Source organism: Thamnophis sirtalis, unplaced genomic scaffold, assembly GCF_051295495.1.
Source record: "Thamnophis sirtalis isolate CommonGarterSnake01/CBP01778 unplaced genomic scaffold, rThaSir2_p1.2 scaffold_3, whole genome shotgun sequence".
Classification (NCBI taxonomy): domain Eukaryota; kingdom Metazoa; phylum Chordata; class Lepidosauria; order Squamata; family Natricidae; genus Thamnophis; species Thamnophis sirtalis.
In genome coordinates this window covers 147886027-147999974 of record NW_028261383.1, presented here as the reverse complement: position 1 = coordinate 147999974, position 113948 = coordinate 147886027, and the positions used below count along the sequence as shown (strand labels likewise).

The window sequence follows — 113948 nt, the reverse complement described above, 5'->3', positions numbered from 1 at the left end:
TCGGAGCTTGCTGCAGAAATTGGACTGATTTGATTAATATTATTCTTCCTATTCCAAAATCTGATTTTCAATTTTATTTTCAGAATAATTTATCTCTTCAGTGTGCTTTAAGTAAGCCTAAAGATCCTCGGCTTGCGTGTTTAAGAACTTCTTCTTTTCCTGTTCGTCCATTGCTTTTATTTTCTCCTCTTTCGCAAGCTGTCACTGTGTTTTCAGATGGAGGGCAAACAAGAGGAGCGATTGCTTACAAGGACTCTCATTATGAAAGTTTCCTAGCCTGCAATACAGTTGTCTCTGCAACACTTAGAATTGTTTATTGCTATTTTAGCTTTCAAAATCTTTTCTTGGTAGCCGTTTAATTAATTTCTGAGTTTCATCACGGGTGTCAATTTATTTTTAATCTTCCAGGTGCTTACATCACATCCAGGATTGATTCTAATCTTATGGCTTTGTTCTTAACTTTACAGCAATTATTGCAAGACCAAAAGCATTTATATTTTGTTTCTCATATACGTAGTCCTTTGTCTTTTCCTGGACATCTCTCTGAAGGTACCATTCAAGCAGATGCAGATGTTCATGTATTACTTACTCTTTTATTCAGATCCATTCTTTAATCACTCTTTTTTCCACCAGAATGCCAGGGGGTGGGGGTGGGCTGGCACAAGCTTGCCATATTCCACTCGACCAGTCCAAGCAGAGTTAATCCCCTTTGTTTGGCCTCTAATCAACTATGGCAAATGGATGTCACCTATGTTCCCTCTCTGGCTCCCTGGAAATATATTCATGTTTCTTTTCTTTTTTTTATTAAAAATTTTTTTAATTTCAATTTGAAACAAGTACAACATCTTTCTTTACATGCTATAGAAAGTGTATCAGTCGGTCACAAATAAACTTTGGTACATCTCCTCCACAGTCAACAAACATAACTCATGTTAACTCAAGCATTTTAACTCAGTTATTCATACATATCACCATCGTCATATATCCATTTTCATTTGACTGTAATTATTATTTAAAAATATTGATAATAATAATAATCTTAAACAATACATGCCCACACCAGTGGGAAAAGAAAAAAATCAAAACAACAACAATAAAAAAAACACACACACAAAAAAACAAAGAAAAACAAAAAGACAAAAAGAACAAAAGACAAGGCAGGGAAGAAAAAACAAACAAACAAAAGAACACAGGTATATATTATAAAAAAAAGTATATCAGCTGGTTACAACATGTTTTGGTGCATCTCTTCCATTAATTCATATTAATTCAAATATCTTAACTCAAATGTTTACCATATTGACATCATTATACCTCCACTTTTAGTTAACTACAGTTATTTAAACATCCTTCAACCTTAACTATGCCAAAGAGTTAATCCATAACCACATGCTGACATTTCATTTACTTGTTTGTAAAATCCTCTATTAACATCAAATCCTCATATCCTATTTTAGCTGAACATCCATAATATTTAATACCAAAAATTCCATCTTCCATGCAATATACTTTATTATCATTCTCCCTTCTTTATGTAGTTGTATCATATATCATAACATTTTCCCCATATTAATTAACATTTAACTGTATATATTTTATTTTATTTTTAGTAGTGATAGTTATTGTGATTAATAACCTTTATATATAGCCCAAAAGTATTTCCAACCTTCCTTTCTCATATCCAATTATTATTTATCATATCAACTCCACATTATATACATTACTATCAATATCAATTATTATTCAGCTATATCTATTACAAATAAGAGTAATTAGATTTAGCTAATTTTAAGTTGTATTCTTCCATCTGTCAGCCTATGTCTCTCCAATAACAAAACCTTCTCAGTCCTATTGCCATTCGTTGAATAGATTTACCAAATGTTTTTATAAGCAAGTCCAAACAGGTATATCTTCACACCTTTTTGCTCAGGATGTCTCTGATGAGATAATAATGTTGTCCCAGGCTTGTTAAACTTTTCAAATTGACTTTAATTCTCAAGGGTGGAATTCTCATTTCTCCTACGCTCTGTCTCTTAAAATGAATCTTCTTTATAGCTCCCCTCTTTCCAGCATAGCATTTCTTTCTTCCTCCGAGATAAACCAGACGCCATTTCTCACATTTTTCATTTGTATTTCAGGAACATTCAAACATTCAACGTTCTCACCTTTTCCTTCATATTTTAATGTCAAATAATCCATTTTTTTTTTCAAATCTTTGATATGAATCAAACAGCTTTCGAAATGCGGAAAAAAGTATTTGAAGCGAGCCCTTGGGAATATAATTCGATGCCATGTTGTGTCGCAGTTAGGGACTCTAAGGTATTTGCAAGTAAAAACACGCTGGGAGCTGTGCGATCTTATCTGATCTTAGACCAACACAGCCAAGCAATAAAAGTGTCAGATCGTGAAGGGCCAATTAGTAGTAGGTTAGTTTTACAACCCACTTAGAAAGAGTCAGGGGGGGGAATGTTGAAGAATTCCTTAAAGCGTTTAAGAAATAGGGTAACCACCGGCCATAAATCCATTAAAAAAAAAACCAATTCGCCGCTAGATTCTTCTGTTCTTTGGTTTCAATTAGCTTAAATTTTAGTGCGGACCGTCTCTCTTTGTAATAAAATCAGCTTAACAGTTGAATCCACTTACACCATTCTTAGGGGCAACCTGCAGTTTCAGTTAGCATACAGCTAATCCAGAAAGGAGTTGGCAGGAGGGGTTAATTCCAAGCCCCCCCAGAGACTTTGCGAACGTCTCTGAGGTCACTGGATCTCCCCTCACCTTTCACTGTCTTCTCCGGGACAGCTAGGGTCCGACGACCTGTCCAAAATTCCTTCGGAATAGCCTGAAACTCCGTCTTCTCACTGCTAAGCCCCGCCTTCTTCCATATTCATGTTTCTATTGTAACCTATTCAGGAGTGTTTTGGGCCACACCTCAACGAGGAGTAACAGCTAATTATGTTATTTCTCATCTTTTTTCAGCCATTACTGCCTTGGGCAAAACCTTCTGTTTAAAAACTGATAATGGCCCGGCCTATTTTTCATTGGCCTTTTTGCAATTTTGTACAACTTGGAATATTGTTTTAATTCATGGGCTATCCTACAATTCCACAGGTCAAGCCATTGTGGAACATGCTAATCGGTCCTTTAAGGACTGTTTTCCCAAATAAATAAAAAGGAGGGCTCTTGGGTACCCAATTTGACGTACCCCAATTTGGCGTGGGTAACACAACAGGTTAAAAAAGTTTTTTTGCCTCTTCCTCTAGGGGGACAAGGATATGCTGTGCTTGCTTCTACAGGTCTTTGTGAATTCTAGCACGTAGTGTTCATCCAGCTAAGGATATCGTGGTACCAGTCCCCAAATCCAGTTCTAGAGATAACCAAGGTGACTTTACAGACAGCACAGTGGCCAAAATGATCTTGTCGGACCAGCCCTCCAGTGATGTGAAAAAGCTGAGCACCAAAGCACAAGCAGTGCTGCAACAACGACACGTGGAACAACCCCCCGAGAACTTATGCACTGCCATCTTTGCGGTTTTAACTGCCAATTCCTTAGTCATGATTTGTTTATGTTTAATTGTTAATTGCTTCCCTTTAGCGATAGCTGCTGTCATCTCACCGAAAAACTCATTTGAACAGAGACTGAAGCCAAACCTATGGGTGAAGCTAGCTAATATCACACACACTGATGTCTTTTGCCTATCTGAATCATATGACATGGAAAATTTGCTTTCTACATGTTTGGTTCCTGTTTGTATCCCGCCTGCAGTAATTCAAAACTTCATTGGTTTAGTAGATTGCTATTGAATGAAAATTGTATCTATAAGATTATATCCAGTTAGGGGTTGGTTGCCTATGATCCACCTCCTAATGCAATTTCTTTATACACCCTGATAGTAGCAGTTCCTGAGAATATAATGTGTGCAAAAATAGTTAATTGTACATCTTCAAGTAAAAAACCTCATTGTCTTCATATTAGTTCATATTAAAGCCCTACATGATATCGGACCTGGGTACTTGAGAGACCGCCTCCTGCCAGTCACTTCCCAAAGACCTATCAGATCCCACAGATTAGGCCTCCTCCGAATTCCATCTGCCGGCCAATGTTGGCTGGCGACTCCTCAGGGGAGGGCCTTCTCTGTGGCTGCTCCGGCCCTCTGGAACGATCTCCCCGTGGAGATCCAGACCCTCACTACCCTCCCAGCCTTCCACAAAGCAGTTAAGATCTGGCTGTTCCGGCAGGCCTGGGGCTGTTGAACTATCCAGCCCCATTCGAGATTATGGCTGTTGTAGAATTTTAAATTGTTGTTTTTTATTTTATTTTTTTGTATCCCCTCCCTTTTTATTGTTAGCCGCCCTGAGTCTCTCGGGAATAGGGCGGCATACAAACTTAATGAATTGAATTTAATTGAATTGAGTTCACCTGCTTTAAATGTACAGCTTTTGAGGAGATTTCCTTTCACTTTGCTTATGTTTGGCTCCTGCAAGGATGGTTTTTTACATATGGTTAAGAAACTTTTAATTACATTCCTGCTAATATTAATGAAGCATAGTGTTGCTTCAGCCAGTTAATTCCTGTTTTGCTTTCTAAACAGCAACTTCACTTAAGCCGTTCTTGACGTGGAGTCACGCTGCACAATGTAACCCGACAAAATAGCGATCGACCAAATAGCGCAGACAAAATAGCGCTGATTTCAACCTGATGTCATAATCGCACCGACAACTTTGCGTCAATATAATCGCGACGACAAAAGCACAATGAAGACAACCGCACACCATTTAAAAGCAGTAGAAATTTATTATGTCAATAAATAATTTAAAAACTCAGCAGTAGAAATTTATTATGTCAATAAATAATTTAAAAAATCAGCAGTAAAAGTTTATTATGTCACTAAATAAGTTAAAAATTCAGCAGTAGAAATTACTAGTCTCCCTTTATTTATTTATCAGCATAAATATAACAAATGTAAGAAAAAGACAACAGTAAAAAATATTGGGTTTCTGTCTGGATGGTCTCTTGTGACGAGCCGAAGACAGAGAGTGGAAGTGTGACCTTCCTCCCATATTTGGGCATACCAGGGGTTGTGACTTTAAATATATACCTCTCACCCTGGCTGGCTGATAAGGAGTCGAGCTCTGTAGCTCAATGGTTAACACATCTGCCTAAGAGGCAATAGAGCACAGGTTCGATTCCCAGCATGGGTATGGCTAGCTGATGAGAGCTAAATAGCTTGAAATAGATCTATACTAGTCTCCCTTTATTTATTTATCAGCATAAATATAACAAATGTAAGAAAAAGACAACAGTAAAAAATATTGGGTTTCTGTCTGGATGGTCTCTTGTGACGAGCCGAAGACAAAGAGTGGAAGTGCGACCTTCCTCCCATATTTGGGCATACCAGGGGTTGTGACTTTAAATATATACCTCTCACCTTGGCTGGCTGATAAGGAGTCGAGCTCTGTAGCTCAATGGTGAACACATCTGCCTAAGAGGCAATAGAGCACAGGTTCGATTCCCAGCATGGGTATGGCTAGCTGATGAGAGCTAAATAGCTTGAAATAGATCTATACTAGTCTCCCTTTATTTATTTATCAGCATAAATATAACAAATGTAAGAAAAAGGCAACAGTAAAAAATATTGGGTTTCTGTCTGGATGGTCTCTTGTGACGAGCCGAAGACAGAGAGTGGAAGTGTGACCTTCCTCCCATATTTGGGCATACCAGGGATTGTGACTTTAAATATATACCTCTCACCCTGGCTGGCTGATAAGGAGTTGAGCTCTGTAGCTCATTGGATAACACATCTGCCTAAGAGGCAATAGAGCACAGGTTCGATTCCCAGCATGGATATGGCTAGCTGATGAGAGCTAAATAGCTTGAAATAGATCTATACTAGTCTCCCTTTATTTATTTATCAGCATAAATATAACATATATATATATATATTCACAGCTTTTTACCCTAAAACCCTTTTTCACACTGCCCCAGGGTCAAGTATATGTCCTGTATAAGTAATTGTAAAGATGCTCCACTTTTGATTATGATTCCTTTACTAACCCCTCTTACGATACATGGCCTAACAAAATAAAAAATGAGTGAGATGTAGAGGTTATACAAAGTTGTGTACAGACATTCGCAGCAAACTGCCATGACCTCAGTGACTGGTTATCTCAACATCTATGACCTCACCTAAGTAGTAGAGTCAATCAGTACCAGGAACTATTGTGTTATGGGAAGCCTCTACTCTGGCTGGGATGGTCTTAGAGATTGACAAGGAGAATGTACCAATAAGATGCTGTTGCTATCCCTGCTTTTGCTTTGCTTGTTAAAACTGTATAAAAGCCAAATAAACTCTGCGTGAGGTAGACAGACATTTTGGATACAACCTGCTGTGATGGGTTTCTGAGACCAACAAAATATGTACTGAATATGGTTAGTTTCAAATCTGAATCTGCTAAATATAACTATTAGATGGGCAGGGAAGACTCATTCACTTCACCCACTATGGAAATAAAAAGTACTGTATTTTATGGAGTATAAGACGCTCCAAGATATAAGATGCACCTAGATTTTGGGGAGGAAAACAAAGGAAAAATATCTACCTCTGCCTCCCAGCAATTTGCCACGTGGAGCAAACAGCCAGTTTCATTTTCAGTTTCTCCCGATCATTAGCTGTTACAGGCTGCAGGGATTGCTATAGCTTATTGAACCCTCCACAAGCCCCCATTTTCTGCAAAGAGGAAAATTGCTGGGAGGCAGAGGCCAAAGGGTTGGGGCTGGTGGGGGGGGGCTACATTCAGTGTATAAGATGCACCCAAATTTTCACCCCTTTACTCCAAAAAATACAGTAATAGAAAGTTGTGCCTTAACTTTATGCATAACATTAGATACCATATCACCTTTAGAATTCCCATTCTAGATTTTCTCTCATCCATTTGACTTTTGTTGTACTAAAGAAAGATGTTATGGGATACCACCAAATCTTGTCATACCGTAGAAAGCCAATAAATCCCTGCCTATGGTGTCTTCAATTAATTTGCTGACCTTTTCTGATTCTTAACAGCCAGATCTCACCAAAGCATGTTGGTGCTGAGAAGTGGTTAATTTGTTTATAGATGGGAAGAGAACATGGTAGAAGGGAAGCGAAGGAATCTTGGAAGAAGCTAGAAAATTATGTCTTAACTCAAGTTGAATATTCCTTTGAAGCTCGAGGCAATAATTTTTTTGACTTGGAAGCAGGGATGGCAGTGACAGAATGAACTGAATGTTTCATGTTATGAGAAGAAGGAGTTAGAGAAAGTGGGAGCAGTAGAAAGTGGAGGAGGTAAATGGGTAGTACCTGATGGAGGGGAAATGTTGATTTTTGGGAAGACTATTTTGGTGTGGTCATTGGGGGACTAAGACATGATGTGATTTGTTTTTGAAAGCTTATGGAAACAAATATGTGACAAATGTACATTTTGTTTATGTACACATAAACAAATATGTGACAAATGTATGTAAAAGAGTTAATAAACAAGTTCTACAACAGAAAGAAAAGGGAGAGTGACATTTATTGTGAGGCCATTTCAATGCATTCAAGTTGATTTTAGTGAACTACTTCAGGTGAGGAGACTTAAATATTTATTGGTGAGAGCAGCTCACTTGACTGGATGAGTTGAAGCTTATCCAGCCATGAGGGCCACTGCATTAGTAGTCACCAGAAGTATATTGGAACAGATAATACCTAAGTATGGAATAATAGCAGTTATATATAGCAATCAAGTGACTTGTTTTACTTCAAAAGGGTTTCAATCGATCATGGAGGCAGTGGCAATTTAGTATTACATATCATGGAATGCAATGTATTGTAGAATGAATTTTTTTCTATGCTATGAACCAAATGTTTACCATTGGCCTTGCTCACAATTGGAACCTGCCCAAAACGGGATACTACCACACTTGGGCAGAGTGGAGGTGATTCCACAATGCGGAAGCTAAGGATATGTTTGTAAAGAACTGTATACTTGGTCTGTCTTCTTCTTCACCTTACCTCAGGAACAAAGGACTTCTAGCTCAAATGCTTTCACTCTAATTTGCTGTCCATAAGTTCTGTTCTGCCCCAGGCAATGAGGTTCTGCTCAGGCAGCCAGTTAACTCCATGCTTGGGAATATCTTTCAGATCACGTTTATTGTCAGGCATCCTTAATAGCAAAACTTAAAGTTCAGTGTTAAGATTCTTCTGACTATCCCTGATCTGTCCCATGACGTAGTGTAAAAAGACATTAATTCCTCTAACCCATGCTGCTGGTGCAAAGCTGCTTCTGATAGTGCTGATGGCGATTCAGTGAGTGCGCAGTAATAAAACAATTTCCCGGGCAAAATACCCCACTGCCCAATCAGGGAGCACAGATGTGGTCACATGCTATGGGACTACATGGTCCCATAAGGTAGTTACATTTCCCATGAGATAGTTCCTTAAAGGAGACAGCTTATAATTCTTAAATTGGCTATATACTGTTGGGACAGCACAAGTTCCATCCTGGTGTTTGGATCATGATAAAAAGCTGAGGTGGGGCAAAACTTAGCCAAGCCTGGGACAGGTTCTATCAAGTCCTGCTGACCACTGAAACAGCAGTTCAAACTAAAGACAAAGGGGGGCACTACACATGTGTAAAAGGACCAGTGGAAGAACTTCAAGAATAGAATGTGATTCCTGGAGAAGACTGAGAATAAAAATTACCCAAAACTGATGTGGTCATTGTGGTATGAATGGGTTTTGTTTGTGATTTTTCTCATTGCGGGAGTAGCAATTTTTGGTCTTTTGGGCCTGAGTGGTGGCCTACGTTATTCCATCTGAAGATCCCAAAACAAGCTGTAGAACTTCTCACCCTACAAGATGTGTTGGTTCTGTGATAATAACTGAATACAGTAGTCCTAGGACAGTAATGGCGAACCTTTTGTGGCTCCCGTGCCAAAAGACGGGGGAGCACAGAGGAGTGGTACGCGGGTACTCCTTCCCATTTTTGGAGTTCTTTTTTCACCCTCCCCAGAGGCTTTATGGGAGCTTTCCCGAAGACTTCGGAGGGCGAAAAACTGGTCCTTTGGGCAAACCGGAACTTCAGGAATGGACTTCCAGTTTGCTTGGAGGGCCTGTTTTAGACCTCCGGAGCCTTCAGGGTCCTTCAGTAGGCTTCCCTGAAGGCTCTGGAGGGCTAAAACCATTTAGCCTCACATGCCCAGACAAATGGCTCCATGTGCCACCTGTGGCATATGTGCCATAGGTTCGCCATCACAGTCCTAGGAGATAGTGATCGCATGATCCCTGAAGAAATAAAATGGATCAATTTAATTCAATGGTTAAATATTTGGGAATATTTTTTTCATGGGTAGGAATAATAGGATGAGAATATAATACAGTGATAAGTGTGAAAAATCATATATTACAAGCAAGGATGTTTTCTTCACTTAATGTAACCTTTCAGGTAGATATTTGTTCCATAATACTATACTCAGATACTGAGAAGCAATATTCTATTGACCACAAGTATATTAGTGTGCTGCAACAATGGAAATGGGCTTGTGAAGGAGGGGAGCAGTGTCCTGGGTGGATTCAGGGTAGACCCAGTAATTGGGCACTGAAGAAACATCTATAGTAGGGCATATACTGTATTTTTAGGACTATAAGACACGCCAGTGTATAAGATGTACCAGGTTTTTGAAGAAGTGAGTAAGAAAAGCTTTTGTCCTCCCTGGACCTCAGGAGCACTCTGCAGTCTTCAGCAAGGCTGGGGGAAGGCAAAAACACCCCCATTTCTGTGGAAAATGGGTGGAAAACAGACTGTTTTTCACAAAAAAACGGAGGTGTTTTTGCCTTCTCCCAGCCTTGCTGAAGCCTGCAGAGTGCTGCTGGGGGATGGGGAAGGCAAAAGTGGCCCAGGCACAGGGACCATAGGCCAGTCCTTCTCTTTTTCTAGGGTGGCCCAGCGGGTCATATCTAAGCACTCTGGGGACTGGGTCTGGCCCCCAGTCCTTGTGATGATTTAGGTTTAGTGCCCTGATTTAGGTTTAGTGTGGCCTGAACTTTTTGGAGCCTTCCTCCACTCTGAATTGTAAAGAAAAGAGGAAACACTTTTTTTATTGCAGTGTATGCATTTTTATGATTAATTCTTTAAAGTCAGAAATTTTATTTTCAGAGAAATATGCTTTCCCTTAAATTACTTCACAGCATATCCATTAATATGAGGCCGAATTAGATAGGGGAAAAACGGGCATATGGTGTGTTGCAAGTTCAGTTTAGAAAACCCCGCATTCTCCAAATCTTTCCAGGTCTCTCTTAACAAGGTGCACCCATCTCCTATATATCTCCAAGTAGGGTCACAGACTTGTTGCCAGAAGTAGGTCCAGGTTGATCTGCCAGCTGCTACATGTTCAATGAAATAGAATGCACCACCCTGGAAAAAGTAAAATAATACAAAAAAGAATAATATAAAACAGAATGCTTTGAAATTACATAAAAATTCACACTGTAATCAAGACTGTTGTTATATAACTTCCTGGGTACATAAACTCTTAGGGGTAGCCTAAGCACATCAACAAACCACATCCCTGGGTGGTGAATTGACCACCCCCTACCCAGTATGGATTTTGTGATCTAATGGTGGGTTTGAGGGAATCAAATACCTAAATAGTTCTTTACTTTTTTTTTTGGTGTTAAGTGTATTTTCTTTACACCACAATCAATGTTCCCTCTAATTTTTTTTCAGTGTGAGCGGAAAAGTATAGTGTTTGAGCGGTACATTTTCATGCCTGAGCACCTGAATTTTTTTAACAGATGTCACCTAAGACAACAACAAAATCAGTATTATTTGAAACTCAAAGTTATGTTTATTCAACGTACCCGCTTACTTAAAAGTGTTATATAATATCAGTATCACTTAACAATTGTCCTGCTTAGCAACCAAAATGTTGGCTCAGAAAGTCTAGCTTTTGAAGCACGCAAATCTTAAAGCTATTGTTACAACACCCTCGCACCCCTAACCCTTTAGAAAAAAAACCTCTGGGGTCTTCAAACCTGACAGCTTTAAGACTTGTGGACTTCAACTCCTAGAATTCCTCCTCCACCCACTTAAGTTAAGCCTCAAAATCAGCAGCATAAAGAGCAGCAGAGAGATGCTATTTTTGTGGGAGCTAAAGCCCTTGCTCCCAGGCACACCTGTCTAGTGTCCATGCACACCTACATAGTGCCCATTATTTTTAAAGGATGCACACCTGCCTTGTGCCCATTATTCAGTGGTCTGGTTAATTTTCCCTCTTTGCCCTTACCGGTCTGAGAACTCGCTGGATCTCCTTCAAGGCAGCCTGGGTGCTCTTCACAGAGCAAAACACGAGCGTGCAAACCACCACGTCCACAGAGTTGTCCAACACCGAAGTCATGTTCTCGGCGGAGGCGACCACAAAATTCTCAAACTGGAGGTGCGTGTTCTGAGCCATGCTCTCCAGGATGAAATTTTGAAAGTTGGGGTTGTAGTCCAAGCAGGTGACGTGAGAGTTGTGGGGATAAAACTTAAAGTTGGAGCCAGAGCCCACGCCAATCTCTAGCAGGTGGAGATTTCCCGAGGCATCGGCAAAGTCCCGCATGTTCTGGAACAGCTTTTCCTTTTCCTTGTGGAGTTTTTTATTATAGAATTTGCTGTACTGGTTCATAAGAAATGGGAAAGTTCTTTTGCAAATAGGATCCCATAAGCCAAAATAGGCAAGCACATAGATGGGCAGGGTGAAGATTTTGAGGCATTGTTGGGAGATGAGAACCAACATTGTCACCCAACTAGGGAAAAAAAACCTTTCCTACTTGACTTCCTCAATGCTTTGCTTTAAATATTCTCTTAAACACTTCCTAGTACTCCCTGTTCCTTTAATGTTCTTTCTTAAGCAAAGCAACTACATCAGATCCTCAGTATGGATCTGTTCCAGTTCTTTCTTAAAGAGACAGTGATACTTTCTGTTACTTAAAACAGGATATTTGTACCAATATTCCCTGTGGGGAGGTAAATGAGTAATGAATGTCATGTCTCTGTTTTGGGAGATTGTGTACGAGGTCTACATGACAGAGGAAGGCCAGGTACTTTGGGATGATCAATAAGTTGTCTAAGAGTATAAAAGGCTGTAAACAACTGCCATTTGGGGTTCAGGTTTTGTTCCTGAACCTTTGCGCAAATAAACCTTTTCCTCTTGTCTGGTCTTGTCTCATTTTCTGCAACACCCTGATCCTTTAATGTTCTTTCTTAAGCAAAGCAATTACATCAGGTCCTCAGTTCGGATCTGTTCCAGTTCTTTCTTAAACCGACAGTGATACTTTCTGTTACTTAAAAAAAATCTTTTAGCTATGCAATTTGGGATGAACACCTTTTGAATGGTGTGGGAGTAGGAATGGATTTCCAGAGGAAGATTGAAGACTACAGGAACCAGCAGCAATACTCAAGTGACCCTGAGGAGACAGATAAACCTCCAAGTGCTTCAATGACCCTCGGATGCAAATGACCAGCTGTCTGCAAGTACTATAAATCCTTCCATTCCCCACTATCTGTCAGAGCTGAAGAAGCTTCTTGGATGAGAAGCAAAATATCTTCAAAGAAAAAACAAGAAAAGTCCAATTGCCTCCTGAAAAAGCACCTTTGGGACAACCATGACCTGGATAACTGAGAATCTCCATGGACTTTCAGATCAAAGTAGTAGGTAAGGCATCAGACTAGAAATTGGGAAACCCTGAGTTCTAGTCTTGCCTTAGTTATAAAGCCAGTTGGGTGATCTTGAGCCAAATCCTCTGTCCCAGCACTAGGAAGGAGGCAAGGGGAAATCACTTCCAAAAAAACCTTGCCATGAAAACTGCAGGGACAAATCCAGGCGATCAGGAGTCAAGACTGACATGAAGATACCAAAACGCCAAAAATAAAACACATCATATTTAATGTTCAGGACTAATAATGATCGCCATAATCAACCAAGGCCTGACACTTTGGGGAAAACACTTGCAACATTGAAACAATATGCTAATTGTTGCTCCTACGGTGGCTTGTGGTGATTTTGTCATACAGACAAATCTGACTATATAGGGTTATAATGGCTTCCTGCTGAGCTTATGAATAATGCAGCAAATAAAAAGAAGCAGTTACCAAGCAATTAGCTGAGATAATGATACTGAAGTTTTAATGGATTGTTCAAGTTAAAATAACTTTAACCTTAACCCTGTCTAGAAATCAGAATATTTTCACAATTTTAATATGCGTGTGTATTCCACTTTTCTTTTGGTAGATAACTCATAAGGTTATTCACCTCATTCTATTGTGTACCATTTCTGCATTGATTCTTCTTTCATTTATTTTATACCATTACTAATTAGGAAATCCCCCACGTAATTTGTTAAACCTTCTCAACATCATTTAAAGCTGCATCTCAAATGGTATTGTTACCACAAATGTCTTAGCTCCTTGATAGCCCAAGGAAGCCATCTCTTTTATTGAATGTTTAGTGTCTAATTGTTTCTTAAGAGACTAAAGTATCATTGTCCAGGTAATCCTTGTTTAAAGACCACTTGTTCAGCTACCATTTGAAATTACAACAGCGCTGAATGGGTGGTACTTACAACAGGTGTTTTCACTCCCTCGGGTCAGCAGCGAATGGATGAAGCTGTCAGATAGAATAAAGGAAGTGATAGATCTTGAGAACTGCTTAAGGATGTTAAAAAGCAAATCGGAAGCCATTGCTGTTTTAACTTTCACTCTATGCCTATGATTTTCTTGGTAACTTGGTGACTTTTCAGAATTGCTTAGATTTGTTTTTGAAGCAGAAACTTAAATAAAATATGTTGAATTAATTATCTGCATTGCTGTCTAGTTGCAAACTACCTGGTAAAAGTTGCCTAAGAAGAGTTGACCTTGAAAACATTGTAGATAATAACGAACTGATAAAAGTCCTCTATAAGAAAGAAATAAGACCAGCTGTGTAAACATTGTGTTGCCTTCCCTTGCTACATTATAATGGGCTGTTGAGACGGCCATCCTATTAGTATGTGCCTCCCCCTTCTACCTAAGGGGAGGGGGGAGAAATTTGGACAACCCAGACAACTCATTCCAAAGGTTTACTTTTTTTCTCTCTCTTTGTTTATTTGACTAATTTGGGCCATGGAGACAGAATCACTGTTAGACGCAGATCTGATCTGAGTGTTTGGAAGCTGGCTGTTAGAAGTGCCATATAGTGATCAGTATGAGCTATTGTAAGTTTTGCAACTGCTAGCAAACTGGTGTGTACCAGATTGTTTGTATGATTATGGACTATGTTATTTGGATTATCCCTTAACTGAAAGACGTTGATGACTGACTGTCTTAACCTTGTATGACTTGCACTGTTTGGTGGACTCTGATACCTCTATTTTCCACGAAAGTAAAAGCCTATTTAAACTGCAGTGTCTCTGTATGCTGGTTTGTGTGTTCTCCAACACTACTCTCACAACGCTTCTCTGAATGCACTCGCTCTCCCAACGGGGAGCTTACATAACAATATGTATACTAGGAGACTTTAATGCAATCATAAATAATGAAACAGACGATAAATCTACAAAGATGAACAAGAAGCCAAGAAAAATTCTACCCAAAACCTTTTTTCACGATGGTGGAAGAATTAAACTTGCAAGATATTTGGAGAATAAGACACCTGAAAGAAAGACAATATACCTACCTATTAAGAACTATGCTAGAAGAAGAAGTGGTAAAAGATACCACTTGGGCAAAGAATTTTGGCTATATGATTGAACTAGAAAGGAGGCAAAAACTATGGGAAAGGAATTATAAACTAACCATATCAACAGCTTACACAGAAAACTTATACAAAATGTTTTACAGATGGCACATGTCCCCGAGAAAACTAGCTAAGATGTTTAAAGATAAGTCAGCAAAATGTTGGAAATGTCAACAAGCACTAGGTTCAAACTATCCCAGAGAAATTCAAGAAAGAGGATACTTATTTGATTATACATGTAACTACAGCAGCGAGAATTGTATTTGCCCAAAATTGGAAATTAAATAAACTACCAACAGATGAAGAGATAATAAAAAAGATATTAGATTGTGCATTATAGGTATTCATGGAACCGTTTGACGCAAGCTACCACAGCCAGAACCTCACAGTCCAGTTGGCTATAGTTTTTCTCGGTCACTGACAGAATCCTTGAGTAGTATGCAATGGGTGCCTTAGTTCCATTGGGCATGCAGTGGGTGAGGACGGCCCCAACACCGAAAGGTGAGGCATCACAAGTCAGCACAAGTGGCAGGGTGTGGTTGAACTGTACCAGGAACATGTCCACTGATGGTCGTTTTTTCCCCACAGCAAAAGGGGCAGCCTCGGCTCTGCCACAAGTCCATGTTGCCTTCTTGCCAAGAAGCCGATGCAAAGGTTCAACAACTGTAGCCTTCTGTTTAAGAAAGACGCTGTAGAAGTTAAGGAATCCGAGGAACGCCTGGAGCTTGGTCTGGTTGCGAAGTGTGTGTGGGCGTCCTGGATGGCTTTAATTTTTTTGTTTGTGGGGTGAATCCCTGAGCTGTTGATGAGGTACTCTAGGAGTTCGACCTTTGGCACATTGATTTGGTATTTCTCTTTTTTAAGGTGGAGAATTAAAACAAAATAGGGGTGACTCCAGGGACACCATCTTTCCAACAGTCGTTCCATGATGGTTTGGAACAGTCCAGGGGCAATACTAACACCGAATTTAAAGGCACCCCAATGTGTCACAATGGTTTGGGCCTCCACCGTAACGCCATCTACAGGAAACTGCTGGTATGCCTGCATAATGTCCAATTAAGCGAAAACTTTTCTGGGGCCTAATGAATGTAGTAAGTGCTGTACAATGGGTACAGGGTAAGGGCTTTGTTGGAAGGCTTTCTTTATTGTAAACTTATAGTCCACGCAGATGCGGACTGACCCATCTGGCTTGACCAAGGTCACTATTGGGGTCTCCCAGCAGGGTTGATCTACCGGCTCTAGGATTTCCTAACCAATTAGCTTTTCCAATTCCAGATCAATTTTTGGTCGGAGAGCAAAAGTTATTCTCCTTGGTTTCAGCCTAATTGGGGCTACGTTGGGGTCCAAGTTAAAAGATATGGGAGTCCCCACATACTTACTTAAGGAGTTATTTGGTGCTGTTGTCACAGATGGCATTGATTCTGGTCACCTCAAGGCCCAGGGGTTTGAACCAGTCCAGCCCTAGGAGGTTTTGCAGGGCGCCGCTTACTACCATCATAGGAAGCAGTCTGTTGAAATACCCTTATAGCAGTCGGAAAGTGCCTTGTTCGAGAACCAGGACTCGGTTCCCTTGGTAGTCCTTAGGCATATGTCTGGGATCCGCAGCTTGTGTCTCTTCAAGTTGGGGACAATCTTCTTAACTGTCGTCCAGGATATGATAGTCAGTGATGACCCCGCGTCTATCTCCATGGAACATGGAGATCCCTCAAGGTGGACTGTGACTCTCAGCTTTTCATGTTGCGTTATGCAGGTTTGGCTGATGGTTGTCTGGAACTTCGCTCTGGTGGCTCCCTCCAGCTTCCTTGGTTGTGGTTGCCATGTTCCTCATCTCGGTGGTTTCGGGTATGCCGGTTGGTTTCTTGGCTGTCTGGTTGCTATGGAAAACTTGCTTCTGCAGACTCTAGCGATGCATACCTCTCACTCGTAACGCTGGCAGATGGCGTCCCAGAAATGGCAAGCCAATCTCTGGTGGTTTCCTTCACAGCCGGCGCAGGGCAGAGAATGCGATTTCCCCACCAATTCCTTGTTGTCAGTGTGCATGTAGTAGATGTTGTCATCTCTATATGACACTTCTGGCTCCGTGGTCTCGTGATGCACGCCTTTAGTTTTCTGTGAGCACTTTGGGCTGCTTTGTCTCTGCAATGTTTCTGTTGACTTGGTCAAGGACTCGGTAGCCCTGGTTTCTTTTGGGAGCTGTTATTTTTCTTCTTCATTGGTATTGTGCTAGACTGGGCTTTTGTAATCTCATTTTTCAAAATTTCCCAAGCTTCTTGAGTTGTTTTCCCCTTGAGGATTCTCATCCATGGAATTTTTCCCAAGCTCTCTCTGAGTTTATTGAAATTAGCTCCCTTAAAGTCCAAGACTCTAGTTTCACTTTGTTCTAATACTTGTCTTTGCATAATGTTGAATTCCAATATTGCATGGTCATTTGTCCCCAGGGTTCCTGTGGCTTCAACACCTTCTATCATTTCCTCTCTGTTAGCGAGAATTAAATCCAATATGAATGGCCTTTTTCAGTTCTTCTTGTGTGATTTCTTTATCGAGCATCTCTCTCATCTCCTCCGACAAGACTGGAAGCTTCTGCTTTATAAGGTATTTTCTAATGTCTTGTTCATTAATTTCGTCTTGTTTATATAGTTTCCTATAATAGTTCTGTACTATCTTTTTCTTTTCTCCTATTTCTTGTTTCAAATTCCCCTCCTCGTCACACAATTGTTTAATAATTCTTTTGACCTTCTCCTTTCTTATTTTGTGGGCCAACCATCTCCCAGTTTTATTTGCATGTTCAAAATAATTCTGCTTCATTCTCTTAATGTTTTGTGCTATTTCCTCTTCAGAGATCAAATTTATTTGGTGTTTAATTAACTCTCCTTTTTCCCTGTGTCTACTGTTTTCTGGCTCTTTCTGGGTCAGCAATTCCGTCTCTCTTAATTCTTTGTTCAGTGTATTAAGTTTTTCCCTGTGCACTTTGTTTCTTCTTATTATATAGGCTATAGATGTTCCCCTCACAACTGCCTTCATCGTGTCCCAAACATTTTGTATTGAAGTCTGCTCTTTACAGTTTTCTTTAAAGAAGTAGCCCAATTCCTTTTCTATTTGTTGTACAAATTGTTTCTCTTGTAGTATGTTCTGGTTTAATGTCCACCTAGCTTTTATCCTTGCCTTCCCTTTCCATTGCCATAAGACTGGGTGATGGTCGGCCCACTTGTTGGTTGTTATTTCAATATTTACAGTATCCATGAGTAGCTCCGAGTTTGACCAAACTATGTCGATACGGGACCATGAATTATGTGGATGGGAGTAAAACGTGTACTGTTGCATCTTGTCATTCATTGTTCACCAGACATCATAAAGATCTAATTCCTTCACCATATTTACATAGGCAGACGGTAGCTTCCTTCTTGTGCTTTTCTTGTGTGTACCCTTATAGTCCATCTTACCGTCTGCTATAGCGTTGAAATCCCCTAGAATACATATATTTTGCCACTCTATTTCATTTATCCTCTTATATAGATTAATATAAAATCTCTCTTGTTTTTGATTTGGGGCATAGATTCCAACTAGTAAAAAATTTTCCCCACCATTAATTATCTCCACCATTAATACCCTACCGTCTTTGTCTGCATGTATTAATTTGGGGTTCAACCATTCTTTTATATACATCACAATTCCTCTTTTTCTGGTTTGTGCTGACGAGCAGAATGTTTTACCTAGTTTTGGACAGACCAACAGGTTATTGTACTTTTCTTTAATGTGGGTTTCCTGAAGACAGATTACATCTAACTTTTGTTTCACTAGATCCAACAGTACACGTTTTCTTTTGGAAGTTATGTTAAGACCATTTACATTTGCTGATAGTACATTCGTTTCCCATTCTTCAATTCCATTAGTTTCCCATTCAAAAACAAAAAAACAATAAAACACCTGGGCCGGATGGGCTTCCGTCGGAAATATATAAAAAACTTCAAAATACCATAGAAGACAAATTATTAGAACTATGTAATGAGGCACTACAAAATGGTAGGGTCCCAAAATCATGGGGAGAAGCTTACATCACCCTAATACCAAAGGAAGAGGCGGACAGTAGCAAGGTCCAAAATTATAGACCCATATCCCTGTTAAATGCAGATTACAAAATTTTTGTATCAATATTGGTGGAAAGACTAAAAATAATATTAAATCAAAGTATCCATTCGGATCAAAACGGCTTCTCCCAAAAAGACATATTAGAAACAATACAAGAATAATAATTGATACCCTGGAATTCTATCAAACAAGATCCGAGAAACAACTCGCATTAATCTTTGTCGACGCCCAGAAAGCCTTTGATAACCTAGATTGGAACTTTCTAATCACTCAACTAAAAATGATGAAATTTGGCGACAAATTCACTAAGATTATAGAATCTATATATTCACGGCAATCTGCAAATATCATAGTCAACGGGGAACTAACGGAGAAGATACAAATTGGAAAGGGTGTTAGACAAGGGTGCCCGCTCTCCCCACTACTATTTATTATGTCACTAGAAGTCCTTTTAAATCGGATAAGATCAAATCAGGAAATTAGGGGCTTGACCATAAAAAAAGAACAATATAAAGTACAGGCCTTCGCGGATGACATGGTCTTTATCGTGGAAGACCCCTTACTTTCAGGACCGAATTTGATGAAGGACATTGAGAACTTTGGGTGTGTGGCCGGTTTAAAAATAAACAAGGAAAAAACAAAAATGATTATAAAAAATTTCCCCAAAAACCAGATTGGAGAACTAGAGAAAACAATGGAATTAAAGGTAACTAAAAAAATTAAGTATTTAGGGATCTGGCTGTCTGCGAAATGCTCTTCCATAAAAGAAGACAACTATGATAAGTTGTTACAGAATACTCAAAAGGACTTAAAAACCTGGTCAAAACTACAACTATCACTGATGGGAAGAGTCACAGTAATTAAAATGAATGTTTTGCCAAAAATCCTCTACTTATTTCAAACGGCACCGGTCAAGCTAGGGGAAAATTTTTATAATGATTTGGACAAAATGATTCGAAACTTTATATGGAATGGTAAAAAGCCCAGAATAAAATATATGCACCTGCAGGACAAAAGAACTCAAGGGGGAATGGGCTTACCGGAATGGAAAATATATCATCAAGCAGCAACAACTATGTGGATAAAAGAATGGGTAATGTTAGCTAATAAAAGAATCTTAACAATAGAGGGCCACGACCTGCAATACGGGTGGCACAACTACTTATGGTGCGAGGGAAATAAAATCCACAATTATTTTAGTAGTCACCATTTAAGGGGGGTATTGATTAAGGACTGGCTCGAAATTAGAAGGAGATACTACACGCAACTACCTAAATGGATATCTCCGACGGAAGCCCTGATATACCCGAACTTGATAAACTTGGATAAAATTGTTACCTACCAACAGTTGCTAGACGACCAAAACAAACTAAACCCCAGGGAAAATTTGGCTGATAAGGGAATAAACATCGATTGGTGGCCATATCTTCAAATTCAAAACAAACACAAATTCGATCTAGCACAACCCGGCTTCCAGAACAAGAACCAGGAATTAGATAAAATTTTAATTGGACCAGATGAGAAATTAATTTCAAAAATATACAACTGCTTACTGATTCGAAAAACGGAAGCAGAAAGAGTAAAAGAAGTCATGGTAACCTGGGCCCAAAACATCGGCCACACAATAGACCTAGACGACTGGGAAAGAGTCTGGGAATGGAACCTAAAATTGACAAAATCGACGGCCTATAAAGAAAATATATATAAAATGTTCTACCGCTGGCATCTTCCACCGACAAGACTGGCGAAAATGTCTTCAAAAGTTTCGGCCATATGCTGGAAATGTAAAACAGTGCTGGGCACGTACTACCATATGTGGTGGACGTGTCCGGTAGCCAAAGCATATTGGAAGCAAATACTAGGATGGCTGAATGGAATCTTGCCAATTAAACTATGTCTTAAGCCGGAAACTTTCTTATTAGGGATAATAGATCAAAAAATATGCAAATCTAACCAATACCTCCTAGTCCATATTCTGACAGCGTCAAGGATTGTTTATGCACAGTGCTGGAAGAGTGAAAATGCCCCCACCAACACTATGGTGATGAATAAAATTTTAGAACTAGCAGAAATGAACAGATTGACGATGTGAATTAACGATAAAGAAGATACAGACTTTTATACAGTCTGGGAGAAGCTGTACAAATGGCTTGATGAGTCAGTGAAGACTTAGACACAAAAAGAGATAGCTGACTAACCTAATACGATTAAACCAATAACTCAAATGAACAATATACAACAACTGAGAGATAAGCGAAAGGAGAAATGTATTAGGGGTGAGAACCCACCGTCGAGCAATTTTGTTAGACTACAATGTTGGGAAAACTTAAAAAAGCTGATAGGAAATCCGCTATAACTACCTGCATGGAATTAGCAATTAAACTTCATTTTAGATGAGGCGAGAGGATTTATAATCCTTGCTTCTTTAAGCAAGGAAAGGAAATGAGAACCAGGTTGTCCTCAGCAGAGGAAAATATGTAAATGTAACAAAGGTTAGAGGGGAGGGAAGGAGGACAGTAGGGAAGTCAGGATGGAGAGGAGAAAGGAGAGGAACAGGAAAGGTAGAAGAAGGGGGGAAGGATAAAGGGGAGGAAGAGAAAGAAGAGAAGGGAAAGAAGGTGGGAAGAAAGAAGGAGAGAAGAAAGAGAAGAAACGGGGGGAGGAAGGAGGGAGGGAAGAGGAGAGGGTAGTAAAGAGGGAAAGAGGGAGGGAAAGAAAGAGAGAAGGAGAGTTGAAAGGAAGGAAGGAAGGAGGGAGGAAAGGAGGGAGATTAAGAGAAAAGGAAGGAGGAGGGAAAGAGGAAGGGAAGGAGGGAAGGTATGTGAGAAGGAGGGGGGATCGAGGGAGGGAAAGGAGGGGGAAGGAAAGGAGGAAAGGAGAAAAGAAAAGAGGGAAGGCAGGGGAGAAGGAAGTAAGGGGGGAGGGAAGAAAAGGGTATGGAAAAGAAGAAATGAGGAAAGAGAAGAGGGAGGGAAGGAATAAGATACCTAACCTTTGATGTTTATAATGATTTGATAGTATGGGAATATCTCGAAATGTAGTTGTATTGTTTTTTACAAGTTATGGATGTTGTATTTTCTTTTTACCAATAAAATCTTTTTTAAAAATTAAAAAAATAAATAAATAAATCCAATATGGCTGATCCCCTTGTTCCCTTCTCTACTTTTTGGGAAACAAAGTTTTCTGCTAGGTTTGTTAGGAACCTGTTGGATCCTCCACTTGGTGCAGTTTGTTTCCCAGTTGATGTCAGGGCAGTTAAAATCCCCCACTACTATTGTGGTGTGCTTCCTACATAGCTTAGTTAGCTGACTAGCAAAAAGTTCAGCTACTTCCTCTGCTTGGTTGGGTGGCCTGTAGTATAAAGCTATGACAATGTCATTTCCCCCCACCCAACCTTGAATAGTGACCTAAATGCATTCAAGATAGTTCTCATCATTGTTGTGCTCTATTTCTGTAGAGAGGTAATTATTTCTTATATATAGTGCAATTCCATCTCCTCTTTTATTTGGTTTATTTCTTTTAAATAATTTAAATCCTTGTAGCAGTATGTTCCATTTGTCGGTTTCATCCCACCAAGTTTCTGTAATGGCAATAATATCCTATCTGCCCTCTTTTACTTGAATTTCTAATTTGCCCTGTTTATTCCTCATACTCTATGCATTGGTGTATAGACATTTGAGTCCATTTTTACTGACCCTGTAAACTGTCTATATAACCTGTGTTATGCCTGTCTGCCCCTATTTTCTGATCACTTGTATGATTCATGCACATGGTACGGCACTCACTATTAAATGCTTGGTTTTGCTTGAGAGGGGGAGTGATAATCTTACCCATGCAAACATCTGTGTTACATGCACTAATAACCCTATGAAGTTTAGATTGCTGGGGACAGAAATGTTCTGTATCGATTAATTCTCTGTCCCCGCTGTTCAGTTTAAATGTTTATCCAGAAAATCTGTGAATTTAATGCCAAGTAACTCAGTCCCTTTCTTGGATGGGTGCAAACCATCTCTTTTGTACAGTTTTTCATTGGACTAGCTGCAGACATCATGACTAATAAAACCAAAGCCTTCCCTTTTACACCACTCCTTTAGCCACACATTAAACTCTGCTACACATTGACCTTTCCCTTTTTGTTCCTTAAAACCTCTGAAAAGATAAGCCTACAACCTATACTACTAAGTTCATACCCCAAGCTCTGGAAATCATTCTTCACAGAAAGTACATCTTTTTGGGACAGATCATTTGTGCCAAGATGTATAATAGCATCAACATCACAGTCCTTACTTGCATTCTTGACTATCTTAAGAATAAGCCTCTTGTCTCTGCTGGCACCTTTCCTTATGGAAGTTTCAATCTGGGGCCAGGGGTGGCAGTTAGAGCTGCCCTGAATGCCCTTGGGGCTGCAGGGAGCCCCTTTCCTAATAACAGTGGTGCTTTCTGTCATCTGTCTTTTGGGAGCATTCTAGAGCCATTGCCTTACGGAGCACCAAACAGATTAAGTTAAATGAAATGGTTAAATTCAGAATAGAGCTGGAAGGGACCTTGGAGGTTTTCTAGTCGAACCGCCTCCTCAAACAATGCAGCCTCGCTCTCACCGTCTGTGAGGGAGGAGGGGGGCAGGAGCCCCAGCAGCAGAAACAGCAGCCACAAAGAGAGGATGGATGAACCAAAGCTCCGGATCATCTTCGATCTAAGGAGCAAATGGCGGCCAGGCCTTTGGATGGCTTCTATTGCGGTTGTCCGTCTCGGTTGTCGCGGGTCTCGTGGGGCAAGTTTCACGTGGTGCAAGTGCTTCGCGGCTTCAACACGTGGAAATGCGATTTTATTTTATTTTATTTCTCCCTCCCTCCCTCCCTCCCTCCCTCCCTTCCTTCCTTCCTTCCTTTCTAAAGTCGGGGTTTGCTCACCTTACCTCCCTTGGACACACACTCTTTAGATTTTAGATTTAAATTGTAAGGCCTAAAATGAATTAGTTTTAGATCAAAAAAGAACAATATCTCATTTCAAGTTATCTATGCTTTGTTGTTAGCTATAGTATATTTAAAATGGTCTGGAGAGTCAATAAAATTACTGACTTTAATGATGCCAAAAATCCTCAGATTTGATTCTAAAGCAGCCATTAGTAATGATGCAAATGAAGAAAAGTGGCAGATGCGAGAGTTTATTCCGCTTGGAGTCTTGGAACTTGCAGACCGGGATTGATGGTATGTTGCAGTTCAAAACATTGGGAGGAAACCAAGTTCTCTATCCAGGCTGGGCAGTTCCTTATTCTTGCAACTAAGCATTATTTTCTTCCAAGTTCTGTTAGAGAGAAATCCACTTGTACTCATTGGCAGTTAACTAGCCATAGGTACAAGCAATTGGAAATGCCTTAAGGTTGTTCTATCATAATTCAATTTTCTATACATTCGGAAAACTCAATAGTGATCCCTTCCCCTATTTTGATATATAAAAATAAATCACATTACATATCCTGATCTTATAATTCAAGAGAAAGTGGTTTGATAAATAGTTGTTCAGATTCTTGAAATTCATAATTCCCCTCATATTATAGCTAGAGTATGGAATGCTCTCAAGGTTAGTAAAGAAATGATTAAATCCAAAAAATAATTCACTTCCCTTGGTATGCAGTGTTATATAATTTTGTGTGTTAGAAAACCTACACTGACTCCCAATAGATTTCTGGATGCAATATGGAATAGGGCCATTTTTTTTTTGCAGGACAGCCTTTCTTCTGCCTGTTGACCAGATAGTATAGCCTTTATTGTCATTGTAGATCATGTATACAATGAAATTGGTTTTGTCCTCAGTGGTGCAGTTCATGACAAAAAATACAAACAACATAAATAGTATAAACAATACTCCCTATGCAAGTAATTAGATCAAGTTGAGTGTGTCAGGTCCTGTTTATTTAATGGGGTCATTGGATCTATGATTCTCAGAGAGACAGGAAAAACAGAAGAGGAACTTAAAGAAAACTTTAAAAGCTCCCCAAACATTTTTAAAGAGAAAATTGTAGTTGTAAGTAATCTTTAGCTTGTGTATAGTACATATCCTTTACAAGTATCGCTCAACTTATGCTAGCTAAAATCCAAGATGCTCAACATGATAGTTTATCAAGCTTCACCCAAAGTAATATAGAACATGAATTCTAAAATTAGTAGGCAGAAAGCTAAGCGTGAGGTGGCACTAAACAAATGTACCAAATTATTTTCCCAAACTTTTCCACAAGATTATGAAGTAATTGGCTTAAAAGATTGTTCTTCCTCTATCACTCTCTGCTCCCCTAATCAGGAAAAGTTTGTACTGTGCCTGCCATTTTCTCTATCCCCGTCATCCCCTCTGATCAGGAACAGTTTGTTTTTTCTGTGCCTGTTTCTGGCAAGCCTCAGCAATCCTTCTCTAATATCAGGCAGAAGGCTACTGAGCCGTATCCTGATTTTCTTAACAGACTGCAGGATGCTTTAAGACAACAGTTAGACCATTCTGAGGCTCAGATGGAGTTGTTGATGAAGTTAGCAAAGAAAAACGCTACTTCCAAATGCCGAAGAGCAATTATTGGTCTTGGGAACGATCCTGATTTGGCAGATATGATTAAAGCATGTCAAGATATAGGAACAGCCTCTTGTCAAACTAATTCATCGGCGGCTGCTTTATCGCAAGGCAGCAAGCCTAAAGAAAAGTTTTACAACTGTGGTAAACCTGGTCATTTTAAAAGGGAATGTTGAAATCTGGGGGGGGGGGGGTGTATGTTTGCAGCCTCCCGCAGCCGTTTCCATCAAGGGTCGAAACCAAAAGCAAAATGTCCAAAGTTATTTCATTGGTTGATTTACACATTTACTTAGTCCTTTGTGTCAGATTTATGTTGCAGAATTGAATCCTTTTCATAAGTGTTATCCATCGGCTTTGGTAAATCATTATATGAATGATATTTTGAGTCCCAAAGATATTACATAATTGGCTTTTAAAAATGCAAAATTATTTAAGTATCTCTGGATTGCACATTGAGCCAGAAAAAAAGTACACCTGTATGAAATGTTGCAATCTTATTTTGCTCCGGTTTTTCTTTGTTTAATTAATTTAATTTAATTTATTAGATTTATAGGCCACCCAATCCTGGAAGACTCCGGGCGGCTTACACAGATCAAGAAAAGAAAAACAAACAAAATAAAAATAAAAATTTAAAATTTCTCCAACACGCGTACATTCAGATTGGGGCTGGACCCTACATAATAAGGTCAACAGCCCAGGCCTGCCGGAACAGCCAGGTTTTAATGGCTTTTCTGAAGGCCATGAGGGTGGGTGAGGTCCAGACCTCTGGGGGTAGCTGATTCCACAGGGTCGGAGCAGCCACAGAGAAGGCCGTCCTCCGAGGCCCCACCAGCCGACACTGTCCGTCTGATGGCGTCCTAAGGAGGCCTACCCTGTGGGATCTTATCGGCCATTGGGAGGTATGTGGCAGTAGGTGGTCTCGCAAATACACTGGTCCTGAGCCATGTAGGGCTTTAAAGGTAATGACCAACACCTTGAATTGCGTTCGGAGACCAATTGGCAGCCAGTGCAGCTCGCGGAGGATAGGTGTAATATGGGTGTATCTTGGTACACCCAATATTGCTCGTGCGGTGCATTCTGGACTAGCTGTAGTCTCCGAACGCTTTTCAGGGGTAGCCCCATGTAGAGCGCATTGCAATAATCCAGCCTTGAGGTGACAAGGTCGTGAGTGACTGTTTGAAGTGCACTCCGATCCAAGTAGGGCTGCAATTTTTTTTTTAAATATAATTTTTATTAAACATTATTACCTTTTAAAAACAGAAAGAAAAATACAACAACATAAGAAAGACAAATCATACATAACAATATAAAGTAAATATACAGCCTTTTGTATCGGCATTCATTAGTTATACTTTTTTTTTAAAGCGTAAAACATACAGATACAAATACCGTTTTAAACATACAACCCCCCCTCCCCCCCTGCGGTGACAGTCATTCACAGCCCAACTTTTTCTTTCCTTCCTCATTGTTAGGTCTCTAAGTCACATCTTCTCATTGCAAAGTTCAGGGATCTATTACAGCACCCATGTTAACTTTCCCCATTTTAAGTCCCTGCTGTTCTCCTTGTCGCCCACATATACCATAGGTTCCAGCTAAGATAATGTTCCGTTTCTCCTTTGTCCCTCAGCCAACCCGTCATTCTGTCCATTTCTGCACATTCATAGATCTTTTTAATTATAGCATCTTCCGACGGTATGGTAGTGGATTTCCAAAATTGTGCACAGGTTATTCTTGCGGCCACAATTATATGCAGGCTCAAATGCCATATTGAACTACTTATGTTTTCTGGTTTAATGCTTAGTAGAAGGTTCTCGGGTCTCCATTCCATGTTTGCCCCGGTAACCTCTTTTAACCATTTTTTAATCCTTTTCCAATATTTCGTGGCCTCAGTACAGGACCACCAAATATGGTAGAATGTGCCATCCTTTCTTCCACATTTCCAACACAATGGAGATAACCCAGGGAACATCTTGGCTAACCTCGTTGGGGGGAAGTGCCACCTATAAACCATCTTGTATATGTTTTCTTTGAATGCAGTAGATGTTGTAAGTTTAATGGTCTTACTCCATAGATCCCACCATTTGCCCATTTCAATTTCATAGCCTAGGTTTCTCTCCCATGCTATTAGAAGGCTTTTGTCCATCTCTTCATTAGCATCTTGGCAGGTCAAAAATTGGTAAATCTTCAATAACATTTTCTTGTCTCCACCAAACAGGATCTTATCTAGCCCCTGAGGGTTTGGGTAGATCCCAAAACGTGCCTTATCACTTTTAAACCTGTTTCTAACCTGTAAATATTCCCACCATTCCAAATTCCTGCCCTGTTGCTCTAATTCCATCTTTGTTTTCATGTTGCCATCTTCTGTCATGATGTCTTTATATGTTATGTTTCTTGTCCAATTAAATACACTCGGGTGCGTTAAGGCCTCTAATGGTGCCAACCAGCACGGAACCCTAAGATAGTATTTTTTCCTCATCTTTTCCCAGACCCCCATCAAAATCTTCCGAATATAATGTCCCATGAAGTACCTATGGGGGGGGGGGTGTCTCTTTCTTGCCAGAGGGAGGCATGCCATCCCTGGGGGAGGTCATGTCCCTCTATAGCCAATAGGCGCCTTCTACTCAACATCACCCAATCTTTCACCCATGTCATGATTGCTGCGTTATAGTATGCTTCCCAGTTGGGTACTCTGAAGCCTCCCAGTTCTCTGTGTTTTTGCAATGTTTGGGCTTTGATTCGTGCTTTCTTGCCTTGCCATATAAACTGTGTCACTATTGTCTCCAAAGATTTAAAAATTTTTTTTTCCAATTTAGTTGGTGCCGTTTGAAACAAAAACAAAAATTTTGGTAATACATATGTCTTGACTGTCGCAATCCTGCCCATCAGAGACAATTGTTTGCTACTCCAATTAGTCATATCTTTAGATACCTGTTGTAGCAATTTCATATAGTTATCTACCTTGATAGAGGAACATCTCTCCGTGAGCCAAATTCCCAAATATTGTACTTTGTGGGCCATGTTGATCCCTAACAGGCTTTGTACTTCCCTTTTCTGGTTCAGAGTCATATTCTTAATTAACAGTTTTGTCTTCTCTTTGTTTATACGTAGCCCCGCTATCCTACCGTACTCCTCTATTTTACGTAAAAGTTGTATCCCAGAAGCCATAGGATCCTCCAGGATAAAAACAAGGTCATCGGCGAAAGCCTGGACCTTAAATTCCTGAGCTTTAGCTCGTAACCCTTTAATTTGTGTGTCACTTCTCACTATTCTAAGAAGGGGTTCTAATGTGAGGATGAACAGTAGGGGGGATAGCGGGCATCCTTGTCTTGTGCCTTTACCAATCTCAATATCACCCGCCTCTTCTCCGTTTACCAATATTGTCGCGGTTTGTCGTACATAAATTGCCCGAATTGCATTTAAGAAGCTTTCTCCAAACTTCATATTTTCTAATTGTGACAACATAAAATTCCAATTTACCCGATCAAAAGCCTTTTGTGTGTCAAGAAACATAAAGGCCACTTGTTTATCTGGCCGAGCTTCATAATATTCTAAGGCATCCAAAATAATTCTAACATTATCTTTCAAATGCCTTGACGGCAGGAAGCCGTTCTGATCAGGGTGTATAAATTTGTTAAGGAAAAATTTGAGTCTATCTGCCAATATAGCTGCAAAGATTTTATAATCCACATTCAAAAGTGAAATGGGCCTATAGTTTTTAATTTGGGTGCGGCCAGCTCCAGCATTCTGGACTAGCTGTAGTCTCTGAACGCTTTTCAGGGGTAGCCCCATGTAGAGCGCATTGCAATAATCCAGCCTTGAGGTGACAAGGTCGTGAGTGACTGTTTGAAGTGCACCCCGATCCAAGTAGGGCTGCAATTGATGCACCAGGCGAACCTGGGCAAAGGACCCCCTGGTCACGACAAGTGGTGTTCCAGTGTCAGCTGTGAATCCAGGAGGACCCCCAAATTGCGGGCCCTCTCTGAGGGGTGTAAGTTTTCACCTGCCAGGATGAAGGATGGACTGTCTGAACTGTCCTTCGGGGGCAGCATCCACAGCCACTCAGTCTTGTCGGAATTGAGTACAAGTTTGTTTACCCTCATCCAGATCCTGACAGCTTCCAGCATCGGCACATCACGTCCGCTGCTACACTTAGCTGGCACGGGGCAGATAGATACAGTTGTGTATCATCTGCGTATTGATGGTACTTTATCCCGTGCTGTCGTATGATCTCACCCAGCGGTTTCATGTAGATGTTGAATAGGATGGGGGACAGGACCAAACCCTGAGGCACCCCACAATTGAGGGGCCTAGGGGTCGACCTCTGTCCCCCAACCAACACTGACTGCGACCTACCGGAGAGGTAGGAGGAGAACCACCGCAGAACGGTGCCTCTCACTCCCACCTCCTCCAGACATTGCAGAAGGATACCATGGTCGATGGTATCGAAAGCCGCTGAGAGGTCAAGAAACACCAGGATAGAGGAATGCCCTCTATCCCTAGCCCACCAGAGATCATCGGTCAGAGTGACCAAAGCGGTTTCTGTGCTGTACCCAGGCCTGAAACCAGACTGAAAGGAATCCAGATAATCCGCTTCATTCAAGGTCCGTCGGAGCTGAAGCACCACCACCTTCTCAACAACCTTCCCCCAAAAAAGGAGGTTGGAGACCGGACAGTAGTTTTTCAGGACGGCTGGATCCAGGGAAGGCTTCTTAAGGAGGGGCCCCACCACCGCTTCCTTTAATGGTTGCGGGAAAGACCCCTCCTGCAAAGAAGCGTTGGTGATCGCCTGGAGCCAGCCGCGTGTCACCTCCCTGCTGGTCAAAACCAGCCAGGAGGGGCACGGGTCCAGTAAACAGGTGGAGGCGCTCATTGCTCCCATGGCCTTGTCCACTTCCTCAGGGGTAACAAAATCAAACTCATCTCAGGAAAGCCGACTTGGACTTGACCTCGGCACCTCGGCTGGTATTGCCCAAGCAGAGTCTAGGTCTGTCCAAAACTGAGTGATTTTGTCCGACTGATGTACATGAAAGTATTTTGCTAATTAATTTACGGCAATTTTGGGGACCCTTATTGGGGTCGTCCATATTCTTTTTTGCTGGCATATATACTTAGTTCTTTTTTTGATTTATTGACCAAAGGAAAATACCCTTAAGATCTGATTCCTTCTGTAGCGCTGGCTACAATTGAAAAAATTGATGATGTTTTGAGCATTCAGTTTGTAGTTTGTATTTCTTTTAGAGACTGTTAGCTAACTCCTTTGATGTTTTCTAAGCTGCTTATGGCTGGATTAATGATTTTAGGACGCATCCGAGCTTACTGCAGAAATTGGACTGATTTGATTAATATTATTCTTCCTATTCCAAAATCTGATTTTCAATTTTATTTTCAGAATAATTTATCTCTTCAGTGTGCTTTAAGTGAGCCTAAAGATCCTCGGCTTGCGTGTTTAAGAACTTCTTCTTTTCCTGTTCGTCCATTGCTTTTATTTTCTCCTCTTTCGCAAGCTGTCACTGTGTTTTCAGATGGAGGGCAAACAAGAGGAGCGATTGCTTACAAGGACTCTCATTATGAAAGTTTCCTAGCCTGCAATACAGTTGTCTCTGCAACACTTAGAATTGTTTATTGCTATTTTAGCTTTCAAAATCTTTTCTTGGTAGCCGTTTAATTAATTTCTGAGTTTCATCACGGGTGTCAATTTATTTTTAATCTTCCAGGTGCTTACATCACATCCAGGATTGATTCTAATCTTATGGCTTTGTTCTTAACTTTACAGCAATTATTGCAAGACCAAAAGCATTTATATTTTGTTTCTCATATACGTAGTCCTTTGTCTTTTCCTGGACATCTCTCTGAAGGTACCATTCAAGCAGATGCAGATGTTCATGTATTACTTACTCTTTTATTCAGATCCATTCTTTAATCACTCTTTTTTCCACCAGAATGCCAGGGGGTGGGGGTGGGCTGGCACAAGCTTGCCATATTCCACTCGACCAGTCCAAGCAGAGTTAATCCCCTTTGTTTGGCCTCTAATCAACTATGGCAAATGGATGTCACCTATGTTCCCTCTCTGGCTCCCTGGAAATATATTCATGTTTCTTTTCTTTTTTTTATTAAAAATTTTTTTAATTTCAATTTGAAACAAGTACAACATCTTTCTTTACATGCTATAGAAAGTGTATCAGTCGGTCACAAATAAACTTTGGTACATCTCCTCCACAGTCAACAAACATAACTCATGTTAACTCAAGCATTTTAACTCAGTTATTCATACATATCACCATCGTCATATATCCATTTTCATTTGACTGTAATTATTATTTAAAAATATTGATAATAATAATAATCTTAAACAATACATGCCCACACCAGTGGGAAAAGAAAAAAATCAAAACAACAACAATAAAAAAAACACACACACAAAAAAACAAAGAAAAACAAAAAGACAAAAAGAACAAAAGACAAGGCAGGGAAGAAAAAACAAACAAACAAAAGAACACAGGTATATATTATAAAAAAAAGTATATCAGCTGGTTACAACATGTTTTGGTGCATCTCTTCCATTAATTCATATTAATTCAAATATCTTAACTCAAATGTTTACCATATTGACATCATTATACCTCCACTTTTAGTTAACTACAGTTATTTAAACATCCTTCAACCTTAACTATGCCAAAGAGTTAATCCATAACCACATGCTGACATTTCATTTACTTGTTTGTAAAATCCTCTATTAACATCAAATCCTCATATCCTATTTTAGCTGAACATCCATAATATTTAATACCAAAAATTCCATCTTCCATGCAATATACTTTATTATCATTCTCCCTTCTTTATGTAGTTGTATCATATATCATAACATTTTCCCCATATTAATTAACATTTAACTGTATATATTTTATTTTATTTTTAGTAGTGATAGTTATTGTGATTAATAACCTTTATATATAGCCCAAAAGTATTTCCAACCTTCCTTTCTCATATCCAATTATTATTTATCATATCAACTCCACATTATATACATTACTATCAATATCAATTATTATTCAGCTATATCTATTACAAATAAGAGTAATTAGATTTAGCTAATTTTAAGTTGTATTCTTCCATCTGTCAGCCTATGTCTCTCCAATAACAAAACCTTCTCAGTCCTATTGCCATTCGTTGAATAGATTTACCAAATGTTTTTATAAGCAAGTCCAAACAGGTATATCTTCACACCTTTTTGCTCAGGATGTCTCTGATGAGATAATAATGTTGTCCCAGGCTTGTTAAACTTTTCAAATTGACTTTAATTCTCAAGGGTGGAATTCTCATTTCTCCTACGCTCTGTCTCTTAAAATGAATCTTCTTTATAGCTCCCCTCTTTCCAGCATAGCATTTCTTTCTTCCTCCGAGATAAACCAGACGCCATTTCTCACATTTTTCATTTGTATTTCAGGAACATTCAAACATTCAACGTTCTCACCTTTTCCTTCATATTTTAATGTCAAATAATCCATTTTTTTTTTCAAATCTTTGATATGAATCAAACAGCTTTCGAAATGCGGAAAAAAGTATTTGAAGCGAGCCCTTGGGAATATAATTCGATGCCATGTTGTGTCGCAGTTAGGGACTCTAAGGTATTTGCAAGTAAAAACACGCTGGGAGCTGTGCGATCTTATCTGATCTTAGACCAACACAGCCAAGCAATAAAAGTGTCAGATCGTGAAGGGCCAATTAGTAGTAGGTTAGTTTTACAACCCACTTAGAAAGAGTCAGGGGGGGGAATGTTGAAGAATTCCTTAAAGCGTTTAAGAAATAGGGTAACCACCGGCCATAAATCCATTAAAAAAAAAACCAATTCGCCGCTAGATTCTTCTGTTCTTTGGTTTCAATTAGCTTAAATTTTAGTGCGGACCGTCTCTCTTTGTAATAAAATCAGCTTAACAGTTGAATCCACTTACACCATTCTTAGGGGCAACCTGCAGTTTCAGTTAGCATACAGCTAATCCAGAAAGGAGTTGGCAGGAGGGGTTAATTCCAAGCCCCCCCAGAGACTTTGCGAACGTCTCTGAGGTCACTGGATCTCCCCTCACCTTTCACTGTCTTCTCCGGGACAGCTAGGGTCCGACGACCTGTCCAAAATTCCTTCGGAATAGCCTGAAACTCCGTCTTCTCACTGCTAAGCCCCGCCTTCTTCCATATTCATGTTTCTATTGTAACCTATTCAGGAGTGTTTTGGGCCACACCTCAACGAGGAGTAACAGCTAATTATGTTATTTCTCATCTTTTTTCAGCCATTACTGCCTTGGGCAAAACCTTCTGTTTAAAAACTGATAATGGCCCGGCCTATTTTTCATTGGCCTTTTTGCAATTTTGTACAACTTGGAATATTGTTTTAATTCATGGGCTATCCTACAATTCCACAGGTCAAGCCATTGTGGAACATGCTAATCGGTCCTTTAAGGACTGTTTTCCCAAATAAATAAAAAGGAGGGCTCTTGGGTACCCAATTTGACGTACCCCAATTTGGCGTGGGTAACACAACAGGTTAAAAAAGTTTTTTTGCCTCTTCCTCTAGGGGGACAAGGATATGCTGTGCTTGCTTCTACAGGTCTTTGTGAATTCTAGCACGTAGTGTTCATCCAGCTAAGGATATCGTGGTACCAGTCCCCAAATCCAGTTCTAGAGATAACCAAGGTGACTTTACAGACAGCACAGTGGCCAAAATGATCTTGTCGGACCAGCCCTCCAGTGATGTGAAAAAGCTGAGCACCAAAGCACAAGCAGTGCTGCAACAACGACACGTGGAACAACCCCCCGAGAACTTATGCACTGCCATCTTTGCGGTTTTAACTGCCAATTCCTTAGTCATGATTTGTTTATGTTTAATTGTTAATTGCTTCCCTTTAGCGATAGCTGCTGTCATCTCACCGAAAAACTCATTTGAACAGAGACTGAAGCCAAACCTATGGGTGAAGCTAGCTAATATCACACACACTGATGTCTTTTGCCTATCTGAATCATATGACATGGAAAATTTGCTTTCTACATGTTTGGTTCCTGTTTGTATCCCGCCTGCAGTAATTCAAAACTTCATTGGTTTAGTAGATTGCTATTGAATGAAAATTGTATCTATAAGATTATATCCAGTTAGGGGTTGGTTGCCTATGATCCACCTCCTAATGCAATTTCTTTATACACCCTGATAGTAGCAGTTCCTGAGAATATAATGTGTGCAAAAATAGTTAATTGTACATCTTCAAGTAAAAAACCTCATTGTCTTCATATTAGTTCATATTAAAGCCCTACATGATATCGGACCTGGGTACTTGAGAGACCGCCTCCTGCCAGTCACTTCCCAAAGACCTATCAGATCCCACAGATTAGGCCTCCTCCGAATTCCATCTGCCGGCCAATGTTGGCTGGCGACTCCTCAGGGGAGGGCCTTCTCTGTGGCTGCTCCGGCCCTCTGGAACGATCTCCCCGTGGAGATCCAGACCCTCACTACCCTCCCAGCCTTCCACAAAGCAGTTAAGATCTGGCTGTTCCGGCAGGCCTGGGGCTGTTGAACTATCCAGCCCCATTCGAGATTATGGCTGTTGTAGAATTTTAAATTGTTGTTTTTTATTTTATTTTTTTGTATCCCCTCCCTTTTTATTGTTAGCCGCCCTGAGTCTCTCGGGAATAGGGCGGCATACAAACTTAATGAATTGAATTTAATTGAATTGAGTTCACCTGCTTTAAATGTACAGCTTTTGAGGAGATTTCCTTTCACTTTGCTTATGTTTGGCTCCTGCAAGGATGGTTTTTTACATATGGTTAAGAAACTTTTAATTACATTCCTGCTAATATTAATGAAGCATAGTGTTGCTTCAGCCAGTTAATTCCTGTTTTGCTTTCTAAACAGCAACTTCACTTAAGCCGTTCTTGACGTGGAGTCACGCTGCACAATGTAACCCGACAAAATAGCGATCGACCAAATAGCGCAGACAAAATAGCGCTGATTTCAACCTGATGTCATAATCGCACCGACAACTTTGCGTCAATATAATCGCGACGACAAAAGCACAATGAAGACAACCGCACACCATTTAAAAGCAGTAGAAATTTATTATGTCAATAAATAATTTAAAAACTCAGCAGTAGAAATTTATTATGTCAATAAATAATTTAAAAAATCAGCAGTAAAAGTTTATTATGTCACTAAATAAGTTAAAAATTCAGCAGTAGAAATTACTAGTCTCCCTTTATTTATTTATCAGCATAAATATAACAAATGTAAGAAAAAGACAACAGTAAAAAATATTGGGTTTCTGTCTGGATGGTCTCTTGTGACGAGCCGAAGACAGAGAGTGGAAGTGTGACCTTCCTCCCATATTTGGGCATACCAGGGGTTGTGACTTTAAATATATACCTCTCACCCTGGCTGGCTGATAAGGAGTCGAGCTCTGTAGCTCAATGGTTAACACATCTGCCTAAGAGGCAATAGAGCACAGGTTCGATTCCCAGCATGGGTATGGCTAGCTGATGAGAGCTAAATAGCTTGAAATAGATCTATACTAGTCTCCCTTTATTTATTTATCAGCATAAATATAACAAATGTAAGAAAAAGACAACAGTAAAAAATATTGGGTTTCTGTCTGGATGGTCTCTTGTGACGAGCCGAAGACAAAGAGTGGAAGTGCGACCTTCCTCCCATATTTGGGCATACCAGGGGTTGTGACTTTAAATATATACCTCTCACCTTGGCTGGCTGATAAGGAGTCGAGCTCTGTAGCTCAATGGTGAACACATCTGCCTAAGAGGCAATAGAGCACAGGTTCGATTCCCAGCATGGGTATTGTTGAATACTAGCGCGGGAAAAACAAGCGCGGGGATAAGGACTCCCTTTTGATTGGTTCCCGGGCGGAGCCGGTTCAATCCTCGCCCCGATTGGTCAAGCTACTCGACGCCCATTGGCTCCTCATTCAAACCCGGAAGTATAAATGTTTGGCGCGAACCACGAATCGTTGAATCGTAGTCACCCTGTTTTTAAATAAAGGTTGCTGTTTTGCATACCCGTTTGTCGCGTCCTTTCCCTTCGCTCCAAGATGCAAAACTGGCGACGAAGGTGGGATTCCGTTTCCCGCGACCACGGAGAAGAACAAGCCAGCTGCCACCGCGTCTGAACCAGCACGAACGCTATCCTCAGGCTGAGAACTCCGGCAGCGAACGCAAAATTTTCTCCGCCCTCTTTCTCCCCCTCTCTGGCCCCACACCACGATGGCATCAGCGCTTCCTCCTTTCGCGCCATTTGGATCCGCCGGAGAATCATGGGACGGCTTCATGGAGCGCTTCGAGTGCTACTTAATCGCATCGAAGAACCAGGCACAGACCGACGAGGAGAAATGCAGCTTCTTCTTGTCCTGCTGTGAGCCTTCCATGTTCGCCTCTGCGAGAGCCCTGGCCGCCCCGAGGCCAGCCTACAAACTTGGGTGGGACGAGCTGATGTCCAGGCTGAGGGACCATTACGCTCCCTCACCCTCTCTGATCGCACGCCGCTTCACCTTCCGCCGCCGAGTGCAGAAGCCCAACGAATCCATCAGCCAATTTCTGGAGGTTTTGCGCACAGTGGCCGCCCAGTGCGATTTTGCAGACCTGGAGGAGAACCTCGTGGAGCAGTTTGTATGCGGGGTCCGCGACGTGCAATTGCGCAGCCGCATGCTCCGGAACCACAAAATCACCTTGGTGCAAGCCGTGGAGACCGCGCGAGCAGCGGAGCTCTCCGAACAATCCACGGCCGACATCGAACGCCTCCAGCTGAAAACCCCAGCGCAAACCGCCGCGGGGCCTTCCACCCAGACGAACCTCGTCGACGATCTCTCTCCTGCTGAAGATGAGGAGGAGGAAACCGTCGGACAAATGAGGACGCAGCCGAAGCGGAGGCTACACCAGCAACCACCGACGCCCGCTCAGCCAGTCTCAAATGCACCTTGCCGCGGATGCGGCGGCCGCCACAGCTGCGCATCCTGCCCGTTCCGTTCCGCCGTCTGCCGCCGCTGCCGAGGAGAAGGACACCTCGCCAGGGTCTGCCGGGCTCTCGTGCCAGCCCCCTCGTTCATGCAGCCCAGCGACCAGCGCCAGGCACCGCAACGCCGCCAACAGCCACGTCCTGCGAGGCGAGCTGAGGACTGCCACTCAACCTACCAGCCCTCCGGCGCCGACTGCGTGGTCTACCAGGCTTCCCACATTCCCGCCGGCGATCGCAAAATCAGCACCGCCGTCCGACTCGAAGGTCAGCCTTGTCGAATGGAGGTGGACTCCGGGTCTTCCCGTTCTCTCCTATCTTGGGCCTTGTTTTCCCGCCTTTGTCCCGGAGTTCCCCAGAGCCAATTGCGCCCCGTCGGGGTCTCCCTCCTAGACTACCAGGGAAATGGGATTCCCACGGCAGGAATATTCCACATCCAGGTGGAATACGGAGACTTTAAGGGGAAACTCCCAGTTCTAATCGTCAGGAACGATCTGCCCGCTCTCCTTGGGTTGGATTGGTTTCCCGCCTTGGGCCTCACCATAGAGGGGGTGCACAGGGTAGTCCCCCTCACCGTAGATAGCGTTCTAGATGAGTTCGCAGATGTGTTCAATGGGAAATTGGGCTGTTATAAGGGCACCCCCATTTCCCTTTGCCTCGATCCCCAGGTCGCTCCCATTAGGCTGAAGGCACGCAGGGTCCCCTTCGCATTGAGAGCAAAGGTAGACGCTGAACTTGATAAGCTTATAGAGCAGGGGGTAATCGAACCCGTAGATCACGCCCGTTGGGAAACCCCCATAGTCCTCCCGGTCAAACCTGACGGATCGGTGAGAATATGTGCCGACTATAAGTCGACCATCAATTTGGCCCTGCAGGCAAATCCATATCCGGTTCCCGTAGTGCAACACCTACTCCACTCCTTGGGGCAAGGCCGTATTTTCGCCAAGCTAGATATGGCACAGGCCTACCAGCAGCTTCCCGTAGATGACGATGCGGCTACAGCCCAGACCATCGTCACCCACTGCGGGGCTTTCCGTTGTCGCCGCCTCCAATTCGGCGTTTCGGTTGCCCCGGGAATTTTTCAGAGCCTCATGGAGCGGTTGCTCCACAGGCTCCCAGGCGTCGTTCCCTACTTCGACGACGTCCTGGTCGCAGCCCCCAGCCACTCGGAACTCCTGAAAATACTGCGGGAGGTTCTCACACGTTTTAGGGAGGCAGGACTGAAACTAAAGCGCAGCAAATGCGAAATTGCTGTTCCCAAAGTAGAATTCTTGGGGTTCCTCATTGATGCCCAAGGCATCCACCCCACTCCCTCCAAAGTTGCCGCCATCAAAAATGCGCCCGCACCCACCTCTAGGGCGGAATTGCAGGCGTTCCTGGGGCTTTTAAACTTCTATGCCCCTTTTATTCCCCACAAGGCGTCGCTAGCTGAGCCGCTACACCGACTGCTTGACCGGTCAGCGGCCTGGCAATGGGGTAGCCGTGAAGCGCACGCGTTCGCGGCTATAAAAGACATTTTGACCTCGTCGGCAGTCCTAATTCAATATAGCGATAGGATGCCCCTAATTCTGACTTGCGACGCCTCTCCCTATGGCATAGGGGCGGTCCTGAGCCATGCCCTCCCGAACGGCTCAGAGGTCCCCATAGCTTTCTATTCCCGGACACTCTCCTCCACGGAGCGGAACTACAGCCAAATCGATAAAGAAGCCCTGGCTGCAGTGTCCGGCATTAAGCGTTTCCATGACTACCTCTATGGTAGGAATTTCACCCTTGTCACGGATCACAAGCCGCTCCTGGGGCTACTGGCAGGCGACAAGCCAACCCCCTCCATCTTGTCTCCCCGCATGACACGCTGGACGGAGTTCCTAACGGCGTATTCGTATACGCTGTTATACCGTCCGGGGAAGCAGCTAGGGCACGCAGACGCCCTGAGCCGCTGCCCTTTGCCAGAGACGGACACAGCCCACGTGCCCGCTCTCTCTATTTTGTCCATCGCTGAATCCGACCTTCCCGTCTCTGCCGCGGATGTCGCAGCTTGCACAAAGGCTGACCCCGTCCTATCCCAAGTAGCTTCATGGGTTTTGAGGGGTTGGCCCGCGGAAAAGGTAGCGGAAGGATTCCGACCTTTTAAAGCCCGACAGGCCGAACTCGCCCTTCACGGGGGTTGTCTTGTCTGGGGGGATAGGGTAGTGATCCCCACAGCCCTGCGGGCACGAATCCTGCCCGCACTCCATAAAAACCACCCAGGCATAGCGCGAATGAAAGCCCTAGCCCGTAGCTATGTGTGGTGGCCCTTGCTAGATTCGGAAATTGCAGACTACGTAGGCCGATGCAGTATCTGCCAAAACTCTAGGCCGAATCCCCCTACAGCCGCCCCTCGGGAGTGGGAAATGCCTAGAGGTCCATGGTCCCGTTTACACATTGACTTTGCCGGCCCCTTCCACGGCCGAAACTTCATGATAGTAGTCGATGCTTATTCCAAGTGGATGGAGCTGGTAATCATGACCTCCACCACAGCTGAGAGTACAGTGAGGGCCCTTCGTAAGATGTTCGCCACCCATGGGTTACCGGATGTGATAGTCTCAGATAATGGGCCCCAGTTTACCTCCACCACGTTCCAAGAATTCCTGGCCAAACAAGGAATCAGACACGCAGCCACCGCCCCTTATCACCCAGCTAGTAACGGCCGGGCGGAGCGCGCAGTTCGCTCAGCCAAAGAAGCTTTGGGCCGCATGGACCAGGGCGACTGGCAAGAAAGAGTGGCGGCTTACCTCTTGAGCCAGCACTCCATACCCTGTCCAACGACTAATAAAAGTCCCGCGGAGCTCTTGATGGGTAGGAGATTGCGAACCCCCCTAGACAGGCTCCATCCACTTTACGCAGGGGATCTGTCGAGCAACCTGGGGGCCCTCCCTTCCCACGCGTTTAAGTTAGGGGATCCTGTATGGGCCCGCTCCTTCTCCGGGGATCCACGGTGGGTTCCCGCAACCATCACAGCTCTGACCGGCCCCTGTTCCTTCAGGGTCGGCCTGGCCGACGGAACACAATGGAGGCGCCACGTGGACCAGTTAAGGCGACGCCTCCCCGCGGAAACAAACGGCCCGAACCTCTCAGACATCTGCTCTCAGCGTGAGCCACCCTCGATGACCTTCCCCCCAACGGACCGCCTCCACCCGGGGAACGGGGGACAAGCCGATACGAACTTTTCGGATAGATGCGCCTCACCCGGCTACTCCCTTCCTCGAAGCCCTTATCGAGACTCGGAACCTACACCCCAACCAGACTGCACGGGGCCATTGTCGGACACTCCTGTTGCCATGGAGACGCCACCCCGGGCAAATGGACATCGGGCACGGGGCCCTGGGCCAGCGCCATCTCACGGGGCCGCGTCGCAGATTCACCGCCCCGCCACGGACACACCTCCGCCGGCGGTTTCCCCCCCGACGACAACCGCCGGGGAGCCACGAAGGTCGGGACGAGAACGCCACCGTCCCACCTACTTACAAGACTATGTTTGCCCTTCCTAAGGGAACTCTTTGACTGAGGGGGGAGGGGTGTTGAATACTAGCGCAGGAAAAACAAGCGCGGGGATAAGGACTCCCTTTTGATTGGTTCCCGGGCGGAGCCGGTTCAATCCTCGCCCCGATTGGTCAAGCTACTCGACGCCCATTGGCTCCTCATTCAAACCCGGAAGTATAAATGTTTGGCGCGAACCACGAATCGTTGAATCGTAGTCACCCTGTTTTTAAATAAAGGTTGCTGTTTTGCATACCCGTTTGTCGCGTCCTTTCCCTTCGCTCCAAGATGCAAAAGGTATGGCTAGCTGATGAGAGCTAAATAGCTTGAAATAGATCTATACTAGTCTCCCTTTATTTATTTATCAGCATAAATATAACAAATGTAAGAAAAAGGCAACAGTAAAAAATATTGGGTTTCTGTCTGGATGGTCTCTTGTGACGAGCCGAAGACAGAGAGTGGAAGTGTGACCTTCCTCCCATATTTGGGCATACCAGGGATTGTGACTTTAAATATATACCTCTCACCCTGGCTGGCTGATAAGGAGTTGAGCTCTGTAGCTCATTGGATAACACATCTGCCTAAGAGGCAATAGAGCACAGGTTCGATTCCCAGCATGGATATGGCTAGCTGATGAGAGCTAAATAGCTTGAAATAGATCTATACTAGTCTCCCTTTATTTATTTATCAGCATAAATATAACATATATATATATATTTTCACAGCTTTTTACCCTAAAACCCTTTTTCACACTGCCCCAGGGTCAAGTATATGTCCTGTATAAGTAATTGTAAAGATGCTCCACTTTTGATTATGATTCCTTTACTAACCCCTCTTACGATACATGGCCTAACAAAATAAAAAATGAGTGAGATGTAGAGGTTATACAAAGTTGTGTACAGACATTCGCAGCAAACTGCCATGACCTCAGTGACTGGTTATCTCAACATCTATGACCTCACCTAAGTAGTAGAGTCAATCAGTACCAGGAACTATTGTGTTATGGGAAGCCTCTACTCTGGCTGGGATGGTCTTAGAGATTGACAAGGAGAATGTACCAATAAGATGCTGTTGCTATCCCTGCTTTTGCTTTGCTTGTTAAAACTGTATAAAAGCCAAATAAACTCTGCGTGAGGTAGACAGACATTTTGGATACAACCTGCTGTGATGGGTTTCTGAGACCAACAAAATATGTACTGAATATGGTTAGTTTCAAATCTGAATCTGCTAAATATAACTATTAGATGGGCAGGGAAGACTCATTCACTTCACCCACTATGGAAATAAAAAGTACTGTATTTTATGGAGTATAAGACGCTCCAAGATATAAGATGCACCTAGATTTTGGGGAGGAAAACAAAGGAAAAATATCTACCTCTGCCTCCCAGCAATTTGCCACGTGGAGCAAACAGCCAGTTTCATTTTCAGTTTCTCCCGATCATTAGCTGTTACAGGCTGCAGGGATTGCTATAGCTTATTGAACCCTCCACAAGCCCCCATTTTCTGCAAAGAGGAAAATTGCTGGGAGGCAGAGGCCAAAGGGTTGGGGCTGGTGGGGGGGGGGCTACATTCAGTGTATAAGATGCACCCAAATTTTCACCCCTTTACTCCAAAAAATACAGTAATAGAAAGTTGTGCCTTAACTTTATGCATAACATTAGATACCATATCACCTTTAGAATTCCCATTCTAGATCTTCTCTCATCCATTTGACTTTTGTTGTACTAAAGAAAGATGTTATGGGATACCACCAAATCTTGTCATACCGTAGAAAGCCAATAAATCCCTGCCTATGGTGTCTTCAATTAATTTGCTGACCTTTTCTGATTCTTAACAGCCAGATCTCACCAAAGCATGTTGGTGCTGAGAAGTGGTTAATTTGTTTATAGATGGGAAGAGAACGTGGTAGAAGGGAAGCGAAGGAATCTTGGAAGAAGCTAGAAAATTATGTCTTAACTCAAGTTGAATATTCCTTTGAAGCTCGAGGCAATAATTTTTTTGACTTGGAAGCAGGGATGGCAGTGGCAGAATGAACTGAATGTTTCATGTTATGAGAAGAAGGAGTTAGAGAAAGTGGGAGCAGTAGAAAATGGAGGAGGTAAATGGGTAGTACCTGATGGAGGGGAAATGTTGATTTTTGGGAAGACTATTTTGGTGTGGTCATTGGGGGACTAAGGTATGATGTGATTGGTTTTTAGAAGCTTATGGATGCTGTGGATTGTATATAGCACCTAAACAAATATGTGACAAATGTATGTAAAAGAGTTAATAAACAAGTTCTACAACAGAAAGAAAAGGGAGAGTGACATTTAGTGTGAGACCATTTCAATGCATTCAAGTTGATTTTACTGAACTACTTCAGGTGAGGAGACTTAAATATTTATTGGTGAGAGCAGCTCACTTGACTGGATGAGTTGAAGCTTATCCAGCCATGAGGGCCACTGCATTAGTAGTCACCAGAAGTATATTGGAACAGATAATACCTAAGTATGGAATAATAGCAGTTATATATAGCAACCAAGTGACTTGTTTTACTTCAAAAGGGCTTCAATCGATCATGGAGGCAGTGGCAATTTAGTATTACATATCATGGAATGCAATGTACTGTAGAATGAATTTTTTTCTATGCTATGAACCAAATGTTTACCATTGGCCTTGCTCACAATTGGAACCTGCCCAAAACGGGATACTACCACACTTGGGCAGAGTGGAGGTGATTCCACAATGTGGAAGCTAAGTTATGTTTGTAAAGAACTGTATACTTGGTCTGTCTTCTTCTTCACCTTACCTCAGGAACAAAGGACTTCTAGCTCAAATGCTTTCACTCTAATTTGCTGTCCATAAGTTCTTTTCTGCCCCAGGCAATGAGGTTCTGCTCAGGCAGCCAGTTAACTCCACGCTTGGGAATATCTTTCAGATCACGTTTATTGTCAGGCATCCTTAATAGCAAAACTTACAGTTCAGTGTTAAGATTCTTCTGACTATCCCTGATCTGTCCCATCACGTAGTGTAAAAATGTCTAGAATGCGTTATCAATTTTGAGTCCAACTCCCTTCTTTGGCCACTAGGGTGCATTGCAAGACTTGAAGATGTAGCCGCAGTTCACTTGTCGGCCACTAGGGTGCGTTGAGGAACTGGAGATGCAGGCGCAGTTCACCTGCCAGCCACTAGAGTGCGTTGAGAAGCTTTGGAGATGCAGGCGCAGTTCACCTGCCAGCCACTAGAGTGCGTTGAGAAGTTTGGAGATGCAGGCGCAGTTCACCTGCCAGCCACTAGAGTGCATTGAGAAGCTTTGGAGATGCAGGCGCAGTTCACCTGCCAGCCACTAGAGTGCGTTGAGAAGCTTTGGAGATGCAGGCGCAGTTCACCTGCCAGCCTCTCGAGTGCGTTGCTAGTGTTGGCTTAAGGTATTGGACTGCAGTTCTAGAGTGGCCACTAAATGGCGTTTGTTGTGTCTATTGTTTGGATTGATGGCAATGGCGTTTCCTATTGAGGTTTTTTGCTCAGCTGCCTCTCTCCAATGTTGGGATTCCTAAGGGTGAGCACCCAAACTCGGAACCCCTCTTGGACCTGGCTGGCTTGATACCTCCTAAGGGCTTGCACCTTTTCCCACTTCATAAACAATAACAAATCAACAAGAACATAACATGCACTCTCTTTTAATTCATTCAGCTGGTCTGCCTCTGCCTTATGTCTGTTTTGGCTTTCTGCAGGCTTGCATCAGTTGGCCTCTTTATTGCCTCTCGTTGCTAGGACAACTCATCAATAAAATTCAAAGCAGTTAGGAGGTCTGCTCTGGGCTGCTGGCTTCTTCCTTACTCAAATTTTGTTTGCATGGAGATTTTTCCATGAGGCATTTACTACACAAAGAACTTCTCTTTTGTTAGTTTTGGGAATGAAGGGGGGGGTTGCTTTATCATGCAAATCCTGATTTCCTTTTAACACACTTTCTCAAGCACAACAAAGTCCTTCAACTCAGGAGAGATAATCGGCCCTTTTTTGCTGAAACGGGATGTTTCTCTTTGCTCCAAAAAAGGGTGGGAAAATCCTGGCAGCTTTTCTCAGTTAAATGCAAACGGAGTTTAGGATTCCACCTCAACGTCTTATTTACTCAGGAGCTTCTGAATGACGGGATGTTTCTCTTTGCTCCAAAAAGGGCGGCAAAATCCTGGCAGCTTTTCTCAGTTAAATGCAAACGGAGTTTAGGATTCCACCTCAACGTCTTATTTACTCAGGAGCTTCTGAATGACGGGATGTTTCTCTTTGCTCCAAAAAGGGCGGCAAAATCCTGGCAGCTTTTCTCAGTTAAATGCAAACGGAGTTTAGGATTCCACCTCAACGTCTTATTTACTCAGGAGCTTCTGAATGGGGGCAAATCATTCACCAATTTTTTTTTTTACTTGAGGGGAATAACTTCAAAGCCTTTTCACTCTGAGGAGGTTGAAGGATTTCTACTGTCTTTTACTTCGGAGCTCAGAGAGGAAGACAAAGGAGGTTAAAGAAGTTTTAATGTCTTTTTACTGTTCTGCCCCGGGGAATGAGGTTCTGCTCGGGCAGCCAGTTAACTCCACCCTTGGGAATATCTTTCAGATCACATTTATTGTCAGGCATCCTTAATAGCAAAACTTAAAGTTCAGTGTTAAGATTCTTCTGACTATCCCTGATCTGTCCCATGACGTAGTGTAAAAAGACATTAATTCCTCTAACCCATGCTGCTGGTGCAAAGCTGCTTCTGATAGTGCTGATGGCGATTCAGTGAGTGCGCAGTAATAAAACAATTTCCCGGGCAAAATACCCCACTGCCCAATCAGGGAGCACAGATGTGGTCACATGCTATGGGACTACGTTTCCCATAAGGTAGTTACATTTCCCATGAGATAGTTGCTTAAAGAGGCAGCTTCTAATTCTTAAATTGGCTATATACTGTTGGGACAGCATAAGTTCCATCCTGGTGTTTGGATCATGATAAAAAGCTGAGGTGGGGCAAAACTTAGCCAAGCCTGGGACAGATTCTATCAAGTCCTGCTGACCACTGAAACAGCAGTTCAAACTAAAGACAAAGGGGGGCACTACACATGTGTAAAAGGACCAATGGAAGAACTTCAAGAATAGAATGTGATTCCTGGAGAAGACTGACTGAGAATAAAAATTACCCAAAACTGATGTGGTCATTGTGGTATGAATGGGTTTTGTTTGCGATTTTTCTCATTGCAGGAGTAGCAATTTTTGGTCTTTTGGGCCTGAGTGGTGGCCCACGTTACTCCATCTGAAGATCCCAAAACAAGCTGTAGAACTTCTCACCCTACAAGATGTGTTGGTTCTGTGATAATAACTGAATACAGTAGTCCTAGGACAGTAATGGCGAACCTTTTGTGGCTCCCGTGCCAAAAGACGGGGGAGCACAGGGGATTGGTACGCGGGTGTGCCAAACTCATAATGCTATGTGCATGACCCCAGCACACATGTGTGCCCAACCAGTACTCCTTCCCATTTTTGGAGTTCTTTTTTCACCCTCCCCAGAGGCTTTATGGAAGCTTTCCTGAAGACTTCGGAGGGCGAAAAACTGGTCCTTTGGGCAAACTGGAACTTTGGGAATGGACTTCTGGTTTGCTCGGAGGGCCTGTTTTAGACCTCTGGAGCCTTCAGGGTCCTTCAGTAGGCTTCCCTGAAGGCTCTGGAGGGCTAAAACCATTTAGCCTCGCATGCCCAGACAAATAGCTCCGCGTGCCACTTGTGGTAAGCGTGCCATAGGTTCGCCATCACGGTCCTAGGAGATAGTGATATCATGATCCCTGAAGATATAAAATGGATCGATTTAATTCAATGGTTAAATATTTGGAATATTTTTTTTCATGGGTAGGAATAATAGGATGAGAATATAATACAGTGATAAGTGTGAAAAATCATATATTACAAGCAAGGATGTTTTCTTCACTTAATGTAACCTTTCAGGTAGATATTTGTTCCATAATACCATGCTCAGATAATGAGAAACAATATTCTATTGATCACAAGTATATTAGTGTGCTGCAACAATGGAAATCGGCTTGTGAAGGAGGGGAGCAGTGTCCTGGGTGGATTCAGGGTAGACCCAGTAATTGGGCACTGAAGAAACATCTATAGTAGGGCATATACTGTATTTTTAGGACTATAAGACACACCAGTGTATAAGATGTACCAGGTTTTTGAAGAAGTGAGTAAGAAAAGCTTTTGTCCTCCCTGGACCTCAGGAGCACTCTGCAGTCTTCAGCAAGGCTGGGGGAAGGCAAAAACACCCCCATTTCTGTGGAAAATGGGTGGAAAACAGACTGTTTTTCACAAAAAAACGGAGGTGTTTTTGCCTTCTCCCAGCCTTGCTGAAGCCTGCAGAGTGCTGCTGGGGGATGGGGAAGGCAAAAGTGGCCCAGGCACAGGGACCATAGGCCAGTCCTTCTCTTTTTCTAGGGTGGCCCAGCGGGTCATATCTAAGCACTCTGGGGACTGGGTCTGGCCCCCAGTCCTTGTGATGATTTAGGTTTAGTGCCCTGATTTAGGTTTAGTGTGGCCTGAACTTTTTGGAGCCTTCCTCCACTCTGAATTGTAAAGAAAAGAGGAAACACTTTTTTTATTGCAGTGTATGCATTTTTATGATTAATTCTTTAAAGTCAGAAATTTTATTTTCAGAGAAATATGCTTTCCCTTAAATTACTTCACAGCATATCCATTAATATGAGGCCGAATTAGATAGGGGAAAAACGGGCATATGGTGTGTTGCAAGTTCAGTTTAGAAAACCCCGCATTCTCCAAATCTTTCCAGGTCTCTCTTAACAAGGTGCACCCATCTCCTATATATCTCCAAGTAGGGTCACAGACTTGTTGCCAGAAGTAGGTCCAGGTTGATCTGCCAGCTGCTACATGTTCAATGAAATAGAATGCACCACCCTGGAAAAAGTAAGATAATACAAAAAAGAATAATATAAAACAGAATGCTTTGAAATTACATAAAAATTCACACTGTAATCAAGACTGTTGTTATATAACTTCCTGGGTACATAAACTCTTAGGGGTAGCCTAAGCACATCAACAAACCACATCCCTGGGTGGTGAATTGACCACCCCCTACCCAGTATGGATTTTGTGATCTAATGGTGGGTTTGAGGGAATCAAATACCTAAATAGTTCTTTACTTTTTTTTTGGTGTTAAGTGTATTTTCTTTACACCACAATGTCAGCCCTTGTACTTCTTTCCTATAAGCAGACTTGTGGTTCTTATTAATGAGCCCCACCACTTTCTTGTCATCTGCAAATTTAATTATTGCGTTGGTGTTATACAATTTGGTAGAGTCACGTGTGTACAAAGAATAAAGGAAGGGGCTTAGCACACAACCTTGGGGGGCTCCTGTGCTTAATATCAGAGTACAAGAATGGTGAGATCCCATCCTTACTGACTGTGGCCTATCCCTATCCAATACGGGGATTGTCATAAAAACAATACATAGAATTACTGACTAAAAAAATAATAATTAAAATTCAATATGAATATGCAAATGTATGCTAAATGTAACAAATATGTTTAATAATGTCTGAGTTATATTATATCAGTGATGTGCGGTGAAGTTCACGGCTGGTGAGGCAAGTGGGCAGGACCTCTATATTCTCCTCCCCCCACTCCTCCAATCTAGGCAGGGTCCAAGCCGCTCCGGAAAAAAAACAACCTGCCTGCCTCTTGCCTTTGAAGGAGAGGAGAAGGAGGAGGAGGGCACCCGCTTGGGGAGGGGAGGTAGGACAAGCTGAAGGGTTCATCTCCTCACCGCATAAGGATTGGAGGGCTCAGCTCGGAGCCCGCCTCTCTGAGCGCACGCTCGCTCGCTGTAGCTGGGTGAGGAGGGCGGCGGGGGCTTTAAGGCAAGCATCTGAACGCAAGAAATGAATAATCTCCCCGAGCAGCCTCGCACACTAGAAGCACTGAGGAGGGGCAGGGGCGGCTTGCGTTGGCAGAGTCCCCTGCCTCCGCCCACCCTCGTGGGCCAGGATTTTCCTTGTAACATTTCGCCTCCCCCTCACCCACCGGAATAGTGCGCGCACATGCGCCATCCATCCCCCTCACCCCAGCTGCACCTGAGGAGAGGGGTGAAAGCCAAGGAGAGCCCCCCTTCCCACGCAAAGCCCCTGAAAGCAGAGAACAAGCCTGCTCTATGGTGGACAGGCGCTCTGGCACTTTAAAGTGCATGCCGGCACTTTAGCTTGCCCCTCGGCTGCCATTCAGCAAAACATGTTTCGCTGAATGGTGGCCGAGTTCTAAACTGCTGGCATGGCTTTAAATGCCTGCTTGCCTTCTGCGCGGGCCCGCGCAGAAGGCAAACTGGCACTTCAAAGTCATGCCGGCACTTTAGCTTGCCCCTCGGCTGCCATTCAGTGAAACATGTCCTGGTTTGTGGCTGGGCTGCACGCTTGCACTTTAAAATGCATGCCGCCCAGCCACAAACCAGGACATGTTTCGCTCTATGGCGCAACGAGGCGGCATGGTTTTAAAAAATAAAAAAATAAAATGAAAAATGAAAAATAAAAAATGAAAAATAATAAATGAAAAATGAAAAATGAAAATAGATGTGCCAGCCCGCACGCCAGCAGAGGCGGGTAAAAAAAAACCACACACACACGCACATATACATAATAAAAACAAATTACAATTACTTACATTACAAATAAATTGAATTCCTCCCTCCTGCCCCCTCGCTCCCACATACCTTCCAGCTGCGTCGAAAATGCTAGATTTGGTCTAGCCAAGGCCAGGCAGGCTAGGCTAGTTGCTGCTAGAGTCACCACGTGGATGACTCTGCTTAAACATTTTAAAATAGGCTCTAAACAAAGTGCCCTCTGCAGGAGGAGGCGGGAGAATCACGTGCCTCATTTGCATACGTAATTTTTTGCGTTTTAACCCTTGGTTGACACTTAAAAGGCAAAAAATTCCTTATGCAAAGGAGGCCCATAGTTCTCTAGCCTCCTCCTACTAACTGCACTAAGGAGACTCAGAGTCACTGTGACTTAGAGTCTGGGAGCAACTACCTTGGCCTTTTTAATTATTTTAAAAATAGTTTCCTTTCCTTCAGGAGATTGGTGAGGCCCCGCCTCCCCTGCCTCTAGTCACTGCACGTCACTGTATTATATAGAATATGGTGATTGATATAAAAACAATATATTGAAATACTGAATAACCAAATAAAATGTTGAATAAGCAATAATGGAAGATCTTAATGTAATATAAATGTTGGTATTAATATTAGTTATATAAATTTGTTACATGTAACAAATGTGATTGATAACATTTTATTCATATCAAAAGGTATAATAATTAAGATAGGGCGATCGGTATAAAAATAATATATTGAAATATTGAATAACTAAACAATGAAAGATTAAAATTTCATATAAATATGTCCATTACTACTAGTATTATATAAGCTTGTTAAATATTAATATTAATTTTCTTGTATAAAACATATGATATATAGGCACCACACTGTTCAAACACTGATATGTAAAACATAAAAAATAAAAAACTTGAGGGGAAAAAGATAAACCCAAAACTATGAATTGGAACATGGAATCTGAGAAGCCTATATGAATCTGGGAAAACACACAACAGTATCAAAGAAATGTCAAAATACAATATCTCTATATTCCGAATGAATGAAATGTGCCGGCCTGAAAATGTAATGTGTTGAATAGGAGATTATACCATCTACTGCTATGATGAAAATTGTGAGCATCATCTAAATGGAGTAGCTATCATTGTAAATAATCTTGTAAATAAATGTATCAAGTCATTTATTGCTGTATCTGATAGTGTGATGGTGATCCAAATAAATATTACTCCAGTAAATATGAATGTTTCAGTGACATGCGGTGAGGTTTATGGCTGGTGAGGCACTGACACAGTGGTGGGTTTTAATTTTTTTTAGACTTGTGGACTTCAATTCCCAGAATTCCACAGCCAGGCATGCTCAGTACTGATTTAAAGCAACAGCATTTGTTTTTCTCCTTTGCGAAAAAGTTTCCTTCATTCTTTTTCTTCTCCCTCCCCCTCCTTCCTCCCTCTCCCCCTCCCTTCCCCCTCTCTCAAACAGACACACGCAGACAGAGAAGTTGGATTGGACTATCTCTCCTACCCCCTTCCCTCTCTCTCTCTCTCTCTCTCAAAAAAACACAAACACAGAAGTTGGATTGGATATATTTTCCAATGGCTTGAAAGCAGCTCCTCTGCCATACCCCCCCCCATTCCCCTGCTGCCTTCCCCAAACACCTCCACCATTGCAAATGCAGCCTGCTGTCTGGTGGGAAATGCCTGAAACGCAATAAAGCCCATCCACCCACTCACCTCCTGCTTGCAGTCTGGGGTGAGAGAAGAGGCAGAGAAGCTGGAGGGGAGCCGATCCGAGCTGGGCTTATATAGTTTTATCCAGGTGTGTGTGTGTGTGTGTGTGTGTGTGTGTGTGTGTGTGTTTGAAAACGCAACATGGCTTTCCCTGCAATCAAACTACACTTGGGGAGGGATCTACGCTTGAGGATGAAGTTTGAATTCTTCCCCCTCCCTCTCACCTACACGTACCTTTTTCAGCTGTTACAGAGAGGATTTCAACTCTGCTCTTGCCTGTCATCATGAAAAGAAAAAAAATGTAAAAGGGAAAAGGCAAGAGCTGAGGTCAGGCTGAGCTAGTTGCTGCCAGACTCACCATGGATGACTCTGCTTAACTGTTTAAAAAAGCCTCTAAAAAAACGCCCTCTACAGAAGGAGGCAGGAGAACGATGGAATTTTTAGGCTTTTAACCCTTGCTTAACTCTGCTCAAGTGATTATAAACGCCTAAAATTGGACTAGATGAGGCACGTTGTTCTCCTGCCTCCTCCTGTAGAGGGCGCTTTTTAGAGGCTTTTTTAAACAGTTAAGCAGAGTCATCCACGGTGACTCTGGCAGCAACTAGCTCAGCCTGACCTCAGCTCTTGCCTTTTTCCTTTTACATTTTTTTTCTTTTCATGATGACAGTGGTGAGGCTCTGCCTCCCCTGCCTCCCCTGACTGCATATCCCTGAATGTTATTCACGTTTATGCTCTCACGGCTGATGAAGAGGATTTAGAGAAGTTCTGTGAAGGTATAGGTAGTGTACTGAAAACCCTAAAAAGTAACACCACAATACTCATGGGAGACCAGTGTAAAAGTGGGAGAAGGAAGTGATACTCCTGTAGTTGGAAACTTTGGCTTAGGAATCAGAAATGGTAGAGATGACAGATTTGTAGAGTTCTGCAAGGAACATAGGTAATGTGTGATGAATATTTTTTTCAAGTTACAAAAACATGCCTCTACACTTGGACATCACTGGCAGATATACAAAATAATATAGTAAGGAACCAAATTGACTATTTTATAATAAACAAAAGATTCAGAAACTCAGTAAAATCAGTAAAGACATACCCAGGTGCAGATGTAATCTACTACTTGCTGAAATCCGGCTCAAACTAAAAAAGGATGAAAAAGTGAATCCTCCTAAATCAATATTTGACAGTGACTTCATCATTAAACATGGAGAGAAGATAAAAGAAGAACTAGAAAATCATTTAAGAGAAACCAACAATCTAAATAATGAAGAAGTAGAAGTGAAGTGGAATACATTTAAAAATGCAATAATAGAGGTAACAAACTCAAAACAGAGAGAGGGGTACCACAAGAAACAACAGTGATGGATGACGGATGAAATTCTTCATGTCATGGATGGAAGAAGCTCTTCTAAATATATAAAAAAAGAAAAATACAATAAATTGCAGAAAACAATTAGAAGAAAAATTAGCCTGGCGAAAGAAAAGTGGTTTGGAAAGCGATGCAAAGAAGTAGAAGAGATGGAACAGAAGTATGGTAATTTTAACTTACACAAAAAAGTGAAAGAAGCAGGAAGCTCTACGAAAAGAAAACCAACAACTTAGTTGATGATGGGAAAATTATCTTGGATGAGGATAAAAACTAAAAAGATGGAAGGAATACATTGAAGAACTTTTTGAGGACACTAGGGATGATATTGATATGGAAAGAGTAACAACGGGATAACAATAAAAATAGCAAAAGCAAGAAAAGCCACAAGACCTGATGATATCCCAGCAGAAATTTTAAAATTGCTGGAAGACAATGGGAAGAAGTTTTTACTGCAGCTCTTCAGTCGAATATATGAAATAGGAAAGATGACCTAAACATAAACGGTGCTTGGATCAACATTTTAAGATATGCTGATGATACAATTCTGGTTTCCAGTAAGCACAAAGACTTTCAGCTCCTTATCAAAAACATAAAAATATCTGAAAAATACGGTTTGAAGCTTAACACCTGAAAAACCAAGATCATGGTCATCAGCAAACAACCCATTAATTTACCACAGATAACGTCGGAAGAAATACCACTAGAAAAAGTTGAAAGGATCACATACCTCTGTCCTAATTTAGCTGGGACATGACTACTGAAGTAAAAGTCTGAGTGTGATTTCTTTCTTTCTGCCAAAGACTGAAGAAATGTAGTTAAGATTAACCGCTTGAGAACAGATTCCAGGTAATGCACATTTCATTTTGCATTTGAAACTGTATCTGAGTAGGAAATGGGGTAGCGTTTTTCTTCTTCTGTTCCTTTTCACTATTTTTTCTGCTTGCCCCTTTTTCCTGTGAAGGGAGGGGCACAGCAGCATCCTGATCTCTCTCTCTCTCTACACACACACACACACAGACACACACACAGACACACACACACACACACACACACACAGAGCAATAGCTGGAAACTATTCAGGGAGAGAACTAAACTAGAACCAAGGAAGATTTCCTGATTGTGAGACATCTTGATCTGGATTGTCTCCATGAGCTGTGGGTGCTTCATCTGGAGCTTTTAAAGAAGAAATTGAATAACATTTTTTTACAAAAGGGGATTGGACCAAAAGACCTTTAAGATCTCATTGAACTCTGATATTCTGTTTTTGGTATTGTGTGTGAGTTTGTAAACTTAAAGTGATTTTCCTTTGCATTTTAGTTTGGATATAGTCTACATAATGCGTTGGAGGGCAGTCTTGTCCAAGGAACAATCCTATGTAATTTTATGTACAGCATGTGTTTTTGGAACTCCTTGCTACTGCAAAAAGATGATTAATTGCTGTATACTCTGTGTGCTTAATTTGTTTTCCTTGGAGTCAAGGAGGAGGAAGGAAAACTTTATAGAGAACAAATTTGGTCTCATGTTTATGGCCACAGGCTATAGAGCTGGAGAACTATGAATTCAAAATCACCGCTGGGTGATTTTGGGCTGGTTGTTTCCCTCCCCCTTTTCATCCCTAGGAAGGAGGCATTGGGTAATCATGTCTGTATCTGTTGCCAAAGAACAACATTTGGCCCCACCAAGGCACTTGTTTGCAACATGCTTTCCCTAGTATAGGTTACAATCCAAATTTAATTTTTCAGTAAAATGTTATTGCAATTTTCCTCCTGTTTTCTGTTTTGAAGGCTGTTCTACTCCTCTCACACTCTGGTCAGGACAGAATTCTATATGTGCCAAGCTGACTGACTCAAAAATAGGAAAGCAGAAGTGCCAAATTTCAAGGATGGCATATTGAGAATTAGAGTTTGCTTATGATCTATTGCTCTCATATAGCAATATGTCTAAATCATGCCTTGGTTTATGCCAAAGTTGGAAGTTGGCATTGAATCTTTTCCTGAAGAAAACCCCCAAACCACCCCTCCCCAGGGCACTAGAACATAGTGAGCCTTGTGGTTCATTCTTAAACTTGTTCCCAGGATGGTTGCTATGCTTGATCATCTCTTATCACTACTTTTCTATGCTTATAAAAGTTAGAATTTCAGTTCCTTGGATTGGTTTTGGATGACTCTTGATTGTTTGTTACTCTCTTTGGTCTTTGAGAAGATCATGAGATATCTTACAATACTTTGATATCTTCTTCAGATGCTCCTGAGAGGCAGGATATATTAAAATGAGGATGAGGATATGCATAAGCCACTTCCTTCTAGCACTGATGATGTTACCTAGTTTGGTAATGAAATGCCTGTAAGAAAACCACCAAGCTCAGAAAGCAGCAACGATCCCACTATCCCCCACCTCCTCTTTCTCCCTCTCTTTCTCCTTTTTGTCCTTTCTCTTTCTTCCCCCCTAACCCCATTCCCTTCTAGCACAAGAAGACTGTTTTCTTTTAAAAAACGCCTCTGCAGATGATCTTGAAAACCTGCAAGGTTGCTTTGGGAAGATAGGCAGCATTCCCCCCATCCCACCCCATCCCTGGTTGCCTGCAGCCTCGGAGGCTGCAGAAACTTGCACAGTAAAGGCAATTAAGAACTTCTCTCGCTCATGAAAAGATTTTCTTTACTGTGCAAAGGCTTGCTTTAAGGCTGCAGGCTCTGAGGCTGCAGGCACTCAGGGAGGGGGGCAGGGGGAAATGCTGCCCATCTGTCCCCTTCCAAAGCAACCTTGCAGGTTTTCAAGATCACCCGGGGAGGCATTTTTTTAAAAGAAAATCTTGAAAAGCCACAAGATCTGGAGAGACGGGTAGCCAGTCTTTTTTTTGGAGGGCGGGGGGGAATCCCCAGAACCAGGATTGTAACCTGCACGGCTTGTTCAAACAGCAAAAGAAGGGAGGGGTTTGGCTGTTTGAAAAGCCCTGCTTGGAACTCCTCTCCTGTTCCTTCTTTTGCTATTTCTACATGCCGAGTGGGTCGCGCTGCCTTGTCGGCAAGGGCGTTTTGCAGCGACAGGGACCAGGAGCGGTACCGGCATTTCCCGGAAGTTAATTACTTCCGGGTTCACCAACCATCTGGTCCGCGCAAACCGGGGTCATTTCCCAGATATGGGACATTGTTTTAACTTCTCAATTTAGCTTCAACCTAATGTTTTCTGGAGATTGACATACCAACCAGGCTCCTATCTCAGGCCTGATGCTTGCTGCGATTCACTAACATTAACGCTATTGTACAGTCTGAAAATGATTGCAGGGTAGGCAGGAAAGGTGTGGTTGCCTTAAGAAGGGATCCAGTTTAAGTTAAGCCTCAAAATCAGCAGCATAAAGAGCAGAAGAAAGATGCTATTTTTGTGGGAGCTAAAGCCCTTGATCCCAGGCACACCTGCCTAGTGTGCATGCACACCTACATAGTGCCCATTATTTTCAAAGGATGCACACCAGCCTTGTGCCCATTATTCAGTGGTCTGGACAGACCAGAGTTAATTTTCCCTCTTTGCCCTTACCGGTCTGAGCACTCGCTGGATCTCCTTCAAGGCAGCCTGGGTGCTCTTCACAGAGCAAAACACGAGCGTGCAAACCACCACGTCCACAGAGTTGTCCAACACTGAAGTCATGTTCTCGGCGGCGGCGACCACAAAATTCTCGAACTGGAGGTGCGTGTTCTGAGCCATGCTCTCCAGGATGAAATTTTGAAAGTTGGGGTTGTAGTCCAAGCAGGTGACGTGAGAGTTGGGGGGATAAAACTGAAAGTTGGGGCCGGAGCCCACGCCAATCTCTAGCAGGTGGAGATTTCCCGAGGCATCGGCAAAGTCCCGCATGTTCTGGAACAGCTTCTCCTTTTCCTTGTGGAGTTTTTTATTGTAGAATTTGCTGTACTGGTTCATAAGAAATGGGAAAGTTCTTTTGCAAATAGGATCCCATAAGCCAAAATAGGCAAGCACATAGATGGGCAGGGTGAAGATTTTCAGGCATTGTTGGGAGATGAGAACCAGCATTGTCACCCAAATAGGGAATAAAAACCTTTCCTCCTTGAATCCCTCAATGATTTGCTTTAAATACTTTCTTAAACACTTCCTAGTGCTCCCTGTTCCTTTAATGTTCTTTCTTAAGCAAAGCAATTACATCAGGTCCTCAGTTCGGATCTGTTCCAGTTCTTTCTTAAACCAACAGTGATACTTTCTGTTACTTAAAAAAAAATCTTTTAGCTATGCAATTTGGGATGAACACCCTTTGAATGGTGTGGGAGTAGGAATGGATTTCCAGAGGAAGATTGAAGACTACAGGAACCAGCAGCAATACTCAAGTGTCCCTGAGGAGACAGATAAACCTCCAAGTGCTTCAATGACCCTCGGATGCAAATGACCAGCTGTCTGCAAGTACTATAAATCCTTCCATTCCCCACTATCTGTCAGAGCTGAAGAAGCTTCTTGGATGAGAAGCGAAATGTCTTCAAAGAAAAAACAAGAAAAGTCCAATTGCCTTAACCTTAACCTTAACCCTGTCTAGAAATCAGAATATTTTAACAATCCTAATATGCGTGTGTATTCCACTTTTCTTTTGGTAGATAACTCATAAGGTTATTCACCTCATTCTATTGTGCACCATTTCTGCATTGATTCTTCTTTCGTTTATTTTACACCATTACTAATTAGGAAATCCCCCACGTAATTTGTTAAACCTTCTCAACATCATTTAAAGCTGCATCTCAAATGGTATTGTTACCACAAATGTCTTAGCTCCTTGATAGCAAAGGAAGCCATCTCTTTTATTGAATGTTTAGTGTCTAATTGTTACTTAAGAGACTAAAGTATCATTGTCCAGGTAATCCTTGTTTAAAGACCACTTGTTCAGCTACCATTTGAAATTACAACAGTGCTGAATGGGTGGTACTTACAACAGGTGTTTTCACTCCCTCGGGTCAGCTGCGAATGGATGAAGCCGTCAGATAGAGTAAAGGAAGTGACAGATCTTGAGAAATGCTTAAGGATGTTAGAAAGCGAATCGGAAGCCATTGGTGTTTTAACTTTCACTCTATGCCTATGAATTTCTTGGTAACTTGGTGACTTTTGAGAATTGCTTAGATTTGTTTTTGAAGCAGAAATTTAAATAAAATATGTTGAATTAATTATCTGCATTGCTGTCTAGTTGCAAACTACCTGGTAAAAGTTGCCTAAGAAAGTTGACCTTGAAAACATTGTAGATAATAACGAACTGATAAAAGTCCTCCATAAGAAAGAAATAAGACCAGCTGTGTAAACATTGTGTTGCCTTCCCTTGCTACATTATAATGGGCTGTTGAGACTGCCATCCTGTTAGTATGTGCCTCCCCCTTCTACCTAAGGTTTTTCTCGGTCACTGACAGAATCCTTGAGTAGTATGCAATGGGTGCCTTAGTTCCATTGGGCATGCAGTGGGTGAGGATGGCCCCAACGCCGAAAGGTGAGGCATCACAAGTCATCACAAGTGGCAGGATGTGGTTTTACTGGACCAGGAACATGTCCACTGATGGTTGTTTTTTCCCCACAGCAAAAGGGGCAGCCTCGGCTCTGCCACAAGTCCATGTTGCCTTCTTGCCGAGAAGCCGATGCAAAGGTTCAACAACTGTAGCCTTCTGTTTAAGAAAGATGCTGTAGAAGTTAAGGAATCTGAGGAACGCCTGGAGCTCGGTCTGGTTGCAAGGTGTGTGGGCATCCTGGATGGCTTTAATTTGTTTGTTTGTGGGGTGAATCCCTGAGCTGTCGATGAGGTACTCTAGGAATTCGACCTTTGGCACATTGATTTGGTATTTCTCTGTTTTAAGGTGGAGAATTAAAACAAAATAGGGGGTGACTCCAGGGACGCCATCGTTCCAACAGTCGTTCCATGATGGTTTGGAACAGTCCAGGGGCAATACCAACACCGAATTTAAAGGCACCCCAATGCATCACAAGGGTTTGGGCCTCCATCGTAGCGCCATCTACAGGAAACTGCTGGTATGCCTGCATAATGTCCAATTAAGTGAAAACTTTTCTGGGGCCTAATGAATGTAGTAAGTGCTGTATAATGGGTACAGGGTAAGCGCTTTGTTGGAAGGCTTTCTTTATTGTACACTTATAGTCCACACAGATGCAGACTGACCCATCCGGCTTGACTGAGGTCACTATAGGGGTCTCCCAGCAGGCATGATCTATCGGTTCTAGGATTTCCTAACCAATTAACTTGTCCAATTCCAGATCAATTTTTGGTCGGAGAGCAAAAGTTATTCTCCTTGGTTTCAGCCTAATTGGGGCTATGTTGGGGTCCAAGTTAAAAGATATGGGAGTCCCCACATACTTACTTAAGGAGTTATTTGGTGCTGTTGTCACAGATGGCATTGATTCTGGTCACCTCAAGGCCCAGGGGTTTGAACCAGTCCAGCCCTAAGAGGTTTTGCAGGGCGCTGCTTACTACCATCACAGGAAGCAGTCTGTTGAAATACCTGTATAGCAATCGGAAAGTGCCTTGTTCGAGAACCAGGACTCGGTTCCCTTGGTAGTCCTTAGGCATAGGTCTGGGATCCGCAGCTTGTGTCTCTTCAAGTTGGGGACAATCTTCTTAATTGTAGTCCAGGATGTGATAGTCAGTGATGACCCCACGTCTATCTCCATGGAACATGGAGATCCCTCAAGGTGGACTGTGACTTTCAGCTTTTCACCTTGCGTTATGCAGGTTTGGCCGATGGTTGTCTGGAACTTGTGGTTCCCTCCAGCTTTTTGGTTGTGGTTGCCATGTTCCTCATCTCGGTGGTTTCGGGTATGCCGTTTGGTTTCTTGGCTGTCTGGTCACTATGGAAAACTTGCTTCTGCAGACTCTAGCAATGTATCCCTTTCACTCATAACGCTGGCAGATGGCGTCTTGGTTGAAGTCAATTCAAATTTGCCACTTGAGATGGCTGCTTGCTGCCCTGCATCGCTCTGGGCTGGATTACCTAGTTCACAAAGCATAGTGGACTCGTTCGCACCACTACATTCTACTTCAGGGCAGATATACCCCGGGTATGGGAATACAAAGTGCGATTAGTGCTCCCTGGGGCAGGGGATGTGATGGCAGCTCCCTATATCCCCCAAAAGAACTGCTGTCATTGAGTTGAATGAAAGCACAGCAGTGAAAGTGCAGAACTGGTTTCATGTCAATCCAAGTTGGAAACATTTTCAAAGTGGAGCAGGAAAACCCAGTTCCAGGCTACTATCTCCACCTCCTCCGGATAGGAGCCAACTTCAAGTTAGGCAATTAACTCATCAGCAACCCTTCCCTTCTCTTCTGGGCAAGAAGAAGGAATTGCTTAGGAATGACCTAAGGTAAGCTTGTGTCTGTGTATGGTGAACCTGTTCTTCTAAATCTAATTCTGAATTTGTTCCAACTTGCCCAGAGAGAAATAGCTGGAGATTTCGGGCTCTGGGCTCACATTCACAGCCAAAAGAGAGGAAGACAATAGAGGAATCTGATGCTTGTTGACAGGAGATTGCAGAAATCTCAGCGGGACGATCAGAGCTCTTTCAATACAATACAATACAATACAATATAATACAATACAATACAATACAATACAATAGCAGAGTTGGAAGGGACTTTGGAGGTCTTCTAGTCCAACACCCTGCCTAGGCAGGAAACGCTATACCATTTCAGACAAGTGGCTATCCAACATCTTCTTAAAGACTTTCAGTGTTGGGGCATTCACAACTTCTGGAGGCAAGTTGTTCCACTAATTATTCTAACTGTCAGGAAATTTCTCCTCAGTTCTAAGTTGCTTCTCTCCTTGATTAGTTTCCACCCATTGCTGCTTGTCCTATCCTCAGGTGCTTTGGAGAATAGTTTGACTCCTCCTTCTTTGTGGCAACCCTTGAGATATTGGAACACTGCTATCATGTCTCCCCTAGTCCTTCACCAAAATCCCTCTCATTGCTATTGAGCAAGATACCACCTATATTCTACCTGTTGCCTAAATGTAGAACCTTACTCTTTTCACCATTGAATTCATTTTATTAGATAGTGCCCAATGTTCAAGTTTGTCAAGATCCTTCTATATCTTTAGCCTATCTTCTGGAGTGTTGGCTATTCCTGCCAGCTTGGTGTCATCTTCAAATTTGATGAGTTCCTCATTTATTCCTTTATCTAAATCATTGATGAAGATGTTGAAGAGTACTGGGCCTAAAACAGAGCCTTGGGGTTATCCACTGCATACTTCCCTCCATGAAGATGCAGTTCCATTGAGGACTACACGTTGAGTGCGGTTGGTCAGCCAGTTACAAATCCATCTGGTGGTGATGCTGTCTACCCCACATTCTTCTACTTTAACTAGTAGTAGGTTATGGTTTACCTTATCAAATGCCTTACTGAAGTCCAAGTAAATTATATCGACGGCATTCCTCTAGTCCACTAATTTTGTCACTTTGTCAAAGAATGCAATAAGAATAGTCTGGCATGATCTGTTTTTGACAAACCCTTGTTGGCTTTTGGCTATTACTTGGTTTGCTTCTAGGTGTTCATTAATTCGTTGCTTGATTAACTTTTCCAGAATCTTTCCTGGTATTGAGGTCAGGCTGATAGGTTTGTAGTTTCCTGGATCTGTTTTTTTCCCTTTTTTGAAGATGGGAACCACATCAGCTCTTTTCCAGTCCTCTGGTAGTTCCCCAGTGCTCCAGGATCTCTGAAAGATATAGTTCAGTGGTTCTGAGATCTCGTCTGCCAGTTCCTTCAGAACCCTAGGGTGTGATCCATCCGGTTCTGTTGATTTGAACTCGTCTAGGGAAGACAGGTGCTCACTTACCATTTTCTACCCTATTTCAATTTGTGTTCCTAATCTGATTTTTGTGGTGCTGTTTTTGATAGGTTGGAGTGTTTTATCCCTTTGTGTAAAGATAGATGCAAAACATGAGTTAAATGGTTCTGCTTTCTCCCTGTTGCTTCCACTTTTTATACTTAACTTTTTTGTCTTTCAATTTGTCAGAGAGTTCTTTATGCAGCCATGCTGGTTTCTTTTGGGGGCTGTTATTTTTCTTCTTCATTGGTATTTTGCTAGACTGGGCTTTTGTAATCTCATTTTTCAAAATTTCCCAAGCTTCTTGAGTTGTTTTCCCCTTGAGGATTCTCATCCATGGTATTTTTCCCAAGCTCTCTCTGAGTTTATTGAAATTAGCTCTCTTAAAATCCAAGAGTCTAGTTTCACTTTGTTCTAATACTTGTCTTTGCATAATGTTGAATTCCAATATTGCATGGTCACTTGCCCCCAGGGTTCCTGTGGCTTCAACACTTTCTATCATTTCCTCTCTGTTAGTGAGAATTAAATCCAATGTGGCTTGTTCCCTTCTCTACTTTTTGGGAAACAAAGTTTTCTGCTAGGTTTGTTAGGAACCTGTTGGATCCTCCACTTGATGCAGAGTTTGTTTTCCAGTTGACGTCAGGGCAGTTAAAATCTCCCACTACTATTGTGGTGTGCTTCCTACATACCTTAGTCAGCTGACTAGCAAAAAGTTCATCTACTTCCTCTGCTTGGTTGGGTGGCCTGTAGTATAAAGCTATGGCAATGTCATTTCCCCCCACCCAACTTTGAATAGTGACCCAAATGCATTGTATTGTATGATTCATGCACATGGTATGGCACTCACTATTAAATGCTTGGTTTTGCTTGAGAGCGGGAGTGATAATCTTACCCGTGCAAACATCTATGTTACATGCACTGATAACCCTATGAATTTTAGATTGCTGGGGACAGAAATGTTCTGTATCAATTAATTCTCTGTCCCCGCTGTTCAGTTTAAATGTTTATCCAGAAAATCTGTGAATTTAATGCCAAGTAACTCAGTCCCTTTCTTGGATGGGTGCAAACCATCTCTTTTGTACAGTTTTTCATTGGACCAGCTGCAGGCATCATGACTAATAAAACCAAAGCCTTCCCTTTTACACCCCTCCTTTAATCACACATTAAACTCTGCTACACACTGGCCCTTACCTTTTTGTTCCTTATATATGGTACAACCTCTGAAAAGGTAAGCCTACAACCTATACTACTAAGTTCATACCCCAAGCTCTGGAAATCATTCTTCACAGAAAGTACATCTTTTTGGGACAGATCATTTGTGCCAAGATGTATAATAGCATCAACATCACAGTCCTTACTTGCATTCTTGACTATCTTAAGAATAAACCTCTTGTCTCTGCTGGCACCTTTCCTTATGGAAGTTTCAATCTGGGGCCAGGGGTGGCAGTTAGAGCTGCCCTGAACGCCCTTGGGGCTGCAGGAAGCTTCTTTCCTAATAACAGCGGTGCTTTCTGTCATCTGTCTTTTGGGAGCATTCTAGAGCCATTGCCTTACGGAGCACCAAACAGATTAAGTTAAATGAAATGGTTACATTCAGAATAGAGCTGGAAGGGACCTTGGAGGTTTTCTAGCCGAACCGCCTCCTCAAACAAGGCAGCCTCACTCTCACTGTCTGTGAGGGAGGAGGGGGGCAGGAGCCCCAGCAGCAGAAACAGCAGCCACAAAGAGAGGATGGATGAACCAAAGCTCTGGATCATCTTCGATCTAAGGAGCAAATGGCGGCCAGGCCTTTGGACGGCTTCTATTGCGGTTGTCCGTCTCGGTTGTCGCGGGTCTCGTGGGGCAAGTTTCACGTGGTGCAAGTGCTTCGCGGCTTCAACACGTGGAAATGCGATTTTATTTTATTTCTCCCTCCCTCCCTCCCTCCCTCCCTCCCTTCCTTCCTTCCTTCCTTCCTTCCTTCCTTCCTTTCTAAAGTCGGGGTTTGCTCACCTTACCTCCCTTGGACACACACTGTTTAGATTTTAGATTTAAATTGTAAGGCCTAAAATGAATTAGTTTTAGATCAAAAAACAACAATATCTCATTTCAAGTTATCTATGCTTTGTTGTTAGCTATAGTATATTTAAAATGGTCTGGAGAGTCAGTAAAATTACTGACTTTAATGATGCCAAAAATCCTCAGATTTGATTCTAAAGCCGCCATTAGTAATGATGCAAATGAATACAAGTGGCAGATGCGAGAGTTTATTACTCTTGGAGTCTTGGAACTTGCAGACCAGGATTGATGGTATGTTGCAGTTCAAAACATTGGGAGGAAACCAAGTTGTCTATCCAGGCGGGGCAATTCCTTATTCTTGCAACTAAGCATTATTTTCTTCCAAGTTCTGTTAGAGAGAAATCCACTTGTACTCATTGGCAGTTAATTAGCCATAGGTACAAGCAATTGGAAATGCCTTAAGGTTGTTCTATCATAATTCAATTTTCTATACATTCGGAAAACTCAATAGTGATCCCTTCCCCTATTTTGATATATAAAAATAAATGCCATTACATATCCTGATCTTATAATTCAAGAGAAAGTGGTTTGATAAATAGTTGTTCAGATTCTTGAAATTCATAATTCCCCTCATATTAAAGCTAGAGTATGGAATGCTCTCAAGGTTAGTAAAGAAATGATTAAATCCAAAAAATAATTCACTTCCCTTGGTATGCAGTGTTATATAATTTTGTTTGTTAGAAAACCTACACTGACTCCCAATAGATTTCTGGATGCAATATGGAATAGGGCCATTTTTTTTTGCAGGACAGGCTTTCTTCTGCCTGTTGACCAGATAGTATAGCCTTTATTGTCATTGTAGATCATGTATACAATGAAATTGGTTTTGTCCTCAGTGGTGCAGTTCATGACAAAAAATACAAACAACATAAATAGTATAAAGAATACTCCCTATGCAAGTAATTAGATCAAGTTGAGTGTGTCAGGTCCTGTTTATTTAATGGGGTCATTGGATCTACGATTCTCAGAGAGACAGGAAAAACAGAAGAGGAACTTAAAGAAAACTTCAAAAGCTCCCCAAACATTTTTAAAGAGAAAATTGTTGTTGTAAGTAATCTTTAGCTTGTGTATAGTACATATCCTTTACAAGTATCCCTCAACTAATACTAGCTAAAATCCAAGATGCTCAATATGACAGTTTATCAAGCTTCACCCAAAGTAATATAGTACTTGAAATCTAAAATTAGTAGGCAGAAAGTTAAGCGTGAGGTGGCACTAAACAAATGTACCAAATTATTTTCCCAAACTTTTCCACAAGATTATGCAGTAATTGGCTTAAAAAATTGTTCTTCCTCTATCACTCTCTGCCCCTCTAATCAGGAAAAGTTTGTACTGTGCCTGCCATTTTCTCTATCCCCGTCATCCCCTCTGATCAGGAACAGTTTGTTTTTTCTGTGCCTGTTTCTGGCAAGCCTCAGCAAGCCTTCTCTAATATCAGGCAGAAGGCTACTGAGCCGTATCCTGATTTTCTTAACAGACTGCAGGATGCTTTAAGACAACAGTTAGACCATTCTGAGGCTCAGATGGAGTTGTTGATGAAGTTAGCAAAGAAAAACACTACTTCCAAATGCCGAAGAGCAATTATTGGTCTTGGGAACGATCCTAATTTGGCAGATATGATTAAAGCATGTCAAGATATAGGAACAGCCTCTTGACAAACTAATTCATTGGCGGCTGCTTTATCGCAAGGCAGCAAGCCTAAAGGAAAGTTTTACAACTGTGGTAAACCTGGTCATTTCAAAAGGGAATGTTGAAATCTGGGGGTGGGGGATATGTTTGCAGCCTCCCGCAGCCCTTTCCAATCAAGGGTCGAAGCCAAAAGCAAAATGTCCAAAGTTATTTCATTGGTTGATTTACACATTTACTTAATCCTTCGTGTCAGATTTATGTTGCAGAATTGAATCCTTTTCATAAGTGTTATCCATCGGCTTTGGTAAATCATTATATGAATGATATTTTAATTGGAGTCCCAAAGATATTACCTAATTGGCTTTCAAAAATGCAAAATTATTTAAGTATCTCTGGATTGCACATTGATCCAGAAAAAAGTACACCTGTATGAAATGTTGCAATCTTTTTTTGCTCCAGTTTTTCTTTCTTTAATTAATTTAATTTATTAGATTTATAGGCCATCTAAATGTACATGAAAGTATTTTGCTAATTAATTTACGGCAGTTTTGGGGACCCTTATTGGGGTTGTCCATATTCTGCTTTGCCTGCATATATATATATATAGTCTAGGTCTGTCCGAAACTGAGTGATTTTGTCCAACTGATGTACATGAAAGTATTTTGCTAATTAATTTACGGCAGTTTTGGGGACCCTTATTGGGGTCGTCCATATTCTTTTTTGCTGGCATATATACTTAGTTCTTTATTTGATTTATTGACCAAAGGAAAATACCCTTAAGATCTGATTCCTTCTGTAGCGCTGCCTACAATTAAAAAAATAATGATGTTTTGAGCATTCAGTTTGTAGTTTGTATTTCTTTTAGAGACTGTTACCAAAACTCCTTTGATCTTTTCTAAGCTGCCTATGGCTGGATTAATGATTTTAGGATGCATCTGAGCTTGTTGCAGAAATTGGACTGATTTGATTAATATTGTTCTTCCTATTCCGAAATCTGATTTTCAATTTTATTTTCAGAATAATTTATCTCTTCAGTGTGCTTTAAGTGAGCTGTATTGCATATCATTTGCCTAAAGATCCTCGGCTTGCATGTTTAAGGACTTCTTCTTTTCCTGTTCGTCCATTGCTTTTATTTTCTCCTCTTTCCCAAGCTGTAACTGTGTTTTCAGATGGAGGGCAAACAAGAGGAGCGATTGCTTACAAGGACTCTCATTATGAAAGTTTCCTAGCCTGCAATACAGTTGTCTCTGCAACACTTAGAATTGTTTATTGCTATTTTAGCTTTCAAATTTTTTTCCGGCAGCCCTTTAATTAATTTCTGAGTTTCATCACGGGTGTCAATTTATTTTTAATCTTCCAGGTGCTTACATCACATCCAGGATTGATTCTAATCTTATGGCTTTGTTCTTAACTTTACAGTTAACTTCCTTCTCACCCTCCCTCCCATCCTCTCTCCCACCCTCTCTACCCATCTTCCTTCTATCCCACTCCTCCTCCCCTTGGTGTATTTCCACTATATGTCAATGTACTCAACTTGTCCTATTTTTACAGAGAAATTAAAGAGAAACAGTATACATGTGAAATCACATTACATTGAAATCTAACATTGAAATCTATATATAGTATATATCCCTCCCTTGCCCACCCTCCCCCTAACACCCCACCTCCCTCCCCCCCGACTTCCCTGAGTCCGTACACGGTATAGATTTTTAACAAACACAGTCTAAAATATATTGAGAAAAAAGAAATAAAAAAAGAGGTTAATAACATCTCTACGTTGATCTTAGTTTCTTCCTGCTACACTAACTTTGAACAGTTTAAATCATTCCTGATCTTAAGCATAGGCTATCTGGAATTTCTTAGTCCCGTATTTGTTTTGTATATAGTCAATCCATTGTTTCCAGTCTGGTTTATATCTTTCATTTGAGTGATCTTTAAGATATGCCGATATTTTAGCCATCTCGGCTAAATTTGTAACTTTCAATGTCCATTCTTGAGTTGTAGGCAAGTCTTCCTTCTTCCAGTATTGCGCCACCAACAGTCTTGCTGCCGTTATTAGGTGCAGAATCAAGTTAGTCTCTACCACTGTAAAGTCAGTACATATACCTAGTAAAAATAACTGAGGAGTAAACTTTATCCTTCTTTTAAAGATATTTTGCATAATCCACCATATTTTTATCCAAAATGCCTTAACCTTTTGGCAGGTCCACCATATATGAAAATATGTAGCATCGAGAGAACCACACCTCCAACATTTAGGCTGTACATTCGGATACATAGAAGCCAGCTTTTTAGGATTTAAATGCCATCTATAGAACATCTTATAAAAATTCCTGGGCGGGACCTTGCTGATGGTAGCAGCTTAATAGAGCTGCTCCCAAGTTCCTAGTCGCATTATCTGCCTTTACATCTGACAGATACCTCATCCTTCAGGCAAGAAGGGGAGGAGCTGGCAAGTGCCTTTTTTTAATCTTTGCAGCTTTTATGTCTGTGAAGAGAGGGGGGGGCAGCCGAGGCTGAATCATCTCCGTGCCGGAATCTACAGCTGCTTTTTTTTTCAGCTCAAAGTAAGATCCTCCCACTTAGAACAATATTTGAACTATCTGATTTTAATACAAGCAGAGCCTGTATCTGAGAACCTCATTTGCTTATTTAAATCCTAGCTTCATTTTTTTACAAGATCTTCCTTCGTTAATTTGCTTATCTAAAAAAAACTCTTAAAATGGCGATTGTGTATTCTCCGTAACAACACTCACCTCCCTAATCTTTTTGCAAAGAACAGCTATAAAACTTCAAAGGGAGGGAACAGCCGGCCAGCAGCTTCTTATTAATTAGTTTCATTTCTACAAGATTCTACAAGACTTTCCTCTTATCAACTTTGCTAATATATATTTCTGATACAGAGAAGTCTAAAATGGCGCTGAATATGCTGAGCTGCTTCGTTACAATGCTTTTTTTTCTGAAACCTTCTGAAAAGCCCTACGAAGCTAACAAAGGAGTGATTTAATACCTTTTTCCGTAGCTGCATAGCGGGCCAGTAGAGTTTGAATAATTGCTTGAAGATAAGACTTGTAATGGCCTCAAAACTAAATCCTGGGCTGAAACCTCCTCCTAGAAGTACATCCCCAATACCTGGCACAAAGTTGCAGCCTCCACCCTCTATGCCCCCTACTGGAGATTTGCTAACGAAAGAACTTTTTTTGGAAATTTTTAGAGAATTTAGAGAGGAGATAAAGGAGGAGATAAAAGAGCTTTAGGCGGACGTATATGATAAAATTGATACTAGGATTGCTAAAATGAAAGATGATATGCTGGGACTTGTAACTGTACTGACAGAACATGTTTCTGGAATTGAAGATAATCTAGAGGATCTTAACGAAGCTAATACCAATTTGACATCCAAAACTGAGGTGGTGCAACAAAAAGTTGAAAACGCTGAAAAACAAATTATTATGATACAGTACAGGCAGATGGAGCTGGCATTAAGAGTCAGGGGGTTGCGTGAGGATAAACAGGAGAACTTGAAACAGATTCTTTCAGAAGCTTTTGATTGTCTGGTGGGAAGACCAGGGTCCAACTTTGACTGGCAGATCGATAAAGCTTATCGCGTTAATTCTTGGGTGGCAAAAAAGAAGCAACTTCCCTGAGACGTAGTTATATACTTCACCACAAGAGAGCTCAGAAACATGATACTACAAGAGTCCAATAACACTAGGCTTCAAATTGGGGGCCAGGATTTGACTGTTTTGAAAGAAATACCACCTCAAATGCTAAGAGCCAGGAGAGACTATGCTTTTTTAGTGGAAGAACTCAGAAACCATCAGATACAGTACAGATGGGATGCACCATTTGGTATTATATTTACATTTGACAAAGGCAAAGATATCGTCTCAACTCCGTATGGAAAGCTCAAGATTTTTATCACAATATTCTGAAGGCGGGACACTCTGCACCATCTGACATGATGTGCTGGTGCCTGGAGGCTGTCAGGGTCTGGATGGGAGTTAACAAGCTTGTACTCAATCCAGACAAGACCGAGTGGCTGTTGTGTTTTCCTCCCAAGAATTTGGCCAGTATTCCATCACTCAGGCTGGGTGTGTGTGAAAATTTATGCCCCTCAGACAGGGCATGCAACTTGGGAGTCCTCCTGGACCCACAGCTGACCTTAGAACATCACCTGTTGGCTGTGACCAGGGGGGCATTTGCCCAGGTTCACCTGGTGCACCAGTTGCGCCCCTATCTGAACCGGGAGGCACTCGCGACAGTCACTCATGCCCTCGTGACCTCAAGACTGGACTACTGCAATGCGCTCTACATGGGGCAGCCTTTGAAGAGTATTCGGAGACTACAACTCGTCCAGAGTGCAGCCGCGCGAGCGATTGTGGGTGCACCTCGGTACACCCACGTTACACCTATCCTCCGTGAGCTGCACTGGTTACCGATCAGTCTCTGGATACGCTTCAAAGTGCTAGTCATAACTTATAAAGCCCTTCATGGTATTGGACCTGGGTACTTGAGAGACCGTGAACTGTGAGCCGCCCTGAGTCCCCCCAGGGAAAAGGGCGGCATACAAATAAAGGGAAATACAAATACCACCTGCTGCCAATTACCTCCCACAGACCTGTTAGATCGTACAGGGTCGGCCTCCTCTGGGTTCCGTCTACCAGCCAATGCCATCTGGCTACCACCCAGGGGAGGGCCTTCTCTGTTGCAGCTCCGGCCCTTTGGAATGAACTCCCCGTGGAGATTCGGACCCTCACCCCTCTCCAGGCCTTTCGGAAAGCCGTCAAAACCTGGCTGTGCCGGCAGGCCTGGGGTTGATGAGTTCCCCTCCCCTCTCGACTTGTATGGCTGTATGACTCTTGTGTATTTTAATTACGTTTATTGTGTTTGTATCCCCTTTCCCCTTTGGAGTTGTTCGCCACCCTGAGTCCCTCCCGGAGAAGGGCGGCACACAAATAAATTAAATCTTGAATCTTGAATCTTGAATCTGGATCTGGAGAAAGACCACAAGAAGGACAAGACAGACAGCAAACCACACAACTACCAGACAATATGTACCATCTCCCCTCCCCGGAAGGGCAAGGTGTTATGGAACAAAGACCTAGCCGTATGACTACCAGACGAATGGAAAAACAAGCTAAAAGGCAACAACCTCAACAATTATCAGCCATCGATCAAGGAGTTACAGCAACAAGGTCAGAAGCCGTGAGAGGAGCTAGGCCAAAGGTTAAACAGGCCATACAGGAGGCTCTAAAAAAGCTTCAGGTAACCAAAGATGACAACTAAGATTCTAACATGGAATGTCAATGGACTGAATTCTCCACAGAAGAGAAAGAAAATATTTCACTATCTTAAACAGTTTAAGAATGATATAACTTGTTTGCAAGAAACTCATATCAAATCAACTGATCAAAAATATTTGTTTAACCCAAAACTTGGTCAACATTTTGTAACTTCTGCTATGGAAAAGAAAAATGGTATAGTTGTATACTTAAGAAAAGACATTAAGCTGAATTAATTGAAGCAGATCCCTTTGGAAGATATATTGCGTTAGATCTAATCTTAGAAGGGAAAAAGACATTACTTTGGGGAATTTATGCTCCTAATCAACAGCAAGATGGATTCTATAGAAATCTTCATGCTAAATTAGTACAGTGGGACTATAGGTCGTGTATACTATTGGGTGACTGGAATGGTGTGATAGACACTAAAAGAGATAAGAAGACCTCTTGCCCAAATACTAAAATGCGAGCTAAGCTACCCAAACACTTTTTTGACATGATGGACGACTTTGAATTGAGAGATATTTGGCGAGAAAGAAACACAGAGGAGTATGATTTCACTTTCTTTTCTGATAGACATCAATCCCTTTCAAGGATTGATTTTATACTAATCACTAATGATTTGCTTTCTAGGGTGAAGAAGACAAAGATTGCGGCTAGGGTCCTTTCGGATCATAACCCAGTTTGGATGGAATTGGGAAGGGCAGTACAGGTAAGAAGGTCTTGGAGACTGAATGAAAACTTATTTAGATATGAAAAGTATATTAATGATTGTAAAAAATTGTTATCTGAATACTTTGTTTTGAATATGAATAAGAGTGCAATTAGCATTTTTGAGTGCAGTTTAATGTTCTCATCGTCACAATCCAAATTAGATAAGCCTTCGTTTTGTATACGATGCCATAAGGACTGACCAAGGTGAAACAGACAACCAAGTACGGTAGCATGTGGAAATACAGTTGCCAGTGCATTCATAGTTCCTTGTTCAAAATCAATTAGAATGCTGTCAGGTGCGACAGAAGGTCGCAGTTCGATCACTTTGTGGAAAACCCTCTGATTGTCAGGCTGTGTTTTTGTTCTCATGAGCACATATATTAATGGAATTGAGCGATTGTCAATTAAAGCATGTATCATAAATACCTGTAGAAATATTTCGGGAGCTACCTTGAATGTTCCGTCCATAAACCAGTGCGGATATTGCTCCAACAATTGCAAATTTGCTGCAGTGCCAAACATGAACATTCTGTTTGTGTCTTGATCACCCGAATCCCACAGAAGAAAATTTTCACAATGTGTTGTCACCTTCATAGTGTCCGGAAGAATAATGTCTTGAACAGAATGTGGCCTAAGATTGGTGACATCTGGCCTCTTCCGTTTCCGCTCGACAGTCCATTGGCTTGCTGAATACGATGGCAAAAGATGAGCTGCTTCCAGCGAGACTCCTGTTGTGCTGTTCACAATAATTTGTCAAGGTTTTCCACACCATTTTCAGTTCGTTCACGTATAGTATAGTTGCTTTTATTTTTTCACTTTCATTTTTTGTGGTATCTGGGGCGTGCATGTGTTCATGTGTTCATGTGTTCAACAGACATCCTGTCTGTTCTCTTCTTAAGTCTGCTGGCACACTCTCTTTTAGTGCATCCCCACGAAGACGATCCATCTCGGTTTAACTTGTTGCGTCGATATCTATATCCTTCATACAGCAGTTGTTGTTTTCCTTTCTGTGACTTAATAATATCCATGGCTTCAGTATGACTAAAAGTAATATTCAGTTGGTGAGTGCTGACTGCATTATAACGTGCGTTTTAACGTACTTATATGCGTTCTACCAGCACGCGATTTTGATTAAAGGCACAGCACACGATTTTGTCAGCGCGCATCTGTCGGCGTGCTACTGTCGCAAATCGATTAGCGATTATGAAGGCACGTGTTAGTCCATCGCGGTTCTATCGGCGCAGAAAAGACTTTCACGCATTTGTCGGTGAACCGCTGGACAGCACTTGTGACTCTAAGATCGTTTTGCTTAATAAAGTAGAATATGTAGCATTGGCTATATCTATAGTGGGTGTGCCAGGCTTTGCTGCTTGTGCTTAATGCTGTTGTATGTAATTTGATAAAAACAATTAATGCTACTTCTTTAGCTATTTTAGTAATTAATGTGTTGTTTTAATCTTTTAGATGAATCAAGAACCATCGAGCACCAATTCAATATTTTACACAATTTGGCCTCTGATTTGAAAATTGATACTTTAGGATCTTGGTGGGAAAGCTTTTGGGATTGGCTGCCCACAGATTTATTGGGAAATGTCATACGTTATTTAGTCATTATTTGTGCTATTTTATATTATATCACAGCTTTTTACCCTAAAACCCTTTTTCACACTACCTCAGGGTCAAGTATATGTCCTGTATAAGTAATTGTAAAGATGCTTCACTTTTGATTATGATTCTTTTACTAACCCCTCTTATGATATATGGCGTAACAAAATAAAAAATGAGTGAGATGTAGAGGTTATACAAAGTTATGTACAGACATGCGCAGCAAACTGCCATGACCTCAGTGACCGGTTACCTCAACATCTATGACCTCACCTAATTAGTAGAGTCAATCAGTACCAGGAACTATTGTGTTATGTGAAGCCTCTACCCTGGCTGGGATGGTCTTAGAGATTGACAAGGAGAATGTACCAATAAGATGCTGTTGCTATCCCTGCTTTTGCTTTGCTTGTTAAAACTGTATAAAAGCCAAATAAACTCTGCGTGAGGTAGACAGACATTTTGGATACAACCTGCTGTGATGGGTTTCTGAGACCAACAAAATATGTACTGAATAATGTTAGTTTCAAATCTGAATCTGCTAAATATAACTATTAGATGGGCAGGGAAGACTCATTCACTTCACCCACTGTGGAAAAAAAAAGTACTGTATTTTATGGAGTATAAGACGCTCCGAGATATAAGATGCGCCTAGATTTTGGGGAGGAAAACAAAGGAAAAATATTTACCTCTGCCTTTCAGCAATTTGCCAGGTGGAGCAAACAGCCAGTTTCATTTTCAGTTTCTCCCGATCATCAGCTATTACAGGCTGCAGGGATTGCTATAGCTTATTGAACCCTCCACAAGCCCCCCTTTTCTACAAAGCGGTACATTGCTGGGAGGCAGAGGCCAAAGGGTTGGGGCCGGTGGGGGGGGCTACATTCAGTGTATAAGACGCACCCAAATGTTCACCCCTTTACTCCAAAAAATACAGTAATAGAAAGTTGTGCCTTAACTTTATGCATAACATTAGATACCATATCACCTTTAGAATTCCTGTTCTAGATCTTCTCTCATCCATTTTACTTTTGTTGTACTAAAGAAAGATGTTATGTGATACCACCAAATCTTGTCATTCCGTAGAAAGCCAATAAATCCCTGCCTATGGTGTCTTCAATTAACTTGCAGACCTTTTCTGATTTTTAACAGCCAGATCTCACCAAAGGATGTTGGTGCTGAGAAGTGGTTAATTTGTTTATAGATGGGAAGAGAACGTGGTAGAAGGGAAACGAAGGAATCTTGGAAGAAGCTAGAAAATTATGTCTTAACTCAAGTTGAATATTCCTTTGAAGCTCAAGTAATAATTTTTCTGACTTGGAAGCAGGGATGGCAGTGACAGAATGAACTGAATGTTTCATGTTCTGAGAAGAAGGAGTTAGAGAAAGTGGGAGCAGTAGAAAGTGGAGGAGGTAAATGGGTAGTACCTGATGGAGAGGAAATATTGATTTTGGGAAGACTATATTGGGATGGTCATTGGGGGACCAAGGTATGATTTGATTTGTTTTTAGAAGCTTATGGATGCTGTGGATTGTATACAACACCTAAACAAATATGTGACAAATGTATAGTATGTAAAAGAGTTAATAAACAAGTTCTACAACAGAAAGAAAAGGGAGAGTGACATTTATTGTGAGGCCATTTCAATGCATTCAAGTTGATTTTAGTGAACTACTTCAGATGAGGAGACTTAAATATTTATTGGTGAGAGCGGCTCACTTGACTGGATGAGATGAAGCTTATCCAGCCATGAGGGCCACTGCATTAGTACATATAGCAACCAAGTGACTTGTTTTACTTCAAAAGGGCTTCAATCGATCATGGAGGCAGTGGCAATTTAGTATCACGTATCATGGAATGCAATGTACCATAGAATGAAATTTTTTCTATGCTATGAACCAAATGTTTACCATTGGCCTTGCTCACAATTGGAACCTGCCCAAAACGGGATACTACCACACTTGGGCAGAGTGGAGGTGGTTCCATAATGTGGAAGCTAAGGATATGTTTGTAAAGAACTGTATACTTGGTCTGTCTTCTTCTTCACCTTACCTCAGGAACAAAGGACTTCTAGCTCAAATGCTTTCACTCTAATTTGCTGTCCATAAGTTCCATCCTGGTGTTTGGATCCTCATGAAAAGCTGAGGTGGGGCAAAACTTAGCCAAGCCTGGGGCAGGTTCTACCAAGTCCTGCTGACCACTGAAACAGCAGTTCAAACTAAAGACAAAGAGGGGCACTACACATGTGTAAAAGGACCAGTGGAAGAACTTCAAGAATAGAATGTGATTCCTGGAGAAGACCGACTGAGAATAAAAATTACCCAAAGCTGATGTGGTCATTATGGTATGAGTGGGTTTTGTTTGTGATTTTTCTCGTTGCGGGAGTAGCAATTTTTGGTCTTTTGGGCCTGAGTGGTGGCCTACGTTACTCCATCTGAAGATCCCAAAACAAGCTGTTGAACATCTCACCCTGTGAGATGTGTTGGTTCTGTAACTGAACACAGTCATCCTAGGAGAGTAATGGCGAACCTTTTCTGGCTCCTGTGCCAAAAGAGTTGGGAGGACAACGGAGTGGTACGCGGGTGTGCCAAACTCATAATGCTATGTGCATGACCCCAGTACGCATGCTTGCCCAACCAGTGCTCCTTCCCATTTTTGGTGTGCTTTTTTTCACCCTCCCCAACGCTTTATGGGAGCTTTCCTGAAGACTCCGGAGGGCGAAAAACTGGTCCTTTGGGCAAACTGGAACTTTGGGAATGGACTTCTGGTTTGCTCGGAGGGCCTATTTTAGACCTCTGGAGCCTTCACGGGCCTTCAGGAGGCTTCCCTGAAGGCTCTGGAGGGCTAAAACCATTTAGCCTCGCATGCCCAGACAAATAGCTCCGCGTGCCACTTGTGGTAAGCGTGCCATAGGTTCGCCATCATGGTCCTAGGAGATAGTGATATCATGAACCCTGAAGATATAAAATGGATCGATTTAATTCAATGGTTAAATATTTGGAATATTTTTTTTCATGGGTAGGAATAATAGGATGAGAATATAATACAGTGATAAGTGTGAAAAATCATATATTACAAGCAAGGATGTTTTCTTCACTTAATGTAACCTTTCAGGTAGATATTTGTTCCATAATACCATGCTCAGATAATGAGAAGCAATATTCTATTGATCACAAGTATATTAGTGTGCTGAAACAATGAAAATGGGCTTGTGAAGGAGGGGAGCAGTGTCCTGGGTGGATTCAGGGTAGACCCAGTAATTGGGCACTGAAAAAACATCTATAGTAGGGCATATACTGTATTTTTAGGACTATAAGACACACCAGTGTATAAGATGTACCAGGTTTTTGAAGAAGTGAGTAAGAAAAGCTTTTGTCCTCCCTGGACCCCAGGAGCACTCTGCAGGCTTCAGCAAGGCTGGGGGAAGGCAAAAACACCCCTATTTCTGTGGAAAATAGGTGGAAAACAGACTGTTTTTCACAAAAAACGGAGCTGTTTTTGCCTTCTCCCAGCCCTGCTGAAGCCCGCAGAGTGCTGCTGGGGGATGGGGAAGGCAAAAGTGGCCCAGGCACAGGGACCATAGGCCAGTCCTTCTCTGTTTCTAGGGGGGGCCAGCAGGTCATATCAAAGCACTCTGGGGACCGGGTCTGGCCCCCAGTCCTTGTGTTTGATACCCCTGATTTAAGTTTAGTGTGGCCTGAACTTTTTGGAGCCCTCCTCCACTCTGAATTGTACAGAAAAGAGGAAACACTTTTCTTATTGCAGTGTATGCATTTTTATGATTAATTTCAGGTGACCAGATGTCCCGCTTTTGAGGGATAGTCACGCCTTTTCACAATTTTTCCTGCGTCCTGTTTTTTTTTTTAAGTCCCATTTTTTTTTAAGTTACGAAAAAGCCTCCAGCTGCCGAGGCTCTCCTAGCAACTGGGACCGTATATTCTTCTTCGAGACGAGCACATTACTGCACGCGCACCCCTGGGAGCTGTTGCCAGTGGCTGAGGGAGGAGAAGACTTAATCTATGTGGTGACCGCGGATTTCCCTCATGGATTTTTTCTTTTTCTGTTGCTTTGAGCAGCCCCTCCCTCCCCCCTCTCTCTTCCTCTCTCTCTCGGAGCTAGCAGTTGCCTCCGAGGCTGTCCAAGCTCAGCCCCTCCCCCTCCCCCTCCCCCACCCCAGACTGCTGCTTCTCCTTGGCTGCTCGGGGCTTCTAAATTGGCATTGCGTGTTGTTGTTTGAGGTGGGGATTACTGTGCCATAGAAACACAGCATGTGTCTCACGTGACTGATAACCTGGCCTCTACAGAAGAGGTAATTTTAAAAACTTTGGAGCGAATCCAGAAAGAGGGGAGAAAGAGGCTGAAGGAGTGTGTGAGGAGGGGAGATTTTCTAAACCCCATTGAATCCAGAGGAGGGAAGAGAGAGAGAGAGAGAGAGAGAGAGAGAGAGAGAGAGAGAGAGAGAGAGAGAGAGAGAGAGAGAGAGAGAGAGAGAGAGAGAGAGAGAGAGAGAGAGAGAGAGACGGAGTGTGTTAGGAAGGGGGAGTTTCTAAACCCCATTGAATCCAGAGAAGGGGAGAGAGAGGGGGGGAGTGTGTGAGGAGGGGGAGTTTCTAAACCCCATTGAATCCAGAGAAGGGGAGAGAGAGAGGGGGGGAGTGTGTGCACAGGAGGGGGGATTTTCTAAAAGTCCCATTGAATCCAGAGGAGGAGTGTGTGTTTGTGTGTGTGTTTGTGTGTGTGTGTGTGTGTGAGAGAGAGAGAGAGAGAGAGAGACTATCACTAAGTGTTGTAGCTTATGGTTCGATGAATGTATTCTATTTTATTTTTTTTATGTACACCGAAGACAAATTCCTTGTGTGTCCAATCACACTTGGCTAATAAACTACTCTACTCTACTCTACTCTACTCTACTCTACTCTACTCTACTCTACTCTACTCTACTCTACTCTACTCTACTCATTTCTATTTCAATTCTAATAAGGAGTTTAGCTTCTCTCTCTTGAAAATGTAAGCTAGCATAATGCAAGCTAGCTTTAGCTTTCAAACAGCTCATTTAGTGACCAAAGTTACAATGGCATTGAAAAAAGTGACTGATGACCATTTTTCATACTTAGCAACCATTTTTCACACTTAGCGACTGTTGAAGCATCCTCATGGTCACATGATCAAAATTTTGATGTTTGGCGAAGGAAGAAGGCAGGGCTTAGCAGTGAGAAGATGGACTTTCAGGCAGCTCCTGAGAGACCATCTATACTGGGTTATTTTGGATGATTCGTTTCGAATCTAAGCTGTCCTGAAGAGACAGTGACGTGGTGGGAACTCCAGTGGTCCCAGAGATGTTCGCAAAATCTCTGGGAACCTAAGGAAAGCCCTCCTAATCCAGTGATTTCAGGATCAGCCGATGCTGACTACAAATGCAAAAGCCCAGAGAGAGAGTGGATATAAGCATGTCGTTTGCTGTGAGTTTTAAATCTTTTTTTCTTGTTGGAAAGAGAACATTCTAAATTTGGAAACTTAGTTTAAAATAAGGCTGACTAGTGAAAAAAGCAGCGGGGATAAATGTTGCCATTTGGAAGTTTATTTTTCTGTTCCTTTTTTTTAATCTTTGGAAGCCGGGCTGGACTTTCTTGTAATTTAAATCGGCCTCTTGTGTTCCTCCTTTTTGTTGTTGATATTTTTAACTTTGAACCTAATGGCGACATTGAATTTTAAACTTAAAGTGCCTTGAAGATCTGTTTTTTTTTGGTTTTTTTTTGTTCCCTTTTAGCCTTTTTGATGTATTTTAACAATTAGTAATTAACAAATGCCACGGAACAGGCTAAAGCAAGCTATAAACTACAAATTACAAGCTAACACTGCCATCTTGTGGACTTGAACTTTGTTATCGAAATCCCCCCTGTAATGCATTTGATTTACATATTTACGCAGCTGGAATCTTGCTAGACAAAACAGCAGAGCTGAGAGTGACCTTGGAAAGACTTTTATCTTAGGGGGGGGGAAGAGTCCGAAAAAATCATTTGTTTTAGCTTGTTGGCATTATTTCATCTCTCAACACCATTTTCACACCATCTGCTGTGGAGACATCGACATTGATTTTTTCTTTTTTGATCATCACTATTGACTTTTTGATCTTTTACATTTTTTTTCTGTTTTGATTATTCTTTTTAACCTTTGGATCATTCTTTTTGACACCTTGACTATTTACATTTTTTCTGCTTTTTCTTTTTCCCACTTGTAGCTGAAGCACCTCTCCTTCCCTTTTTGGAGGGGGGTGTCTCTTTTTTTACACACACACACACACACACACACACACACACACACACACACACACACACACACACACACACACATATATATATATATATATATATATATATATATATATATATATATATATATATATATATTCTTTTGTATTCTTACTGCATTTCTTTCTTCTCTGAAGAAATTGGGACATCAACAGATGATCCAATGTAAATTTTGAACAAAATAGTTGGAAAAGTTCCTTTTTCTTCCTTTCCCTTTCTCTCCCTTCTCCCTTTTCTTTTCTTTCTTTCCCCCTTTTCTCATCTCTCCCTCCTCTCCTCTGTGTACTTTACGTACTTCATCCACTATACTTATAACCCTCCACCCTCTAATACTAATTGGCTATGAGTAGAAAAGCAGCTGCTTTTGGCTCTACATCAACCTCTGCCTCCTCACCTGCGGGAGGCCAGAGGACAACACAGACGATGTCCCAGCATGAAAAAGAGAAGGAAGCAAATTTTGAAACACTTATCCAAATGATGCAGAAAATGCAAGCAGGAATTGACAGTAAAGATACCAAGCTAGACACCCTTGTAAAAAAAATGGAGGTAATGGAACAACAAAATCAAAGCATAGTGCAAAAAGTTGATATGGAAGGGAAAGTTGAAAGTATGCACAACTGGATGCTGAAATACGAAGACAGAATTCAAAAAATTGAAAATAAAATTCAAGAAGGAGAGAAGAAAACCGAGAAGCTAGAGATCAGACTAAGTGATGTAGAAAGAGAGAGCAGTGGATTATTAAGATGGGAGATGGATAGGTCTGAATTTTTCTTAAGATTTCAAAATATAGAAGAAGAAAAAGGAGAGGACTTAGTTCAGAAAATTTCAAATATTTTGATAGATGTTCTGGAGATGTCCCAGGACAAAATAATAGAAATTATAGACGAGAGTTTTAGAGTATACACAAGATATGCAATGAGAAATGCTCTCCCAAGGGAAGTGCATGTAAGATTTACTAAAAAAATAATTAAATCACAAATTTAAGAGAGAGAGAGAAAGAGGGAGTGTGTGCACAGGAGGGGGGATTTTCTAAAAGTCCCATTGAATCCAGAGGAGGAGTGTGTGTGTGTGTGTGTGTGTGTGTGTGAGAGAGAGAGAGAGAGAGAGAGAGAGAGAGAGAGACAGAGACTATCACTAAGTGTTGTAGATTATGGTTCGATGAATGTATTCTATTTTTTTTTTATGTACACCGAAGACAAATTCCTTGTGTGTCCAATCACACTTGGCTAATAAACTACTCTACTCTACTCTACTCTACTCTACTCTACTCTACTCTACTCTACTCTACTCTACTCCACTCCACTCCACTCCACTCCACTCCACTCCACTCCACTCCACTCCACTCCACTCCACTCTACTCTACTCATTTCTATTTCAATTCTAATAAGGAGTTTAGCTTCTCTCTCTTGAAAATGTAAGCTAGCATAATGCAAGCTAGCTTTAGCTTTCAAACAGTTCATTTAGTGACCAAAGTTACAATGGCATTGAAAAAAGTGTCTGATGACCATTTTTCACACTTAGCAACCATTTTTCACACTTAGCGACCGTTGAAGCATCCTCATGGTCATGTGATCAAAATTTTGATGTTTGGCAACAGATTCATATTTATGATGCTTTCAGTGTCCTGGGGTCATGTAATCGCCTTGTGTGACTTTTTGACACAATATAAAATTTTTAATCAAGCCCCCCCCACCCCCCCGGCTCCTGGTCAATGGTGTCCCTCTTTACCAATCTGAAAATCTGATCACCTTAGATTAATTCTTTAAAGTCAGAAATCTGATTTTCAGAGAAATATGCTTTCCCTTAAATTACTTCACAGCGTATCCATTAATTTGAGGACAAGTTAGATAGGGGAAAAATGGGCATATGGTGTGTTGCAAGTTCAGTTTAGAAAACCCCGCATTCTCCAAATCTTTCCAGGTCTCTCTTAACAAGGTGCACCCATCTCCTATATATCTCCAAGTAGGGTCACAGACTTGTTGCCAGAAGTAGGTCCAGGTTGATCTGCCAGCTGCTACATGTTCAATGAAATAGAATGCACCACCCTGGAAAAAGTAAAATAATACAAAAAAGAATAATATAAAACAGAATGCTTTGAAATTACATAAAAATTCACACTGTAATCAAGACTGTTGTTATATAACTTCCAGGGGACATAAACTCTTAGGGGTAGCCTAAGCACATCAACAAACCACATCCCTGGGTGGTGAATTGACCACCCCCTACCCAGTATGGATTTTGTGCTCTAATGGTGGGTTTGAGGGAATCAAATACCTAAATAGTTTTTAAGGTTTTTTTTTGGTGTTAAGTGTATTTTCTTTACACCACAATGTCAGCAGACTCGTGGTCCTTCTTAATGAGCCCCACCACTGTCTTGTCATCTGCAAATTTAATTATTGCGTTGGTGTTATACAATTTGGTAGAGTCATGTGTGTACAAAGAATAAAGAAAGGGGCTTAGCACACAGCCTTGGGGGGCTCCTGTGCTTAATATGAAAGTAGAAGAATGGTGAGAACCCATCCTTACTGACTGTGGCCTATCCCTATCCAATACGGGGATTGGCATAAAAACAATACATAGAATTACTGATTAAAAAGAAAAAGAAAATTCAATATGACTATGCAAATGTATGATAAATGTAACAAATATGTTTAATAATGTCTGAGTTATATTATATAGAATATGGTGATTGATATAAAAACAATATATTGAAATACTGAATAACCAAATAAAATGTTGAATAAGCAATAATGGAAGATCTTAATGTAATATAAATGTTGGTATTAATATTAGTTATATAGGTTTGTTACATGTAACAAATGTGATTGATAACATTTTATTCATATCAAAAGTTATAATAATTAAGATAGGGCGATCGGTATAAAAATAATATATTGAAATATTGAATAACTAAACAATGAAAGATTAAAATTTAATATAAAGATGTCCATTACTACTAGTATTATATAAGCTTGTTAATTATTAGTATTAATTTTCTTGTATAAAACATTTGATACCCAGGCACCACACTGTTCAAACACTGATATGTAAAACATAAAAAATAAAAAACTTGAGGGAAAAAAGATAAACCCAAAACTATGAATTGGAACATGGAATCTGAGAAGCCTATATGAATCTGGGAAAACACACAACAGTATCAAAGAAATTTCGAAATACAATATCTCTATATTCCGAGTGAATGAAATGTGCTGGCCTGAAAATGTAATGTGTAGAATAGGAGATTATACTATCTACTGCTATGGTGAAAATTGTGAACATCATCTAAATGGAGTAGCTATCATTGTAAACAATCTTGTAAATAAATGTATCAAGTCATTTATTGCTGTATCTGATAGTGTGATGATGATCCAAATAAATAGTACTCCAGTAAATATGAATGTTTCAGTGACATGCGGTGAGGTTTATGGCTGGTGAGGCACTGACACAGTGGTGGGTTTTAAATTCTTTTAGACCTGTGGACTTCAATTCCCAGAATTCCACAGCTAGGCATGCTCAGTACTGATTTAAAGCAACAGCATTTGTTTTTCTCCCTTGCGAAAAAGTTTCCTTCATTCTTTTTCTTCTCTCTCCCCCTCCTTCCGCCCTCTCTCCCTCCCTTCCCCCTCTCTCAAACAGACACACGCAGACAGAGAAGTTGGATTGGACTATCTCTCCTACCCCCTTCCCTCTCTCACTCTCTCTCTCTCAAAAAAACACAAACACAGAAGTTGGATTGGATATATTTTCCAATGGCTTGAAAGCAGCTCCTCTGCCATACCCCCCCCCCATTCCCCTGCTGCCTTCCCCAAACACCTCCACCATTGCAAATGCAGCCTGCTGTCCTGGTGGGAAATGCCTGAAACACAATAAAGCCCACCCACCCACTCACCTCCTGCTTGCAGTCTGGGGTGAGAGAAGAGGCAGAGAAGCCGGAGGGGAGCCGATCTGAGCTGGGCTTATATAGTTTTATCCAGGGGTGTGTGTTTGTGTGTGTGTGTTTGAAAATGCAACATGGCTCTCCCTGCAATCAAACTACACTTGGGGAGGGATCTACACTTGAGGATGAAGTTTGAATTCTTCCCCCTCCCTCTGACCCACACGTACCTTTTTCAACTGTTACAGAGAGGATTTCAACTCTGCTCTTGCCTGTCATCATGAAAAGAAAAAAAATGTAAAAGGGAAAAGGCAAGAGCTGAGGTAAGGCTGAGCACCATGGATGACTCTGCTTAACTGTTTAAAAAAGCCTCTAAAAAAACGCCCTCTACAGAAGGAGGCAGGAGAACCATGTGCCTCACCTACGTCAGGAATTTTTAGGCTTTTAACCCTTGCTTAACTCTGCTCAAGTGATTATAAAACGCCTAAAATCAGACTAGATGAGGCACGTTGTTCTCCTGCCGCCTCCTGTAGTGGGTGGTTTTTTAGAGGCTTTTTTAAACAGTTAAAGAGTCATCCATGGTGACTCCGGCAGCAACTAGCTCAGCCTGACCTCAGCTCTTGCCTTTTTCCTTTTACATTTTTTTTCTTTTCATGATGACAGTGGTGAGGCTCCGCCTCCCCTGCCTCCCCTGACTGCACATCCCTGAATGTTATTCATGTTTATGCTCCCATGGCTGATGAAGAGGATTTAGAGAGGTTCTATGAAGGTATAAGCAGTGTACTGAAAACCCTAAAAAGTAACACCACAATACTCATGGGAGACTTCAGTACAAAAGTGGGAGAAGGAAGTGATACTCCTGTAGTTGGAAACTTTGGCTTAGGAATCAGAAATGGTAGAGATGGCAGATTAGTAAGGAACCAAATTGACTATTTTACAATAAACAAAAGATTCAGAAACTCAGTAAAATCAGTAAAGACATACCCAGGTGCAGATGTAATCTACTACTTGCCGAAATCCAGCTCAAACTAAAAAAGGATGAAAAAGTGAATCCTCCTAAACCAAGATTTGACAGTGACTTCATCATTAAACATGGAGAGAAGATAAAAGAAGAACTAGAAAATCATTTAAGAGAAACCAACAATCTAAATAATGAAGATGTAGAAGTGAACTGGAATACATTTAAAAATGCAATAATAGAGGTAACAAACTCAAAACAGAGAGAGGGGTACCACAAGAAACAACAGTGATGGATGACGGATGAAATTCTTCATGTCATGGATGGAAGAAGCTCTTCTATATATAAAAACAAAGAAAAATACAATAAATTGCAGAAAACAATTAGAAGAAAAATTAGACTGGTGAAAGAAAAGTGGTTTGGAAAGCGATGCAAAGAAGTAGAAGAGATGGAACAGAAGTATGATAATTTTAACTTACACAAAAAAGTGAAAGAAGCAGGAAGCTCTACGAAAAGAAAACCAACAACTTAGTTGACAATGGGAAAATTATCTTGGATGAGGATAAAAACTAAAAATTATAAAAGGGTATGTAAGCTAAATGTTTAAAAGCATTATTTCTACTCATAATCCTACGTAGAATGAGTTACAAACTATTTTTAATGTTTTTCTGACTGAGGAGGAAAAATGGATGGTTGTGGGCAACAATAGATTAGAGATACCAGAGAATGCTAGGGATGTTTTGTTTCCCTTTCAAGATCCTTTGTGGGATCCAAGCATCCCAGCAGATTTGAGAGAGTTGTGAGGAGACAGCATCTGAATAGTTGCAGTTTTAATGATTGCTATTCCAAAGAAGAAAACTTATGGGAACATTTATTGGAACCTCTTCCTGAATTTTCCTCACTGCATGGAGAACAAACAAAATGGCCTCAGGAAAAAAAGTGGAAATTTAAAGTGGGGGGGGGGAAACCCTCCACAGGTCTGGAAAGAATGTTTAATTGTATGTATGAGTGTTTGTGCGAGTCATTTCTAAGACTTATGCCTGACCAGGTTGAAAGGTGAGAACTTTTGTTTTTTAAATTTTTCTTGTGTGAGAAGACTTATGTTGAGAGTTGATCTATAGAAAACGCAAAGAAAGTTACGTATTTCTCTAAGTTCCAAAAAATTGGAGAGAGAAAAAAACTTTTTTAACATTACTAGTCTCCTGGAAAAAAATGCATTCACTGTCCCCAACTTTTTTCTAACCGGAATGTGTGAGACAAAGAAGGAATGAAAAGTGAATATAAAAAAATCTGTTATTAGAAAAAAAGTTCATTTTGAAAAAATATCTGTGTGTCTGTCTGTAATTTCTTTTGCCAACTCACTGGTTATGTAGCAGTTGAAATCTTTTCTGAAGGAATTATTTTCTATTCTTCCTTTCTTAAATTAAGAAACATCTGCATTGTGTTTGTGTGTGATGGCTTTAGAGATTTTCTTTTCTACACCTTAGTAAAGTCTGAGTGTGATTTCTTTCTTTCTGCCAAAGTGAAGAAATGTAGTTAAGATTAACCGCTTGAGAGCAGATTCCAGGTAATGCACATTTCATTTTGCATTTGAAACTGTATCTGAGTAGGAAATGGGGTAGCGTTTTTCTTCTTCTGTTCCTTTTCACTATTTTTTCTGCTTACCCCTTTTGCCTGTGAAGGGAGGGGCACAGCAGCATCCTGATCTCTCTCTCTCTCCACACACACACACACACTCACACACACACACACACACACACACACACATACACAGATGGTACAAGACAGAGCACTGAGCAATAGCTGGAAACTACTCAGGGAGAGAACTAAACTAGAACCAAGGAAGATTTCCTGATTGTGAGACCTCTTGATCTGGATTGTCTCCATGAGCTGCGGGTGCTTCATTATCTGGAGCTTTTAAAGAGGAAATTGAATAACATTTTTTTTACAGAAGGGGATTGGACCAAAAGACCTTTAAGATCTCATTGAACTCTGATATTCTGTTTTTGGTATTGTGTGTGAGTTTGTAAACTTAAAGTGATTTTCCTTTGCATTTTAGTTTGGATATAGTCTACATAATGCGTTGGAGGGCATTCTTGTCAAAGGAACAATCCTATGTAATTTTATGTACAGCATGTGTTTTTGGAACTCCTTGCTACTGCAAAAAGATGATTAATTGCTGTATACTCTGTGTGCTTAATTTGTTTTCCTTGGAGTCAAGGAGGAGGAAGGAAAACTTTATAGAGAACAAATTTGGTCTCATCTTTATGGCCACAGGCTATAGAGCTGGAGAACTGTGAATTCAAAATCACCGGCTGGGTGATTCGAGGCTGGTTGTTTCCCTCCCCCCTTTCATCCCTAGGATAGGGTGACCAGACGTCCTGCATTTGGTGGGACAGGCATGCATTTTCATAAATTTTCCTGCGTCCCGCACGGTTCTTAAAAAAACACGCTTTTTTGGGCGCTCGCAGCTCCCTCGCTCCCCCGCCCATCAGCTGCTAGGTCGCTGGGCTGGCTCATCATTCCGTTCTATCCTACAAATTTAAGCCAGCCCAGCCTGCTGCTCACTGATTGGATTGGCCTGGATCTCCCCCTGTGCTGCGCCGCCACGGGGGGCAGAAGCTCCGTGACAGAGTGGAAGTTCTCTGCGTGAGGTGAAAAACAGTCGCCGCCACCCTCCCCCACCCATCAGCTGCTAGCTCGCTGGGCTGGCTCATCATTCCTTTCTATCCTACAAATTTAAGCCAGCCCAGCCTGCCGCTCACTGATTGGATTGGCCTGGACTCCAGCCAATCAGTGAGCTGGCTGGGATGGAAAATTTTCAGCATGCTGCGTGCTGAAAATTTTCCATCCCAACCAGCTCACTGATTGACTGGACTCCGCTTAGCTTAGCACGCCTGCGTGAGTCTCCATTTCATTTCGTCTTTTGCTTGCTGCTTAACTGGTGAGTAACGGTACCAGTGGGAATAGGGAGGTGCAGGGGAGAGGAGACGGCCCTCCTCTCCTTCTCCCCCTTTGCAGAGTTTCCCTGTGTCTCCCAGGTCGCGCCCGTCCCATCTCAAAAGGATTCGGCTTGGCCACCTCTTCCTCCTTGACCTCTTCTTCTTCCTCCATCTCCTCCTCCTCCCTGTCCATAGTGGCTGCCGCTGCTGCTGCCCCTCCATTACTGGGTCCTCCCAAGCGTGCATGACCCGGAGCTCCCAGCACCTAGCTGCGTTGCACACACATGCGAGCATTCAAGGTATCCGGCGGGTTTTTTTAAAAAAAAATCCCCCCCGATTGCTCGGTTTTTTTTAAAGGTTCCAGATCCTCTGCAAATGCCTGCATCCTGGCCGTCTGCAATGCAAGGGCAATGAAGGGCAGCCAACAAGTGGCGCGGGAGCTAGGAGCAGCCAAAGTCCCAGCAGCCGCCCCGCTTCTAATCTCCATCTGCCCGATGGAGGCTGCCTGGCTGCTGGTGCTGCTGCGCCTCTGCTCTGCAGTGAAGATGCCACCGCCACCCGCTCCGGCTCTTCCCGCCCGGACACCCACCGCCCAGGAGCTGCCCGAAAACCTTCCTGCCCACCACTGGCTGCACCGCAGCTGACTCGCCCTGAGTGGGCTGGAAGGCTTTGGGCGTCCAAAGAAGAGCCGCGAGCGGATGGCAGTGGGATCGCTGCCCGGGAGCCGCCAGAAGCCTTCCCTTCCTGCCCAACACGCTTGTTTTGATGAGCGCGGGGTGACTGACGAATCAGCTGAGCGATATATTTCCCGGCTGCTTGGTTTGCTCTGTTTCTCGAGGCGGTGAGAAGCGGGGGGGGGGGGGGGGGAGAAGGAATCTCCGGATGAGGTGAAGACGTGTTTTCTCTTTAAAATTATTTTTTGAATAATTCTGTAAGATTTCTTTTTCTACATGGAAGTTGGGAGGGCAGGATGTGTGTGTGTGTGTGAGAGAGAGAGAGATAGAACATGGAACATACATAGAATAACCAGAGCTTGAAGAGGTCTTCTAATCCCATCCTCCGCTCCCTGCTCAGGCAGGAAATGCTGTACCATTTTTGATCAATGGCTGTTCAGTTTATTCTTTAAAACTTCCAGTATCGGAGCACTCACAACTTCCAGAGAAAAGCTGTTGTTCTGGTTAATCGTTGTCCCTGTGGGAAGTTTCTTCTTACTTTTAAATTGGATCCAATTTGACTGCATCTGAATACTTTCAAAGAATGCAAAGAATTTCCTTTAACAAGGAGCTGGCTGTGTGTGTGTGTGTGTGTGTGTGTGTGTGCACGTGCATGTGTTTTGAATGGAGACCTCATGGTTTCGATTGCCAAGTTTCGATTGCCGCGAGCGGATGGCAGTGGGATCGCCGCCAAGGAGCCACCAGAAGCCTTTCCTTCCTGCCCAACACGCTTGTTTTGATGTGCGCGGGCGACTGACAAATCAGCTGAGCGATATATTTCCTGGCTGCTTGGTGAGGCTTGTGGGTCTGCCTGGAAGGAACAGCGGGCACGAGGGAACGGAGTGGGTTTGTGATGTCACCCCCTACAAATGTTGCAAACTCATCCACTTACATGGATCGCCTCATATCTAATATATCACATATCTTTTGTTATTGTCTTTCCTGTTTTCCAGTGGCATTCCATAAGAAAAAGTTTCCCCACCATGATTTGTGACATCTATACCATACTCTATTCCACATCCATGTATTAATTTAAGGAGGAGGGGATTGATATGCTAACAAACACATATTTGCTCCACATGGTTTCACATCTTATTTATAGATTGATGTGTTTATTGTAGTTTTGAAAGAGTGTGTATTTTTTACTCAATCAGAACCTGCTGGACATAGGATCAAAATGTATTGCTATTACCTAATTTTTGGGTATGATTCAGCAGTTAGAATAGTTTGCAAAGGTACAAGAAGTTCTGTATGTCATCCTCCCACATGCAAGTTACACAGCAGTTATTCACTTAAGAACTGTGGCAAGAAAGGTGGTAAAGTAACCAAAGTTACAATGGCATTGAAAAAAGTGACTGATGACCATTTTTCACACTTAGTGATCATTTTCACACTTAGCGACCGTTGCAGCATCCTCATGGTCACGTGATCAAAATATTGATGTTTGGCAAGAATTACAATTTATATTTGTAAATTGTAGTTATGTTGAAATAAAAAAATTACAATACTATGTTTGCGTTATATGAAAATTTTTGTTGCTACGTATAAAAATTTTAATCAAGCCCCCCCCCTCCCACCCCGGTCGAAGGTGTCCCTCTTTACCAATCTGAAAATCTGGTCACCTTACCCTAGGAAGGAGGCATTGGGTAATCATGTCTGTATCTGTTGCCAAATAACAACTTTTGGCCTCACCAAGGCACTTGTTTGCAACATGCTTTCCCTAGTATAGGTTACAAACCAAATTTAATTTTTCAGTAAAATGTTATTGCAATTTTCCTCCTGTTTTCTGTTTTGAAGGCTGTTCTACTCCTCTCACACTCTGGTCAGGACAGAATTCTGTATGTGCCAAGCTGACTGACTCAAAAATAGGAAAGCAGAAGTGCCAAATTTCAAGGATGCCATATTGAGAATTAGAGTTTGCTTATGATCTATTGCTCTCATATAGCAATATGTCTAAATCATGCCTTGGTTTATGCCAAAGTTGAAAGTTGGCATTGAATCTTTTCCTGAAGAAAACCCCTGAACCACCCCTCCCCAGGGCACTAGAACATAGTGAGTCTTTTGGTTCATTCTTAAACTTGTTCTAGTGAGTTTGCTCACTAGAACATAGTGAGCCTTGTGATTCATTCTTAAACTTGTTCTCAGGACGTTTGCTCACTAGAACATAGTGAGCTTTGTGATTCATTCTTAAACTTGTTCCCAGGACGTTTGCTCACTAGAACATAGTGAGCCTTGTGATTCATTCTTAAACTTGTTCCCAGGACGTTTGCTATGCTTGATCATCTCTTATCACTACTTTTCTATGCCTTTTGATTTTCAGTTCCTTGGCTTGGTTTTGGATGACTCTTGATTGTTTATTACTCTCTTTGGTCTTTGAGCAGATCATGAGATATGTTAGAATACTTTGATATCTTCTTCAGATGCTCCTGAGAGGCAGGATATATTAAAATGAGGATGAGGATATGTTTAAACTCTATAAAGTTCAATAAATGGAGAAAAACTAGTTAGTTCAACAAATACCCTATTAAGAATATCTGAATTTTAGTTATATTCCAGCTGCTAGGAACCAACCCACAATTCCTATTTGGAAGACCGTGCTACAAAATGACTATTCCACCCATGGAAATGATGGCTAATTTTCTCTGTACAGCAAACATGTAAAGCCTGAATACTTTATTTCTCAAACTGCATAATATATCAATATAAATACAGCATCGCAAAGACGGCATACTATTCCCAGTCTCTGTTTGTACTTCTTATCACTAGAAGAACAGAGTTTTGAAATTCTGCTGGGAAATGGCAGATTTAAGACACCATTTCTAACTTTTATTTAAAGGTGAAGGGCGTCTTTAGTCTATTTACTTAAGATATCATACTGTACAGAGGCTTCTGCAGGATAAGAGACTAGCCAAACCTACCCCAAAATAGGGTTGTGCCCAGGGGTGGGTTTCAAAAATTGTTCGAACCTACTCTGGGTGTGGCCTCCTTTGTGGGAGTGGCTTGCTGCCCATGTGACCAGATGGGAGTGGCCCGCCACCCATGTGACCTGGGGGGAGTGGCCAAGACGATGTTACTACTAGATATTACTAATTACTAGATATTATTAATATTACTAGATCATTATTAATGAGTAGATAACTGTGGGACGTTACACACCCACCCACCCACCCACCCACCCACCCAAACTATGACAGTGCCAGGAAAACACCAAAAAATAAGAATCCCCCCCCCGCAAAAGACTATCAATGAATCCAGTTTTTTTTCCTAAGCCTAAGGACAGGAAAGACAAAGTCACAGGAATAAAAACCATCAAGGCAATGTGGAAAATTATAAAGGATAGGCGCTCACAGAAGCATCAACCACCTCAGAATTACCTAAACAATGAGGGTGAAACACACTAAATCTGGCAAAGCTGCCTTGCAAGAAACCTGGCCTGCCCACAGAAAAGCAGCCATCTTGAGACACATAAACCTGGTCTGAACACTTAAAAGCAACATATTGCATCACAAATAAAACATTTGCAAAAAGGAATAACATTTCTTGTAATAAACATTCTATAAACAATAAATAAATAAAAATTCCCTAAAAATAATTAAAAACCACCACGTTCAGAGAACACCAAAGGACCCCACAGTCCTCTCCCTCATCTTTTTCTTTTTTGTCCTAACTTTCTCCTCTTTCCCCCCCACCAACCCCACTTCCTTCTAGCACTGATGATGTTACCTAGTTTGGTAATGAAATGCCTGTAAGAAAACCACCAAGCTCGGAAAGCAGCAATGATCCCACTATCCCCCACCTCCTCTTTCTCCCTCTCTTTCTCCTTTTTGTTCTTTCTCTCCCCCCCCCCCAACCCCACTCCCTTCTAGCACTGATGATGTTACCAAACTAGGAGTGCTGGAGAGGAGCTCTCACAGAGCGAAGAGCTTCCCTCTACAGGCGCAATCTATCTGCAGCCGTAAATGATTGCAAGCAGCAGCTTCAGGCACCTGCTCACAGCTGACAGTTGCGTTTGGGAGCGGAGGTGGCGGCAGTGGAAGCGGGCACAGCACGGGGTGTCCCAGAACCCAGGCACTTTTGGAACCTTCGCAGGGCCAAGAATGACTGGAAAGCAAGCCCACCGCCGCTTCCAAGTGCCACATCTTCGCTCCGCAAGCAGCAGATGCGCCTGTTGCAAGGCTGTCCCATGCTCCAGCCTGGCCAGGGAAGACAGGAGCCCTTCATACCCGCCAAGCCTCCACACGATGTACCACCTCGGTCGCGCCAGGGCAACCTTCCGCCCACCCGCCAGCCCGCTCACTGAGTGGTGACTGGGTGGGCGCCAGGTGAGCCCCGCTGCGAGGTTGCTTTGGGAAGACAGGCAGCATTCCCCCTATCCCACCCCATCCCTGGTTGCCTGCAGCCTCAGAGGCTGCAGAAACTTGCACAGTAAAGGCAATTAAGAACTTCTCTCGCTCATGAAAAGATTTTCTTTACTGTGCAAAGGCTTGCTTTAAGGCTGCAGGCTCTGAGGCTGCAGGCACTCAGGGAGGGGGGCAGGGGGAAATGCTGCCCATCTGTCCCCTTCCAAAGCAACCTTGCAGGTTTTCAAGATCACCCGGGGAGGCATTTTTTAAAAAGAAAATCCTGAAAAGCCACAAGATCTGGAGAGATGGGTAGCCAGTCTTTTTTTTGGAGGTGGGGGAAATCCCCAGAACCAGGATTGTAACCTGCACGGATTGTTCAAACAGCAAAAGAAGGGAGGGGTTTGGCTGTTTGAAAAGCCCTGCTTGGAACTCTTCTCCTGTTCCTTCTTTTGCTATTTCTACATGCCGAGTGGGTCACGCTGCCTTGTCGGCAAGGGTGTTTTGCAGCGACAGGGGCCAGGAGCGGTACCGGCATTTCCCGGAAGTTAATTACTTCCGGGTTCACCAACCATCTGGTCCGCGCAAACCGGGGTCATTTCCCAGATATGGGACATTGTTTTAACTTCTCAATTTAGCTTCAACCTAATGTTTTCTGGAGATTGACATACCAACCAGGCTCCTATCTCAGGCCTGATGCTTGCTGCGATTCACTAACATTAAAGCTATTGTACAGTCTGAAAATGATTGCAGGGTAGGCAGGAAAGGTGTGGTTGCCTTAAGAAGGGATCCAGTTTAAGTTAAGCCTCAAAATCAGCAGCAGAAAGAGCAGCAGAAAGATGCTATTTTTGTGGGAGCTAAAGCCCTTGCTCCCAGGCACACCTGCCTAGTGTGCATGCACACCTACATAGTGCCCATTATTTTCAAAGGATGCACACCAGCCTTGTGCCCATTATTCAGTGGTCTGGACAGACCAGAGTTAATTTTCCCTCTTTGCCCTTACCGGTCTGAGAACTCGCAGGACCTCCTTCAAGGCAGCCTGGGTGTTCTTCACAGAGCAAAGCGCAAGCGTGCAAACCACCACGTCCACAGAGTTGTCCGACACTGAAGTCATGTTCTCGGCGGAGGCGACCACAAAATTCTCGAACTGGAGGTGCGTGTTCTGAGCCATGCTCTCCAGGATGAAATTTTGAAAGTTGGGGTTGTAGTCCAAGCAGGTCACGTGAGAGTTGGGGGGATAAAACTGAAAGTTGGGGCCGGAGCCCACGCCAATCTCTAGCAGGTGGAGATTTCCCGAGGCATCGGCAAAGTCCCGCATGTTCTGGAACAGCTTCTCCTTTTCCTTGTGGAGTTTTTTATTGTAGAATTTGCTGTACTGGTTTATGAGAAATGGGAAAATTCTTTTGCAAATAGGATCCCATAAGCCAAAATAGGCAAGCACATAGATGGGCAGGGTGAAGATTTTCAGGCATTGTTGGGAGATGAGAACCAGCATTGTCACCCAAATAGGGGAAAAAAACCTTTCCTGCTTGAATCCCTCAATGATTTGCTTTAAATACTCTCTTAAACACTTCCTAGTACTCCCTGTTCCTTTAATGTTCTTTCTTAAGCAAAGCAATTACATCAGGTCCTCAGTTCCTGTTCCAGTTCTTTCTTAAACCGACAGTGATACTTTCTGTTACTTAAAAAAAATCTTTTAGCTATGCAATTTGGGATGAACACCTTTTGAATGGTGTGGGAGTAGGAATGGATTTCCAGAGGAAGATTGAAGACTACAGGAACCAGCAGCAATACTCAAGTGTCCCTGAGGAGACAGATAAACCTCCAAGTGCTTCAATGACCCTCGGATGCAAATGACCAGCTGTCTGCAAGTACTATAAATCCTTCCATTCCCCACTATCTGTCAGAGCTGAAGAAGCTTCTTGGATGAGAAGCGAAATGTCTTCAAAGAAAAAACAAGAAAAGTCCAATTGCCTCCTGAAAAAGCACCTTTGGGACAACCATGACCTGGATGACTGAGAATCTCCATGGACTTTCAGATCAAAGTAGTAGGTAAGGCATCAGACTAGAAACTGGGAAACCCTGAGTTCTAGTCTTGCCTTAGTTATAAAGCCAGTTGGGTGATCTTGAGCCAAATCCTCTCTCCCAGCACTAGGAAGGAGGCAAGGGGAAATCACTTCCAAAAAAACCTTGCCATGAAAACTGCAGGGACAAATCCAGGCGATCAGGAGTCAAGACTGACATGAAGATACCAAAATGCCAAAAATAAAACACATCATATTTAATGTTCAGGACTAATAATGATCGCCATAATCAACCAAGGCCTGACACTTTGGGGAAAACACTTGCAACATTGAAACAATGTGCTAATTGTTGCTCCTACAGTGGCTTGTGGTGATTTCGTCATACAGACAAATCTGACTATATAGGGTTATAATGGCTTCCTGCTGAGCTTATGAATAATGCAGCGAATAAAAAGAAGCAGTTACCAAGCAATTAGCTGAGATAATGATACTGAAGTTTTAATGGATTGTTCAAGTTAAAATAACCTTAACCTTAACCCTGTCTAGAAATCAGAATATTTTCACAATCCTAATATGCGTGTGTATTCCACTTTTCTTTTGGTAGATAACTCATAAGGTTATTCACCTCATTCTATTGTGCACCGTTTCTGCATTGATTCTTCTTTCGTTTATTTTACACCATTACTAATTAGGAAATCCTCTGCCACAAGTCCATGTTGCCTTCTTGCCGAGAAGCCGATGCAAAGGTTCAACAACTGTAGCCTTCTGTTTAAGAAAGACGCTGTAGAAGTTAAGGAATCCGAAGAACGCCTGGAGCTCGGTCTGGTTGCGAGGTGTGTGGGCATCCTGGATGGCTTTAATTTTTTTGTTTGTGGGGTGAATCCCTGAGCTGTCGATGAGGTACTCTAGGAATTCGACCTTTGGCACATTGAGTTGGTATTTCTCTGTTTTAAGGTGGAGAATTAAAACAAAATAGGGGGTGACTCCAGGGACACCATCGTTCCAACAGTCGTTCCATGATGGTTTGGAACAGTCCAGGGGCAATACCAACACCGAATTTAAAGGCACCCCAATGCATCACAAGGGTTTGGGCCTCCACCGTAGCGCCATCTACAGGAAACTGCTGGTATGCCTGCATAATGTCCAATTAAGTGAAAACTTTTCTGGGGCCTAATGAATGTAGTAAGTGCTGTACAATGGGTACAGGGTAAGCGCTTTGTTGGAAGGCTTTCTTTATTGTACACTTATAGTACACACAGATGTGGACTGACCCATCCGGCTTGACTAAGGTCACTATAGGGGTCTCCCAGCAGGCATGATCTATCGGCTCTAGGATTTCCTAACCAATTAGCTTGTCCAATTCCAGATCAATTTTTGGTCGGAGAGCGAAAGTTATTCTCCTTGGTTTCAGCCTAATTGGGGCTACGTTGGGGTCCAAGTTAAAAGATATGGGAGTCCCCACATACTTACTTAAGGAGTTATTTGGTGCTGTTGTCACAGATGGCATTGATTCTGGTCACCTCAAGGCCCAGGGGTTTGAACCAGTCCAGCCCTAAGAGGTTTTGCAGGGCGCTGCTTACTACCATCACAGGAAGCAGTCTGTTGAAATACCTGTATAGCAATCGGAAAGTGCCTTGTTCGAGAACCAGGACTCGGTTCCCTTGGTAGTCCTTAAGCATATGTCTGGGATCCGCAGCTTGTGCCTCTTCAAGTTGGGGACAACTTCTTAATTGTAGTCCAGGACATGATAGTCAGTGATGACCCCACGTCTATCTCCATGGAACATGGAGATCCCTCAAGGTGGACTGTGACTTTCAGCTTTTCACCTTGCGTTATGCAGGTTTGGCCGATGGTTGTCTGGAACTTGTGGTTCCCTCCAGCTTTTTGGTTGTGGTTGCCATGTTCCTCATCTCGGTGGTTTCGGGTATGCCGTTTGGTTTCTTGGCTGTCTGGTCGCTATGGAAAACTCGCTTCTGCAGACTCTAGCGATGTATCCCTTTCACTCATAACGCTGGCAGATGGCGTCTTGGTTGAAGTCAATTCAAATTTGCCACTTGAGATGGCTGCTCGCTGCCCTGCATCGCTCTGGGCTGGATTACCTAGTTCGCAAAGCATAGTGGACTCGTTCGCACCACTACATTCTACTTCAGGGCAGATATACCCCGGGTATGGGAATACAAAGTGTGATTAGTGCTCCCTGGGACAGGGGATGTGATGGCAGCTCCCTATATCCCCCAAAAGAACTGCTGTCACTGAGTTGAATGAAAGCACAGCAGTGAAAGTGCAGAACTGGTTTCATGTCAATCCAAGTTGGAAACATTTTCAAAGTGGAGCAGGAAAACCCAGTTCCAGGCTACTATCTCCACCTCCTCCGGAAAGGAGCAAACTTCAAGTTAGGCAATTAACTCATCAGCAACCCTTCCCTTCTCTTCTGGGCGAGAAGAAGGAATTGCTTAGGAAGGCTCAGATGGAGTTGTTGATGAAGTTAGCAAAGAAAAATGCTACTTCCAAATGCCGAAGAGCAATTATTGGTCTTGGGAACGATCCTGATTTGGCAGATATGATTAAAGCATGTCAAGATATAGGAACAGCCTCTTGTCAAACTAATTCATCAGCGGCTGCTTTATCGCAAGGCAGCAAGCCTAAAGGAAAGTTTTACAACTGTGGTAAACCTGGTCATTTTAAAAGGGAATGTTGAAATCTGGGGGTGGGGGATATGTTTGCAGCCTCCCGCAATTCTTTCCATCAAGGGTCGAAACCAAAAGCAAAATGTCTAAAAAGTTATTTCATTGGTTGATTTACACATTTACTTAATCCTTCGTGTCAGATTTATGTTGCAGAATTGAATCCTTTTCATAAGTGTTATACATCGGCTTTGGTAAATCATTATATGAATGATATTTTAATTGGAGTCCCAAAGATATTACCCAATTGGCTTTCAAAAATGCAAAATTATTTAAGTATCTCTGGATTGCACATTGATCCAGAAAAAAGTACACCTGTATGAAATGTTGCAATCTTTTTTTGCTCCAGTTTTTCTTTGTTTAATTAATTTAATTTAATTTATTAGATTTATAGGCCATCTAAATGTACATGAAAGTATTTTGCTAATTAATTTACGGCAGTTTTGGGGACCCATATTGGGGTCGTCCATATTCTGCTTTGCCTGCATATATATATATATATATATATATATATATATATATATATATATATATATATATATATATATATATATATATATATATATATATATATATATATAGTCTAGGTCTGTCCGAAACTGAGTGATTTTGTCCAACTGATGTACATGAAAGTATTTTGCTAATTAATTTACGGCAGTTTTGGGGACCCTTATTGGGGTCGTCTATATTCTGCTTTGCCTGTATGTATGTATGTATGTCTGTCTGTCTGTCTGTCTGTCTGTCTGTCTGTCTGTCTGTCTGTCTATATATATATATATATATATATATATATATATATATATATATATATATATATATATATATATATATATATATATATATATATATATATATATATATATTCTTTATTTGATTTATTGACCAAAGGAAAATACCCTTAAGATCTGATTCCTTCTGTAGCGCTGCCTACAATTAAAAAAATAATGATGTTTTGAGCATTCAGTTTGTAGTTTGTATTTCTTTTAGAGACTGTTACCTAACTCCTTTGACCTTTTCTAAGCTGCCTATGGCTGGATTAATGATTTTAGGATGCATCTGAGCTTGTTGCAGAAATTGGACTGATTTGATTAATATTGTTCTTCCTATTCCGAAATCTGATTTTCAATTTTATTTTCAGAATAATTTATCTCTTCAGTGTGCTTTAAGTGAGCTGTATTGCATATCATTTGCCTAAAGATCCTCGGCTTGCATGTTTAAGGACTTCTTCTTTTCCTGCTCATCCATTGCTTTTATTTTCTCCTCTTTCCCAAGCTGTCACTGTGTTTTCAGATGGAGGGCAAACAAGAGGAGCGATTGCTTACAAGGACTCTCATTATGAAAGTTTCCTAGCTTGCAATACAGTTGTCTCTGCAACACTTACAATTGTTTATTGCTATTTTAGCTTTCAATTTTTTTTCCGGCAGCCCTTTAATTAATTTCTGAGTTTCATCACGGGTGTCAATTTATTTTTAATCTTCCAGGTGCTTACATCACATCCAGGATTGATTCTAATCTTATGGCTTTGTTCTTAACTTTACAGCAATTATTACAAGACCAAAAGCATTTATATTTTGTTTCTCATATCCATAGTCTTTTGTCTTTTCCTGGACATCTCTTTGAAGGTACCATTCAAACAGATGCAAATGTTCATGTATTACTTACTCTTTTTTTCAGATCCATTCTTTAAGCACTCTTTTTTCCACCAGAATGCCGGGGGGGGGGGGGGCTGGCACAAGCTTGCCATATTCCACTCGACCAGGCCAAGCAGAGTTAATCCCCTTGGTTTGGCCTCTAATCAACTATGCCAAATGGTTGTCACCTATGTTCCCTCTCTGGCTCCCTGGAAATATATTCATGTTTCTATTGTAACCTATTCAAGAGTGTTTTGGGCCACACCTCAACGAGGAGTAACAGTTAATTATGTTATTTCTCATCTTTTTTTCAGCCATTACTGCCTTGGGCAAACCCTTCTCTTTAAAGACTGATAATGCTTCATTCTTTTAATGTTTTGTGCTACTTCCTCTTGAGAAATCAGATTTATTTGGTGTTTAATTAACTCTCCTTTTTCCCTGTATTTAATATTGTCTGGCTCTTTCTGAATCAGCAGTTCTATCTCTCTTAATTCTTTGTTCAATGTATTAAGTTTTTCCCTATGCATTCTATTTCTTCTTGCTATATAGGCTATTGATGTTCCCCTCACGACTGCCTTCATCGTATCCCAGACGTTTTGCATTGATGTCTGCTCTTTACCGTTTTCTTTGAAAAAGTATCCCGATTCCTTTTCTATTGATTGTACAAATTGTTTCTCTTGTAATATGTTCTGGTTTAGTGTCCACCTAGGTTTTACCCTTGTCTTTCCTTTCCATTGCCATAAGACTGGATGATGGTCGGCCCACTTGTTTGTTGTTATTTCAATATTTACAGTATCCATAAGTAGTGCCGGGTTTGACCAGACCATATCAATACGGGACCAAGAATTATGTGGTTGAGAGTAGAATGTATACTGTTGTATCTTGTCATTCATTGTTCGCCAGACATCATAGAAGTCTAGTTCCTTCACCATATTTGCATAGGCAGTAGGTAGTTTCCTTCTAGTACTTTTCTTGTGTATACCCTTGTAATCCATTTTACTGTCTACTACTGCGTTGAAGTCCCCTAGAATACATATATTTTGCCACTTTATTTCATTTATCCTCTTGAGTAAATTTACATAGAATCTTTCTTGTTTTTGGTTTGGGGCATAAATTCCAACTAGTAAAAAATTTTCCCCACCATTCGTTATCTCCACCATTAATATTCTACCCTCTTTATCTGCATATATTAATTTTGGGTTCAACCATTCTTTTATATACATCAAAATTCCCCTTTTTCTAGTTTGTGCTGATGAACAAAATGCTTTACCTAATTGGTATATATATTCTTTATTTGATTTATTGACCAAAGGAAAATACCCTTAAGATCTGATTCCTTCTGTAGCGCTGCCTACAATTAAAAAAATAATGATGTTTTGAGCATTCAGTTTGTAGTTTGTATTTCTTTTAGAGACTGTTACCTAACTCCTTTGATCTTTTCTAAGCTGCCTATGGCTGGATTAATGATTTTAGGATGCATCTGAGCTTGTTGCAGAAATTGGACTGATTTGATTAATATTGTTCTTCCTATTCCAAAATCTGATTTTCAATTTTATTTTCAGAATAATTTATCTCTTCAGTGTGCTTTAAGTGAGCTGTATTGCATATCATTTGCCTAAAGATCCTCGGCTTGCATGTTTAAGGACTTCTTCTTTTCCTGCTCATCCATTGCTTTTATTTTCTCCTCTTTCCCAAGCTGTCACTGTGTTTTCAGATGGAGGGCAAACAAGAGGAGCGATTGCTTACAAGGACTCTCATTATGAAAGTTTCCTAGCTTGCAATACAGTTGTCTCTGCAACACTTACAATTGTTTATTGCTATTTTAGCTTTCAATTTTTTTTCCGGCAGCCCTTTAATTAATTTCTGAGTTTCATCACGGGTGTCAATTTATTTTTAATCTTCCAGGTGCTTACATCACATCCAGGATTGATTCTAATCTTATGGCTTTGTTCTTAACTTTACAGCAATTATTACAAGACCAAAAGCATTTATATTTTGTTTCTCATATCCATAGTCTTTTGTCTTTTCCTGGACATCTCTTTGAAGGTACCATTCAAACAGATGCAAATGTTCATGTATTACTTACTCTTTTTTTCAGATCCATTCTTTAAGCACTCTTTTTTCCATCAGAATGCCGGGGGGGGGGGGGGGCTGGCACAAGCTTGCCATATTCCACTCGACCAGGCCAAGCAGAGTTAATCCCCTTGGTTTGGCCTCTAATCAACTATGCCAAATGGTTGTCACCTATGTTCCCTCTCTGGCTCCCTGGAAATATATTCATGTTTCTATTGTAACCTATTCAAGAGTGTTTTGGGCCACACCTCAACGAGGAGTAACAGTTAATTATGTTATTTCTCATCTTTTTTTCAGCCATTACTGCCTTGGGCAAACCCTTCTCTTTAAAGACTGATAATGCTTCATTCTTTTAATGTTTTGTGCTACTTCCTCTTGAGAAATCAGATTTATTTGGTGTTTAATTAACTCTCCTTTTTCCCTGTATTTAATATTGTCTGGCTCTTTCTGAATCAGCAGTTCTATCTCTCTTAATTCTTTGTTCAATGTATTAAGTTTTTCCCTATGCATTCTATTTCTTCTTGCTATATAGGCTATTGATGTTCCCCTCACGACTGCCTTCATCGTATCCCAGACGTTTTGCATTGATGTCTGCTCTTTACCGTTTTCTTTGAAAAAGTATCCCGATTCCTTTTCTATTGATTGTACAAATTGTTTCTCTTGTAATATGTTCTGGTTTAGTGTCCACCTAGGTTTTACCCTTGTCTTTCCTTTCCATTGCCATAAGACTGGATGATGGTCGGCCCACTTGTTTGTTGTTATTTCAATATTTACAGTATCCATAAGTAGTGCCGGGTTTGACCAGACCATATCAATACGGGACCAAGAATTATGTGGTTGAGAGTAGAATGTATACTGTTGTATCTTGTCATTCATTGTTCGCCAGACATCATAGAAGTCTAGTTCCTTCACCATATTTGCATAGGCAGTAGGTAGTTTCCTTCTAGTACTTTTCTTGTGTATACCCTTGTAATCCATTTTACTGTCTACTACTGCGTTGAAGTCCCCTAGAATACATATATTTTGCCACTTTATTTCATTTATCCTCTTGAGTAAATTTACATAGAATCTTTCTTGTTTTTGGTTTGGGGCATAAATTCCAACTAGTAAAAAATTTTCCCCACCATTCGTTATCTCCACCATTAATATTCTACCCTCTTTATCTGCATATATTAATTTTGGGTTCAACCATTCTTTTATATACATCAAAATTCCCCTTTTTCTAGTTTGTGCTGATGAACAAAATGCTTTACCTAATTGGTATATATATTCTTTATTTGATTTATTGACCAAAGGAAAATACCCTTAAGATCTGATTCCTTCTGTAGCGCTGCCTACAATTAAAAAAATAATGATGTTTTGAGCATTCAGTTTGTAGTTTGTATTTCTTTTAGAGACTGTTACCTAACTCCTTTGATCTTTTCTAAGCTGCCTATGGCTGGATTAATGATTTTAGGATGCATCTGAGCTTGTTGCAGAAATTGGACTGATTTGATTAATATTGTTCTTCCTATTCCAAAATCTGATTTTCAATTTTATTTTCAGAATAATTTATCTCTTCAGTGTGCTTTAAGTGAGCTGTATTGCATATCATTTGCCTAAAGATCCTCGGCTTGCATGTTTAAGGACTTCTTCTTTTCCTGCTCATCCATTGCTTTTATTTTCTCCTCTTTCCCAAGCTGTCACTGTGTTTTCAGATGGAGGGCAAACAAGAGGAGCGATTGCTTACAAGGACTCTCATTATGAAAGTTTCCTAGCTTGCAATACAGTTGTCTCTGCAACACTTACAATTGTTTATTGCTATTTTAGCTTTCAATTTTTTTTCCGGCAGCCCTTTAATTAATTTCTGAGTTTCATCACGGGTGTCAATTTATTTTTAATCTTCCAGGTGCTTACATCACATCCAGGATTGATTCTAATCTTATGGCTTTGTTCTTAACTTTACAGCAATTATTACAAGACCAAAAGCATTTATATTTTGTTTCTCATATCCATAGTCTTTTGTCTTTTCCTGGACATCTCTTTGAAGGTACCATTCAAACAGATGCAAATGTTCATGTATTACTTACTCTTTTTTTCAGATCCATTCTTTAAGCACTCTTTTTTCCACCAGAATGCCGGGGGGGGGGGGGGCTGGCACAAGCTTGCCATATTCCACTCGACCAGGCCAAGCAGAGTTAATCCCCTTGGTTTGGCCTCTAATCAACTATGCCAAATGGTTGTCACCTATGTTCCCTCTCTGGCTCCCTGGAAATATATTCATGTTTCTATTGTAACCTATTCAAGAGTGTTTTGGGCCACACCTCAACGAGGAGTAACAGTTAATTATGTTATTTCTCATCTTTTTTTCAGCCATTACTGCCTTGGGCAAACCCTTCTCTTTAAAGACTGATAATGCTTCATTCTTTTAATGTTTTGTGCTACTTCCTCTTGAGAAATCAGATTTATTTGGTGTTTAATTAACTCTCCTTTTTCCCTGTATTTAATATTGTCTGGCTCTTTCTGAATCAGCAGTTCTATCTCTCTTAATTCTTTGTTCAATGTATTAAGTTTTTCCCTATGCATTCTATTTCTTCTTGCTATATAGGCTATTGATGTTCCCCTCACGACTGCCTTCATCGTATCCCAGACGTTTTGCATTGATGTCTGCTCTTTACCGTTTTCTTTGAAAAAGTATCCCGATTCCTTTTCTATTGATTGTACAAATTGTTTCTCTTGTAATATGTTCTGGTTTAGTGTCCACCTAGGTTTTACCCTTGTCTTTCCTTTCCATTGCCATAAGACTGGATGATGGTCGGCCCACTTGTTTGTTGTTATTTCAATATTTACAGTATCCATAAGTAGTGCCGGGTTTGACCAGACCATATCAATACGGGACCAAGAATTATGTGGTTGAGAGTAGAATGTATACTGTTGTATCTTGTCATTCATTGTTCGCCAGACATCATAGAAGTCTAGTTCCTTCACCATATTTGCATAGGCAGTAGGTAGTTTCCTTCTAGTACTTTTCTTGTGTATACCCTTGTAATCCATTTTACTGTCTACTACTGCGTTGAAGTCCCCTAGAATACATATATTTTGCCACTTTATTTCATTTATCCTCTTGTGTAAATTTACATAGAATCTTTCTTGTTTTTGGTTTGGGGCATAAATTCCAACTAGTAAAAAATTTTCCCCACCATTCGTTATCTCCACCATTAATATTCTACCCTCTTTATCTGCATATATTAATTTTGGGTTCAACCATTCTTTTATATACATCAAAATTCCCCTTTTTCTAGTTTGTGCTGATGAACAAAATGCTTTACCTAATTTTGGGCATTTCAACAGGTTATTATATTTCTCTTTAATGTGGGTTTCCTGAAGACAGATTACATCTAACTTTTCTTTCAATAAATCCAACAGTACACGTTTTCTCTTTGATGTTATGTTAAGACCATTTATATTTGCTGATAGTATATTCGTTTCCCATTCCTCAACTCCTTTACATGTTGTTTGCTTTGAGGGCACCTTTAGATCTTGTCTCAATTGGTGACCTTGCTCTTGATTCTTCTCTGCCATATCTCTCTCGCTCTCTGACCTCTCTCGTCTCTCGCCCCTCCAGTTGGGATTCAGTTATAGTATCTTCCTGTCTTCTACTTGATGTTCCTTCTTTATTAAACCTCTCTTCGTCTGCAAATAAAAGTTCCTGGAATTCTTGAGCTTTCTCCAAGGTGTCTATCCGGTACTTCTTTTCCCTCCATGTTACTAGCATTCCTTCTGGAAGGAGCCATCGAAATGGGATTCTATGTCTATTTAATTGTGAAGAGTGGAAGTTATTTCTGTTCTCTCCCTAACTTCTTTTATTTCCTGTTCATTCCTTGACAAAGCTGCCTGGATAGCCCCTACACGCTCTTCAATCCTCCCCATATTATTTTTGATTTCACTCATTTCATTCTTTACTCCCTGCAGGCCTTTGGTGATGTTTTCATTCATCTTCAATATTGCTTCCTGTAGAGAGTCCATTGTTACCTCCTGGCCTTGTGAAGTTGAGGCTGTCTTATCTCCCGTCTGCCTGCCCTCAGGTGACTTTTCCCTCACCGGAGTGGATAGAGAAGTTTGTTTTTTGCTTCCTTTAGTTAAGGTTACTATTCTTGTTGCCATTTAACTTAATTCAGCTCTCCCCCTTTGATCTGTAGTTCCAGTACCTTCTAGCTGCTGTTAGAGTATTTATACAATTCTATTACATTAATCTATAAACTTTTTGAATAATTTATACTTAAATAATTAATTGATTAACCAATGAGTTAGGTATATAGATAGTAATGTTAACACTATATCAGTTACCCAAGTCTCAGTGTGTTGTTCAACAACAATCAATCCACTATAATGAACACCCCAAAAAAAGAAAGATAGTTAAATCAGGGCAGTACTATACAGTATACAGTAGAACAGTTCTATAGTATCTAAGAGGCGTCCACTAGATAGGGAGAAAACGTTTCAGCGTGGAGAGTCAAGAGACTGGAGAGGTCAGAGCTCACGATAGTCGTTTCAAAGCTCACCCATCAATTACTTCTTGTTGTCAGTGAGGTAAAGAAAGAGGCAGGGGGAGATGGTTTGTTTCCCCCCCCCCCGGTGCTCAGTTTTCGCTTTCAAGGTGTCGCCCTTCTGTTGTCTCTATCAGTATGCCTCGACACCGCCTCACCAGAGTTTTAAAGCTGATTCAAACCCTCGTGACTCGCAAATCTTTTTCCCCTTTTTCCCACGAGGAGGACAGATCCAACCGACTGTCTTTCTCTTCACCGTCTCGCCCACTGTTAATCCTCCAAATTTAAATATTCAAAAACTCAGTCCTTTTCTATCCGATCTGCCGCTCGGCTCTCTAAAATCTTTCCCTGTCTGTCTTTACTCGCCGCTTCAGCTCAATGCACCCACTTACGTATCTGTGCTCAGAACAATTAGATTATTAATTTCTTCAAATTTAGGTTCTTAAATCAAGGACTTTCGTTTACCGTCTTCCAATCCGATATGTTCCCTGCAGCTGTCTTTCCCTTCCTTGTTAAAGGCTGGCAGTCACGTCTTCTGGTCGGCCATTAATCAGCCGACCTCCTTTGCACTCGGTCTGAGGGAGCCTCTCGCTTCGTGGGGGAGATCGCCTTTCTCCCTCCACTGCTCCGATGCTTCCCCTCTCCACTGGTCCTCGCACCTTGAAAAGACCTTGCCTGCTACAGCCACGCTCGTGCAAAAGGCCGGGCGAACCGAGCAGAGGATCTGTCGGCAGCTCGCACCGGCGTGATGCCAAACCGGAAGACCTGGGAGAAATTGTACAAATGGCTTGATGAGACAGTGAGGATTCAGATATAAAAGGAGATAGCTGACTAACTTAAAATGATCTAAGCAACAACTCAAATAAACAATACACAAAGACAGAGGGACAAACAAGAGTAGAAATGTATTAGAGGTGAGAATTCACCGTCGAGTAATACCATTAGACCACAACGTTGCAAAAACTTGAAAAGCTGATAGGTAATCCGTTATAACTACCTGCATGGAATTAGCAACCTAGTCTCATACTAGGTAAGGCGAGATGAGCTATGGGAGATGAAAATATGTAAAGAGCTTTATCTATTTTTGTATCTTGTATTTTGTAAATCTTGCCTTTTTTATATAACTTTCAAATAAGGAAAAATAAAGAGAACCAGGTCATCCCCTGAAAAGGAGAATATGTAAACACAACAATGGATAGAGTGGATGGAGGGAGGAGTAAAAGGAAAGATAGGAAGGAGAGGAGAAAGGAGAGGAATAGGAGAAAGGGAAAGGCAGAGGAAGAATGGGAGGGAATGTAAGAGTAGGAAAGAGGGGAGGAATGGGAAGAAGAGGGGAAGGGTAAAGGGGAGGAAGGGGAAGGAGAGAAGGGAAAGGAGAGGAGGAAGGAAGGAAGGAAGGAGAGAAGAAAGAGAAGAAAGGGGGGTAGGAAGGAGGGAGGGAAGGAGGGAGGGAAGCAAGGAGGGAAAGAAGGAGGGAAGGAAGGAGAGAAGGAGAGAAGAAAGGAGGGAAGGAAGGAGAGAAGGAGAGAAGAAAGGAGGGAAGGAAGGAGGGAATGTAGGAGAGAAGGAAGGGGGGAAGGAAGGAGAAAAGGAAGGGGGAAAGGAAGGAGAGAAGGAGAAAAGAAAGGAGGGAAGGAAGGAAGGAGGGAAGTGGAAGGAGGGAGGGAAGGAAGGAAGGAAAGAAGGGGAGTAGGAGAGAAGAAACGAGGGAAGGAAAGAGGGAGGGAGGGAAGAAGAAGTAGGACCGTTGTAAGATAAGATGGATCTATGGGATGTTAAGAAAGCAATCTTCAAGTATATTGTCAACTGTAGGGAAAAATTGTTATAAATACATATTATTAATAACAGTTATGAGATCATATAATTGTGAATGTATATATGAAATTGATAAAATAATAATAATAATAAAAAAGCAAATAAATAAATAAATAAAATAAAATAAAATAAAAACTGATAATGGCCCGGCCTATTTTTCATTGGCCTTTTTGCAATTTTGTACAACTTGGAATATTGTTTTAATTCATGGACTATCCTACAATTCCACAGGTCAAGCCATTGTGGAACATGCTAGTCGGTCCTTTAAGGACTGTTTTCCCAAACAAATAAAAAGGAGGGCTCTTGGGTACCCAATTTGGCGTACCCCAATTTGCCGTGGGTAACACAACAGGTTAAAAAAGTTTTTTTATCTCTCCCTCTAGGGGGACGAGGATATGCTGTGCTTGCTTCTAGAGGTCTTTGTGAATTCTAGCACGTAGTGTTCATCCAGCTAAGGATATCGTGGTACCAGTCCCCAAATCCAGTTCTAAATATAACCAAAGTGACTTTACAGACAGCACGGTGGCCAAAATTTCTACAGGTATTTTTTATTTTATTTTTTTGTATCCCCTCCCTTTTTATTGTTAGCTGCCCTGAGTCTCTCGGGAATAGGGCGGCATACAAACTTAATAAATTGAATTGAATTGAATTGAGTTCACCTGCTTTAAATGTACAGCTTTTGAGGAGATTTCCTTTCACTTTGCTTATGTTTGGCTCCTGGAAGGATGTTTTTTTACATATGGTTAAGAAACTTTTAATTATATTCTTGCTAATATTAGTGAAGCATAGTGTTGCTTCAGCCAGTTAATTCCTGTTTTGCTTTCTAAACAGCAACTTCACTTAAGCCGTTCTTGACATGGAGTCACACTGGACAACGTAACCCGACAAAATAGCGATCGACAAAATAGTGCCGACAAAATAGTGCCGATTTCAACGTGATGTCATAATCGCGCCGACAACTTTGCATCGATATAATCGCGACGACAAAAGCACAATGAAGACAACCACACACCATTTAAAAGCAGTAGAAATTTATTATGTTAATCAATAATTTAAAAAATCAGTAGTAAAAGTTTATTATGTCACTAAATAAGTTAAAAATTCAGCAGTAGAAATTTATTATTAAAAATTATTATGTCAATAAATAATTTGAATTAATTATTAAATTAAATTAATTTAGATATCAATATTATGACATATGGCACGTAGATAGTCCGTACGATCATGCCCTGCATATGTAGGAAGAATTGCAGCAAGACGTCTTGATAGTTGCACGAATTTAGATTTGCTTGCTGCCTGACTGTTGGTAATTCCGCTCTGTAAACGACTGATGGTTTGTTCTGTCTTGTTTACCACGAAAATGATTTACCAATGTGTAAATGGTTGGATGGTGGCATGCTACAGACGACTGGAACGCGTTATGCCAACCCGAGACTGAGTTATTTGTTCATGGCAAGCCATTAGCAACACGTCCTTGCATATTCCACATGGTGATAGAAAACAATGGCTTAGCTCATCGCTTGCGTCTCAAATGGCCAACGTAATTGTCTTCCCAGTAATCATAAACATGCTGAAGATTGTCTGGTTTACTATCGTTCAGTTCGTCAAAGGCGGACCCAACATCTTCCGGAGGAACGAAACACAGTGCAATTAGCATTTTTCTTCTTAAAAATGTTTTTATTTTCCATTTTTTCATTTTCATACACTCACATATATACTGTGCATAGCCATACAACATTAACAATAATCACAGCAATTCCTCTTGTCAACAATACCCCCCAAAATAGAAACCCAATATACCTCTTCCACTCTCCATACACCTCTTTCTTCCACCCCCTCCAACTTTCTATCTTCCCCCCATCATTCCCCTCTACCCTACTTCCCTCCCCCTCTACCACTCCTCTCTCCCGATCCACTCCCTCCCTTCCTTCTCACCCTCCCTCCCATCCTCTCTCCTGCCCTCTCTACCCATCTTCCTTCTATCCCACTCCTCCTCCCCTTGATCTATTTCCACTATATGTCAATGTACTCAACTTCTCCTATTTTTAGAGAGAAATTAAAGAGAAACAGTATACATGTGAAATCGCATTACATTGAAATCTAACACATAGTATATATCCCTCCCTCCCCCACCCTCCCCCTAACACCCCACCTCCCTCCTCCCCGACTTCCCAGAGTCCGTACACGGTATAGATTTTTAACAAACACTGTCTAAAATATATTGAGAAAAAAGAAATAAAAAAGGAGGTTAATAACATCTCTACGTTGATCTTAGATTCTTCCTGCTACACTAACTTTGAACAGTTTGAACAGTTTAAATCATTCCTGATCTTAAGCATAGGCTATCTGGAATTTCTTAGTCCCGTATTTGTTTTGTATATAGTCAATCCATTTTTTCCAGTCTCGTTTATATCTTTCATTTGAGTGATCTTTAAGATATGCCGATATTTTAGCCATCTCGGCTAAATTTGTAACTTTCAATGTCCATTCTTGAGTTATAGGCAAGTCTTCCTTCTTCCAGTATTGCGCCACCAACAGTCTTGCTGCCGTTATTAGGTGCAGAATCAAGTTAGTCTCTACCACTGTAAAGTCAGTACATATAACTAGTAAAAATAACTGAGGAGTAAACTTTATCCTTCTTTTAAAGATATTTTGCATAATCCACCATATTTTTATCCAAAATGCCTTAACCTTTTGGCAGGTCCACCATATATGAAAATATGTAGCATCGAGAGAACCACACCTCCAACATTTAGGTTGTACATTCGGATACATAGAAGCCGCTTTTTAGGATCTAAATGCCATCTATAGAACATCTTCTAAAAATTCCTGGGCGGGACCTTGTTGATGGTAGCAGCTTAATAGAGCTGCTCCCGAGTTCCTAGTCGCATTATCTGCCTATACATCTGACAGATACCTCATCCTTCAGGCAAGAAGGGGAGGAGAGAGATCCGGCTGGCAAGTGCCTTTTCTTGATCTTTGCAGCTTTTATGTCTGCGAAGAGAGGGGGGGGCAGCCGAGGCTGAATCATCTCCGTGCCGGAATCTACAGCTGTTTTTTTTAAGCTCAAAGTAAGATCCTCCCACTTAGAACAATATTTGAACTATCTGATTTTAATACAAGCAGAGCCTGTATCTGAGAACCTCATTTGCTTAATTAAATCCTAGCTTCATTTTTTTACAAGATCTTCCTTCGTTAATTTGCTTATCTAAAAAAAGCTCTTAAAATGGCGATTGTGTATTCTCCGTAACAACGCTCACCTCCCTAATCTTTTTGCAAAGAACAGCTATAAAACTTCAAAGGGAGGGAACAGCCGGCCAGCAGCTTCTTATTAATTAGTTTCATTTCTACAAGATTCTACAAGACTTTCCTCTTATCAACTTTGCTAATATATATTTCTGATACAGAGAAGTCTAAAATGGCGATGAATATGCTGAGCTGCTTCGTTACAATGCTTTTTTTTCTGAAACCTTCTGAAAAGCCCTACGAAGCTAACAAAGGGGTGATTTAATACCTTTTTTCATAGCTGCATAGCGGGCCAGTAGAGTTTGATTAATTGCTTGAAGATAAGACTTGTAATGGCCTCAAAACTAAATCCTGGGCTGAAACCTCCTCCTAGAAGTACATCCCCAATACCTGGCACAAAGTTGCAGCCTCCACCCTCTATGCCCCCTACTGGAGATTTGCTAACGAAAGAACTTTTTTTGGAAACTTTTAGAGAATTTAGAGAGGAGATAAAGGAGGAGATAAAAGAGCTTAAGATGGGCGTATATGATAAAATTGATACTAGGATTGCTAAAATGAAAGATGATATGCTGGGACTTGTAACTGTACTGACACAACATGTTTCTGGAATTGAAGATAATCTAGAGAATCTTAACGAAGCTAATACCAATTTGACATCCAAAACTGAGGTGGTGCAACAAAAAGTTGAAAACGCTGAAAAACAAATTATTATGATACAGTACAGGCAGATGGAGCTGGCATTAAGAGTCAGGGGGTTGCGTGAGGATAAACAGGAGAACTTGAAACAGATTCTTTCAGAAGCTTTTGATTGTCTGTTGGGAAGACCGGGGTCCAACTTTGACTGGCAGATCGATAAAGCTTATCATGTTAATTCTTGGGTGGCAAAACAGAAGCAACTTCCCTGAGACGTAGTTATATACTTCACCACAAGAGAGCTCAGAAACATGATACTACAAGAGTCCAATAACACTAGGCTTCAAATTGGGGGCCAGGATTTGACTGTTTTGAAAGAAATACTACCTCAAATGCTAAGAGCCAGGAGAGACTATGCTTTTTTAGTGGAAGAACTCAGAAACCGTCAGATACAGTACAGATGGGATGCACCATTTGGTATTATATTTACATTTGACAAAGGCAAAGATATCGTCTCAACTCCGTATGGAAAGCTCAAGATTTTTATCACAATATTCTGAAGGCGGGACACTCTGCACCATCTGACATGATGTGCCGGTGCCTGGATGCTGTCAGGGTCTGGATGGGAGTTAACAAGCTTGTACTCAACCCGGAAAAGACCGAATGGCTGTTGTGTTTCCCTCCCAAGAATTTGGCCAGTATTCCATCACTCAGGCTGGGGGGTGAAAATTTACGCCCTTCAGACAGGGCGCGCAACTTGGGAGTCCTCCTGGACCCACAGCTGACCTTAGAACATCACCTGTCAGCTGTGACCAGGGGGGCATTTGCCCAGGTTCGCCTGGTGCACCAGTTGCGCCCCTACCTGAACCGGGAGGCACTCGCGACAGTCACTCATGCCCTCGTGACCTCAAGACTGGACTACTGCAATGCGCTCTACATGGGGCAGCCTTTGAAGAGTATTCGGAGACTACAACTCGTCCAGAATGCAGCCACGCGAGCGATTGTGGGTGCACCTCGGTACACCCACGTTACACCTATCCTCTGCGAGCTGCACTGGTTACCGATCGGTCTCCGGATACGCTTCAAAGTGCTAGTCATAACTTATAAAGCCCTTCATGGTATTGGACCTGGGTACTTGAGAGACCACCTGCTGCAAATTACCTCCCACAGACCCGTTAGATCACACAGGGTCGGCCTTCTCCGGGTTCTGTCTACCAGCCAATGCCATCTGGCTACCACCCGGGGGAGGGCCTTCTCTGTTGCAGCTCCGGCCCTTTGGAATGAACTCCCCGTGGAGATTCGGACCCTCACCCCTCTCCAGGCCTTCTGGAAAGCCGTCAAAACCTGGCTGTGCTGGCAGGCCTGGGGTTGATGAGTTCCCCTCCCCTCTCGACTTGTATGGCTGTATGACTCTTGTGTATTTTAATTACGTTTATTGTGTTTGTATCCCCTTTCCCCTTTGGAGTTGTTCGCCACCCTGAGTCCCTCCCGGAGAAGGGCGGCATACAAATAAATTAAATCTTGAATCTTGAATCTTGAATCTTGAATCTTGAATCTTGAATCTGGATCTGGAGAAAGACCACAAGAAGGACAAGACAGACAGCAAACCACACAACTACCAGACAAGATGTACCATGTCCCCTCCCTGGAAGGGCAAGGTGTTATGGAACAAAGACCTAGCCGTATGACTACCAGACGAATGGAAAAACAAGCTAAAAGGCAACAACCTCAACAATTATCAGCCATCGATCAAGGAGTTACAGCAACAAGGTCAGAAGCCGTGGGAGGAGCTAGGCCAAAGGTTAAGCAGGCCATACAGGAGGCTCTAAAAAAGCTTCAGGTAACCAAAGATGACAACTAAGATTCTAACATGGAATTTCAATGGACTGAATTCTCCACAGAAGAGAAAGAAAATATTTCACTATCTTAAACAGTTTAAGAATGATATAATTTGTTTGCAAGAAACTCATATCAAATCAACTGATCAAAAATATTTGTTTAACCCAAAACTTGGTCAACATTTTGTAACTTCTGCTATGGAAAAGAAAAATGGTATAGTTGTATACTTAAGAAAAGACATCAAAGTTGAATTAATTGAAGCAGATCCCTTTGGAAGATATATCGCGTTAGATCTAATCTTAGAAGGGAAAAAGACATTACTTTGGGGAATTTATGCTCCTAATCAACAGCAAGATGGATTCTATAGAAATCTTCATGCTAAATTAGTACAGTGGGAGTATAGGTCGTGTATACTATTGGGTGACTGGAATGGTGTGATAGACACTAAAAGAGATAAGAAGACCTCTTGCCCAAATACTAAAATGCGAGCTAAGCTACCCAAACACTTTTTTGACATGATGGACGACTTTGAATTGAGAGATATTTGGCGAGAAAGAAACACAGAGGAGTATGATTTCACTTTCTTTTCTGATAGACATCAATCCCTTTCAAGGATTGATTTTATACTAATCACTAATGATTTGCTTTCTAGGGTGAAGAAGACAAAGATTGCGGCTAGGGTCCTTTCGGATCATAACCCAGTTTGGATGGAATTGGGAAGGGCAGTACAGGTAAGAAGGTCTTGGGGACTGAATGAAAACTTATTTAGATATGAAAAGTATATTAATGATTGTAAAAAATTGTTATCTGAATACTTTGTTTTGAATATGAATAAGAGTGCAATTAGCATTTTTGAGTGCAGTTTAATGTTCTCATCGTCACAATCCAAATTAGATAAGCCTTCGTTTTGTATATGATGCCATAAGGACTGACCAAGGTGAAACAGACAACCAAGTACGGTAGCATGTGGAAATACAGTTGCCAGTGCATTCATAGTTCCTTGTTCAAAATCAATTAGAATGCTGTCAGGTGCGACAGAAGGTCGCAGTTCGATCACTTTGTGGAAAACCCTCTGATAGTCAGCCTGTGTTTTTGTTCTCATGAGCACATATATTAATGGAATTGAGCGATTGTCAATTAAAGCATGTATCGTAAATACCTGTAGAAATATTTCGGGAGCTACCTTGAATGTTCCGTCCATAAACCAGTGCGGATATTGCTCCAACAATTGCAAATTTGCTGCAGTGCCAAACATGAACATTCTGTTTGTGTCTTGATCACCTGAATCCCACAGAAGAAAATTTTCACAATGTGTTGTCACCTTCATAGTGTCCGGAAGAATAATGTCTTGAACAGAATGTGGCCTAAGATTGGTGACATCAGGCCTCTTCCGTTTCCGCTCGACAGTCCATTGGCTTGCTGAATACGATGGCAAAAGATGGGCTGCTTCCAGCGAGACTCCTGTTGTGCTGTTCACAATAATTTGACAAGGTTTTCCACACCATTTTCAGCTCGTTCACGTATAGTTGCTTTTATTTTTTCACTTTCATTTTTTGTGGTATCTGGAGCGTGCATGTGTTCATGTGTTCATGTGTTCAACAGACGTCCTGTCTG

General features: G+C 41.6%; 2 protein-coding genes and 1 long non-coding RNA gene across 3 annotated transcripts; 1 reads left to right on the top strand and 2 right to left on the bottom strand.

The window, feature by feature from the left end:
* Positions 1–10170: 10170 nt before the first annotated feature.
* On the bottom strand, positions 10171–11809 carry LOC148048224 (thiol S-methyltransferase TMT1A-like). The gene is made up of 2 exons (XM_087707861.1): positions 11300–11809; positions 10171–10428 (listed from the first exon to the last, which is right to left on the bottom strand). Exons 1-2 carry the CDS (start codon positions 11789–11791, stop codon positions 10192–10194), a joined length of 729 nt encoding a protein of 242 aa, XP_087563987.1. The 5' UTR covers positions 11792–11809; the 3' UTR covers positions 10171–10191.
* Positions 11810–47603: 35794 nt separating this feature from the next.
* LOC148048223 (thiol S-methyltransferase TMT1A-like) lies at positions 47604–56689 on the bottom strand. The gene is made up of 2 exons (XM_087707860.1): positions 56171–56689; positions 47604–47840 (listed from the first exon to the last, which is right to left on the bottom strand). Exons 1-2 carry the CDS (start codon positions 56660–56662, stop codon positions 47604–47606), a joined length of 729 nt encoding a protein of 242 aa, XP_087563986.1. The 5' UTR covers positions 56663–56689.
* Positions 56690–57993: 1304 nt separating this feature from the next.
* On the top strand, positions 57994–107669 carry LOC148048222 (uncharacterized). The gene is made up of 3 exons (XR_015695819.1): positions 57994–58106; positions 58194–58346; positions 107448–107669. It is a non-coding gene; the product is annotated as an uncharacterized LOC148048222 (long non-coding RNA).
* The last annotated feature ends 6279 nt before the right edge of the window (positions 107670–113948 follow it).

Bases quoted from the DNA above. Each gene is read 5' to 3' on its own strand.
- LOC148048224 (XM_087707861.1), bottom strand. From the start codon at position 11,791: ATGTTGGTTCTCATCTCCCAACAATGCCTCAAAATCTTCACCCTGCCC. The intron at 10,429-11,299 runs GTAAGGGCAAAG...TACTTTTTCCAG, and splicing joins TCCAGCGAGTTCTCAGACCG to GGTGGTGCATTCTATTTCAT.
- LOC148048223 (XM_087707860.1), bottom strand. From the start codon at position 56,662: ATGCTGGTTCTCATCTCCCAACAATGCCTGAAAATCTTCACCCTGCCC. The intron at 47,841-56,170 runs GTAAGGGCAAAG...TACTTTTTCCAG, and splicing joins TCCAGCGAGTGCTCAGACCG to GGTGGTGCATTCTATTTCAT.